Below are 144,179 nucleotides of genomic sequence, written 5' to 3'. Positions count from 1 at the left end.
TGCTAACTCTAACGTGCACATGATAGTGAAATAATCTAATTCAAGCTACAAACCTTTCGATCATCAAAAACAACTCCAAACAAAGACTTAAGTAGTGAACAATCAAGAATCAATGGCAATGAACAACTCCAACCCTCACGAATAGTGTTTCCACTCTGCACTCGTATAGGTTCATGTTTACTCTCACCAGTCAATCCAATGACCACTCTTATGAACTTTGCAAAGTTTCTAAACAATACCAATCAACATGAAACCGTTATTACCTTCCAATCCGTTAACTGTTATTACCTTCCAATCCGTTAACCGTTATTACCTTCCACCCTGGTCATGCTTATATAAATGATCGTAGACGAATTCACCTTAACCATTCTCTCATTCAAAACAAACACACAACACCATTCAATATGTTTTCGGAATCCATTTCGAGTTTACCCTCCTCCACGCCATCTGTATCAACCTCATTATCCTCTACAATGATCTCCTCGCCCTTCATCATCTCTCTCGCTTCTGCTGCATGGGCTACGGAAACGGAACCCAAGAATTTCACTTCTTGGAAATCACAACCATCTATGGTGCCACGGAGATGGAGAATCTCGTATCTTGGAAGAAACACGTAGTTCTGGTTCTGATCGATGAAGAATTATTAGGGTTTGTCACAAACCCTAACCAAGATGACCCTGAGAAGGATAGAAGACTTCAAACTTGGTTATTATCATCTTTATCGGAAGATTTGCGTTCTTTAATGATGGGAAAGGAACACGCATGGGAGGTTTGGAGTGGGGTGCTCAAGTATTGCAGGGAAGAGCTTATGATGAAGATAAGAACATTTCTGTCAGCAGCTCAAGACATCCCGTCTGAATCTTTACCTTCACCATTGCCCGTGGCAAGCACCAATCCGGCACTCCTGAGAACTTTTAATTCTCTCATTGAATTGGGCGAAACCTTGCCGAAAGAACAAGATCTGGAGCTGTTACAAACACCAGATATAACGACTCTCCGGGCATTGTATGATGGTCGTACGTAGAGAGCTTATCTTGTGTTCTTTTGTATGTTCTTGTGTTCTTTTGTATGTTTTTGTGATTCTTTTGTATGTTCTTGTGTTCTTTTGTATGTTCTTGTGGGGAAAAATTTAATCAACAACTTGGCCATGGCCATTGAACAAGCAAATAAATACACAATTTGAGTTCTCCATTTTTTTTCTTAAGGAGAGAGAGTTGGCAATGAGCGGGAGAATTAAACAAAGATTTGTTCAAGAAAAATGAAATTTTAAGTTTGAGCTTATAGTTATATGATTAAATTCGTTCATGATTAAATATTTATGCAGCTTTTTTGAACAATTAAATTTGGATAAATAAAAAAAAAGTATGATTTTAGCCTATATAATACTTGAAAAAAACTCCATCTAGTTCTTGAAATTAAAAAAAGAAAACATTTCATTTCATAGTCTAAATCTAAACATTTAAGTTTGACTGAGGGTATGAATTACTACTATTTTTAATTTCGCGAAACTAAAAATACTTTTTCGAAATTTGAAAAAGAAAAACCAGAATTATCATATACACTACAAAAAAATCGTATTTTACCGACGTCCACATTCGTCGGTAAAAACTCATTTCTGTCGGTAACTGATAATTGTTGACAGAATTTTGACGGCAAATCATCCATCGGTAACAGGCTTGTCTGTAATGTTTACCGACGGATAAGTCGTCGGTGGGTAATTACTGATGGAATTATCCGTCGGTACTGACTTTATATACCGACGAAATTATCCGTCGATAATTCCCGACGGACGGTCGACCCGTCGGAAAGAGTTGTACGAGTTTCAGCGACGAATACATCCGTCGGAAATGCCGTCGGTAAATATTCATCAGACTGCAGAGTCTGTTCTGCATGTTTGCCAAAACCACACATAATTAAGCATACCTACAAATTACAAACATTCAGAAACAGACCTACCAATTATAATATCCAATCCATTCTAAACAAATAGTAGATATCTACTTCAACTCCAATATTAAACATAAACATATATGTCTACATTATTTAAACATAAATATAGTAAAAGTATCAAATGTTTATACTCAATCAAAGTAAAAACTAGTCCTCAATGATACTACTACAAACAGTCATCCATCACAGAAGTGAAAGCATCAAGTGTTTATTATTAATCAAACTGAAAAACTCAATCAAACTAAAAACTATAGTCCTGAGTAACTCTGACATCTGGTCCTAATAGTCTAAGTAGTCATCCGAATCAGAGTCCTCAGGATTTGTTGCGGGTTGGACTGGTGCGGGCTGGACTGGTGTGGGCTGGAATGGTGTGGGCTGGACTGGTGCGGGTTGCACTGCTATAGGCTGGACTGTGCTGGGTTGGACTGCTTCGGGCTGCTGCTGAGACGGTGTTATGTTGGATTGAGGCTGTTGAAGGGCACGATGGTCAGGAGGCAGCAATGTTAAGACCAGATTGTGTAAGTTTTGAAATTGGCCTTTTAATTCCTCATAAGCCTGATCACGGGCTTCTAGTCTTTGTCTAAGGTACGTAACGTCCTCAGCACTGGAAGACGAAGAAGACGGTTGGCGCCTGAGGCTACCGCTTGCACCTGAGTTTGCAGCAAGTTGGCCTGCCCCATATACTCTTCCTTTGTTCTTTCCACCAACAACCTCAACCCAACACCGAGTCCTAATTGTGTCTTCTGCTGTAGGATCAACATTAGGATCTACTGGACCAACACAAGAGCCTTGCTCAGATCTTACCTGTGAAAGTCTATTTTCAAATTCTTCCTATCAAGTAAACAAGAAGGTATTAGTGAAATAGGGTCAACAATATACTTTTATGGAAAAGTAATGAAAGTGTTGCTTACATGGGTCCTCCGAGATCTTTCATCAACATACTCGCTCGATCCTTTACGGATATAGGTTTGTTGAAAAACCTCATCAATGTGCACATATCGGCCAAGCTCTTGTGCCTGTAAAACAAAATATGGTGTTAATTTTTAAGCATAAATTATTAAAATTCGGAGTGTGATGAATTACTTAAGAGAGAAGTTTATTACCATACGAATGGCATGCTCATGAGTAGTAATGGAACCGCCTGTGTGTAGGCTCCCACCCTTTGGAGAAGCTCTGTTCCTTTGGGCTATAATACATTTATTGCTTCCTTGAAACATCATAGGTCCAAATACCACTCCACAGCTTATTCAAATCATCAATTAAATGCTCTAGATAAACATCTATCGATGCCTTTGGATTAGATGGACCTGGTATTATACACGTCAAAAACATATAAGGCTTAGTCATACACATCTCAGGTGGAAGATTATAAGGAGTAACAATCACAGGCCAACAAGAATAGGGTGATGACGATGCCTGGATGTACGGATTAAATCCATCTGAACAGAGACCAAGTCGAACGTTACGGGGATCACTGGCGAAGGAAGGATGCTTTCGATCAAAGTGCTTCCAAGCTTGTCCATCGGATGGATGACGTAGCATGCCTTCTATTTTGTTCTCATAATGCCATGTCATATGTTGTGCTGTTTGCATTGAAGCAAACATTCTTTGTAGTCTTGGAATTATAGGCAAGTAGAACATGGACTTCAATGGAATTGGTTTTTTTTGCCTCTGGCCTCCATGGAGTGTACGATATCGAGGGTGTCCACAAAATTTGCATTGGAGCAAAGATGCATCATTTTTTCCATTATCATTGTCATAGAAAAGCATACAACCGTTCATACAACAATCAATCTTCTTAGACTCCAATCCCAACTTTGAAACTAATATCTTTGCTTCATAGTAATTCTTGGGCAAAGAATTATTTGGTGGTGTTAGATCTAAAATGAGTTTTGCAATGTTGTCCAATGCTTGGTTGGGAATGTTCCAGTTGGATTTGAGGGACAAAAGTCTGATGCATACTGACAATTTAGACTCTGTAACCCCTTCAAATACAGGTTCATTGGCTTCTGCTAATAAATTGTAAAATCTCTGAGTGAAGTCATTTGGAGACTCTTCTAAATGACTCTCGTCTGCTTCTTCAAATGAATCATGTTGGCCAAGAGCATTACTCAACATCTCTTGCATATACATAATTTGATTCATCTCAGAGGTATGATCCATCGTGCTTGAACTAGGTAAATGTGTGTCATGTTCACCCGAATAAATAGAGGGCACTTCTTCACCGTGAAATGTCCAAATTCAGTAATCTGGCATGAACCTTTTTTTGTATAAATGAACTTTAACTTCCTCATCTTTCAAAATATGAGTACATTCGCACTTAACGCAGGGACATCTAATCCCTCCCTCAAGAGCATAATATTTATATTGTCGAGCAGTCTGAATAAACTGTTCAACTCCTATCACAAAAGTTTCCTTCAAGCCTCTCCTACCACTGTAACAAAGGTCATACACCCAACGACGGTGGCTAGGAACTTCACCCATGTTTTGTGAGAAGGCAAACAATGACAGTGCTACTTTTGTGGTATTCAGAGAACATGGGTCTTAAGTAACAAACCTATTACTACTTAAGTCCAACATCAAAGGAAACCTCTGATTACCAATTTCTATTTCGTATCTTACAAACCTTAAATGGTAAGATACGTTATAAAAAAAATGGACAAAGTGCAGTAGAAAAGAATGAGAGAACCCAACTACCCGTATGGAAACCCACTGAACCACTCTACAAATTAAACCAACCACACAACACATAAAGTGACTAAGAACGAAACCACAGAACAAAATTAATATTGATACAATAGTTAATTAAAGATGAGAAAGAAAGCAAGGTTGACGTTCTTGACTATGAACCAATAGTAGAACATCATCCTTAATGAGCAATACAACGTGACTAAGGCACCAAGTTTCTTTGTATTTAATTTTATGTCTTTTTACATGTAAAGATCATCAACTCATCACATTTATAACTCAAAAATCAGCCATGCATGCTCTGCTAAAAATTATAATGCATGAATATAGGAAATGTAAAAATTAAGGGCAAATGGAAAGAAATACCTCACAAAAATACAACCCTTTTAGGGGAATCCTTCGCAACTCTTGTCAATTTAGGTCCACAACCTCCCTGACCCTTACCCTTTCCTTCCCTATCATAATCAATATAAAATGATAAAGTTTTCAAATTTCCATTACAACATGAATCAAAGGCAAAGGCAGAAATTGAAATGAAATACAAACAACATATACAAACTTCAATAGAACAAAAGTTCATAACTACTTAATTAGCTTGTCACTATCTTAATTTCTGCATTAGGGCTTATATAAGAAGCCACTAGAACGAGTATTAGTCTAAGTGTAGGAATAGGTTGCTATTAACCAAAGCCTAAACGTGAAAGGTAGGAAGAAGAAATATAATTCAAATGTTGGAGTTAATTATAATTAGTTTTAGAAACTAAGGTACAAAAATCAAAGGTTGGAGTTAATTAGAATTAACGTAACAATCACTCAAAGTAATAAGAGGCTAAAGCAACCGTGTTAAAGGATTTGGCAAGAGAATTAGGAATGCAATGAGGCTTAAGAAATAATAGATTGAAACTGAATTAGAACCTCACTTAAATAGATTTCATTGCACCAAGATAAGGAATGCAAGTAGCATGCTCAAATGCACTGTATAAAGCTTACACAAATACAATCTTGGCCTCTAAAATTACTATAAAACTGGGAGTTATCACACCCCCAAACTTAGGCCTTTGCACTGCTACATAAATAACAAAGAAAAGGAAACAAAAACTAAGCCCAAGACTCAATAACAAATTTCACAAGCTATAAATGCTGCCATACAGATTATTGGTTCAATGTCCCGAGTTAAATCCCAATTTGCCTCAAGAACCACTCTTGAACAAACCAAGCCCATTTTATAAACTAGAATCGTGCAATTGGAATTGTGCAAATTCCCATTCAGACCCAAACAAAGGAAAGCACAATACCATTTAATCACAGCATTGGCCAAATCGCAACTAAACAAATGAAAGCACAACACCAATTCATGACAACATCAAATAATCACAGGTGTTATATTTAATTGCAAATGCTCATGGACAAATTGACAGAAACATAGCAGATGCATCATAACAGCACAGGATAAACTAAACATACCAACACTTCCTCCATAGTTAACATTATCAGTTCCACTAACCTCCGTCGATGGTGCAATCACCAATTTAGCAGCCTTTATCGCGCCAAGAGCTATCCCAAAAACTGTGGCACTATGAAACAACGATCATCCCTCGCAGCCTCAATGTTCATCACACAAACAAAAACACGAAATTAATAATAGAGGGATGAGATGGCGAAAAGAAGAGAATCAAACCCTACTCACCGGAATTTTCTCCGCCAATGTCGCGGCAACAGAACAATGGCAGCGGCGACATCGTGACGGTCTAGTCTAACGGGACACCCTCAGTAGCGGTTGCGCGGGGACACCGTTCTTCCTCTCAAATCTCTGGTAGCAAACCCTCGTCGCGGTGCAAAACCGTCGTCGCGGTGGCAGACCGCCGTCGCGATGGCAATGGATGACCGTGAAAGGTGTTCGGCGGATGAGGGTTCAGAGTGAGTGCTGCGTTGCGGGGAAAATGAAGTGGATAAAGTGAAATCTGAAATGTTTAAGTCATTTTGTCGAGCCCCTTACCGAAGGATTTACCGACGGCACAATCCGTCGACAAGGGTTTAACACTTTTACCGACGCAATTACCGACGGAATAGCTTTCTCATACCATTTATTAACGGATCACCGACGGAAATATCCGTCGGTAAATTCGACGACGATATTCATCGCTAAATCCGTCAGTAATCAACTATTTGTGGCGAAAATGGATCCGTCGGTAATATTTCGCCGGAAATAAATAAAATTCTTGTAGTGATATTAGAAGACTAAAAATATAATTACATTATTAAAAAAATTACAATATCCACATTTATTAAATCAATAAGTTTCATATAGTAACAAAGTATCAAACACCCCTTAGAAATATGAAATATTATGAAACACATACAGTGTCCCTTGATAAAAGGGCATACTTAGACCGTACAAAATGATTTTTAAATTAATTTTAGATTATACAATAATTTTTAAATTCATATGGGAGATTAATATTAATTATTTTCATTAACACAACGTAGTATATTTTTTTTTACTGCATAGTAGACTGTACAATAATTTTAAAATTAATTTTAGAAATTTAGATTAGGTTAATTGATAAATGATAAAAAATTACCACTAGGAAACGGATTTATTCTAGAAATTCAGATTTCAAATTCACAATCATATATCTTCAGTTATATTTCCCAACTTAACTATAAATTTGTTTCTATTTTTTGGTAACTGAACAAACAAAATTTAATCAAATTCTTGAAAAACTTGAATATTTGCAATTGAGTCTTTTTATTAAACTTTGTTTAGTATATTGACTTCTCAATTTTAAATATCTTTTTGTTTAATTTTTTCATTATTTATTTGTTTTTATATATTTTAATGTAATATTATTTTTGTGATTAAAATAAAAATAATAATGTAATTAATGAATGAATGTTATTATTATCATTAACGTGTCAAGGTATGGTTTAATTAAGAAATATTAAAATAAAAACTTAAGCATATCTAAATTTAGTAAGAAGATGAAAACTAATTAAATGAAAAAAAAGGCTGAATATACGGCAACAAAAATTGCACCAAAAATTTAAGTACAAATTTGTTTCAAATGTTCACACGGATGTTTCTTCAAATTTATCATGTATCAAAAGAAAGAAATTAAACACCATAACAAGACAATTACAATATAAAGCTACGAACATGTACATAACTTTCAGCACTCTCTCACATCAACATTTTTTGTTTTACAATAGCGTACTAAGTAATCCATTACCATCTTTACTTTATCTTCATATATGATAATTCTACGAAAGAGTTGGGTATTTGTTTAACCTCAGAATCTATAACAAGTGTGAACTTGTGGAGATCGTGCAACGAAGCGTAGTTGATGGCGTTGATGAAAACTTTTGATGCAGTAGAATTAAACACGGTCAAATGCATCTTGTGAAGGGAAATAGAATGATCTCGATTAGAGAGAACTTGAGAGACATATATGTTGTATTTGTCAATTTCATTGAAGGATCTAAAAGTTAACGTGGTGAAACCTTTCCAAAGGTTCTTCCATCGTTTTGATATCACACATGTTTGAATAGCTTGTCTTGTCGGCAAAAACTCCGATATGTGTTGAAGAACTTCATCGGACAAATCACTAAGTCTATCTTCTTCTTTTCTTTCGCCACTTACACCCGTTGTCTTCATCTTCGTTCTCAACTCTCATAAAGTTTTTTTTTTTTTTCTCATATCAGATGAGATGACACAAGAATCTCTTTATATTTAAAGCTCTTTTGGAATAGAATAAGTGAAAGATAAGATGGGAAAGATATGGTACGAAAATAAAATAGTATAATATAGCTTGTTTCTATATATATTTCTCTTTTATTCTAAATTTAAATAGATTTAACACTCGTTTGTTATATCTTATGTCTTTTGGTTGATAAAATATATATTATGTCTTCAAAACTGAATATAGAGTTTGTTAACTTTTTTTAACAGCTTTAGTTAAAAAATTAATATTTTTTAAAAGTATTATCAATAATTAGTGTTTCACATTTTTTTAATAAACGTGGTACATAATTTCTTTGTTTGCAATATTTATTCACTAACATATTAATTATAATAGAAGTATTTATTATAGATTTTCATGATATAAAACAAGTTTTTATTTCATGTAATGTAAAAACTAAAGTAACAGTATATATCTAAATTATAAAGAGATTGTTGAATAGTATGCTTATTTATTTATTTTCTTATTTTTGTATCTATTAATATGATAAGTAATTATATTTTTGTAAGAATTATGACTTTATCATTTTACTTCTGGCAATTTCATATAAACATTATCAAAAATAACTATAACTAATAAAATAAATTTTAATCATTTTTAAGAATATTAATTTTTTTAGTCATAAAAATCGTGATCATAATGTATTGTTTTTTTTTTCTAGTAAAAGATACGCTATATTTATAAATGAATATAAATGACTTAATATTTTTAAAATTTTGAAACTAAATTCGTTAATTTAAAAATACAAAAACTAAAATTAATTTTACGCAAAAATATATGAATATCTAAATCACATTTTGTTCTTACTTCAGTTTACGCAAAAAAGTAATCTTATCAAAAGATAAATAAGTCACAAAACTGAAAATACAATCTTTATTTTGTATACCTTTGGTTACAACAATTTATATATTTAAATAAGTTTATTTATTATAAATCGTAATTATATTCGTAATTATTTTACCATTACCATGGGTATTACATGTGATAAAACATTGGTTATAGAATTAAATTAGGATAAAATATATTTTTAATCTATGTAAAATGTAAAATGGTAGAGTTTTTTTTTTCTTTTTATAAAAAAAAAATACTTACCTTTGGTCATGCAAAAATTAAAAAAACTTATTTCTATTCTAATTATTACGGCGTGATGTTTGTCAGCAACACTGATCAATGATCAATTGATTAGTGCATCTCATCTTAAAATTTGATATTTTGAAAATCATTTTAAATTTTGAAAAACAAAATCTTGTTTACATATTTTAATAAAATGTTAAAGGTAAGAGTTTCACTTTCAAATTTTGAGAAACAAAATTAAGGAAAAAATATTTCATAAAGATTACAACAAAAATTCTCTCATCCACTTTGTTATCGTATTTCATATTTGAAATAATGTGTACTCAAGTGATAAAATTTCTCCCACTCAAATAATATAATTTCGTAAAAGAAAAGTTGAACTAATTTACTCCTCTTGTACTGATTATAAAAATTCTAACCGGATTATATAAATTTTAACAATTTCTTTTCTTAGAATAACAACTTGTTTCTAATTGTATTATATACAAAAAAAAAAAAAAATCTTCAATTATAAATTGATTTTAGAAAAAAAATAATTAGTTACTCTAGTGACCAATTTACAAAACTATACATTATTAGTTACTAAAATAGTCACTGTTATAAAACAAAAAATATAACTGATTATTAAATCAGTCACTAATTAATTAAAAACTAATTTAAAAATATTTTAGTGATTATAACGTTTAATATATTTTTACTTTTAATAATAAAATGTATTTGAACAGTTAAATCAATTTAATAAAATTTAGTTAAAATAATTAAATTTATGTATTTATAAAGATGATGATTAAATTAGTTCAAAATTTAAAAAGAAAGTTAAATTTTATTCAAAATTAAGAAAGAAGAAAAAAACATTTCCTTTTTCATCTTTAGACTGCGTAGATGTGTTGTTTTGTTCCATTAGAGCCAGAGTTTGAGGTTGAGTTGCCATGTGTGCATAGGGTAATCGATTAGGACTGGAATTTGTTTGCACCTAATAAATTACCCCATTACTTTTTTGTTGAATTACTTGCGTGGAATTGATGGAGTCATGTAGGCCTCATTTTAGAGAAATTACTTCATGCACCCCATAAATTTCTACTTGCACTCTCACAATAATAGAAAAAGATTAAAACACCCTCTACCGTCGCACCACACTATTGTCACCGCTCCAACTGCAGAGAAAGAAGAAAAAGAGAAAGCTTAAGTAATGTATTTAGTAGAAAAAAAAAAGGTTAGATATAATATGAAGATCAATTGAAACTCATGTTAGAGTAAAATAATGGAAAAAGAATATTCATAAAAAGAAAATTACTTAAGAATGCTACTGAAGAAGTCATTCCCGACGTCAATAATTACTCATTTTCCGGCCTTCTAAAAATTCGGGATCTTCAAATAGATTTCGTAAAAGTTATTCTTTTCATATTATAGAGTTGGTTTTTCTTGTTAATTATTAAATTAATTTATAAATCAATTTTCAAAAATAAAATAAAACTTAAATTTCACTCTCTTAATATTTAATATTTATAATTAAATTTATATTCAACCTCATAAAATAAATTTACAATATTAAATCTCTACTCGATTATATATTACAATTTAATTGAGTAATCTCTAAAAGTTAATTGAAACGTAAAATATGTTCTTGTGAGTAAAATTTAGAAGATTATGTATGTTTTGGTGATGAAAAAGTTTTTGCTCTGTAAAAAGAAGATAAATTGGTGTTCAGTTTTTACTATGTATATGATAGTGTTTTAATTTGAGAAAACATGTGGTAGGAAAACCTTCTTTACCTAAGAATCACATTTCTCAAACAAACATTTAAAAATCCTTCACATTTGAATATAATAATGCATTAGCTTTGTTAAATTAAGCAAAATAGTTCCGAAAAAGTGAAAGTAAAAGTAGTATTTCTTCACCAACCAGCACCCACCCGAAGTTCTGCGTTGGTTACAACACCCAAGAAATCCTGAGAAAGAACCCTAATAACTTGGCTTCTTAGACTTAACAAATGATATGATATGGTTGACCAATTTCACTGTCCCTATCTATATAATAACCCTACCCACTGATGTGCATGCAGCAGCACCATCACAGCAGATAAAGTTTTCTGAGAGAATGGCCTTAGAAAATGGAGAGAAAGTTGAGGTTGCAGAGGCAAAGGCAAAGGCAAAGAAGAAGGATTGGGTTGTTTTGTCCCTCAGAGTGGTTGCGTTTTTCGCCACTGCATCTGCAACACTTCTCATGGCTCTCAACAAACAGACCAAAACCTTTGTAGTTGCCAACGTTGGTAGCACTCCAATAACAGCAACTCTCGCTGCAAAGTTTAGCCAAACTCCGGCTTTTGTGTATGTTTCTTAAACTTTTAATTTTTGAGATTGAATTATACGTAAATTTCTATTTATCCTAAAAAACAAAGAACAAAAAAATATATAATATATAAAGATAAGAATCGTATAGTATCGATTGATATATAAAATGGTACGAGAAATATATTATAGATATATATACATACAAAACTAACCAAAACAAGTCTTGTTATATGTGTTGGGATTATAGCTCTCAAGACGGGTAATCCGGCTTGACCTGGCTTGATCTATCACAGATTGATGATTTAATGAACCAACTCAACCTGGATTACTTCTTAGCGAGCCAAAAAAATTCGAACTCGATCCGACCCACCATGGATTGACGAGTTAAACGGGTTGGCTCACGGGTTCACCTATTTAAAAAAAAAAAATTCGTTTTTATTTTTGTTCAGTCAAAACTATATTATAATTCTAATTAAAATCTAAATAAACTTTAAAACAATCCAAATACAAACCAAAATAAAAAAAATACAAATTATTTATGTGTTGGATAAAAAAACAACCTAACATAACTCAAATGTAAAGCCCAACTTAATCAAAAAAATTAAAAATACTTGTATGATCCTTTTATTTGCAGGTTGCTAAGCCAACCCAGCTCACTACGAGTTCAACCCGGATGAGCTAGGTTCTAGATGAGCCGGGTCAAAAATAAACCCGTATTGAAATTTGTAAAAAGATTTCAACCCAACCCGGCCCGAACCCGTGGTGAGCCGGGTTGGCTCGCAGGTTCCAACCCATTTTGACAGCTCTAGTTAGGATCACGAGGAAGATTTAACATCAATGAGACATGATACCACTCTTAACCTAAAATATTAAGGCAATGGTTTTATTGACATTCTTCCTTATATATTGTTCAATTTTTTCATTTTTACTCAATGTGAGACTTAGATTTGTTGGGATCGAGTGCTTACCACTAGACCAAAAGTTATAGTCATTAGTCAGGGCACAACTCTTTTTACTCAGGAGTGTAACACAAGCCAAAGTTCCACGATTCGATTGGAACCCGGTCCACTTGACCTCTCTCACGGGACAATTGATGTCCCCTACAACAATTTTCCCCTCGACAATTGTCCTACTAAGAATTCCACTCTTGGATTGTGACTTAACCTACCTAGTCTCCATCACGAGATAGTTGTGCAACTCGCAACAAGATTCACACTTGAATTCCCAACAATATTTTGGACCTATTATGTATATTTTTAATATTATATGCATATTTTATGACGATGAATGATTGGTGATGATGCAGGTTCTTCGTCGTAGCAAATGCAAATGCAAGTCTGCATAACTTGGTGATGATAGCAATGGATGTATTAGGAGCGCAATACGATTACAAAGGACTCAGGCTTGTCTGCATTGCAATATTAGACATGGTAGTGACTGTATTTTTATTAAGTTTAATTTTTAAATTTGATTTAACATTTTTTATTATATATATTCGTAAATGTTTGATGTTTGAAAGTAGTGTATGAAAAGTGATATATGTTATAATTTTGGATCAGATGGCCATGGCTCTTGCATCAGCCGGTGATGGTGCAGCAACATTCATGTCAGAATTGGGAAAAAATGGTAATTCACATGCAAGATGGGATAAGATATGTGACAAATTTGAAAGGTATTGCAACAGAAGTGGTGGTGCCCTTGTTGCTTCTTTCATTGGCTTCATTCTCCTCCTCGTTATTTCACTCATGTCCATCATCAAATTGCTCAAGCCAAATCGCATTAACCATGCCTCTCCATAGGATCATACAACACACATGTTTTTCTTCCTTGCAACTGCTGTTTTTGTCGCATACAAACATAAATAAACGTGTTGCCTGTTCTTTTTTGTATCCTATGTTGTGGATCCCCGTTTTAAATATTTTCAAAAGGGTTACAACTTTTTGTACAATTGGTAATCAAAGTTATAGTCTCTTCCACAAATCGTTGAAAGTTCACGTCGACTAGAGCTAATTCACAATATAAGTGGTGCAATTTTTATCTTACAAACCAATTTTGTGAAATTAAATTAAATTTAAAGTTCAATTCTAACATGGTATCAAAGTATATCCTTACGAACTTTTTTGGACATTTTGTTTTACTCCCTATCGAACCGTTAACATACCACTCACTAATCTCTTGTCCCACGGCACGAGATGAATATAATCCTAATTATTTTTTTAATTTTATTTTATAAATATAAAAATTTATTTTTTTGTGACTATTTTATCTCTACCTGAATGGGTTGTAGAGAGACAACCTTTTTTTTTTTCTATCATGATTAAACATACCGATAACTTTAAATATAGTTGTTTAAGAGGTTATTAAGCGTAATGTAACTTAATTGTTATTTTTTCTTTTTGTTGCACTTTATTCATAAGTTTTCTTTTGAGTTATTTTATTTCTAACATTGTTTTTTTTTTCTATATTCCTAGTTTTGTTTTGTATACTTGTATTATTGATTATTGATTCAAAAAGAGTGGTGTGAATATCTTTTAGCTTGCACTATACTAGAATAAATAGAAATGTTAACAAATAACGATTAAAATAAATGTTTATTAACAACTATTACTCCTTGTTTATACATGTGTAAATAAATAATTTTCAAAAACCATTTGGTTGTATTTATATTATATATATATATATATATATATATATATATATATATATATATATATATATATTCTCAGCCTCATCTAAAAAAATTATGGTCAGGTTTCAGTATATAATTGAATATTTTAAAATAAATATTGAAATGATTATAGTCACAATCTGTGCAATTATTATTTTCTTTTTCTTGACAACTACCTTACATGTAATCAAATATTCTAAATTTCAGTATAAATATACTAAAATCAAGACCATTAATTATATTAAACGGTGTCGCACTGATTATCATTTCCTTTTTCATTTTAATTTATTTACAACGTAATAAATAAACTAAAGATTATGAATAAGATTTATATACAGTGTACGACAACATTACATGAGTTATAATTGATAAATGCAGAGATCATGCAATTTAATATAATTAACCAACACAGTTGTTAGACTTAATACTGAATTATGTCAAAAGCACACAAAGTATTTTGAGTGTGTAAGGCCCCTTTTTTTTTTTTTCTGCCCTAAACTAAAGGGGCTGCCCTTGTAAGTGGGTCTAAGGGTTGGCCCAGCATATAAGATCCTACTATGTTGCCCTAATCCCACACTCACTCTCACTCTTTCAGAATCGTAACCGTCACCTTTCTTAGTGTGCCAAAAGTACGTTCTGCTAGGGTTAGGTTCTTGCCGTTGTCGAGCTAGTTCGAAGTTGCCTCCTACTCCAAGTAAGTACTGTGGCTAGCCCATGCTCGTCTCTATTGTTCATTTCGTTCCTTTCACAACTAGGGTTCCAAGTGACCCATACCGTGCTTCTGTCTCGCTATCTTTCCAGTTCTTCCGTTCGTTCCTTGAGCTGTTGTGCTCGTACGTTCGGTAGCGAGAGAGTGTCGGGTCGTTTTGCTAGCTTATTCCAGGTAAGGGAAGCTAGAACCTTTCTTGTGTGATGTGTTTAGCTTGTATTGTCGTGGTTTGTGAATTCTTTGAGATTGTGCATTGCTATGAATGTCTGGATTTGACTGGAACCTCTGTTGGGTGAGTGAATGCGCGTTGCAGGTGCGAACAGTGGCAGACACTGATAGACTCGCCCAGGCGAGCTTGACTCGCCCAGGCGAGATGTGCAGAGGCTCGCCCAGAGCTTTCTGCGCGAGTGGTCGCTCAGGCGACCAGGGTGTGTTTTGAGCGAGCACACAACTCGCCTAGGCGAGAGGGATCTCGCTTAAGCGAGATCCCGCGTTGCTTTCTTGTTCCTGTTGAGCCCTCGCCTAGGCGGAAGGGGACTCGTCTGGGCGAGACTGTCTCGCCTGAGCGAGACCCCTCAGCCTGAGCGAGGTGCTGGGCGAGGCAGTGTTGTGATTGAATATTTGTTTGCTCTTGAATGGTCTGTTTTGGTTGGGTATGAATGCATGATGAGTGATATGTATATAATGGAGTATGAGGTATACGTAGTATGATTCCTGGATTACAAATGATGGGTTTGGCATGAAAGTTGGCATGATCTCTACATGACTTGTATATGATGAGTTGGTTACATATGTGTGTGTGTGGGGTCACAAACTTAGTATGAGCAATAATGAATCTTGGTGGTTGGTAAAGCTTTGGTATGGTTGGCATGAGGAGAAACACCTTACTCATGATCGAGAATAACGAGTTGGTAATGATTCAACATATGAGAAATGGAGTTTTGTTGTGGGTTTTGGGTTGAAACCTTATGTGCAATGTATGTATAAATCCCTGGTTGTATATGTATGCTGGTCCGTGTCAGTGCATAATTCCTTGGGGTCTCTAGGTGAGACTTTCAGGGTTGCGCTTCAGTGGTCGGGACGTAATTCCATGGCCCTTGTTAGTGGGTGTCCATGGTGGTGCCCCATCTGTATAACTAGGTAAGGATTCAAGGTAAGGACTGCATCCTGACACTCTGAGGGGCTAGTTAGTCTCACTTAGAGCAGACTGACCCTTGTGGTGAGAGTAGCAGGAGGCCTGAAATTCATCAAGGGCTAACCTTGTGGTGAGGGAGATTTGATTCATCGTAACACTTGTAACACATAGCTCGGGGGTGAGCAGCTCAGGGTTGAGCAGAGGTATCCACCACAAGTGCAAGCATCCGCTGAATCCGACTAAGTTATACGTATCTGGATGAGTCGAGTCGAGTCGTAGTGTATTGAGTGAAGAGTCATAACATGTTTGGTTGTTACATGGATACGAGATGATGAACATGTATATCGGACTGTATGATGCATAAGTTGTTGGCTCTAGCTTACCCTGTTTGTTGTATGGTTGTCTTGTATGTGGTTCTTCTTTCTTGCGATGATCATCGACTTGGTTGATGGGAGCAGATGGGCGAGATTCTCGTGGTCAGCAAGGGAATGGTGATTCAGCAGCTTAGCCATCTGGGCTGGAGTCATTTTATTCAGGATTTCTTTAGGGCTACGGCCCCTGTATCGTCTTATGATTTCTTACTCTACACTCTTTGTTAGAATTGTATCTTATGTATGTTGGCATCGTGGTGTGCCAGGTTGTAGGGGTTGCGTTAAGGACTCCAAGACTACGCTGCTATACTTTATCGCATGACGTCTCCTTTAATTTCGTTTAATAATTAAATGGGACGTTACAAAATGTAGTTGACTAAATATATAGTAGTCTTTCTAACACTTATAATCATGCTTTAACACTTTAATCATGCTTTCATAAAATCTATATTAATTGAATATGGTTTATGACTTTAATTATACTTTTAAATAAATCATATATTAATTCAAAATAATATGTCACATACGTATTTAGTAGGACCCAAATGAATATGATTAAATTAATTAATTCACATACAAAAGTGAACATACAATATGTTCAATTGTACCCACATGAGCTTCTATGATTTTACTCTTGATTTATTGCTCAATAGTTATATTCAGAGTATATTCTAAAAACATTGGTTATATACAACTAAATGATAATAGATATGAAAATCGATTTTCCTTACCACCCTACTATTTGTTAAAAAGTATACTTCCTAGCAAAACTATACAATTAATCTATAGTCATATAAATATATAACTAATAATGTCTAAATAAAAATAAATAAATTGTGATGGTAGCTCTATTACCAACTAAAAGAATAAGTTTACTCTAAAAATATATATTTAAATAAATTTTATTAATTTTTCTTTTTTGGAATAGGGTGTATCTGAAAAGAGAACAAAAGTTATTCAATTTTGTCTCTCAAAACCTCAATCTAATTGAAAGTATTTTTAGGTAAAATTGGTAGCCAAAGTAGCAAGGTTATACTAATTTATCTTGAATAAATCGTAACTTTTTTTTATTAATTATTCATACAGAATTAGATATGATATAATAAAGCTATAATAAACTTTAATCCTAATAATAAAATAAATATTATTACTGTTAATTCAAATTATTTATTAAATTATAAAAATATATAAATTTTTAAATTATAAGAATTATTCAGATATTTTTATTTAGTATTGAAATATTTGAATAATAGTTTTTAAATTTTTTCATGTTTATAATTCATATACACTTAAAAATTGCATCAAATTTGTTATAAAAGAGATTGCTACTTAAGCCTACTGAAATTTATATACTATCATCATTGCTATGAGATTGACTGGTTTTTTTCTGAGAAATTCTTTTAAAAAATATTAAACTTTTTTTTTACTTATGAATTGCTAAATATGTGTTTTGTACTTATTATTTGTGTATCAGAATTAATAAGTCATTCATATATTTAATATGAATTGTTCTCTATCACACATTTTCAACTCCCGACCTTTTTTCTCATTTATCATTAATGACACTAGTTAAAAACTTGTTTTAATTTTATGAACGACATGGTAAAAAAAAAAACTAAAAGTAAAAAATCAATAATTTAATAATTTATTTAATGATGTATAGAGCTATAAAAGTAGCAGTAGATTGGCTTAGATAATAATAAAAAATAGATGAGGGCAGATTTATAAAAATTACTTTTAAATTAAGTTATTTTTAGCCCACTCAATCATTCAATAATGTTGGGAAAAAAACTATAGATTTTTGGGCTGACTTATATTTAAGAAAATAATTAAAATTTAAAAAATTATTGGATAACTTGTAATGGTGAACATGTAACCTAAATCTTTTGGTCATTCACAAGTGAAACGTGTAGACATTTAGATAGATTAATTTTTAACTCATTTAACATCTTACTTAAGTAAACTTTGACTACATGGAACCAAAATAATTAACTTGAACATATATTTCAATTCACTCTTTAATGCTCTATCATGTGATTTAACTTATAATAAACTTTCTAGTAGTGTGTATCAAAAATAGACACAATCTATAGATAATAATAAAAATTTATCGGTAATTCGAATTTAATATCAATCAAAAAATTGTCTAAAAAACCATAAATTTTATTGATGGAACACGAAATCCGTCACTATACTAATAAATTTTTTTCTTTCAGATAAGAATTTATCAATAATTACAAAAATGTCTTATTCTACGTTACTTAATCCATTAGTGTAAATTTAAGAAATATATGTTATGAAATAGATTTTTGCTTAATATCCATAAAGAACTATGATTCAAAAATCATACTAGATTTTAACGCCAAATATCGTATATAATATGTTATTTTATGAATATATATATATATATATATATAAATTAATTACTTTCATTAATTGTTAAATTTATAGTTTTAGTTTATATATTTATTTTCAAAGGCTAACACAGAGTTCAATTAAATATAGAAACCTAAATAATAAAAGCATGGACTGTACTATGATGAGTAATTCTAACTTTTTGATAATCAATTTTAATAACTCGAATTGTGATTATTCTTTCCTGACTTTAATGTATTTATAACACTCACAATAGATAATAATAATAATCATTATTATTATTATTATTATTATTATTATTATGAATTTGATAATTATACGTTTAAAAGAATAAAATTAATTTACCTAATTTTACTAGAATATGAAATTATATTATATATAACTGTGTTTAAGCCTTTAAATCAGATAAAAGAAAGAACAAAATTATATTATGTTATGTCCTCTCTCCTTGGCCAAAAAGGTAAGTTCTAGGAGTTAATTTAAGCAAAACAAATTACTATTTTCCATTTAAAAGTCTCAATCATATATTTTTTTTCAAGTAAAATAAAAGTAATTATTTTATAAGATGGAGTTTCGAGTCTTAACACAATTTTTTATTAGCTTAAAAATCATTTAAAAAAAAAAGTTATAACATGAAAATATCGTTCAGCCATGAATCCTATACCATATATCACCTATCAAATAGAAGACATTCGGTTAGACCTAACCTTTCATGACACCTATTTCTTTGACACACCTTATAAGGACACTTTAATACCCCAACCTACATTTATAGGACTCACCCACTATCATGACCAATAACTCTCTACAATTATGTTTCATTTAGATTGAAAATGGAAAGTGAAGGAGTAAAGAAAACCAAAAGTAAAAAAAAAAAATAGTGAAAATAAAAGTAATTTGAAGTAGAAGAAATAAAGAAAAATGAAAAGAGGATATTTTTATAATAATATTATTTTATTTATTTGTAGTTTATAAATACTACTAAAAAATCATAATGAATTATATTCTTGAAATAATTATTATATCTTATCATTGAAATAAAAAAATAAAAATATATAATTGATTATATATAAATACAATCAATTATGTAAGAAAAATAGTTGCTTTTCTTTTGTTTCTTTATTTTTCTTATCATATGTAAACAGAAAATATGAGTTTTCTTACCTTTTGTGTTTTTTATTTGATTTGAAGAGAAATAGAAAGATTGTGACCCACTCTTCCACTTTTTTACTTGTCTTTTTTCTTTTATATCATCGAAAACAGTACACTCTTAATCTTTATCAAATATCTTGAATGGAAAGTTTATAAAAGTATTAATTTATATTTTGAGAGTGTTTATATGTTGAGGCTTTTTTTTGGCAAAGATTCTATAAAACCAAGTTTTTAATATTTTTTATTGTTAACATTGTAAACCGATTAAAAATAATTACACCAAAATCAAGTATTTAAATATTATACTACTAGTTTAGTATAACAATATTATTAATGTAGTAGGTTTAAAGCCTAATTCATCATACAAAAGTGATTTTGTAAGATGAGATTTGTTCCCACTTATATACTATAATTTGGTCTTATCTATGGTTGATGTGGATCTTGAACACACCTCCTTATGTCAAGGACATCAATTAAGCATAAAGGGTGGACTCGATAGCGGGTGGCATAATAGGCCCAAATCTCAACTAGGATAAACTGATACCATACTAAGGTTATGAGTTTAATCCTAAAGCAATCCTATAAAATCAGTTCAATGAGAATAAGGTTTTACACCACTTACATACTATAATTTGGAATTATTTATAGCCGTTGCAAAATCTATTACACATTCCTTCACATCGAGGATGTTATGTGCTTATGCCAATGACATCAAGCATGGGAATCGAAGAGGGGGGGGGGATATTGAGTGACAGAATAAGTCCAAATCTCAACTAGGATAAACTCTTATAGTTTTGATACAACATTAAGGTGGTGGTTTCAAGTCTAATTAAACCTTACAAAATTGGCTCAATAAGGTAAGGTTTAGCCCCATTTTTATATTATAATTTGACCTTATCTATAATTGACTTAGGATATCCAACACCTCTCATTACGTCGAGGACATTAAGTTTGAGAATTGAAGGGGGCCTGATGATGGTGGCACGATCCACCCAAATCTTGATTAGGATAAACTCTGATATCATTATAAGATAGTGAGTTTAAGTTTAACTCAACCATACAAAATTGATTTGATGTTTGTCTCTACTTATATAATATACTTTAGTCTTATATCAAGTCGATATAGTATCTTTAATCAGTATTGACATATTTCGTTTTCGGTATAAAAAAAACTACATTAGTAGAAAAAACTTTAATGATTTTAGTTTTCTTTGAATTTTGTTAATGATCGAGATAATTTAGCACATGTTCTTTAGTAATTTACACACATGTTTATTAAAGGGAAAATTAACCTTAATATCCAATTAAACTTAAAGAGAGCCTTCTACCATTTGCTTCTTGTTTCTTAAATTTAATTTTTTTAATGACATGTGACAATTATTAAATATTAAACTCATGTTGAATTACTTTAACCGAAGTTGAAACAAAATTGAAGTTTTTGTGCAAAATTATACTAAATCCGTACTTGTTTATTTATTATAGATGTATGTGTAAGAAGAAAATTCTTTAATCATATCTATATACGTGTGACAAATAGATACACTACAAGGAAATTATTGAATAATGATCAATTTTAGTCACAAAAAATAGTTAGTCACTATAATGATCAATTTATATACAAATTTATAAACTAAAAATTATTGGTAACTAAAATAGTTTCAAAAAATTATAATTCATTTCTAAATTGGTAACTAAAATAATTTTTTTCATGAATTAGATTTAAATTAGTAACTAACATTAACTACTAAGGTTTTAGTATACTAAAATATTAACATATATTTGATTACTAAAATTGATCATTAATTAATTAATTAAAAGTTTTCTGATGATAAGTAATTCAATTTAATAGTGGAGGGAGAATTGTCTTCGTATTATAACATTATATTATTAATCTTGAAGGAAAAAAAATGTTAAAAAAAGTATTACTAAAAAGAAATGATATAAAAAAAAAGACTGATTTTGATGTTTGCCTTTTAATTTTGGGCAATATTGCACAAATGTGTATAGGAGGTTTATTAAACTGATAAGAGATAGATCATGGATATTATCTAATTTCCTTTTTATGTTACAGTGTATAAATATAATATAATTACTTTTATTTTATTTTATTTTATTTTATTTTTTTATGGTAGATATTCATTGTACTTTAATATTTTATTCTAATTCTTTTGCAGAGAAAAAAAAGTAAAACTATTAATCACAATATAATACTATATCACTATATAAAAGAATAAGATAAAATACTTTGATATACAAACTTAATCAAATCAAAACACATATTATGATTAATTTAAATTATCCAAATCCAAACATTTCTAATATGGTATTTAATATTACAATTCTAATTTAGATATTTTATGTGATTAACATACATAGAAAAATAAGTTTGATATATATTGTCTAAATAATTTATCAAAAGAAAGAACTAAAATGTCAAAACAACTCCGAAAATCTATAACTATTGCACGAAGTCCTAAATTAAAAATTAACAAATAATATTTTAAAAGAAAAAAATAAAAAACTACTTACCATATAGATGCTATAACTCCCTAAAATCACATGTGCGTGGACACACATACAAATACAACCAGACAAGTTCTCCCATAAACTTGCATGTACTAAGGTTTGAAGGTTTCAAATAATTAATTATGACATGTTTATCTAACTTTTGTACATGTTATAAATCAAAATTTATAAATATTTGTGAAAAGAAGAGATTTTTTTTCTTTGTAAATGGTGTAATAAATATTGTTGAAAACCTTAAATATATACAATATGAATATTTTTTTCAATATATTTTTTACATTCAAAATAAAAAATGGAGAAAAATAGAAAATAAAATTAAAAATTACACTAATTAATTATACTAAATTCACCTAAAAAGAACATAAATACAATCATAAATAGTTTCATACTGGTAACAATAATTATGCTTGTTCTAGAATAAGTAGAAATAAATAGTTGGTTATTTGTGTTTTTTGTTTGATGTTCATTTGGAGAAAAATAAAATAAAAATGGACCCACAGTTTTGAGGTTGAGATAGTTTGTGTTATGATTGTTTCATGTTTTTTGTTGGAAAGAGAGTACACAGAGTTGGTTGGTTGGTTTCACCACTTTCCGTTAATACTGCGTGCGTTAGAGCGGGTTCATTTGACTCTCTCACTGTCTCTTACTCTTATTTTTTATTATTTATTTTACTTCATACTTACCCTACTTTCAATGGTTTTTTTATATTTTTTATTCATTCATTTAATTGATAGTTTAATAATTATGCACTTCTAATGTAATATAGCTTTTTTACGGTTAACTGCTCAAACTAATTGTTATCATAATTTTTATATTATCATTATTATCAAAATTAGTTTGTTTATCGGCTAATTGTTTATCTACGATAAATAGATAATAGAAGATTGGATCAGTAATATAACTAAGATAATATTTTATTTTAATAAAATAAGGAAATGATTATTTGATTACTTATTTTATAGATATGCAATTCTGATCTATTGATTCATAATACATATTACATACTATTTTAATATCTTTTAATTTTTACGCTATCATTTCAAATTTTTGAGCTTTTATATCCTAGATTTGTAGAAATATAAAAATAAAAAAGGAATTTGATAATATTTTTTAAAGATAGAAAAAAACTGTTATAATAAGAGGAGTAGATGACTTCAAGAAGCAAAGGCACCTTTCAAAGAAGTATCTTCACCTCTCTCTTTCTCTCTGCCATATGTATACTATTATATATTTTTTTAGAGGCTATAATATATATTTTCTTCACAAAAATAATAAAAATTGTTTTGGTTTTAGTAAAATAATAAAGGGAATTGAATAGAATATTTTGAAAAGTATTGGGATTTTACTTTTTGTTGAGGAGATATATCTTTCTCATTATTTCTTTTTATTAATTATTAATTTGATAGTTTTGTTTCCCACTCCACCTGTCAAAATAAATTAAAGGGATTTACTGAGTCAATTGTTGTTTCTGTTTCTCGTTTTAATTTTGGTGTCTTCATTTTGTGGGAACTGTTTGAATTTTTGAGCATTTGATTTTATTCCAAAATTCATAGGATTTTGTACTATTTTACATTTGTAGGTAATTGTTAGGGGGTTTCACAGAAATTTGCATACACATGCAAATTGAATTTGCATTTAGGTTTTCTTCACTGTGTTGATCTCTAAAGGAATTTCTAGTTTAATTCATTTGTACGCAATCAGAACGTGAAAGGAACGAACTATCTTTTTGTTGCATTGGGTGAGTATTTTGATGTTCTGCATTTGTTCTTCCTTTTCCCCCTCTTAATTTTCTTTTTTATTCCTTTTTACTGTTTTTTAACGTTTTTTTTTCTGTCAGTTAGTTTGCTTGTAAAGAAGTAGAAAACTGTTTCTGGGTTATCCCCTTGATCTTTTTGTGAACTGTAATGAAAAAGGGGTATCTGGTTTTTGTTGCAGGCATTATTATTCATTTGGCCTTTTAATTTGCACTCAATGGAGCAGTTGAAATTGGCTACAAATTCTGACGCCAAAGAGGTAAGATTTCCAAACCCTAGCAATGTATCACACGTCTTTGTTTCTGAAGCCTGTTTGGAATATTTTATTATCCTGCCTCTCTCTGTTCGAATCTTCTATTCTGGTTTTACGGATCACAATTGTTGGTGATCTTATTATCATTGTTTTTTTCTTTTCTTATTCTGCTTATGACATTGTTGGTTCACTTGTGAGAACTATTGTTGTTCAGCACTTGTAGTTTAGTTGAGGAGGTAACTTCTGCTGCTCAGAAGGATGGTTTAAATTTTTAATTTCCTTTTATCGTAATTGCTTAACATCTTTCTGTACCCTCTGACCTTTAATATGTATTTGTAAGGTATATGGTTTCTTTCTTTCATGGGGTTGGAGAACATTAGAAATTTTTTATCAAGTGATGATGACTAGTACCGCCTCTGTTTAGGTTTTTGGAATTGCATTGTACATCAGTGTTATTGGTTTTTAAACGGCTACACCTGATTGTACCAAGTTCCTTGGCAATATTTGGATTGTAACATTATTAGTTATCATTTGCTTGAATTCATTGTTTACCTTGATTAGTTTTAGTGGGGCTGCTAGTTTTAACAACTTTATCAATTATATTTTTCAGGATAACCCTTTGGAGAACAAGCCAAAAAATAGCAACGCACTTGAGTCTTCTGACAGTCTGAGAAATAGAAAGGTAAGCAATATGGTCCTACATTATGAGACTGCATAATGCTTTGATGGTCCATGAACAATACTTTGTATTTTCCTTGGCATTCTTTTGAGCTATCTATACATGTCTAGAAAACCGCGAGGCAAGTCTAACTTCAATAATCTGATACCCATCTTATTGAAAGTGTAATGGAATATCAATTAAGTTAACGACCACATTCAGTTTTTCAAACATATTTCTTGTAGTATTGAAGAAAATAGTGCAATGAAAGCCCACCATTAGTGACTATATTATCTAAGAGAGTGAGGGAGAGAGATTTGTTTTTCTTTTTTATTCATAAATTGGATATTTGTTGCAATGTTGCAGATATCAGCTCGATGGGATCCAGTTGGAGCATGTCGGCCTATAATTGAAGAAGCACCTGTTTTTTATCCGACTATTGAAGTACTTGTTACTATTAGAGTCATCTTCATATTTCTGGTATACTAATACTGTATTTTGAGTAATTTGATTTCTTATTATTACTCTTTTCAATTAGGAATTTGAAGACACACTCAGTTACATAGCAAAGATACGACCCCTAGCTGAACACCATGGCATATGTAGGATTGTTCCTCCAGCTTGCTGGGTTCCACCCTGTCCTCTTAAGGAGAAAGATCTATGGGAAAATGCTGAATTTCCCACCCGTATTCAGCAAATTGATTTGCTTCAAAATAGGGAACCTATGAAGAAAAAATGTAGGGGAAGGAAGCGAAAACGTAGAAGGCTCTCCAGAACAGGCACATGTAGGAGGAAGCCTGCCAGTGCAGCTTCTCATGCTAAGAATGCTTCTGATTCTGAAGAGAAATTTGGGTTCCAATCAGGATCAGACTTCACGCTTAAAGACTTCCAGCAGTTTGCTGATTATTTTAAGGAATGCTATTTTGGGTTGAAAGATGCTGATAGAGACAGAACAGTTAGTGACAGTGACCATCAGAAGAGATGGGAGCCCTCTGCGGAAGAAATTGAAGGTGAATACTGGCGAATAGTTGAGCAACCAAGTGATGAGGTTGAGGTATTAATCATTGTCTATTGACTACTATATTGGTCTTTATTCCCACAGAACTGTGCAAACAATATATATGTTACTGTGTGATATTGTTTTGTAGGTGTATTATGGAGCTGACTTGGAAACTGGAGCACTTGGAAGTGGTTTTCCTAAGGCATCATCCATAACAACGAGTGACTCAGCTCAATATGCCCTGTCTGGTTGGAATCTGAACAATTTTCCCCGACTGCCAGGTTCTGTACTAAGCTATGAAGGAAGTGACATATCAGGAGTTCTAGTGCCATGGCTGTATGTTGGCATGTGTTTTTCATCATTTTGCTGGGTAAGTAGTGAGAAGTTTTTTCCAACTCTGACTTTTTGAATAAGGTGAAGTGTTAAGACATGAGATGGAATGTTACCAGTTTTATGTCATGACGTGTTGTGAAGTTTAAGTTATTTTTCATGAAAGTTTGCTTAAATTTTTAACATCTTTTATTTGGTTTAGGTCGCTTCTCATTTATTTAAAGGTGACAAAATAAAAATGTAGAAGTAGTAGAGAATGAAGTGTGTTGCTACATGCTTCTTCACCATTAAATCATTTAATTTAATAGAATACTAAGAATGTTTCCACTCATTATGTTGATATATTTGACATGTTGAACTATAAATCTACTAACCTATCTTGATCTCGAATTTTGCATTTCTTTCCTTTTAATTCCTAACTGTTTCCATGAAAGCTAACACATTGTTGTCATTTCTGCTTCTTGGAACAGCATGTTGAGGACCATCACCTTTATTCACTAAACTATTTGCACTGGGGTGACCCTAAAGTATGGTATGGTGTACCTGGAAGCCATGCACAAGCCTTGGAAAATGCAATGAGGAAGCACTTGCCTGATTTATTTGATGAACAACCAAATCTACTAAATGAACTGGTATAATCTACTGCTTGTACTTTCTTTGTTGCATTCACTCATTGACTATTGTATGTTAAGTTATTGGAACTTTACTGTTTCTATGGAGAAGAAGTATATCTTAATGTTATGCATTTTAGAGATACGCAGTAACTTATTAAAGTACAATGGGAATCAGTCTTGAATACTTCAAATCCCTAATTATAATAACGGCCATCTTACAGCTAATTTGACCATGTGTGAAATATGCTATATAACACACTCACCCTCTAGGTTAAACATATATGTCATGTGGCCTATGTTATTAGGGGTATATGCAGCCCAAGAACCTCAAAAGGACTTCAATGAGTCCAACTAGATTATCATAGATAACGTTCGTCCCCTACCAATTTTAGCTATTGGAGTTGTTGCTTAAGTTGCATAAGCTCTCACGCAGCTATTTCCATAACACAGAATTCAACTGTGTGGATTATGTTGTGTTTATTGCTCTTCCACGAGGATAGGTTTCCTCCAGCAATAACATAATCCTGAAGTGGGTCTTCTGTTAGGGTTATCTAGCCCAATCAGCACCACAGTAACTACTGATCTTTGCGTACCAACTCATCTAAATGACTATCACAAGGGGCATTCAGAAATTGACCACCCACACCATACTTATAGTTCGTTCATGTTAGGTTTGGTGATGATGAGATGCATGCTAATCGGCATACTGTAAGATGCCTTTATAGGTATAAATATTAAGTGAAACTGTGGAAACTATGGTAATTAGGTTTTAATTTTATGGGTATTTGAGAAACTGAGTTACTATATTCGGGAACTAAAATTCAACATAGATTCTAGCAAACAACACTGTTAGCATGTGTCAGAAAAGGTGATGATTGAGAACAGGCATCATCTATCTTAATGACTTTACGGTTTCTCGTGATCAATATCCTTCATGATGTATTCTTTTATGCCACTAACTTTCAGCTCTATTATCGCTGCAGTGATGCTAATTCTTATTGATCTGTGTTCTGTTTATAGCCTTTCACTCCTTACATGATGAGATGAATGTTGTCGGTTGTATTTCTACTAATAATTATCATTTTGTTCATCTCCAGATTTTCTCCAGTGCATTTGTTCAGTTTTTAGCATTCTATGTTCACAACATAGCTTATAAGTTTGGCAAAGTACTATGATTCTAACAGTTTTGATTTTCGTCTTCGAGCAGGTTACCCAGTTTTCTCCTTCTATTCTTAAATCTGAGGGAGTACCCGTGTATCGCACAGTCCAGCATTCTGGGGAATTTGTTATTACCTTTCCGAGGGCTTATCATTCTGGCTTTAATTGTGGCTTCAACTGTGCAGAGGCAGTGAATGTGGCTCCTATTGATTGGTTAATGCATGGACAGAATGCTGTTGAAATTTACAGTTCACAATGCCGTAAGACATCGTTGTCCCATGACAAGCTGTTATTTGGATCAGCCCTGGAAGGTGTACGGGCCATTACAGAGCTAGCTCTTGGAAAGGAATCTCCAAAAAATTTGAAATGGAGAAGTGTCTGTGGGAAAGATGGAGATCTTACCAAGGCAGTTAAGGTAAATGACTCTTTCACCCTCCTCCACTTGATCTTATCCAATTCCGCAAATTCTGAAAGCTCCATGAAGTTTGGTTTATTTTAAAGTTTTTGCAACCATGAAAATATTTTATCCTGTACTTATTTTCTCTATTACCGTAGGCAAGGATAAAGATGGAAGATGAAAGGCTAGATTGTCTTCCAACTCATCTTAAGTTGCTCAAGATGAACAGTGACTTTGATTTGTACACGGAAAGAGAATGCTTCTCTTGCTTCTATGATTTGCACTTATCTGCTGCGGGTTGTGAGTGCTCTCCTGACAGATATTCTTGTCTTAAGCATGCTAATTTGTTCTGCTCATGCGCAATGGAGAAAAGATTTGTTCTGCTACGATATACTAGAAATGAGCTAACTAAACTGCTTGAAGCATTAGAAGGAGAGTCACATGCTATTAAGGTGTGGGCAAATAAAAACTGTGGAATGGTTTCTGTCAATGCCAATGAGGTTTGCATAGATAAATCAGATGTTGAGAAATATGTCTACAAAACCAAGAATTGTGAAGAAATGGATAGCTTAAATGGCTGTGAGGGAACCAAGGATAGGTCAAATTTAAACACACCAAGTAGTCCTAATAGTCATATTACTTCTGATATAGTGCAGTCTGAGTCTCACCCTGTAACTTCTAGCGCAGCATATGACAGTATAGATAGTCATAATGACAATAATAGTGATAAAAAGTTTGTCACCGACAAGGAATATAAAATGGATCAGGATGGTTATCTGGATTTGAATCTTGATGTTTTCTCTGGTGAAAATGAAAATCATGTGCTGGATATTGCTGATAACCATCACAGCGAAGGTGTTTCAGTAGAGGAAAAAGTATGCTATTCAGAGGCCAAAAAGGAAGAAGACAGCATGGAACTTGGTGGTGAGGGTAACTTATCAAACTCGATTTCTGTTCTAAACACATATTTTTCGTCAAGTTCAAAGGGCAATCACAAGTATTGTACATTTGATGGTGGAAAATTTGAGGTGGATCTGCAAACAGATTCTGGAAAGGTTCACAATAATCTATCTAAAACAGGAGCCATAGACACCACAGATACTCACATGGATTTGACAGATGAAAGCTGCTTGGTACGGATGTTTGGTACTTCTGTCGAGCCTATAAGTTTGGGATCTGTTGTTCATGGAAAGCTGTGGTGTAGTAAGCATGCGATATATCCAAAGGGTATGTACGAATGTTCTTTTATGGGTTACATTTTACCTTTGATTATTTGTTTTTTGGTAACTTAACTCGCTGCTTTTTGGTATAATTTTGAAGGATTCAAGAGTAGAGTTCTCTTCTTTAGCATTCTTGATCCAACGATAATCTGCAGCTATATTTCTGAAGTCATTGATGCTGGATTTCTTGGACCCCTTTTCAAGGTATCATTTATGACCTCTGTTTTAGGTTTGAAAACAAAATATATTGGCAAGTTACTGTTTCTTGATAATACAAAAATCCATGTAGTTTACATTTTCAGATGCCAATTTCCATATACATTTTGGCCTTAATATTAATTAAACACAGTTTCGTAGTCTCCAATGTATATTCAACAAGAAAAATTTGATCTAGGAACATCTCTTTTTCATATGTACTTTTTTCCATCTATGGGTTGCTTTATGTATTGGTGGGATAAACCCTGTGGCTGCTAATTTTTCCATAATTAGATGTTAAATTTAGTGGCATCACTGTCTCAAATTATTGAATCTGATAAATAGTGATAATCTTTTGTTTCTTTAGGTTAAGAAACTCAATCACATTACTATATACCACTACTTAGTTAACCATACCCGAGTCTTAAATGATTTAAATTGATTTGTTTTTCTATATTGTTCCATCAAATGTATTTCAGGTTACCATGGAAGATTGTCCAAGTGAGGCTTTCACAGATACCTCATCAGACAATTGCTGGGAATCAGTTCTGAAGAGATTACATCATGAAATTAAGAGGCGGAGGAGTCTAGCTGAACTAGAATTTCCTACCTTAGAGCTCTTGAAAGGCATTAATGGTCATAGAATGTTTGGCTTCCTTTTACCATCAATTATTCAGGTAATATAACACACGAATCCTATATTTTAACCCAACTTGAGATAACACCAATATCTTCTATGTGTAGTTTATTATCTTTGCATAATTCAAATTACTTCACCAAATTGTGTTGAACTAAATTAACATAGCTTACCAATGGTAAACCTTGACTCTTGTAGAATGTTCCTCTGGAATTATGTTCTTGCTTCTAATGTTCTGTTTCATCCTGACACTTTCTCAGGCCATCGAAGTTCAAGATCCTTGTCATATGTGTGTAGAGTACTGGAATCACAAAGTTGTCCCTTCAGGCAGTGTTGTTGATAACTTGACCTACGGTTCCAGAAGCCCTTTTGGTGATATGAATACCAAAATTTTTGGTATCAATTTGATTAAGCATAACTTTTTTGAAGAGATGAAACAAATACTACAAAGGGCAAGCCCTGATGAGTTAAGCACACTACATAAGTTACTCAGCTCTGATGCATGGTACTGTGAGTGGAAAGTGACATTGATGGCACTGATGGATGAGATCAGGAGAGCTTGTCAATGAGACATGAAGATCTCAATTCTTTCTGAGTCTGGATAGTTATATTTGATTTAGTCATAATAGTTAGATCCATTCTTTCAGAGAAAAATTAAACTGAAGAGTTTTGTGGGTGAAGTGGAGATAAATTTTTGCTACTTGCCCTTCATCAGTGACCTATACACAGATGGACAAAGCCATTGACCCATTTTCCAACATTCCTATACAATTTGCCTTTTAAGGTCTACCATTAGCTGTAGCTGCATTTAGGTTTACATTATTTTCCTTTTCTCTTAAAATTTCTGTATATACTTAGAAAAAATGCTGGTGTTACAATAAATGATAAAAGGTTGGGAAAAATTCATGGGGAAATTTGGTTCTCAAATTCAATTGCTTCAGCTAAAAAATTTTAAATGTATGATTCTAGTCTCAAGTAAAACGCTATTAGTAAATCCTTGCATCTTAGAATCCAAAGGGGATGCTTTAAATATGACAATCTTGTGTTTGATAAATTGCAGGTTTGAGATTTCATTCATCTCTAGCTGATAGACAGATTGAATTTCATGTCTCAATTTTTTTCATACTTGGAATCAAACTTCTATTACTGTATTGTGATGATGTAATTATCTACCAAAAAAAATAAATATCTGATTTATTTTTTCGAATGCACTTAAGGGACGTTTTGTACCAATTGTTTTTTTTTTTCATACTGAGGAATTATGATTTTTGAGAATTAAAAAAAAAATGAGAACTATAATTCCCAGAAATGATTAAATTTTATTTGATTGGTCAAAATTATCATTTGAAATGTTTATATAAATTTTCTAGAGATTAAGGAGTAATTTTACTTTTACTAAAAACTTGTAGTCATGACTACATTAAATGATTTAAAGAGGAAAACATGGTAATTGTTCAATAGTTTTAATTTTAATTTAGAAAAGTTACCTCTCAATATGAATGTTTCCTTAAGAAGCTTAACTAAAAACCTGGGAATCATTATTTCCTGGGAATGTCATTGATCAAACATTAGAAACATATTTTCCCAACTCATGTTTGTGGAAAACTAAATGTTCCCCTTCAATTAAACGCAACATAAATAAAAAGGTTTTGCATGAAATTTCTAATGACACGTTTGCTTTTGTAGTGTTACTTTGTAAAAACATAGATTTTGTATCGGCATCATCATACTATTTTTATTTTATTTTCAATTAGTTTAAAATTAACAATGATAAATGTTTATTGAGTGCTTTCACATGACCAAGAAACTAACTCATCATGTTTATTGAGTGTTTAGCATGATTATTTTTTTATTATTATTCATAAAGATAGAGAAATCGTGTTTCCAACAATAATTTCAAAATGAACAAATCATACTTAATTAAGGGTTATTCTACTTTTTTTTCTTTATTTTATTAAACAATTAGAGAAAGACTAAAAAAAGGTAGAATAATCTTTTGTAGACGATTTTTTATTTAAAATCATATTTATTTGTCTATCTTCGTAATATAATGAGAAATTGAACTACAAGGCATTATTATAGTGTTGTTTACTATAATGGTGTAATTATTTACATCATTATTATATAAATTTGCATCTGACGCAAATCGAAGAAATTTAAGAAAAATCTAAACACGCAGTGAGATTGAATGAATATAAATTTTGAAATATTAAATTTGAGTTATATTGAATTGGTAAAATGGAATCCAAATCTAATTTTAATCCAAATTTGATTCAATCCAACCTATTCTCAAGATAAATGTAAGTGTATCATATCACAAAAAGTATAAATCTGAATTAAACTTAAGATTATGTGATTTATTGGTACGTGTTAGGTGTTTGTAATGAGAAATATTGTTATCATACTCTTTTAAAAATATTATTTTTATTTGTTAAAATAGATTAAAATCATAATATATGAAAGAACATTTTATTTTGTAGAAGGAAGTTGAATGGTGGCCAATGTTATTTAACAAAACTATTAGCAAAATTGTGAATAAAGTTTTATTGCAAAATACTCTTTAATTCTAAGTTTTTCAATTAATTAAATGGGGTTTGGCAGAATAATATGCAATTAAGACAAGGATTATATTTGAGATTAATTATGTCCAATTAAACGCCAATTATGCAAACAATGGATTCATTTTATTAAACATGTATTTAATACTAAATAAATATCAGTGATTGTATTTAAGTGTTTGGACAATTAGGTATTCATGAATGGTTTTAAATAAAATTTTATTATGTTTAAATTTTGCTTTCGATGGTCTAAAAACATCTCACATTTTGATTTTTTATTTTATTTTATTTATATAGTACGTGAAATTGTTAGAAAAAGATAACTAGAGTTGTCAAAATGGATTGAAACTCGCGAGCCAACCTAACTCATTACGGATTCGGACCGGGTTTTAGGTTAAATTTTTTTTATAAATTTCAATACGGGTTAATTTTTAACCCGACTTACCTAGAACCTGATTTACCCGGGTTGAACTCGTAGTGAGCCGGATTGGCTCACCAACCCGCAAATAATGGATTACACAAGTGTTTTTTATTAAGTTGAACTTTTCATTTGGGTCATGTTAGGTTGTTTTTTTTAGCGAACACATAGATAATTTATATTTTTGTGATTTTAGTTTGTATTTGGATTGTATTAAGGTTTACTGAAATTTTAATTAGAATTATAATTTAGTTTTGATCGAAAAAAATTAAAAATTATATTGTTTTTAATTAAGTGAACCCGTGTCAACCAGTTTAACCCACCAATCCGTGGTGGACCGGGTCGGGTTTGATTTTTTTTTGTTCACTAATAAATGAGTCGATTTGGATTGGCCCTCTAAATGATTAACTCGTGGTGGGTCAAGCCGGATTAAGCCGAATTACTCGTTTTGACAGCTCTAAAGACAACTTTAAAGAACAATTTAAATATGTTATAGATGAAATTGGAAGAAAAAAATATTGTGAATTAAAAAGAGTGAAACAATAAATGTCCTTTTTTTAGATATATTTTGAAGTATATAAGAAATAGAAAGAGATTTACTTGGTGAATATAAGTTATACAGTAAAAAACTGTAATAATAATATATATAAAGCTTTGTTTATTTTTTGGCCAACATCTTATAAATTAAGTGAGAAAATTCTATGCTGTAAAAATAAAGATGTTTAAAATCAAATTGATTAAAAAAATATCAATAAAAGTATAAATTTTTATATCAATTTGAATTTTTCTTTTTTAATTTATCGCTTAGATTAATTTATAGTTTGATATTTCGGGATGAACTCAAACTAAAATAAAATAAATTCTTTAAGTGTGAATGCATTACTTATTTCTTCACTTATATATATATATATATATATATATATATATATATATATATATATATATATATATATATATATATATATATATATATATATATGAGATACGAAAATGGGATGAACGAGAAGTTAAATTAATGCTATCAATGTTACATTATTAGCTTTAGCTAAAACAATGTTAAAATAAAATAAAAAAAAAATTCTCAAAAATAACAATTATAAAAATTAATTTTAGTACTTATTATTTTGAATTTCGTGTAATATTGTAAAACAGTAAACACTCTTTAGGACTTTATATTTTATTCTACTTTATTTGCTGGTAAAAAAAAGTTCATAAGATGTGTAAATAAATTATTAAATATTATGTTAAAGAGAATACATATTTAATTAATTAAAGTTATGTATTAACGAAACTATTGTCCAAATATACCATTTCAAATCATACAGTATAATTGTATTGCCTTTATTCAAATTTTGCTAATGTCAAACCACTTAAATTTTTATATTTAGTATAAATATGTTTTTAATGAAATATTAAATCAATTCGCATCGTGAACGCCATAGGTGAAATTAAGTTATATATACGCACATAAAATTTGTTAACATTTACCATTAACATTTTATAAATCAATAGTGATATCGGATTCATCGATTATCCAAAATGGTTTACATATTTTCAAAAGCAAACATTAAGAAAAGAAACGCAAAAATATTAAAATCAAAATTCATTGCCTTGATTTGTCAAGTGTATTAAAATTTAAGTTTTAAAAGTTAAATTCAAATTATGATGTATTTGAAGTAGTGTTTGAAATCACCTTTAAAGATTTTTTTTTTCTCCTTAAAAAACAAGTTAGTAAAATGCTATAGGAAAAAATTCTTAAAGTTCAAAAGAACTTATTATTTTAAATTTTGAATTGAAAGTATGTAAAAGATATCAACTAATGAAGTGAACAAACTGAATCATATCGAATTTTTTGACTTGGCTTGTGAGAAAAAAAATAATGTTAGAAGTTGATTTATTTACTTAAGAAAATATAATTAAAAACTTATGTTTGTGCTGTTAAAAAGTTGAATTTTATTATTTATCTCATTTATCATAACTTAACTATTTTTTACTTTTCGTAAAAAAGTTAATTTATCAGAAAGAATAGCTTAGTAATTATTTTAGTATAAGATATTTAACTACTAATGAAAAATCGTATTTATGCGAAATTCAAACACATTTTCGTAATTAAAAAAAAAATCATATATAATTTACTATTACACATGATGAAGAGCAATAGAAGCTTCGTCATCGATAAAATTATTTTTATGCTAAAAGAAACTAATAGCGCTCTTACATCGATAAATTTAAATAAGTTAGCATTAAATTGATTTTAAATTAAAAAAATGAAAAATTAAATTACTTAATAATCCTTAATTTCGAATTTGAATGCTAAAGAGAAAGGGTTGGATAGAAAGAACGACGTCGTTGAGAGGAAAAAGGGATCCACAAACACAAAAGCAGTGCATGCAGAGCTAAAGAAACAAAATCGTAATGTGTAATGAAAATCTGAAAAACCTAACAAACTTTCTTGAGATTAGTAAGAAATGTTGTTTATCATATCCAAGAAACTAACAGTTTGGCGTAAGATGTAATCATAGTTTTGGAAAGCTCATTCAATTTCTTTCAATTTCTTGAAATCGAGAGATTGAAAAACCCTAGCATAGCAGCAGTCCAAGAACGAAAGAGAAGATGGCGAGCAAAACCTGATATTCTTCATCGATATTATTAAAAACCCTAAATCTCATTTTCTTGATAAAATCATATATCTAAAATCTCATTTTAGATATTTGTTATTAATTTTCAATTAGAATCATTATTTCACTTCCTTAACTTGCATCTGATTTTACCATAAGTTTATATTATAAGAAAAAATTAGTTTAAGATTTTACCATAACTTACATGCGATTAAACAGAGATTTGTTCAAGAAAATGAGAATTAGGGTTTGAGCTTGTAGTTATATGATAAAATTGGTTCATGCATGACGAAAACCCTTCTTCTTTCTTCTTTCCATCCAAGAAAGAGTCTCTTCCTCACAATGATGAAAAACCTGATATTCTTCATCCTCATCCTAATAATGGTGGAGCTCACATTTTCGACACCCATGGCAGCACCACCCTCTCCGCCAACGCAACAGATGAACAACATTCTGGATGCGCTAATAGGTGCCAGCGACTTCAGCGCCTGGGTCTCCATCCTCTCCTCCGCCAACGGCACCATCCTTCCGGTCAGTGCCACCCTCTTCATCCCACGCAACGCCGCCGTCGACCGTCCTCCACCGGATCCTCTCCTACTCCCCTACCACGTCGTCCCCCAGCGCCTCCCCTTCTCCGACCTCCTCCTCCTCCCCCGCCGCGCCCGCCTCCCTACTCTCCTCGCCGCCAAAACCATCTCCGTCACCGACAACTCCCCCTCCAACTTCTCCCTCGACCACACACCCCTCACCCACCCCGACCTCTTCTCAACCCCCTCCCTCGCCGTCCACGGTGTTCAGTCCTTCCTCGACTACTCTCTCTTCGGCGACGGCCTCCCTCCTCCTCCCCCTCCCCCCTTTCTCCACGGCGGCCACTCCATCGACTCCGTCTGGAACTCAGGTGCGCCCTGCTCCCGCTCCCGCCTCAACGGCGTGGTTTTGCCCGCCATCTTCTCTTTCGTTCTTGGACTGCTGCTATGCTAGGGTTTTTAAATCTCTCGATCTCAAGAAATTGAGTGAGCTTTCGAAAACTACGCTTACATCTTACGTCAAACTATGCTTACATCTTACGCTAAACGGTTAGTTTCTTCGATATGATGAATAACATTTCTTACTAATTTCAAGAAAGTTTGTTAGGTTTTTCAGATTTTCATTACGCATTACGTCTTTGTTTCTTTAGTTCTGCATGCAAGGTTTTGTTTTTGTGGGTCCCTCTTTCCTGTCAACGACGTCGTTCTTTGCATCCAACCCTTTTTTCCTCTCCTACTTTTATTTTAGCATTAAAATTTGAAACTAACGATTGTTAAGTAATTTACTTTCTCATTTTTTTAATTTAAAATCAATTTAATGCTAACTTATTTGAATTTATCGATATAAGAGCGCTATTAGTTTTTTTAGCATAAAAATAAATTTACCGATGACGAAGCTTCTATTGATCTTTATCATGTGTATAGTAAATGACATATGATTTTTTTTTTAATTACGAAAATGTGTTTGAATTTCGCATAAATACGATTTTTCATTAGTAGTTAAATATCTTATCCTAAAATAATTACTAAGCTATTCTGATAAATTAACTTTTTTACGAAAAGTAAAAGATAGTTAAGTTATGATAAATGAGATAAATAATAAAATTTAACTTTTTAACAGCACAAACATAAGTTTTTAATTATATTTTCTTAATTAAATAAATCAACTTCTAACATCAATTTTTTTTGTTCGCAAGCCCAGTCTAAACTTAAAAATTTCGACATGATTCAGTTTGTTCACTTTGTTAATTGATATCTTTTACAATTTACTTTCAATTCAAATTTTAAAATAATAAGTTTTTTTGAACTTTAAGAGTTTTTCTCTATAGTATTTTACTAACTTGTTTTTTAAGGAAAAGAAAAATCTTTGGGTGATGTCAAACACTACTTCAAATACATCATAATTTGAATTTAACTTTTAAAACTCAAATTTTAATACACTTGACAAATCAAGGGGTTAAGAAAAGCTTGAATTAGGTTAATCCAATATATTGTATTCTTCCACATTATTTAGCCAAGCACCATTTTATTGGACAACATATTTACAATGACAATACCCACGATGGATTTTAATTTTAAAATTAGCTTAGTTAAATTGTTCTTTTAGCCATGCAATTGTAGGTTTAGGTTTCAATTGAATCAAAATTACTTTCTCAGATAAAATATGAGATTTAGAGTTTCAATTTATAAATTCATCTTAATTAGTATCGTAATCATATGATTTAATCTTTCTATCAGATTAAAATGTAATAAACTGGCATTGAGTGGCCAGATGTGTAACTAGAAGTATTAGCATTACACGTATAAATAAAAATAAACTTATGAAAAAAAAATAGCTCTCCTCTTATTACCTGCACTGCATTAAAATAGCTCTCCTCTTATTACCTGCACTGCATTACACGCAAGAAAACAATATTTTTATACAAAAACCAATATATACTGATCAATTCAATTTACTCATGAAATTGAAATGGGTTCATCAACACTCCTATAAATAGACACATAAAAGAACACAACCAGAGTTTAAGTGAGGTCGTCTTCATCAAGTTCATCATCTTCTTCAGCAGCATTCTTAGCCTTTAATGCACTCACGTCACCTGTAGGAAGTTTCCTCGCAAGCCTAATGATCTGCAGATAATGCAGTCCAAAGTGTCATGAAAAGTTGAGTCCACACATAAGCTCCATCAATAAAAGTAATAGCATCAGTAGCTACTGGTTGAAGATTGTGTATGTCTCATAAAATTTGCAAGCAGTTGATAATGGCAAAATAGGATGTCAAATAACAACAGCAGCTGGTGAAAGCATAGAAAGAAACAACAACAGCTGAAACCATGAGAAGCTTCATGAAAAGTAATGTTTTCTTGTTATGAAGATGGCCACTGAAATGACAGATTGTGTGAACCAGTAAGAGAAGCAATGTTGAACTTAGTCATCGTCAAAGTAGTTTACAGATCTAACGACATACTGTTACCACGAATTTTACATTCAAGGGTTGAGAGTTTAAGCAAAGTAATGTACAGTGCAACAAGATCATCAAGTCAGTATAGCAGGTAACCCTTGAAACCAACCGTAAAATAAAAAAACTGGATTAAATCTGGGATTTATTTAATTTATGGACTCAATAAAAGGAAAACCTAACGATGACAACAAGCCATCAAGTTTCTACGGCTAGATTGTATTCATTATGTTTAACTTTTACTTAACTCTTGTTCCATAAGAACTCATGTTATCACTTACCACATGGTCAAGATGTGAAATACCACTAGACTGAGCAATGCGTTTGATTTCTTCAACATCTCCATCTCTGTAGGCAGCAAGTAGCTTGCTAGCACAACGATTCTGGTCACTTCTGAGAAAAGCATCAACCCTAGAGACACCACCAAACATTTATGCCCATTTAGTCATCAATTTAATCAAATTCAATATAGCTGAGGATAATAACAAAAAAGTCTCCATTTTTTAAAAGCAGAAACTTTACCATGTGATTTATGCTAGGAACAAGAGAAACTTTCAGTTGGAAATCAAAAGAAAAAAAGCCAATAGCAGGGACACCAACAAAAACAATGATGACAAATGCAAAGCTATAATGATCCATATCACACACTGTTTGAGTTTGCAGCCACTTAGCAGAATTACAATGAGTCAGAAACTTACTGAGAACAGTCATTATAGCACTTCTCAGCTTGATTAAAGTCATCGGCATAAAGGTAGATAACAATTGCACTGAGATATGCCTGCAATATGACAAGATACATAAGAAAGTTTATCATGAATTAATACATTCGAAATTCTGCCTTCAACTGTCTGACACAACTCTCTTATTTCTAACCTTGGATCTGGCCACGTAAATATGTGGAACAAAACCAAGCACAACAGGAAGAGTTTCAAAGAAATAATTTAGTCAACAATATTCAAACAAAGGATGCTTATCCATTGCCTTCAACTTGCATCAAAGTTTTCCAAGTGCTAATTTGTATGTTCTTAATACAAACAAAATGATGACTAAGGAACCTAAAAGATTATAACAATGCTAAGCACATTTCATGGTAGAATATAACTATGTCCAGACTATGGAACATGAAATTTAGCCTCAGATTTTATTAGTGAAAGGATTAACTTGGAGAGGTGAACCTAAAACGAAACACACTGCATGCAATCTAAAAGCCAACTATTAGTCCAATACCAACTTGGTGTAAAAAAATTTAAATACTATTTTACTTGAACTTGTTTTCAGCCTTCATTTTGTTTCCTTTTAAGGTTCATTTGACCCATTTCTTTTACGAAAAATATACTTTTAAGTTCTCTAAAAATTGTTAGTCAATTTCTCTTTTAGTTTAAAAATTTCTTTTATGTTAAAAGCTATTTGGTAAAAGAATACAAAAATGTAGTTCTGTTTAGAACCTTTAAAATTTTCATTTTTAAAAATGGAAAACTCACTTTAATTAAATAACGAAGTAAACAAAAGCTATATGCATGACGCGATAACAATGTGAACGTAAGAAGGCACTTGGATAACTAATTAAACAATATATGCATGACCAGATCCAAAGTAGGGCCATCAGGAAAAAATCGTGTAAGTTAAATAAAAGCTACCAGGGTCACCTTTATAAAAGCTCCTTTATTTTCCAAGTTTCTTCTTAACAAATAGGCAGTTTATTTTCTCAAGTACTTCCATGAGAAGAGTGTTTGGCTGCCTAACTTCTTTTAAGGAGGAAAAATGCCGGCTAAACACCCCCTTAAACTATATTTCGGTTGTCTTCTTTTTCTATCAAGGATTTCTTATCGTCTTTAACTATATCTTTCTCTTCTCTATAAGTTCTATTTATTTAAAGAAATAAAATAAAAATTAATTTTAATTGAGCTTGGTAAGGATTTCTTTAACTCACTGCGCAAGTGCGCCACTAGTAAGGTTATACTCATTTTAGGATAAAATTTCTTGAAAATCACTAGAATTTTAGGGACAAAGAAATATGAAAACAGAGATGTGACAGAAAGTAAACACATTTAAATCATTACTCACAATGGTTCAGTAAATAAGTTCACCCAGTAGCCTTACTTAATAAAATGTTGCCATAAAGAGACAAATACAGTTTATCAAAAGATGTGACAGCGAACATATTTAAGCCATTACCCAAAATGGTTCAATACAAGTTGACCCAATAACTTTATTTTTAATAATACTATAGGAACCAAAAGCAAAAAGAACTCGAGAAACGAAAAAAAAAAAAAACATTTTGAAAGAAAGTAAAAAGAACCCCTCCCCCAAGCTGAATAGATTCCTCAATAATATCAAACGATAAGCTACCTCCATACACTTTTTGAAATCTGCTTTGTAAAACCAGTTTCTTAATTCTTTTGGTAGCAAATGCAGTGCTTCAAACAACATTGACCAAAATTAATATCAAATTAAAGAAGCTTAAAAGTTAACATCCCACTGCTCCATTTTTTCAATAGATTCAAGTTCCAAATATCACAGGCATTATTAGGCCACTATGAACAGATATTGTAAATCAAGTCTTCCAAATAAATAAAATCATAATAAAGCAAACATTCTTACTTAAAAAACCAAAACTGTCAACATCAAAGTCTTCACTACTTATTGTCATACTTACAAAGTTCCAGCATATCTGTTCAGAAGGCCTCTGGTATTACCAATTATTTTCTTTTTGAAATCTCTGATTATAAAATATGATTTATGATATAGAATATAGAATAAAAATATTCCAAACCTTGCTCTGGCTATTGGTAGCATTACACTTGTCAGCTGCCAAGCCCAATCTCAACATGAAAGATGCTGCATCTGTATATCTGTGCATTAAGAAAGCAAGCCCAACAAATTATGCAAGTCAACATAGAAGAATTGAAATGTTCAGAATTTGCACCAGTTAAAACAATCAGTGTATTAACATTATGCAAAAAGCATCAGTTTAGCTTCCAAAAGTAGGGGTTCTTGCCTAACTGGTTGACATATTTCTTTTTATACAAAAAGAAAAAAAGAGAAGGTTTCTATAAGAATCCCTCCAGGGAGGAAAAAAGGGGAAAATCAATAAATAGAGTTTCCCAATCCTTATCTATAAGGGAAGCCCCTCTTAGAAGATCACAAACTTTACATCAACTGGAAACCAAACAACTAATCTTCTCCTAGAGAAATTACTCATTCAAAGAAATCTCGATAAAAGATGTGCACACACATAGCCAACTGCCCCAAACATTAGCATACATTTCATATTTCCCCAAAAAAATTGGTTCTTCACTTTCTACCAAAACTAGAAAGGGTAATCAACTAGACCTGGTCCAGAATCTAGAGCTCATCCAAAACTCCAGAAAACTCAAAGTGCCAAACAAAGTGTTGAACAAAGAAACAATTATATAAAAGAGAGAAACAAGATGCAAGTGCATAAAGAAAACAATAAGCTTAAGGTAGGAAGAAAAACGTGCTGTGACCTTGATAGAAATATGATAGAAAAATCAATCCAAAACAGAAACAGAAAAGAATAAGATATTATGTAAACTGTATTATTGAATATGTGAAATGGGCAAGCAAGGCTCAACACGATATACTATCTTTTCCGGAGTCTATGACTCCTCCGAAGAGACAACTCTCTTTACCCTATTCCATAACAAACTCTCCATACTCCCCTCTCTTTCCCCGCACCCCCCCCCCCCCCCCCCCCTCCTCTCAAATACCTGAATTCACACTAATTCAAGATCCCTTGCCGCGTCACTACCCTCCTACTAATTACTATTCTCTGGGCTTGCTTTCTTTCTTCTAGAATAAACCTTTCAGACTTTAGGCCTTACACTAACACGGTCTTCTCCACTACCTTTTTCCAGCTGTATCAGCCCACCCTCAAGTGTTCTATCAGACCTCCTTTTAATGCAAGATAACCATTCAAATCTTTAATAAACTATTTTTACATCCCAATACTATCTTGTCGGTATCAGATGTGCTTGGTGTGGTTAAATAAACTTCTAGTCTTCTTGATTTCCTGTTTTTCATGTTATTTTAGCAAATGTCTTAGATTAGATATTGATTACTTGTTTCAGTTGGGTGAGAATTCAAAAAGTAGAGGTGGCCCTCAATTTAGTTGAAACCAGAGTCTATCCTGTGAAAAATCTACACGTCTCACAAGTTTTTTGTTTCTCTGATAAAATGTCTTCATTTTCGACCGATTTAGAATTCAGTCAAAATAAGTCTTCTTTTAATCAGTGAATTTTAGAATGAAGAATTTGAGAAGTCAAACATTTTGTTTTATTTGCACTCTGTAATACATTTTGAGGTAACACCAAAACCAACCAACATAGAATTCCTAAGTAAGTTTTTCCTTTCTATTTAGTTTAACATCATCTCAGAAGTCAACTGTTATCAAGAACAAAGTGCTTTCTTGGCTACAAATTTATCATTCGTTAGTCTAAAATTTTTGTTGCTCCTTCCTGAATATGCAATGAAGCCCTTAAGCCTCCAATTATAAACTCGGCATTGCAATTCACAGCACCCAAACTGTCAAATTGTCTCCAATATGGTCCTTAATCATCACATCATTGCTAGAAAGTGATTGGAAGCCTTACATACTTAGAAACTCCAATTCACCTGATTTCCAGATCCCAACTTTTGGGCCTTAAATTATTTAATTAACTTAACATTCTATTTCAATTTGATAACAACAGCTCAGTCACATTTATAATACATCACATGCAACAAGTTGAACATTAATAGGCAAGAAATTAACAGAATGAAAATATAGACATTTCTGCGGGAGAATGACATATATGGACATGGTAGATAAAGCGGATGCACAGGGCCTTGTACTTAAGGATCTTTTAGAGTAATGCAATAGCAAACTCGTTACATTGTGCTTTTTAAGAGTCAACTATAATATTCAACTTATGCTGTGTCATAAATGCCAACATACAAAAGTAAAACAAATCAATAGAAAAATAGTTGAAGATAAGTTTACTTCATATTCTATGTACAATCAAAATGTAATGCCTCAACTTTTAAGTTCTAATAAAACTTACTTTTGAAGTTTTATATAAACATTAGCAGCAGCACGATATAGGTCAAAGGCCATTTGGTCTCTTCCATCGTCTTCAAGAGTTGTACAAGCATCTGTATATAGCTGAATCGCTTCTTCAGGCATGCTATCTTCCAAAGCACTACAGAGAATGCGGAAGTTATTATGAAACGTATTGATAGTTGTGAAATAATATATACAGACATACAGTATTGTATATGCAGATGTAATATATGCATTAATAAGTGTTTTTTACATACAGCATCTGCATTCTGCTGAACTGCAGTACATAATGAGATAAATATATGTACCAAAGGCTTTATAAATTAAACATTTTTAGCCTTCTATATAAACTACTATACAAATGTACCAAAGGACTCTATAAAATACACACTATCTTAGGAAGTAAACTTTAAGTATAACTTGACATCACAAAACCAGCTTGACATCACAAAACCAGCTTGTGATGTAAGCTTCTCATGTAAGGTTTGCACCCATTTATATAATATAATTTGCTCATATTTTTAGTGGATGTGGAACCTCCAAAATATCCTCTCACCATACAACTAAACATCTCAAGCATAGGACTACATATTTGTCAGTGGTCTAATAATAGGCCCAACATACGTTGCTAGGACAAGCTCTAATATCATATTTAAAAGTGGACTTTATGTCTACCTCAATCACATAAAACTAATTTAAAAAGTGATATTTGCTCTCACTTATATAACTACGTAAGAAAATAAAGAATTATTTTACTGATAACAATCACACCAATTACATTTTCATCTCCTCTATTTATGACAATCAAACTCTTTAAAATAAAGAAATAAAAATGTCGAAATGAAAAGGAAGATTTTAAAGATATTTTCTCTTAATCACTATGAGATGTTGAGGATATTTTTATCTTCATAATCTGCTATTTACAACACACTACAACAATGTTTTAGCTTCCTATATCTTCCCAAGGGATAGATGCAAGTTAATATGTACCACTCTATCAGGGCTTCCACATTATGAATTTCATAAGAAGTTGGTGGCTAGTTTGTTAATAATAATAAAAACAATAACAACAACTAAAATAGAACATAGAATTTTCTTGCAAAGCAAGAGAGTAAAGGAAACAATCTATTTACCGGGCTGCCTTTGCAAGGGCATCTGATGCAGGTTGTGGTCTCGAACACTCCATGTACAATTCAGATGCCTTTCGATAGAAGTCCCCAACTTCCTGCCAATTACTTAAATCCTTTGCCAAAGCTGCAGCAGATTCCATGTGCTTAGCTGCATCCCAAGGTCTGGTTTACTTGTCAAGGAAAGACATATAGACAGATTAACAGAGTGAATCTAATTACACTATATAGTACCGTAATAATTTTTTCTACTTTATGGAACAAAACGAAGAAGGAAACCATAAATCATATGATATAAGGATACGATGAAAGCATCTCTTGTCCTTTTGAAGCTTTCTCAAATGCTATTTTGGCTTTCTCATGGTTCCTGGCAACTCGAAACCCATTAGCTGAAACAGAAAAAGAGTTTATCAGATTCCCATCAACCGATCTTCTTTCCAAAATTTCCTTTAGTACCAAGAATCAAATATTAAGGAAGTTTGAATACTTTACCTGCCTGCTCATAAAGAGCAGTAGCACTTTTCCAATCCGCATTCCACCTCGTGAGACTGAGTGTTGTTCTGCATTGAAAAAAAAAAATATAAGGTAGCATACATGGAAAAAAAAAAGGAAGTACAATGACCTAGAATCAACGGGCTTAATCACAAATAAATCATATTGAGAATAAGAAGTAAGTACAGTGACGTGAGAGCTGATTCGCTCACACAACTTAAAAACAGAATCAAATTAATGAAATCCACGAGCACGAAGGCACTCGATCAATACCAATTTCATTACCAGTATGATTTCAACATCATTAGGACAGATCAACCTAAGAAACAGAAATTGTGTGCTGCTGTTAAAACAACTTGTTTCATCGAAGTGAAAAAAAAAAACGGATTATATAAGATTGTTGCAGCGAAAACCCAGACGATTCAAAAATTAAACCTATCTGCAGCGAAATCGACAACGGCATTTGAAAATGAGATTGCGAAATTGATTTGAAGAGAAAAGAAGGAAAAGAGAAGATGAACAGACAGCTTATCAGCTTTGGCGAGCAACTTGTTGGGATCAGAAGCCGCCATGGTTGGTCGATTGCGTGCTTGCGTGCGTCTTCTGCAGTCCCTCCGATTCAAGTGTGCGAGCGAACTCACCCTGCTAACACGCTTCTTCGGGTCCACCCACACCGTACCACGTGGCACGTAACTAAATAAATAAAAATAAAATATTACGCTGTTCGGTCCTATAACAGTTTAACAAATTTCATGCAGAAAAATAAATTTTAACAAATTTTGTTAAAAAACTTTAACCAATTAAAATATTTAACTATTACTAAATTTGTTCTTTAAATTTGTAAATTAATGAGAATATAAAAGAACCCATATAATGTGATTGTGATTTAGTCCTTGAGTAAGAAGAAGAATTTACGATTCATCCTCAAATCCATCGTACTCAAATATGTAATGACAAAATGATTTCCAAGAATTTAAGAATAGGCTACACATTTTAGGACTAAATCATTTTTTTTAAAAGAATAAAATATTAGTTTGTACTCTTAAATGCTTAGTTGATAATTTGTTATTTATTGTTTTATGTTATTATTTGATTAATAATTAGCCAAATGATCTTTGAGTGTAAATATATATGAATTTAGTTTTGTTTGGATTTAGATATGTAATTAAGCAATTTAAAATATGATAACTAATATATTTTTTACTTTATCATGTTCTTAATTATATTTTCTTGTTGTGATGTTATGAATGGTGTAAGTGGCGGAACATACATATGATAGGGGAGCCACGGCTCCCCAATGAATTTTTTTTATTTTACTGTTTTATATATTTTAAAAATATATTTATATATTATTATTTTATTTTATTTAATTTAATTTGAAAAAATATTTTTTTTAATTTAAAAATCATGTATTTTCTTTCTATTATAATTTTTATATTTTTTGATTTGGTTTTTCTTTTTTTCGTATCTCCATCTCTTTTTATCCTCTTATTTTCATTTCAATTTTCACCATCAATTTTTCATTATTTTTTATCCTATTTTTTTCAAAGCAATTTTTTTTCTTGTATGTAGTATTTCCACACTCTAAGTTAGAAATCATAAAATCATGCTCTAATTGGTTATCAAACTCTTCTTTGTGTAGATAGAGCTCTATTTTAGGCTTTGAAATTGTGTAAAGGAAGTGCAAGATTAGGAATATACTCTAAGATAAAGGAAACTAATCATTTAGAATTATTAGTTTTCTTAAAATATTGAGTCTTGTTTTTAAGATTTAATTTGGATATTCATAATTCTTGTTTTGTAAATAGGTGAGAGGTGACAAATTTATATTAGAAAAATTATGGTAAAGAGTAAAAGAATTAATTCCTTTTTCAAGAGGAAGGCTTGTGATGAAGATGAAAAAAATGCATTTACATAATCTAAAATTGAGAAACTTCATGAGAATCCAAAAATTGAAGAAAAGGAAAAACAACTCTATAAGGTTCCTAAAGTTACATATAATGAATTTAAAAATGCTTTAGAACATGACATGAGGAAGTGTATTCAAATCTGGAAGTACCCACCAAATCAAATTGATGAGGTACGGAGAGCTTATCTAAAATGGGGTCCATACAAATGGATCTAGAAAATTATTCGTTGTCTGGAAAAGATGATCATCCAAGAAAATTTCAGTATGCATGATTTAGCTTATTTCCTTCATGGTTAGAGTATTCGTCATTAAAAGATGTTGCATATTGTTTATCGTGCTATCTTTTTAGTAAAAAAGCATGTGGATGACCTAGCTCAGATGTTTTCATTATTACAAGTAATTGAGTTGATTTTCGTGGAAAGAGATATTACAACTAGCTTCACTAGTGATTCAATTATTGATGATTTGAAGTCATTAGAAGAACATAGAGGAGTACTCTAATTACAGGTAATTTTTTTTTAATATATTATTGTTGATGATAAACTTTATGTTACTCTTTTATATATATTATTGTCATAATGTTTTGGATTCTATTGTCATGAGTGTTTTTTTTTAATAGAGAAATTGATGTAAAGAAATGAAAAAAAAAACAATAATTAAAAAAATAATTTATATATAACAAACATAATTTGGCCGCCCTAAAATTTTTGTTCAAATTTCGTCATTGATGGTGTATCAAATTGTTTTAAGACACATATTTAATTAATTTTTTTTAATAATGTTATTTGTTGTTTATTTTTATTGTGTAAAATATTATTTTGGTAGTTTTTATAGGTTTAATTATTCATTTAGTCCTCAAATTTGTTGCTCTAATTCATTTTTGTATCTTTATTATTATTTTTGTTTAATTTAGTCTTCCAATCTTTTACGCAGGTTCAATTTAGTCCCTTATTATTTTTAATTCAATTTAGTCATATTTTTTATAAAACAATCCAATTTTGTTTTCTCTAATTTGAAACCAAATTAGTAATTAATTTTAATTACAATTTATATGTACATGTTAAAATATTTTTTTATAGTTTATACATCAAATCACTCCACTTAAATGTAAAAAAAATGGATCGTTTAAAAAAAACTAAGTTAAATCAAAAAGAATAAGAGATCAAATTGAACATTTTAAAAAAATTGAAGAACTAAATTGAACATTGAACAAAAAAGTAATAAGATAATCAAAATGAATCAAAGAAACAAATTAGAAGACTAAATAACTAGTTAATTATTTTTATTATCTAACTCGTTATGATAAGTATAGTCTTATCTCATAATTCTATAAAAATAATTTATTTACTATAATATAATATTATTACTGTAACACCCCATTTAAATAATAATTATATGGTTTAATTAATCGTAAGGTACCCAGTTTGGTACTAGAGTGTCAAATTGGTATCCGCTTTTAAAAAAGTGTCAATTGCATCCCAACTTTTGAAAATTGTTTCAATTAGGTCCCTTTCAGACAGAGTTGACTAACGTCGTTAGTCAACGTGCCACGTGTCAATCTGTGGTTTTTTTTTATTTTTTTTTTTAAAAATTTAATTTTTTTTTTAATTTTTCAATTTTTTTTTTAAATTATTTTTAAAAAAAAAATTAAAAATGCCACGTGTCAAGTCCCTGTGTGTGCCACGTGGCATTGTCAGTGCCACGTGGCATTGTAATGCCACGTGTCAGTGTCACTATCACATGTCATTGTGATGATTTCGATTTAGTCCCCATTTATGTTTTTTCGTTTCAATTTAATACCTACTTATGTGTATTTGATTCAATTTTGACCTAATAATTTTTAATAATTAAAATATTTTTTAATAAAATTAAAAGTAATTAAGTATAAAAGTTTAAAAAAATTAAGTATTTGATATTTATATTAAAATTTAGTGGTAAAAGTCATTTTAGTACTTATAAATAGCATAACATTCATACAAATAATAAATTTGGTCTGAAATTGAGAGAAACATTATAAATATTAGGTATAAATACACATTTGGTACCCAAACTTTTTCGAAAAGTTCAATGTGGTACCCGAACTTTAGGAATGTTCAATTTGGTACCCCAATTTTCTAAAGAGGTTCAATTTGGTCCTCTCCGTTAAGTTGGAGTTAACACCGTGTCCGTACAGGACACGTGTCAAGCCATGAATTTTTTATTTTTTTTTAATTTTTTTTCAAAAAATTAATTTTTTTTTTCAAAAAATTTTAAAAACTGCCACGTGTCAGTTTATCATCGTGCCACGTGGCAGCTTACAAGCATGACACGTGGCAGTGTAATAGTTGTTTTCAATTTAGTACCCCAATTTAAATTTTTGGTTCAATTTAGTACCCAAATTTTTTAAAATGATCCAATTTCGTCATTTCCTATTTGAGACCAAATTAGTAAATAAGCTTAATTATTATTTATATAAACATGTTAAAATAATTGTTTTGAATTTATACATCAAATCACTACACCTAAATATTCAAATTATTTTATTTTTTACAAGTGTAAAAAATTTCATGTATAAAAATTACAAAGCTTAAAATGAAAAAAATAAAATAATTTAAGTATTTAGGTGAAATGATTTGATGTATATATATTATAAAAAGTTATTGTAACATGTATATATAGGTTGTAATTAAGCTTATTTACTAATTTGGTCTCAAATGGAAGATGACGAAATTGAATGATTTTAAACAATTGGGGTACTAAATTGAACCAAAAATTTAAATTGGGGTACTAAATTGAAAACAATTATTACACTGCCACGTGTCATGCTTGTAAGCTGCCACGTGGCACGATGATAAACTGACACGTGACAGTTTTTAAAATTTTTTGAAAAAAAAATTAATTTTTTGAAAAAAAAAAATTAATTTTTTGAAAAAAAATTAAAAAAAAAAAAAATTCATGGCTTGACACGTGTCCTGTACGGACACGGTGTTAACTCCAACTTAACGGAGAGGACCAAATTGAACCTCTTTAGAAAATTGGGGTACCAAATTGAACATTCCTAAAGTTCGGGTACCACATTGAACTTTCCGGAAAAGTTTGGGTACCAAATGTGTATTTATACCTAAATATTAGTACTTAATTTTGTAAAAATATTTATACTTAATTATTTTTAATCTTATAAAAAATGGATTACAAAAATATTTTAATTATTAAAAAAAAAATTGGGACAAAATTGAATCAGATACACATACTTAGGTACTAAATTGAAACAAAAAGACATATGTGGGGACCAAATCGAAATCATCACAATGGCATCTGATAGTGACACTGACACGTGGCATTACAATGCCACGTGGCACTGACAATGCCACGTGTCACACACAGGGACTTGACACGTGGCATTTTTAATTTTTTTTTAAAAAATTTAAAAAAAAAATTGAAAAATAAAAAAAAATTAAATTTTTTTAAAAAAAAATCAAAAAAACCACAGATTGACACGTGGCACGTTGACTAACGGCGTTAGTCAACTCTGTCTGAAAGGGACCTAATTGAAACAATTTTCAAAAGTTGGGATGCAATTGACACTTTTTTAAAAGCGGGTACCAATTTGACACTCTAGTACCAAACTGGGTACCTTACGATTAATTAAACCTAATTATATTTTAAATGAAATGTCACACAGAAATATAAGAAGCGAGGTTTCGGAGTATTAACGTCACTCCATATAATTATCCCAAGATACTTAGAGGAAACTAAGGCACATCACGATGCCAATACAAAACAAAATACAAGAAATCGACAGTAATCAATATAGTGCTAAAAGACAAATCAGTACATGGGCCATAGCCCATGTACAGAGGTTCACGATGCATTGCCATTAGAAATCAAGATATTGGAATTGGACTTTTCAATCGATTGAAAACCTTTCAAACACAACCAATATCTATACGAACTCCTTTTACCTGTAGGAATACATCTTGGATCTGTCGATTGTGTTATGGTCAAAGTCCTACTCAAGGTCACTTGGTGGAATTAGGAGAAGTTGTAGGTATTATTGCGGGCCAATCCATTGGAGAACCGGGCACTCAATTAACATTAAGAACTTTTCATACTGGCGGAGTATTCACAGGGGGGACTGCCGAACAGATGCGAGCACCTTATAATGGAAAAATTAAATTCAATGAGGATTTGGTTCATCCTACACGTACACGTCACGGGCACCCTATAAGAAAGCCCAAAACAGCGGAATCCAGCCTAGGAAGGCTAAACAGCGGAACCTCCATCACCCTGATGACCACGGGTGTTTCTCACATCTGCTCACATTAATAAATTGATGATCATCGCAAAAAGGGAAAACCACACCAGACAGACATACAACAAACAGAAAGGTAAGCTAAAGTAGAAAACAGTTTATCATACAGTTACATACTATTTCACAGTCCAAGTAGTATATGTCAACCAAACATGTTATGACTTTTCAAACAATACACTAAGACTCAAACACGACTCATCCGGATACATATAATTAGTCGGATTCAGCGGATGCTTGCACTTATGGTGGACTTCCCTGCTTTACCGAGCTGCTCTACCGAGCTAAATTGTTACAATGTCTCATCCCCCACACACAAGGTTAGTCCTTAATGAGTTTCAGGCCTCCTGCTACTCTCACCACTAGAGTCAGTACGCTCTATGTGAGACTAACTAACTCTTTAGAGTGTCAGGATGCAACCTTACCTTGAATTCTTACTAAATTATATATATGGGGCACTACCATGAACTCCCACTAACAAGGGTCATGGAATTACGTCCTGATCAACTGAGGCACCACCATGGGGTCTCACCTAGAGACTCGTGGAATTACGCCTAACCAATGAGGCACCACCACAAAACTATCATGGAATTACGCCCTAACCACATATAAATCATGTTTCACCATCCAATATGTACTGGTCATGTATAAAAGTCTCATGCCAACATTTGTAACCAGCCTTCATTCATATTTCATTCCAAAACCATACCAAATTCATCATTTTTAACCCATGAATCATCCCATACATGCATCATACCCAATTCATGTTAAACTCATAAATCACAAACCATAATTCATCTTGCTCATACATAATCACTCAATTCATGCTTTAAAATGTATAATCAGTCCAAACATATGACCAACATCCAAAAACAAAGGAACCACAGAACAAACGCACTTCTCGCCCAGCTCCTCGCTCAGGCAGAAAGGTCTCGCTCAGGCGGCAGGTTTCCCTCGCTCAAGCGAGTTCCCTTCGCCTAAGCGAGAACTCAAAAAGAGGAATAAGGAGCACTCGGGTTAGCTCGCTTGGGCGAGATCTCCTCGCCTGAGCAAGATGGCTCTCGCTCAAAACAGGAGCTCGTCGCATGAGCGACAACTCACGTAAACTCAAAGGAGAAACCCCTAATGCTCTCGCTTGGGCGAGACTAGCTCGCCTAGGCAAAAATACCAGGGTTCTCCACTGTTCTCGCGCGCACAGCCAAGGATTCACAACCAAACAGAGTTTTAGCATTTTTCAAGCACTCACCACATCAAATAAGCCAGGCTAACATAAAACCATAGCAAAACAAACATAAAATCGAGGAACATGCAAGACCCTAACTTCTCTTACCTGGAAAAGGGCTAATATCAGACTTTGACCCTTACGCCAACGGACCAGTAGCTCCAGGAGCAAATTTACGAACTAGAACAACGACGCAGAAAGAATACGAGGTTACCACATTGGACCTTCTAGCGGAAGTATGAAAAGGAGACTTAGAAAGGAACTAGTATGAGCTGAGAGTTAACTTACGTGAAGTAGAGTAGGAATTGAGCTATCTTGAGCTGGACTAAGGACTAAACCCTAGCAGAACCTCTGTGGAGAGAAAAAGAGTAGTAAGCACGCACTATTTTGCAAGAATGACAAGGGTGGAAGGGGTTTGGCTGCCTTAGGGGCCTTGTACACCCTATGGGTCAGCCCTTAAGCCCATTAAATTGGGGCAATCCTTAAAATAAAGGGTTAGAATATAAGTGGGTCTTACAATTACCATGAATCTTATTTATCATCATCCAACATAGATTGAAGTTTAAAAAATTTAATATCTATATTAAATTTCAATCATTATTAGTATAATATTTCTTTTTTGTACAATTTTGTTCAAATAATATATTGTAATTTTTATTAGTGTATAAAAACGAGATTTCATTACAATTTAGATAAAGGAATTAAAGACACATTTACAATATTTTTTATAATCTTTAAAGTATTTTTTAGTTTTATCAACTTTGTTTTATTAATTTACAAAATTAATAAGGACAATGATACTATAACTTCCATTTTTTGACTCTCATATTTACTCCTTGTGACGTGGCTTGATGTTGGTCATTGATTAATGTACCACTATCTTTGTCTTTGTCCAAATTAGGCCACGTCAGTAAAGGATATGAGTTAACAAATGGAAGTCAAAGTATAATTTTCTAATTAATAAATATTTAGGTTCTCATCAAATCTTATTGGATACTCTAATTTGAAATGTATACTATTTTTTTTTTAAATATTTGATATTAAAGAAACAAAAATATGTCTTTCTATATTGAATATACGATAATATCATATTTTATTTGTTGTGATTTTTATTTTTTATAAATTAATTAATTGACATTACATTACTTGTTGGATATTGATATGAGATGGGGATGCATTTCAATTTGAGGATGAATATAAGATAATGAAACTCATCTCCGGATTTGTCCTATCTCTTTATCATCTCTAGTTATCATTATTTTATAAAATTATATTTTATTTTTATCATTATAATATTATTTATTATTATAACATAAATTTATTTATATTATTATTATTAAATATTTTATATTATTATATGTTGGAAATTAATTTAAGTATAAGCCTAAGTTTCACAATGAGTAGAAATGAGAAAGTATAATACTCTATTAGGATGAAAATTCATAAATTTATTGTCTTAAAGTTTTAGATCAAGAGTGGTGATAATCTGTTGGACTCATTCTCTAGTGATCCTCTTTCTCCAAAAACCTAACAAGTACATTATTACAGGTGACATCAATTAAAAAGTTTGCTTAATTTCGAACACTAAAGTGTTAGTTTTTAAACGAACAAAAAATAATGTTAGGCAAATGTACTATATACATGTTAAGTTTTGTTCTTGAGATTATTTTGTTAAATAATTATCATCATAAGAACTAATTTAACATTTAATCATATTTTTATAACTAATTTGTCATTAGATAATAAAGTTTGAGACGAAATTATACTTTTACATGTTTAAAATACATATAAAAAACTATTACTTTGTTTTGACGTTTTTATAACATTTTTTTAACTAATCAAAAACTTGTTCTATTGAAAGAATTATAATATACAACTATAACACTTTTAAAATGCACGTAATATGTAACTTGTTAATTTCTTCCTTCTAAAGATTTATGTTGGTGTAACTTAGGAAAAAAAATTATATATATATTAAAACATTATTGAGCCATTTAAAGAGCAAAGCACATGTGGTTGGCTTGTAGGTGCCACTAGCATTTTAAAGTACCTATACAAACCATCATATATGATATAAATTAATTAAAACTTTTTATTAATCAATCTTATAAAGTAACTATTTTGATGTCAAACTCATAAGTAGCACAACCCTAGAAGTAGGTACCAAGTAGAAATACCATGAAAGATGTATCTCAGGATGAAAAACCCAATTTACCCTCAACATTTCTTTGTGGAGAAAAAAACCATCTTCATGTACCATTCTTCATCTCCTATAAATCCCAGTTTCATTGACACTTACATGAACTCAAACATCACAGTATGGCTTTCAATTTCATCAACCTTCAACCAATCATCTTTGGTCTTGTGCTACTCTTCACCAACATTCAGATTTCATTTGCAAGTCGTTTGTTACTGCATAAAAACAAGGTTCCAACAGATCCACCTTCATTTGCACCACTATTCTCAAAGCCTAAAACTAAAACTGTTCCCAATCCTTTGTTACCAACAATACCGTCATTTCAACAACCAGTTGGTGAGCTTCTCAACCCTCCTGCGTTTTCACTTCCAATGTTGCCACCTCTCCCCAAATTGCCTCCTCTACCACCTCTTCCACTTCTGACTTTACCACCAACTCTCTCTTGCTCTCCCTTTTCACCATCAAGATCTTCTTCTTTGGCCTTGCTTCAACCAATTCCGCATGAAAAAATTATTGCAAAGCCATGAAGTCCAAATTCAGTGAAACTCATTGGAGTAGGTTTCCAATTTCTCACTCTCAATAATTTGTATCGTTATCATTATCAGGATTAAAGAAACAGTATATTGTCATGGTAGCAAAAAAAACTAATTATATAATTACTTTGCCACTATTTCTTATATTTTTAAAGTGCAGGGATCAAAATTGCATTTATAGGTTGACCAGGAGCTGAAACAGAGAAAAAAAAAACATTAATATTACTTTTTTAAAAAGGTGCGATTTAATAAGTTATTTAATTTTTATATAGTTATAGTCGTATGATCTATGTTTGTGTTTATATCTTTATTTTGACTCAATTGAATTTTAGGTTAGATTCATGTTAATTTAATTTGGATGGTCGTGTATCAAAATTTGAATTAACTTTTATTTTAAAATCATTTTAATTTAACACAACATTTGGAAAGTACTTGAACCAAAATTTCTTTTGGATTTATTTTACGTCGCATTTAAAATTCAATATCTTAATCATTCGTAATTCAGAGTTACATTTGAAGATTAATCGTATAAACTGAAGTGGTTACGGAAGGGATGCGATGTGACTTTCGTACATAATTTTTACACTAGTGTGTGGTGCAAAACAATTTTACTTTAAAAATCGGGTGGATTCTACGCAACTTAACTTATAACCATTATTTTTTTTTATAATTTGCCATTTTCGTGAATAAGAAAACCGATGAACAATCAATATTAATACAATGATTATAGAAAAATTATCTTTTTGACAAATTTTTATTTGATAAATTTGACAAAGTTTCTATAAATAAAATTAAAATAGATTACTTTTTTATTTTTTAATTAAAATAAAATAATAAAGTAATATTCTTTTTACGTAAATAGATAATTTGTCAGTTTGTAAAAAAAAAAACTATTAATCTATGAATTTCCATGATTATAACAAAAATATTTTTAACGGTTTACTGGCCTCAACAAAAGCGCACAGTTTTCTGTCTCTAATTCAGTCTCCATTACTCTCTTTACTTCTGTTTCAGTTCTGTCTCAAGTTTCTCAGAAACCCCTTCGGTTCTGACACTAAAGAAAGTGATAACAACAAATTATTATTAACAAAATAACTATACTCAAATCATGATACTTTAATAGTTTTATTTAGATAAGATGCTTATTAATGGGTATATATTGTTAACAAAAGTATTGCATAACTTTTTTATTTTCAAAAGTTTTAAAACTTAAAAAAAAAATACTAAAAGACAAATCCCTGTATAATTTTAAAACATATATAATAAATAAAAATTGTGAATTTATTATAGTGACCATTTCAAATCATTATTCTTTGCGAAAGGGCAGGATAAATACTAAGACCTTAAAAGGAGACTAATAATTATAAACTTCTTAAATAAATTAAAAGAATGGTTAAATATTTTTTTTTTAAAGTGAAATTTAGAATTAGTTTCTCTTTATCTAATTTATCTATTTTATTATAATAAATAAAAGTTAAAAGATTAATTTATCTATTTTATTATAATAAATAAAAGTTAAAAGATTAAATTAATAAATTCTTTTGAAGAAGAACTCATCCTAAAATACACTGAAATTTGAAGAGAAAAACATAGTTAACAGTTAAAAACATAAGTTAAAAACATAGTTAACACTTAAAAAAATTATCCGTAAAGCCACACATAATCAAAAACATGTTTTATTCAACAGACATGAACACACAGAAACTGAAACATGCTTTATTCAACCCACACAAGACACATAAACTGAAACACAACACAGACACCATGCACACAACCTTAAGCAAACCCTAAAAACACAGGAAGCAAGTAGATTTCCCTGCATAATCAGGTAGGTGGAGAAGGTGCAGAAAAGTGAGCATGAGTGATTGTTACAGGAGGGAGTGGAAGTGCAGGTGGTAACCCTGGAATGTTTGGTAATGGAAGAGGAGGAAGTGGCAACATGGGTGGAAAAATCTGGTTTTTATCATACTTATCTTCTTTCTTTTCCACTTTGTAGTTGCTTCTTGCATCTGCTTCTACTTTGTGATGATGTTCTATATTTTCAGTGCTAGTTACCACTTCAGGTGAAGTAGTAGCAGTAGTAGTACTCTTCAGATTCCTTGCACTGCTTGGAACAACTTCAGTGTTCATCACTGCAACAAAACAGAACAAAAGCATAAGATTAAAGGCCATTTTGAAAAGTCACTTTGGTGTGTTGTGTTGCTGTAGAAAACATGTTAGAGGTATATATATATCTAAGAACAAAGTAATTAAATAATAAAATTATTACTTTAAAAGACTTAAATGTTTTTTTTTTCTCTAAATAGTTGGTTTTAATTAATATTTTTATTGAGAAATGTTAATAGCTCGACTTTTCTTTTAAATTTATAAAACAAATCTTATATCTTTTAACATTAGTAGAGAGTTAAACACACAATTTTTCTTTCTCTCCTTTGATTACTAAGTTAGCTATCACTTCTTCCATTTTAAATAATATAAGTTTTTGTTGAATAATTTTTTTTAAAATTGAAAAATACTATTTTTTTTTATCTTTAATATTACATGACACTAGATAATTGATTAAAATTAACCTTAATGTTGATTATTTTTAAAATTTTATTTTCATTACTTATTAATAAAAACATACAATAGTTTTCCTCTTAAAGAATTTTATTTAATATTAAAAGGTTCAATGTTATCCATAGAGAAATAATAATAGTAGTGAATATAGATAATTGCATGCATGTTATAAGAGAGTAGCAATTGACACGATAACACCATTCAGAAGGTTGGTGAAGAACCTAGATGGTTGAGAAGAGTGCCACAGTGTGGAGACAAATTCACTCACCGTAATCTAATTCATTAAGAATATCAGTGTTTAATGTTTTTTTTTTCATAAACTAAAATAAATAAATAAATGCTAACCGCAATTTATTAAGATAATGCAAAATTTATTTTTTAAAAATCTTTTAAACACTTATTTAATAAATACTATAAAAACACTAGTATCGGCATGCCGACGCTTAATTATTTGAGACGTTGGATGAAGATAAAATTATATGATGAAGATTAGTGAACAATATTTCATAATTTGCTTCAATTATATTATTTACTCGAGTTTAAAATTAGAAAATTTATATTATTTATGAGAATAAATAAATTCTTATAAAGACAAAACGTCATTTCTCTACGTATCTGATAATTTATGTTAATATGTTTAATAGTCATAAAAAATTTATATATATATATATATATATATATATATATATATATATAATATTTAGAGACTATTTTTAAAAAGCAAAAGCGCAAGCTTTAAAGTAACTTAATATTTTAAAAATAATAATTACAATAAACACTTTTTTTAGTATGATTTGTATAAATCCGCATCGCATGTAAATTTATATTTGAAAAAAAAAATATGATCAATAATTTTGTGATTCTATTTCAATTATTTCACTGACTTTATATTCTGATATATATATATATATATATATATATATATATATATATATATATATATATATATAATATTTAGAGACTATTTTTAAAAAGCAAAAGCGCAAGCTTTAAAGTAACTTAATATTTTAAAAATAATAATTACAATAAACACTTTTTTTAGTATGATTTGTATAAATCCGCATCGCATGTAAATTTATATTTGAAAAAAAAATATGATCAATAATTTTGTGATTCTATTTCAATTATTTCACTGACTTTATATTCTGTTATATATATATATATATATATATATATATATATATATATATATATATATATATATATATATATATATATTTTGTATAGAATTGTATAAATAGATAAAATAGACAGCACGATCACGAGTGCAACAGCTTTAAAAATAAACTAAGGAGTTAAAAACAGGGTGGAACAGAACCAAGAAATGGAATTAACATAAGCTTTTACTTGTAATTACGAAAAGGTGAAGAGGAACCAGCTCGAACAAGAAGAAATACTTACATAAAATAACAAGTTTTTTTAGCTCAACGTGATAGTGAAAGCAAACTCTAACAGAGGATTTGACGGCTACAATCTTAAGTTTTGTAAAAATGAGTGAAAAATATGAGGACAACGAAAAATAATTTTATCTACGGGACTAGCCCTTAGTCTCACTCACAAGACAATCTGGTCAAAAAAAATGAAATATTTTTAATGGCCTTACATTTGTAAATGTTTAATTATAATATTCTACTTAGAAGTATTAACTAATAGCATTAAATGAGCAATAATTAGAAGAAAAAAAAATGATGATGGTCTGTAGCATTTGACAGAAATGATTAAATGACCGACCTAACGCCATTCATGTAAGGCACGTACCAAACCCCGCTTCCATGGAACATGATGTTCTTTTTTATTTAAGTAGAATTTATATAAGTCGAACTATTAAGATTGTGCAGGTGCTTGTGAACATTTTGAACGCCATTTTTAAGGTTTGAATCGGTGGATGTGTAAAGTTTCATTTTTAATTATGAATTACATATGACATCATACAATCAATCATGCGTATATTTATATTATTTTTTTAATACATGAAGATGATACAAACTACACATTTTATTATCAAATTTGACAAAAGTAAATGATTGCATTTAAAAAAAATTCTTTAATAGAAACCAATATTAAACATATAACCAAATATATAAAAAAAAAGATAAACTAATAATAAATGCCGAGTAAAGTTAGAAGAAAACAACTCGAATTATCATTTAAGTCGTTTCATGAAAGTAATGGAGAAGTGTTGTTCATCCAACACAAGATTAAGAATGAAAGAGGAAAAATTTTAAATGGAGGGGGAAACTAAAAATATAAGAGTCAATATTTTTGAACCATCAAGAGACAACTGGTCAAATGAGGAAATATCAATTTCTGTTACCTTAAAAGAGTAAAAGTGTAGAATAAAGAAATACCAATACAAACATTCATACTGTGACATTAGTGTCACCCCGAAATAAATGTTTAATATTTTTGATAATTATGTCATGGTAGTAGATTTATCGATAAGATTTCAGTCTTAATATTATAGTAAGAGATGTCAAAAAATTCGTATATGTTTGGTATTTACGAATAAAATTTGCAACAGTTAAAAAATTGATATTGTAAATGGATACCTGCAGATAACGGATACGAGTATTGTTTATATCTGCATGTTAACGGGCTGTTAATGGGGTAGATACATGTATCATAGTATCTGTACATGTGAATACTCGTACCCGCTGAATTTTAATTTAAATTAAAAAAAATGATTAAAACATTAACCCATTGAAATTGAATGTGTTGTTTTTTATTAATTGGTTTTAAAAAATCTTAATTTCTTTGTAAATTGTCATCCGACACTATTTAAATGGGTTATTTGTACTTTATTTGACATTAGTAAATGTTATGCATTGTATTTTTATTTGAATTTATGGTTAATATATATTGATAAATATTAAATTTTTCTTTTATAAATATTCGCGGGTACTCGTGGATATCCGTGGATACTAAAAAAATGCGGGTACTCACATAACGGATATTCGCACATATATGGGTATGAGTACGGGTACGAATGAATATTTATCCCACGGATAGAATATAGGAAAGCTACTACCCATACTCTACCTGTCCCATTAACATCCACATTGTAAGTCATATGACTAAAATTGAAGAGAATATAATAACGTCAAGATAATATTTTAGTAAAACATTTAGTTTTTTTTTTTTAGGATATGTCTCTTACCAAAGTAAATGAAAGGAGAGTTCTTTTTTTTTTTTTATTCAAGTGGTCTCCCAAATCAACTTTTTATGTGTGTGTGTCAAAATGGAAGAAAACCAAAAGGTACAGTGTGTAATATTGGGTTGTTTCTTTTTGTACCCCTTTTTTTAATTTTGTACCCCCGTAAACTTGTTAACTTCAAATTACTTCTCATTAATCTTATATATAAAAAGTAAAAGTTATCTTTGTATTTTTATTCTTTAGTACATTTTGGAATGTATATATCGAAACATATTTCTAAAAAATCCATTGAGAAGAGGATGGTGATTACAAGGTGTTAATTTGTTGAAAAAAATGTTATGGTAGAATGGAGGGTTTTTATTCTTTTCTAAATTATGTCATTTTCTAAATTTAGGTAATTCCTTCCAATTTTTTTATCTATTTTTTTGGTCAAAAAACTATGATGGCGTTAGGCAATACCTGCCAAATCCAAAATCTTTTCATACATGCTTAAAAGAAAATTGTGAAAAATTATTTTTTTGACAAACTTTTATTTTGATCAACTTAACAAATTTCTATAAATAAAATTCAATAAATTAGTTTTTTATTTTTTAATTAAAATAAAATAATACATTTTTTTTTACTTAAATAGATAGTTTGTAAAAATTTATTAAAAGAAACTTAGTCAAACTTTGATTTTTAGTGCGCCTCTGCTTATGACTTTCGATCTATGCACTCCTATTGAGTTTAGTCTCTAGATGTGACTTGTTAGTATATAAACAGGGAAGTATTATCTGTTTTTTCCTTTTTCTCTTTTTAGTTTATCTTTTTCCTTCTTCATATTAGTTTTTTTCTTGCAGCTTTCACTTTTTGATTCTCTTTCCAACAAGAGAATTGTTTATCTTTCACTTCAGTCCAAACTTTTGGTTTATTTATAACCAAGTGTCAAGTTTCGAAACTGTGTACGAGATAATTTTTTTTTTTTTAAATTGCCTTAAATTTAAAAATATTTATTCAAAAGACCAAAGTGTCAAATTACAAATATTTCAAATACCCAACCAAAAGCCATTCAAAATATTCTATTAATATAATAATAATACACAGCACTATGAATATTATTAAATAATTACCTTAAATTACTAGTACTAGTAGTGTGACCACATCCACTGCTTCTTCATCTTCTAAGCATGACCACATTCGAAGTTGTTTTCATCGCTACCCCGGCCCTGGGTAACCTCGTTCCACTTGTCGAATTCGCTAACCTTCTAACCAATCACGACCCTCGATTCTCTGCAACCGTTCTTACCATTTTCATGCCACAACGACCCCTCGTCAACACCTACGTCCAATCACGCGCCTCCTCACTCGCTAATATTCGAATCCTCCATCTCCCCACCGTCGACCCGCCCCCACCCGATCAGTACCAATCCTCCATCGCCTTCCTCTGCCTCCACATACAAAACCACAAACACCACGTCAAGAATGCACTCCTTAGCCTTCTTTCCTCCGAGTCCAACTCGCCCGTTCGACTCGCCGCCGTCTTCTTCGACATGTTCTGCAGCTCTCTCATCGACGTCGCCACCGAGCTCTCCGTCCCGTGCTACCTCTACTTCGCGTCGCCCGCGAGTTTCCTCGGCTTCACGCTCCACCTCCCCCGGCCCGACTCGCTCGACTCGGAGTCCGAGTTTGCCATTCCGAGTTTCGAAAACCCCTTGCCGAAATCCGTTTTTCCCAACTTCGCGTTGGATGCGAACGACGCCTCCTCCTGGTTTTCTTACCTCGCTCGAAGGTACCGGGAGACGAAGGGTATCGTGGTGAACACGCTTGGAGAGCTTGAGCCCCACGCGCTTCAGTCACTTCACGACGACTCGCTTTTGCCACGCGTTTACCCGATTGGGCCTGTTCTTGACCTTGCTGGATCGGCCCGATGGGATCCCAACCCGGTCCAGTATAAGCGAATCATGGAGTGGCTCGACCGCCAGCCCGCTGCTTCTGTGGTTTTACTCTGCTTTGGCAGCATGGGAAGCATGAGGGCAGAACAGGTTGAGCAGATCGCGATTGGGCTGGAACGGGCCGGGGTTAGATTCCTGTGGGCCTTGCGGGAGCCTCCGAAGGCCCAATTAGAAGACCCGAGAGATTACTTGAACGAGGTGGATGTTTTACCAGATGGATTTTTACAGCGAACGGCTGAGATAGGTTTGGTGTGTGGGTGGGTCCCACAAGCGAAGGTGCTGGGTCACGAGGCTGTTGGGGGCTTCGTGTCGCATTGTGGTTGGAACTCGATTCTGGAGAGTTTGTGGCACGGTGTGCTGGTTGCCACGTGGCCGGTGTACGCGGAGCAGCATCTGAACGCGTTTCAGATGATTAGGGAGCTGGGATTAGCGGTGGAGATTAGCGTGGATTATAGGGTGGGTGGGGATCTTGTGCGGGCGGAAGCAGTGGAGAAAGGTGTGAGGTCGCTGATGGAGGGTAGTGATGAGCTGAGAAGAAAGGTGAAAGAGATGAGTGAGAAGTGTAAAAGCTCGCTTGTGGAGAACGGATCATCTTACAATAACCTAGTGTCCCTGATTCAGGAGTTGACAAGTTGATCAATGCAAGGTAATCAAATTTTTAATTCACAATCCAATGTTGACCTTTTAAATATTTCCAGAAGTTTATAAGACTATTTTTAATTAATTCACATTCTTTTAAGAAAATTAGTTAATACTAATCAGCAAATTATATTTTTATTCTAAAGTTATTCTTATTATTTTTAAAAGTAAAGTAATGAGTGAGACTTTAATATATGCAAAGACTTATATTTTTTTACTATTTTAATAAAATGAGGTCAAGTAATTAAGGATATTTAATTAGGAAAAAAATATTTTCTGAAAAGCATCCAATAATTGTACTGAGGAAACTTTATGCAGAGTTAGTGGTACAATTTTACCATGCTTGAAGTGTTCTGGTAACTTTATTTATGGTAGTCTTAATTCAAGTTGTTCACACATATTATAAATTGATCTATAATAAATGTAGCATCTCCAATAATTTTAATTTTTAAATCATTTACATACATTTTCTTCATAAAAGTGTAAAAATGAAAGAAAATACTACTTGAGATAAATCAATTTAAATGTAATATTGAATAATATTTTATATCCATTTAAATATGATGGGGTTACAAATGTATTTAATTTGTGCAGAGGAAGTAGTGTGGTCCATGATACTTTTTAATCACAGCAATCAATGGTTTGTGATGGGTCAATATCCAAATCATATCCAAATAACTTTAGTGGTATGAGATGAGAAATGCATTTCTCCTTCAATGTAATGTTACACTTGGATTATGGTGGAATGATAATTTGTTTACACATTCAATATATTTTTTGGATTTTTTTTCTTACTCGAATAGAAAGCCCAAAAGGATCTCTCTGTTAAAAAAAATACAATTTAACTTTTTAATATAATAATAATAATGTGATACATGTATTACATTTTTCTCAACTTGAATTTTATTTTATTCTTAACATAGAAACTAGATACGGATAAGTTTTATTATTTCTTACTCATTTTTACAAAAAGAAAAAAATCATTCTCATTTTCATACTTATACTCAATTTATATAGGATTTTTATCTCATTTTCAGTTTTAATTATATATTTAATATCAAAATGACGTAATTCACTCTTTTATTAATATCAAGATTATAATTGATAAATTTAAATATGGAATTAAATTTTCTAACAATCAAAACATCTATTTATTTTTTAAATTAATAAAACAAAGTTAATAAATTAAAAAAAATGTCAAAAGAGTTACAAACAAAAACAAATATTCAATTTAAAAACATTTTAAATGTTTTTGACTTTCTTTCTCTAAATTCTAAAAAAAAAAACTAAAGAAAATTCTGAAAACAATATTATTTATTATCTTTAAATGAATGTTAGTTCTAAAAATAGTAATTTTAGAAAACGTATAACAATTATATATAAAAAAAAAAAAAACTCACTTAGTAACTTAATATACACATATTGGTTTAGTCTAGCAATTTGAAAATCTAATCTTTTACTTTCTTTTACAATTATTCCTTTTATTTCTTTCAAATAAATATCAATTAAAAGTCGTACTAACTTTAATAAATGAATATAATATTTGTCAAATATTTTTTGACCCATCCATAATTTATTTTTCTTTAATCTAAAATTATAAAAGTTATACAAGTCTCAATACAAATGATTTCTACATAACAATTTTCATATTATGAGAATCACTTAATTATAACAGAAAAAAGAAATGTTGTGGCTTTGGAATGTATTTTGCTCATACTTGACCATGGTCATTGACTTTTGTAGTTTTTAGTGGGAGTTGCTCAAAATCATGATGAATTAATAGGAAAGGAAAAAATGATGCAAATGATTAAGGAATCGGGTTCTTTTAAGACACCAAGACCATACCAAGGAACCCTTTAACGACTATGTCTTATGGTTTGTCCCCTAAAACATCATTCTGCTCCTACACCATGCCCTACCACTTTCACAAAGTCTTACATAATTTACCATCTTCACTTTTTAATGTCACTTCAATTATATAACTAACTATTCATGTTAAATGTATTTAAATATTTAATAACTGTAACAAAAATTCATCTATGAATTTGTATAAAAGAAATGAATAGATATGAATTTTGGTTTCTTTTAACTTCATATTTGTGGAATTGAGTTAGGTTTAATGTCCACTTCTAACATAGTATCAAAATCATTGTTTAAAAAAATCTATCTTAACGATATTTCTTAGACATTTTGTTTCATCCGCTATTGGACCTGTAACCGACCACTCATTAATTTATAGTCTCATACACGAGATGTATATAACTCGGTGTGAGAGGATGTGTTGGAAGTCTCACATTGACTAGAGATAAGATAATTTCATAATATATAAATGAGGTGTAAACCTCACCTTATAAACCGGTTTTGTGAAATTGAATTAGGTTTAAAAGTAACTTCTAACATAAAGTGGTTTGACACAGTAAAAGAAGGACACAATCATAAGTAATCTACAAAGAAAAAGATTGGAACATGATATTTAACAATGGCATGATGAGTTGAGTTCAGTGGTAACGCACTATGGCATTGGCATGTGCAAAAAGACACCACCACTCATGTGCCACCCTCCATAATGCTCTCTCTCATCAACCAAAGAAAAAGATAAGGTAAAAGGAGAAGATTCTTAAATGAAATCTAATAATTCATAAAAGTGACTAAATATATTTCCAAAGTTAATTTATTCAATTCTTCCAAGATTTTGGGTTTGAATGTTAAGAATGGAAGATTAATTATGTTACCAGTAAATATTTTGCAACAGTTTTAAAATAATACTGAAGTTAAATAAGATTTCAATTAAGAATCTAAGTATAGGTAGAAAGTTTGACACATTAACAAAAAAATAAGAAATGCAGTTAAAAAGATGTGATGAAAAATGTTGTGGTTGGTGAAGAAGACGAAGCAGAAGATAAGGGACAAAGGCACCTCAAGTGGAAAAGGTTGTTTCATCAAACATTCCATCATTTTCTTAGCAGTTTACCAGACCCACCACCATGTTTGCCCTAGCTTCCTACCTCACCTTCTAATACCCCCAAATTTTTTCTTTCCCTAAAAGACAAAAAGGATTCTAATTTTGTTTCATCATGGATGTTGAAAGAACAAACAAAACATTTTACTTATAACTTTCTTCCAAAGGTTAATGTAACCCAGTAACACTTAAGGTTTATCATGGACCACAATTTATGTTCACTATTACATTTGATATTAGAACAGGTTGAGATTATGTTCACTGATCACTAACATTTATTGATAAATAAAATAATAATCCTAATATATATATATCATTAATATATCATGTTATAACTTTGTTTAGAATTAAAATATATTTTAGACTTAACTACACTTTCTACTTTTTATAAATCGTAGAATTTTATATTTTTTCATTTCACTCTTTACTTTGTAAAACATTACCAAATTTCTTTCAATTATAGGTATATTAAATTCTCATGCACTCACTTCCCTCTTCAACGTTAACTTCTTTCGCTCTTCCCAACACAAACCCTAAAATTTGCATTGAATCTTATACTCTGAAATTCTATAATGGAATTAAGTAACTTACCTGAATTTATAGTTTACTTTAGAAAATTCCAATCATGTTTTTAATTTTTTGGTTAAGTATGTTTTTAGTTTCTAAACTTTGACTTAAAATTATAATTTATTTTTGTTCGAAATTTTGATACATTTTGATTTCTAAACTTTAAAAATGAATAAATATAGTCCCGATACAATATCTGCTAGGAAATACGTTCGAAACCTCAAAAGAAAAAGTTAACGTAATTGGGTTAAAAATACTATATTTATTTATTTTTAAAGTTTTGGAACCAAAATGTATCAAAATTTCAGATATGTACGAATTTTAATTTTGAGTCAAAATTCAGATACTAAAAACATATTTAACTCTTATTTTTTCCTTTTTTACTTTTTTTTTATTATGTAAGTATGAAAACCCTCGTAAAGTTTTTGCCCTTTCCGTGTTTTTATAATATCTTATGTGAGTATGAATTATAGGAAATAAATTATTCTAAAATCACCTTTTTTTAAAACTCGCTTTCGTTTAGTAAGAAGAATATCTATTTTAATAACTTACTAACAACATTCATTACTATAATATAATTGTAAGTTTATCAACAATTGCATAGACTACCTTTTTTTTAAATTATTTATAATCTCTAACTTTAATAATGATTATGTGGTTCAATGTTTCAGAACCATAATACAATGATTTTATCTTAAAGGTGGAATTGGATATTAAAATAGTCCAAAATAAATTCCAATGATGGATTTTTTCGATGGGAATAAAGGAAGAAAGGTTGAGGCAATATATTCCATCAAGATAAATTAATATGTAGTGAATGTATTGTTTTGGAGATTTAAACGAGTAAATTGTTATTCAAGAAAAGATTATCTTAAATTATTGTTATCGATTATGTAAACTCATTTATCTTAACTACTCACTAAAAAGTAATTTATACTTGTTCCATTATAAAAACAAAAAACAAAAAAATGGGTTTATATATATATATATATATATATATATATATTATATTCTTATAAATATTATTCTTTATTTTGTTTTACTCTTATGGTATTTGTCTCATTTTTCTATTTTATGGTTGTGTATGAAAAATAAACTTTTATAATCTCATCATATGGTTGTTCCTAATATGTCTGATCCCTTCATTGTCACATCGTGGCAGTTTTTTCGAGAAATACATGGCAAATAAATGTAGTAAATAATTTTGTGATATTTTAGGGACTGAAAAATTCTACCATCACCTCTCTCTTTGCTCCATATGCACTTGGTATCGTCAAAGATTAAATCACTACTACCAAATCCCTTATTTATAGATTTTTTTGAATTGGACTTGGTCTGCAACTTTGTACTTGATTTTGTAATTGATAATCTTAAATATATATCTTTTATTTTTTGGAGATTTCATATCTTTGATATATTCTTCAAATAGTATGATTTGTGATTAAAGTAACCAACTTGGTGAATAATTGATTTTGTTGATATATTCTTTTAATAGCTAGTAATCTCCACTGATTTTGTTAATAATCTTCTTAAATATATGAGATTTTCACTTATGTATAAAATATAAACTAAATATTTATCTTTTCTGAATTTATTAAATAAAATCTGAAATATATAAAAATATAATAATAAAATAACAAAAAAGACAAAAATAAACATGATAATATCAATATTATCACAAGCTAATCGTGGAGTAACCAATATAATAATGCTTTGAGGGCAAGACACTTTGAAATGTGCATGCATCCTCACTCTTAATTAAGATTCTTGAAGCTTTTTCAAATTTTCATATTCATTATATTTTCTTTCACTTAGGTTAACTCTTCCATTTTATAAACAAAAAGCACTTAAACTTTGTAAATCAACTTGAAAATATTATAGAGAAATTATGCCCATTATACTACTCTCCTTTGTTATAAGTTAACTAGGATAATAACAGGAATATTCAAGTTAAGAATATCAAACTACTATCTTATATTTTACTATTCGTAGTTGATAACTTTAGAATGTACATTATTTTAAACTATTAAAACAAAAATTTATAAAGTTGCATTTATTGAGACAATACTTTAACTGACTGAAATCATTTAATTTTTTTAATTAATTAAAAACAATTGACTAAAAAAACTAACTTTATTCCTTAGAATACTTAAATAATTTTAATCCACTAAAATAAATACCTGTCAATTTAAAATATTATTACTTAGAAATCTAACAGGTTCAAAAACATTTAACTTGTTAAAACTATTTTTGGGATCAACTAAAAAAAAACTTAATATTTGAAGCCCTTAACACTTCTAACAAAATTCATATAAAAACTAATCAAGATAACTTATTTACAACATATTAAACACAAAAATTACAACTCAAATACTAAATAAATACCTCATCAACACGTTTATTATTTAATTACTCAATAAAATGTTTAATTAGTCGAATGATACCCATTTTCATTCAGATGTGTCAGTTTGGTACTTGCTTTTAAAAATGTGTTAATCTAATCCCAACTTTTGGACTCAGACAAAAATTACTAAAACCATTAGCTTAATTAATGACTTTTACCACTAAATCTTAATATAAATATCTATACTTAATTTTGTAAGTCAGTTTAAATATCAATATAGTTATCGTTATTAATATTTTTTTGCTAAAAAAAACCTAACTGAGACATCTTTTAAAAATTTGAGACTTAATTGACACATTTTAAAAAACAGGTACTAAACTGACACATTTAATTTCACTAATTAAAATTTAATAAAAATGGTAACAAATTACAAAGCATTAAATGGATCGTGTGCATAAATTATTAAGGAGAAGAAAGCAATTGATTATTATCACGTTTTTTAACCTTACAATTTAATTCTCCATCCAAACGTGATTCCTCACATCACATCACATCACACACGCTAACATTTTATTGTAATTCAATTTCAAACCCACGCTCTCCATCAACCCAATTTATTTAGTAGAATCGCGTTTGCAATGCATGTTGAAAGAGAAAATTTCAGAAATTTTAGCTAAACAATTTTAATAAAAATTAATTTATTATACATCAATTAATTGGAGAAGTTTTTATGTCTTTAAAGTTGATAAAATAGGTAATCCAACTCGGTCCAACGGCTACTACTAATTTATTAGATAAACTAATTTTTCTTTTCTATATCAAATCGACATACAAATAAACTATTTTAGCCCGATTTTAAGTAAAATTAAAAACTAAAAATTAGTTTTGAAATAAAAAAAAATGTTTTTTTTAAATTGAACTCATAAATATAATTAAGTTTAACTTTTTGACATACTAACTTGATATACACTTGTTACTTAAATTGTAATTCTAATTTTTAAAAATAAGTCGAATTAGTTTAAATTTATTTAGACTATACTTTATAAATGAATTTGGGGTAAAATCGATTAACTTAATTTTGGTTATTTTTTAATATGAATTAATTTATTTTATAGATTATTTTACTAGATTTTCATAAAGAATATTTAAACTTTTATTTTTAGTTTGTGTACAATCTTCTTTAAGTTTATGGAAAACTTTTTAAGAGATGAAATTACTTAGTAAATTAAGAATGATTTTCTTACAAAACTAGTTATAAATGGCTTTTCTTTCAAAACTAATTATGAATAACTTTCTAAAAGGTATTATTCTTTGTTTGATTTAACTTTTTTTTCTCTTAAATAATAAATTATATCTTATATTATATATATATATATATATATATATATATATATATATATATATATATATATATATATATTTATTGTAAAAAAATAATGGATAAGAGATGACGATGCAAATCGATTCAACCTGTAAATTAAAGTGAAGGTATGTTCTGCAATTTAACTTCATATTGCATAACTTAGCTTATGTAGGCAAAGTATTTTATTATTATGTGCATTTGTTTGTATATTGAATGTAATTAAATGTATTTATTTTATTAATATCAGATATTTACAGGTATAAATATTATTTTATTTTACTCTGATTTTTTAAAATATGATCATATTTAATTGTAACGTTTTTTATTACAAGAAAATTTAGAATAAAAAAGTTGTTAATATTTTTTTTATTATTAGGATGTATATGTTATGCATATGGACAAGATATACTCTTGGAAGGGTAGATGTGAATCTCGACAGAACGAGAAGAATGACACAATTTGATAATGTTTTACTGTATTTTTTGTGCACATAGTTTATTATATGTATTTCTTTTTCTATAATGATAATAAATAAATAAAAATAAAAATAATAAAAAACTATTGAGAAAGACTAAAACATCATTTATTTTCCTAAACTCACGTGGACAACTGATACATGCAAATAATAATAATAATAATAATAATAATAATAATAATAATAAATATTTAAACGGATATGTAATTAAATATGTATAGTACTTAATGATCTAAACTATACACAGAAACTAAATTAATTAAATCAATAGTATTGCATAATCTTTTAGAGTATATTTCAATAATGATACAATTTTATTTTTTATAATTTTAGAAAAAACTTTTATGAAAAAAATAACTCATACTAATATATTTTAAAATATCTTAGATTGATATATAGTTAAACATTATGAAGGTGTAATAAACATTAAATTTTTCTTTTAATTTTTTTCAAGAAATTATTTTCCATATATAATCAAGAAAAAAAAAACATCTTAATTACATCCTTATCCCAATAATTTAGAATATAGCGCATTGAATCTTAAGAGAATAAATATTCAACTACTCATGCTATTGATAAATTTGTTTGGAGTTTATCTTTTTCTGGTACACTTAGAGGTCAATGTAGCTCTTATGCTAACGTCCATAACCGTGAAATAGTTTTTTTTTTTTAACAAGAAAAATTTGATAAATATTCCTTTGTAAAATAAAATAATAAAATAAAAAACTTATTAGTATGTATAAAGCTCGATGGTAGGTACTTATCAGGAAAAAAAATGAAAATAAAAGAGTATAAAATTTGCAAAAAATAAAAATTGAGAATAAAATGTAAAAGATAATTTTAAACAATAAATCTCATGAAATGAGGACAGATACTAAAAATGGAATAATTGTTTATACTTAAAAACATAAAATGTATTTAGAATTTGTAGAAAGAGAAAGAAGAAGACAGCAAAATAAAATAAAAAAAAGGTAAAAGAAGAAAAAAAGTACAAGGTTGTTGTCATTACACAAGTCACAGGAAAACTCCAATGTTCACATCTTGACAGCCAAAGACCTGAACGGAAATGTCCAAAGTCGAATAAAACCAAATAAAACGTTCATTTTCTCATTCTATTCTCACACAACATACATATTTCTTTTTCCTTTTTTTTTCTTTGAATAAACAAAACGTTCACATTCACACACCCCAAGAAGAAGGCTTTTGCTTGCAGATTCTCTTACTCCAGCTATTAATACTGAAACACTCTCTCACTCTCCAAAGGGGTTCTTCACTCACCGAAAAGGTGCTTGCTTTATCACTGTCTCTCACTTGGGGTGTCTCATTTTCTTTTCTGAACTGAAAACGCTAAAGTGAAAGTCTTGAGCTTGAAAATGAAGCACACTGGTTGGTGAGGAATTGTTGCTGTTCATTTTTGGTGGGGTGGTTTTGGATCCAACTGGGTCTTCAGCTTTTGTGGTTTTTTAGTTTCCCAAGAAATCCTTATGGGGAACATTTATCTGGCACATTTGATGGTGGTGGTGGTGGTTTTTCTGGGGGTGGTGTTTTTACCTTGTTTGTGTCAAGGTGATTCAGATGATGATACCACTGCTGTGTATGTTGTTACCCTTAGACATGCTCCTGTTTCTCATTACTATGGTGAGTTGAGAAGAGAAGTTAATAGCTTCAAAGATGCTGCTCCTGCTCCAGGGAGAACTCAATTTAACAAACCAAAAAGGTATCCTCTCACACTAACACAGGCTTGGTTTGAAGGTTTTCTGTGGGGCTGGGGGTGCTGATGGGTGTCTTGTGTTTCATTGTTGTTTTATGGAAAGAAATTGTTTATTTCTTTTTGTGTTTTTTGTGAAGTGTTCGATGTTGTGGTCATGTGTTGTATTCTTTGAAATCATAGATTTTTTTTTTTTTTTAACTTTCCGTTTTTTTTATTTGGTCCCAAATCATTGAGGCTTCTTGTGGAAGCTGTGTTTTGAGTAAGATGAAAAGTGTTTGGTTAAATGATTGCTTATCATCTAGAGATGATAGGTTTTTGTTGAAACGTCTCACTAGATTTGTTAATGATGTTCTCAATTCTCAGTGCATTGTTTCAGATTTTTTTTCTTCCAATTAAGAGTATTTTCAGATTGTTTGTTCATTTTTATTGTCCTTTTGTTTCGAAGGTATGACAATATTACCAAGACAGATAAGAGAGATGGCTCTTACATTTCCCAAGTTCATGATTCTCTGTTGAAGAAAGTGTTAAACGGAGAGAAATATCTGAAGCTCTATAGCTACCATTACCTGATAAATGGATTCGCTGTGCTGGTTACCCAGAAACAGGTATGCTATTAGTTTTAATCATCTTGATTATGCTCTTAGTTTAGAAAAAACACGACCAGTTACATTTTTGTGTTGTTTCTTTCTATTGATGATTTGGCTTCATGTGTCGGTGCTCTCCATGTTTAAAAATTTCAAATTTTGTTTATTAATTTACTGCAAGTGAACACATTCCGAGTTGTTGATTGATAATTACTGAATCATGAAGGCAGAGAAACTGTCAAGGAGCAGTGAAGTGTCCAATGTGGCTTTGGATTTTTCTGTAAGGACTGCAACTACACATACGCCACAGTTTTTGGGTCTGCCACAGGGAGCATGGTTTCAAGAGGGTGGATTTGAAACTGCTGGGGAAGGAGTTGTTATTGGTTTTGTTGACACTGGCATAGATCCAACACATCCTAGTTTTGGTGATAGCAAATCTAATCATCCATATCCTGTTCCTGCTCATTTTTCTGGCATCTGTGAAGTTACTCGCGACTTTCCTTCTGGTTCTTGCAATAGGAAGCTTGTTGGGGCCCGCCACTTTGCTGCTTCAGCCATAACCAGAGGAATATTTAATTCCACTCAGGACTATGCTTCTCCCTTTGATGGTGATGGCCATGGCACGTGAGTTCTTGGCTTTTCTCTCTATGGATGTTATGTTTGGTTGTAGTATCTTACATGGTCCATACTCTTGATTTCATCAAACTTCTAATTGGATACATGATTGGGATATATGGCTTGTTTATTGGCATTTGCTTTACCATGGCCAATCCATGATGACAAAGTCTAAGCTGTCAGCCTTTGTCTCAACTACTGGTCTACTATTACCACATGTTATCAATCAGTTTTTTTGTTGTACCTTAATTTATGTTTTTGATGAATTATGTCCAGCTTATATCCTTCCATCAGAACCTTACAGTAATGTGTTTGTTCCTGTTTCTTGGAGTCTTGAGCATGTTCTGGAAATTGGAATTGTTATAGTCCTGAATGATTTTTAAGATATGATTTGAAAATGAACTGATGTTTTCATATTTATCTGTCACCAAAATTCTTTTAATCACAACATAATTAGTTTTCTTTACTTCTCTTTCAACTAAATGCCTATTCTGATGTAACTAAAATACACAGGCATACAGCAGCTGTTGCAGCAGGAAACCATGGGATTCCAGTGATTGTTGCTGGACATCACTTTGGAAATGCTAGTGGGATGGCTCCTCGTTCACAGTAAATAATCCGGAACCATGGCTTTGTTATTTTATTTTATTTGTGTTATCATTATTTTTACCCTTTGTAGTAATCTTTGGATCTATAAATATGCATGATGGTATGAGTGGTGCATTATTCTGATTCACTTTGTGTTTTATTTCTTTAACACCGACCTTAATGATATGTAAATTACATGCTTTGGAGTGTCATGATTATTTTTCATGCTATAATGCTTAACTGGGCATGTTAATAGTTCATTTATGCTGTCCCACAGATGCTTTACCATTTTTTGTATTAGATAAAATGTTTTTTGTCCTATTGACTTGGTTTGTGTCCTTTCGGTGAAAAAATGTTAAAACTTGAAAGTAGGTAATAAAGTGAAATCTATAATTAGTTCTCATACAATCCTCTGGTGATTTTTTTTTCACTTCCATTCCTGAAATTGTTACTAAACAATGTTGGATATATCGAAAAAGGCCATATACTAATCCATTGGACCTATCTCAACCACAAAGTTAGTTGAAGAAAGAAGGATTGCTAAATCTTATAAAGCTCTTTGGGCTTGAATTGTGAATCATGTGTAGGCCTACCTATCTTGTACTGAAATCTAACTTTTTTATTAGAAGAGTGGGGGAAAAGGGATTTACCACTTGGTCATAGAGGCTTTGATACAATGTCAGAAACAACCATTCCAAAAGCTTAAATAAGGTAAAGATATATGAATGGTTTTATATTATATTTCTAACATTTAAAATAAAAATGTTTGAAGCTTCTCTTGCAAGAGAGGAAAAATACAGTAGTGGCTTCAATTTAATGGTTAAAAAAAGGGAAACTAATTTATGAAATGGACCAAAGGACTAGATTCGAGAAGAAATGGTAAACAAAATAAAAATGAAAAATCCAGTTAAAGCTAAACAATAGAAATTTCAGTAAGGAACGCACCTCAGTTCTTTTATTCTCTCATAGAAGTGATTAACTATGGGCTGAAGCTTATTATCTCATGAACATGGCTCACATCACCCATTGATTGCCCTACATTGTGCCATATTATATAATGTGTCTTTCCCGTAGCATTAATCATTCAACTCTACATTACTTTGTTTTCTGACAACAAGAATCAGGTAGGTCTTTTAAAATAGGTATAATCTTTGGAAGTTTATAAAAAGTTGTAGAAATTGTGTATGGTTAGCTTTGTTTTTTCTGTCTGTTTGTTTCATTTAACCTTCATTGGTTTCTTTTTCTTTAAAAAGACAATTTATGCTTGTATTGCATTTCAATCTTTTACAGCATTGCTGTTTACAAGGCATTATACAAGAGCTTTGGAGGATTTGCTGCAGATGTTGTTGCAGCAATTGACCAGGTACATTTTTTATTTTTCAGACATGTTATACATTGTTGTGCAAATAATTATTTGTGCCGGTCATTTTTTCCCTTCCATGTCTTTGTTTCTCCCTAGAATAGTACAATTCCCTAATTAAGTATATAACTGTTATCTAATACAAGAGCAATGTTTTTAGCACTTTTTCACACTGTTTTAGGATTTTTATTTAACCTCTTAGGATCCCTGTCATTTCCACACTTTTTGTTGCCTTTACAATCTATTTATCTAAAATTGCTTTATATTTATTTGCTTTTCTTGTAAGACTAAATGGTATGATTTTGCAGGCAGCACAGGATGGGGTTGACATAATAAGCTTGTCAATTACTCCTAATAGACGTCCTCCTGGTGTGGCAACTTTCTTTAATCCAATAGACATGGCTCTGCTATCGGCTGTGAAGGCCGGTATTTTTGTCGTGCAAGCAGCAGGAAATACTGGACCATCACCAACAAGCATGTTCTCCTTCAGTCCATGGATCTTTACTGTTGGTGCTGCCTCACATGATAGGGTTTATAGCAACTCCATATTTCTTGGAAATAATGTGACCATACCTGGAGTTGGTCTTGCACGTAAGTTTCTGTTTCTCTATTCCTGGTTAAACATGACCCCCAAACAAGAGAAAAAAAATCTTAAGGTTTATTATTGTCACTCACTATATTGTGGACAATCAGTTCTTGTGCTGTCAAGGATTTCTGCTTAAGAATGTTAGATTAAATATCCTCCTTTGGTAATTAGTTATAAGATTATTCAATTGTTAACATAGGAGTTTATCATTTCTTTAGCATGACGCTCTTTTCTTTTTTTTCCATTTTTATTATTATTATTATTTTCCTCAGCTGGCACAGATGGAAGCAAACTTTATAAACTGATTCATGCACATCATGCATTGAGCAATGACACAACGGTTGCTGATGATATGTATGTTGGTGAGTGCCAAGATGCAAATAAGTTCAACAAGGATTTGATCAAGGGGAACCTCTTAATGTGCAGCTATTCAATTCGATTTGTGCTGGGACTCTCCACTATCAAAAGAGCCTCAGAAACAGCCAAAAATCTTAGTGCAGCTGGTGTTGTCTTCTATATGGATCCCTATGTGATTGGTTTTCAGCTTAACCCTGTTGCAATGAAAATGCCAGGCATAATACTTGCTTCCACAAATGATTCCAAGGTGCTGTGTTATCCATTTACCTTCTCCTCAGTCTTATTTGCTCGTAACTATCTGGGGAACATAGAGGGAAATGACATGGAATTTAAACTTGTGTTCTTGGACACTACATATGTCTAATATACAACATAAAAATTAGTATAAAATGAACATAAAACAAATGTTAAAAGTGATTAAGAGTCATTATGTACTTGTGTTTCTATATATTACATGTGCATGAGGAATAATTCACTGACAGTTTCCTGGTTTTTTGACATGGACAGATTTTAATGCAATACTACAATTCTTCATTGGAAATAGATGCAGTTTCAAAGAAAATTGTTAAATTTGGGGCTCTTGCCAGTATCTGTGGTGGACTAAAAGCGAACTATGGCAGTGCTGCACCCAAGGTTATGTATTACTCTGCAAGAGGACCAGATCCAGAAGACAGTCTTCCTCATGAGGCAGACATTTTGAAACCCAACCTGTTAGCTCCTGGAAGTTTTATATGGGCTGCTTGGAGTTCTGTTGGCACTGATTCCGTTGAATTCCTAGGTTTGTAATGCATACAAGATTACACTAGTTTAAGGAGCTCTTTTCCTATGTCAAACACAACATCGTTTTAAGGAATAATCTGATATGTTTTTGTTTCCAATCCATGTTCATAATGTCAAATGCATTCTCATATCTGCATTGCCAACAGGAGAGAATTTTGCATTGATGTCTGGCACAAGCATGGCTGCTCCTCATGTTGCCGGTCTTGCTGCACTAATCAAGCAAAAGTTCCCCAGTTTTAGTCCTGCAGCCATTGGATCTGCACTTTCCACTACAGCTTCTCTGTATGACAAGAATGGTGGGCCAATAATGGCTCAACGATCGTACGCTTCTCCTGAACTAAACGAGTCTCCAGCAACTCCTTTTGACATGGGAAGTGGTTTTGTGAATGCAAGTGGAGCACTGAATCCGGGTTTGATTTTTGATTCCGGTAAGTCTCTTCAACATTTCGAGTTTCAAAGTATAAGAAAATGGCATGAAAATTCAGCTATCATTGTGGTTCTTGCTTAGTTAATCTTTTGAACATTTTGCATAAGCTACTCTCTTAATGTGAAATTGTTAAATTTTATGTTTCTTTGTAGGTTATGATGATTATATGTCATTTCTATGTGGTATCAATGGTTCAGCTCCTGTGGTGCTAAACTACACTGGTCAAAATTGTGGACTCTACAATTCCACTGTTTATGGTCCTGATCTGAACCTGCCCTCAATCACTATATCAAAGCTGAACCAATCTAGAACAGTGCAGAGGATAGTCCTAAACACTGCTCAAAATGAATCATACAGTGTTGGTTGGACTGCTCCTTATGGAGTTTCATTGAAAGTGTCTCCAACTCACTTCTGGATTGGCAGTGGTGAGAAGCAGATATTGTCTGTGCTCTTGAATGCAACAGTTAACAGCTCGCTTTCCAGCTTTGGGAGAATTGGGCTGTTTGGGAATCAAGGTCATGTGCTGAACATTCCAATTTCAATCATGGTTAAAATCTCATCTAACACCACTTCAAGTTAACTGGGTGTATCACTGATTCATTTTGAGGAAAAATTTAGATAGTGGTTTTTTGGGATGCTTTTGATGTTATTCTTGATTCAGAATTAGACTCTGATACCAGAATAACATTGAAACTGTCTAGGATTCATCTTAGTTTTCGTTCTTCATTCTGATTTTGATGTGTTTCTTTTCTTTTTTGCTTCTCTTGGGTCCAAAGATGTATTGTCTATTTTTTCATTCATTATCATGTAAAGAAGTTAGGTTCTTGTATAGATACTTATAAATGTGATGATCAGTTCCTGATTCTTCTGCATCACCACCATTGTTGATTCTCTTGTGGTAGTTTTACTTTTTAGCAAATGTGTGCTGAACTATTTCTCAAATCCTCTTTCTAAATTGTTTATTTCTTAATCAATGGTGGAAATGGTTGTCTCTTGTAGTTTGGAATGTGATTCATCAAATGGATGATGATATTTGATGGAAATTAAATGAATTTCACTTAAAAAGTTTGTCTCAAAAAAAGGTTGGAAAGTTTGCTAAAATAATTTTCATGCATTTTTTTTACTATTATGAATTATTTATCTGCTAACTGAGTTATGAGTCTTATATTTTTGAATTTGATATCCAATCTATTATTAAATAATAATAATAATAATAATTACTTAATTATTTGAATATTAATGACTATAATGTATTTGCTTAAAAGTCCTCCTAATTCTAATAAAAAAGGTGTTTTGAAATTACACATTTTATTAGAAAAATAAAATAAAAACTTATGATTTAAGTTATTCATTTCTATTAAGTTGTTCTGTTGGAATAATCTTAACAAAAAATAAAAATAAAAATACAACCTAATCTAACAAAGGTTTTCTTATCGAGTTAATCACGCGAATTTATCTAGATTTAATTTAACTTCAGCGCTATACATTCTTAATTAACAAAAACTAGATTAATGTGACCATGAGCATATTAAATTAAATTAAATTTAGTTTACTTTAGCTAGTTAAATATGTCCTTTCATAGAGCATATGAATATCAGCATTGAAGTAAAATCATTCAATTACAAAATCGAATTAAGCTTAATATTCTACACCATTACTAACTTGCATAATCATAACCATTACCAACATGTTCAATGATAACTTCAAAAGTCAAATAAAATTTTCTTTGTAATTGTTAAATAATGTACAATATTTTTATATTAGTAGTTTACCATGTAGGAAATAATAAGAAAAATAAAGTAGAGTATGTATACTTAAAATTATTAATATATAATTCTATTTAAATTGATAATTACTTTTGTTTGTTATTTATTATTATTACGTTTTCATCTAAATTGATAATCCGAAATAGAACAGAAACCCTAACGAGAAAAATTGTTTGCAGAAAAACCATGGCGGGTGAAGAGGGAGCTGGGAAGAAGAGGGTGGTGACGGAATCGCTGGGATGGCTAACGGAATCGACGATAATGCCGAAGAAGCACCGAGCCATAGCGGGCGTTGGCGCCTCCTCAATCGTTGAACTGAAGGCAGAACTTTACAAGTCTCAGGAAGATTCCAGAAAGTCACGGGAATTGTCAGGTCCTGATGTGGAGTATCAACGCGCCAAGAACAAAATCGCTCCCAAAGATCCCTTATCCGTCAAAAACCGTGGCGTCGATGCACGCGCTCACAAGTATCGTGTCATTACATTACTCTCTTTTCGTTTTTTGTTCTTGTTTATTCAGTGATTTGATGATTATTTGAAAATTGTGGTGATTTTGGTGTCAGGGACAAGCTGGAGTTGAAAGCAGTGCGTGATGGATCGGTGAGCTATGCGGCGCTGGAGAGGAAGGCTGAGCTGTATGAGAAGTTGGTGAAGGGAGAGTTGTCTGACGAGGAGGATCAAGAGAAGTATTGTGTGGACTTTTTTCGTAAGGGCGTTGAGCATGATGAGTTGCCACCGCCACCGCCGCCGCCACCGGGCCCCGATGTGTTGCTAGAAAATGATGACGGTGCTGTTAGGGATGATGATGGTGATGCTTCCTTGCAGTTTAACTTGAAGCCTGTTGGGCCTGGGCGAACGGTTGGAGCTTTTGACACTGCTGATTATAAGCGCAATATTAGGTATGGGGTTTATGTTTTTCTGCTGCATTATGTGATTGGATGTCTTTGTTCTTAGATTAGGGGTTTGTTTGGACGAATTTCTTTATAAGCACTTCTACCTGAGAACAAAAGAAAGAAATGAGCTTTTCTGTCAGCTACAATTAGTTAAATGTACACGTTAAAAATAATAATTTCGAAAGGCTATATGAGAGAACTTCTATAACAAGGTAGTTTTAACTTATGAACATTTCATTTTTTTTCTTATTTTTCTCTCTTAGAAAGCATGGCGTGTCAGTGAAATTTTCACGTTTTCATGTTTTGGATCCCTATTGTATGGTTATAATGCTAAACCAAACACCCTATTTGCTGGTAGACTATGGGTTTGTTTTTGGAGTTTCCTTTTCTGGAATTCTCACTTCCATCAAGATTAGAATAGGAAAACAATGGCAGTATTATGAGCAGGGTTTTAAATAATGTGCTATTGTGGCATATAAGAGCAGCAGCAGCTGCCCCTCAGGGGCTTCTGTAGGGGAGTGGTTTGGTGATGTGGCTTAGCAGATCAAATAACGATTTTGATAGCAACTATAGTGGCACTACCTGTTGATTCGGATGAACATACGCAATTAGGACCTTCTGGGGTGCTATTATTCAGATTTCACTGTCAAAAGATGAATTCTAAGCCGTAAATGATGAAGATGAGTTGGATTTAGAAGATAATAATTGATCATTTGTATTTACTTGCATGTTTTGTTCAACATGCATGACTTTTTTTTGTCCATGATATTGTGGCGCATCCATGATATAGCCTCCAAAAATCCAGTTTAACCCTGGAACACCATTGTTTATTCATTTTCGGGGTAAGATATTTTACTAAAAAGTTATCATTGATTTGACTCTTGTTCCATCACACTCATTAAGACTTATTTTTCTCCATGTAGTGTTATAAAGTGTTAAGGTAGTGTAAGTATCAATTCTTCCTAGTTTGAGCCTGTTGAATAAATAGAGTACAAAGATGACTTCCGTTTGGTCTTTTGGAGATGAATAAGGTTATATACATTTTATTTTGTTTGAAATTTGAGGGCGAGATTGGCTTCTGCTATGTTTTAATATTTTCATGATTTTTCTTGGTTAATTATCTCAATCAAATGGCGAGAATCTTTGGTTAATCTAATCGTTTAATTGATCTTGGTTTGTAGGGAAGTTCATGAAGAAGTTAATCGAGCAAGAGAGAAGGCTTCTGAAATTAAACTTAAAAGGCAGGAGCAGGTGGCTGCTCATCGTGAGAAACTTAAACAAGCCTATCTTCGAAAGAAGCTGGAACAACTCAAAGCCTCATCTGTTATATCTGGATCTGAAAATCAACAAACATGATGAATGCCCCAATATAACTTACGATGGCTAATGTTGGTGAAACAATGACTTCATTATGAAAAAGGCACGAGGAGTTGAAAGCTGACCAAAATGCTCATCATTGGTAAATTGGAGTGTATGCTATGGAAAACGGCCTCATAAGATGAAGGAGAAAGAAAATGAAATGAAAAGAAACATAATTTTTTCTCTTGTAAATGATGTAATTGGACCATAGCAGATTGCATGGAATACACCCTCGTACCTTGTGTAACCTTGAGAACTAACAACCACAGTAAATTACATATTCTTCACATTACTTTTGTTCTAATTCATCTATTCAGAACTGAGCTAAAATATCAGTATGATAACTGATACGAGAACTGCACTAATTACATATGTAGATCATATATCCAACAACCATTTACAATCGTAAAACAAAATGCAAATAGCTAGTTACTGTAGTGAAGGGGATGAAAACATTATTTTACTTATTTGATCCCGTACAAATGCAGCCATCGTATCATTGATTTTTTTTTTTCCAATAGAGTTATTTGTATTTTTTATACCTACCTTGTTTTTATAAATATTTGTTTTTTTTCTTTATTATTTTATTTTAATTCTTCTAAAATGTTCGTTTTCTTATCTTATAATACTTATAATCCATGAATAGAAAGCCTTTGAGTGATGTAATCGCTGTAAAAGGCCAGCTTTCAAAAGAAATTTCAATGCTACCAAAACATTATTGTCATTTTGAGATGCTCAAGATTCCATTGTATCTTTGAAGGACCATACATCTGGCATCAAAACACAAAAATGATGCCAACAATATTTACTATAAACCTACACAAGTTAGGAAGTAGTTATCGTTCACTGTGAAAAAATAAGCAAAACTACCCAACTTCAAAAGAATGGAGGGGTGGCAGATGAATTACCACTCTGACCTTTATTTAAACGGCATATGAATCAAAGATTGTCTCCTGAAGCTCATTCAACTTTTTCTCATCAGATATCATCATCTGTTTTTCTTGCTCCAAATAGAATATTTTATCATTCATATTTGCTTTTCTGTAAGCTTCAATCATGACAGAGTATGTAGTGTCATCTGGTTGACACTCTTTATCTTTCATACGCTTGAAAAATCTTTCCATTTCAATCAAAGAATCCTCCTTGGCACAGGCAGATATGACTGCATTGTAAAATGAAGTATTCATATGTATCTGAAGCTTCTCAGCCAAAACAACACTGCTCATTACTTTATAGAAGATTCCTGCCTTAGAATAGCCATTGATAAGGCAGCACAAAGTCTTGGTATCTGCTTTCAAACCCTCACCAACCATTTGATCAAATGCACGTTCCATGTTTGCAGCATCACCTACATCTGCAAACGCCTCAATCACAAAGTTGTAAGTTGAGGTTGTCCATGGACATTTTTCCTTGCGCATACACTGCATAACCGATGACATTTTCTCATACATTCTTTTTTTACTATAAGCTCCCATTAAAATATTGAAAGTGCTTCTTTGTGGTTGTATCCCAAAACTACAAAACTTCTCATACCATTTCTCCATCATATCAATCTCACCCTCATCACGAAAGACGCCGATGACGGCGTTCATTGTCCAAACATCAGGCTTGCAGGCAGTGCTCTCCATCATACTTGACACCATCTTCTCCATCTGATCAAACTTTCCAGCCTTACCATAACAACTCAGGAGGAGGTTCTGGGTGAGAGTGTTTGGCATGACAGACCTTTCAACCATTTTATCATACACCAATTCAACCATTTCAAACTTCAAAGCATCCACAAGAGCTTCCATCAAGGTACTGTAAGTTATGATATCAGGCTGGCAACTGGGGATGTTCATCATCTCATCAAGAATCGACAATGCCTCATCAACAAGATTATTTCGACAATAGGCTGCAATTAAGGCCGTGTAAAGTTCAGTACTTTCACAGCCATCTTCATGTATAGACTTAAAAAGGTCATTGGCACGATGGGGTTGGCCAGATTTTCCAAGCAACACAATGAGTCTCATGTAAGTATCTTCTCTGGGTTGGTAATAGGGTTGGCCTCTAAGCATGCCAAATAACTGTGCATTAAAAGTACTTAATGAGATTTGAGTACAAAACTCATGAGAAAAGAAGATAATCATATGTATTGAGTGTGTCAAACAATAGCAAATCACTATGTAAGACCAATTTTACAGATTCTCAAATCAACTACCTTAAAATTACATAACATCTGCAATAGCCTAGAGCGCGAACACTTCATTGAAACCTTTCATTTTTATGTGACTATGTCCTCTATTCACATCACATTATGTATATTTGTTTAAACTGTTTTAAGAAAAGAGTACTTTTTTTTAATAAAATAATCACTCATTAGTAATGTTTACATGTTTAGATATACTTATTTAAAGAAGCAGCAGAAGATAGAAGAAAGTTGAAACAACATGGAGTGTTGTTTTATGACATTTTTGGGACAAAAAAAGTACTCTTAAAAATTTGGTAATGGCAGTTTATCCTTCTTTCGGGTTACCTCCTCCTCCTCCTCTTCCCTTACTAATTTGTTTTTTAATTAAAAAATTGTTTTTGATTCATGTAAACAAACACATATCAGTTTCTTCTAGTACAATAGTCACTTAAATACAAATCATTGTATAATCACTTTCTTTGTTTATTTATCACATCAGCATTTCTCTCTCTATGTGTATAGGAGCAAAGGGTAGCCATGGATCACTTTTGAACTTTCAAAACAAGTATTGAAGGTAGTAGTGGCATACTAATGTAGCACCCCAATGAAATCAACATAAACCAAAACACCTTCAATTAATTGGACATAAGAATATAAAATTCCATGTATTGAATCAACAATCATAGTTTTTCAGCATAAAAAGAAAAGGATGGAGCTTTTGAAGAAAAAAGGGGTGATGACTGACCTCAAGGCTAATAGCCCAATCCTTCTTATGAATGTGATAGTTTAAGACTTCAGGGAGAGTGTGAACCCACACTTTATCACTCTTCCTTTTCTCCTTCTTTTTCTTCTTCTTCTTCTTGATGGGTGTCTCCCCCATACCTTCAAAGAACAGTGTTTGGGAAAATTCCTTATCTTTCGGGTTTCTGGTTTTGGTTGCTGGAGCTGGTTTTCGGGTAGAAGCGGCAGAGACACTGGTTTTTGACGGAGCAGAAACTGAGAAGCGGGTGACCCGAAAAATCGGATCTTGGGTTGTGGGAAATTTGGTATGGGGAATGGGAGAAGGAAGAAAGGAAGAAGAAAGACACAGAGACATTGAAACCATGGAAAGGAAACAGAGACAGATAACTTTGTTTCTTTGAACTTTGAACTTTGTGAGATCTTTCGTAATTCATATAATTTTTTAATTTTTATATTTTTAACAATAATGTAATGTTTTTTATCTATTTGTAATTTAATGTAATCTTATATTTTCTAAAAAGGTTAAATGTGCTATCTTAACATTGTTATATTATAATGACTAATGAAAGTCACATTTCAAGGTCATGTAGACTAGATATTAATATAGCTGAGGTTTATCAAAGTGGAAAAAAAAAAAACTCCCCAAAGACTATTTTTCCAAAACATACTTTCATCCCAAAATCAAGAACATGGATCATTAATTAAGAGGAAAAAAAATCGACATTTGCTTTGGTTTGAGAGGTAAAGAAGAAAACACCACATAAAAAAATCCAGAAGTTAGAATGAAAGCTCTCATTTTTACAACTAATCAGTTTAGTAACAAATTTAGGATAAACAAAATATATCTTTGGTCACATATGGTTAAGGACTAATTTAATCATAAAAAAAATTAAGGATGTTTTCAATTATTTCTTGTTTTACATGACTTTTATAAAATATAGGAATTAAATATTTTATAATTTAATTTATGACATGATTTCTTATAATTGTTTGCAGAAAATAAATATTTAACTGTTTTTTTTTTTACTATTTAGGGTTAAATATGTTTTTGACCCCTTAATTTTAAGTGAATTTTGAAATTAGTTCGAAATACGTGAATTTAGTCATTTTAATCAAATTTATTTAAATTTATTTGACATCTCAAACACATTTCACAATAGTATTTGACTTAATATTAAAGCAAAAATGTGTCGAACAGTATAAACAACTCAAATACAATCCTGTAATGCGTAAGAAGCATCAAATAAACCTAACAAAATTTGATTAAAAAGACTAAATTCACGTATTTTGAAAGATGAAGGACTAAATTGATCCAAAGTTTCGAAATAGACTAATTTCAAAATTCAATTGAGGGACAAAAAACATATTTAACCCTTATTATTTACTATGTAATTATAATAATTTCATAATTTTTAAGAAGTTAATATAAATTTATATTGAAATTTTAATTTTTTTAATGTTATAAGATGATTTTATTATTATAAATATGTGAATATTAAATAATATTTAATAATTCAAAAATATTAGTCGTTTGATACCTTTTTAGTTAACAATATTTTTTTCAATCAAAATTTATAAGATATTTTTTTAAATGACTGTTTTTAATTATCCATATTTATTAATATTTTTTTCAATTAATGTTGGTCATAATTGTTTTAACTAATATAAATCAAGATTAATTCTCAATTTCATGAGTGTTAACGAGAATTGACTCAACTCACACGAATTGATATTACGAATTTGATTAAAAATAAGTGAGTTAAACTTATTTATTTTATTTTATGGTGAACTAAAATTTTTATAATCAGATTTAACTTACCATAAGTTACTAAATTAAGTGAGTTAGCTCATTCACTTGTATACGAACCGGAAAGAAAATGTTTGTTTTGATATTATGGAACCTTAAATAGGAGAGGCGACAGAATATGTATATTGATCAAGATTTTCTTACCAACTTGATACAGAAAATATATTGAGTGACATTAATTAAAGCATTAAGATTGGTCAAAATTTTCCTCATTCAAAATTTTCATAAATCTTCCTTGAAACTATTTTCCTTTGCTTCTTTCAGTTCAAATTCTATCATGACCATATCTCTTCGCTACCTTTTCAAGCTCTTCCCAGATATCACTTTATTTTATCAGTCTTTATAAAACTGAGTTGAATAGTCAAGCTCTCTCCAACACCACTTTACATTATTGTATTTTATTACAAAGTTTGATAAAATATAATTTGAACATAAGAGATTGAAATTATAATCTCTCATTGTAAGAAGTCAATAAGCTCTAGTAGAAAGGACTAGTTCTCCACAACTTGACGTACCAAAGTTTGAATTTTCACTAAAAGAATTTGTCAACATTTAATGGTACCTAAAGTAAGATCACCTTCACAAGAAAATATTAAAAATGAGAAAGAAATCAAATTCAAAGTATTGAAGACAGTTAAATAATTCAATGGTAGAAAACAACAAGGATACATAAGGACACCAAAATTCTATCTGAAGTAGCCTGCAAGTTCCATAATTCTCTGGTAACGAAGTAAACTAAATCTAGTTGCTTATATGATTTTCATAATATCATCATGAATCAATCAAAGATAACATCAAAGGGTACTTACCTGTAGTAAAACTTGTATAATTATTGATTGATACAAGTACCCTCCTAAATTCCCGCGAACTTACCCTATTAATCTTTGCATATACATGAACTAATAACACCATCTACCTAACATTAGATAGCACAGTGAACATTTTGTGCTGAACATCTGAAGTGAAGGTAAACCTTCCCTACACATTTTGATGACAGCAACTACCACAGATGTATATACTCAGAACTAACACTTTCACACTTCAAAAAACAAAAGTCCAGGCCTACAGAAAAGAATATCTAATATACAACAACGTTACATGGATCCATATTCCAATGATTCCCAGCTGAATGGCTGGAACACATAATAGACTTTGGGTGAGCTTTTGAAGAGCAAAGCCACACAGACACACACTGCTGCAATGGCAACCATTGACAGCATTGCTGGCCTATAAACCAGTGCACTTCTCATACCACCGTATGCCAGCTTGTGCTGGCATACCCCACAATGTCGGGGCATTGCTGTTGTTTCAATCTTCTCAGTTTGCAAACTTGAAACTTTTGATGACCTATGGCCATCTGATTGTTTCTGCTTTATGTTACTATCTACAAGAGTGGCAGGGATATTAAGCACATGTTCACTTTTGCATGTGTTGCTTATTTTCCTCTGGACAAGTTGAATGTAGGAGTAGTAGCCCCTCAGTGATGCATGGTCATAAGGGGTCAAACCTGTAGTGTCCTTAGCACTTTTCCATGCCTCAATTCCCACCTGAACATGGAAAACAAAGGAGTTTGTAATACCTGGAGTTTGTATACAAATGAAGATGTATGATGCATACAGAAGAAAAAGGAATTACCAGTGCTGGATCATCAGTTAATGCATCCAATACATTATCCAAACCATGGATACTTGCTGCAACATGAAGGGGAGTCAACCCAGCAGGCCCAACAGAATCAGGTCTGAATATGAATCTGTTAGGGGACTTGTTGACTTGCTTCTCCTTACTGTCTCCAACATCTGAAGCATTACTTGGCACAAATTTTAGCAAAAGTTCCACCATAGGCCTGCAATTTCTTTTTACAGCTTTGTGCAGAAGATCCATCTCTAACAATGCTAACTCAACTGAGGTATGCTCTCCTATATCAACAGTGCCCTCAAAGATAATGTTCAAGAGCTTTTTCATCACAGCACACCAGTCATGGTCCATAGAGAAGCCAACAAGCCACATGAACCGATTAAAATGGAAGCAATCTTGTAGAGGTGCCACAGGGCCCAGCCTAACTTTCACACGGTTTCTGTGAAGGAGCCAACCCATTTCTTGTACGAAATACAATGCTTGAGTCTTTTCTTCCATTAGTTTAGTTTTCATTTGGATGTCATCAGCAGTCTCAGCTGCCTCAATGACATTCTCCAGGTTACATATCTCTGAACAAATTTCTTGCTCTGCAACTATGAATGGAAACGAACAGCTGCTAAGACCATTATCTTCCACCTGAGTAAACATTATCATATCAGGTATGAAAAATATAGTTTTAAAGACTAGAGAAAGCGAAATCCTATTGGTGCAGAATATCTTTTATCTGAATCTAACACTTGAGAATTCTCTGCTTCAACAGCAGAAGCTATCTGTCCGCATTTTTTTCATGGAGAGTGCTTCAACACTTGACTTACATAACTAGTTTTGCCAAGGGAAAAGCCACATAATTGCATATTAAATCAATGTCTGAAGACAGGAAAAAGGGGAACGGGTGATGTCAAAACTAGGACTCACTCTCATTTATTGAATGGTTTTCAATGGTTCGAAAGAACCTAAAACTATAAAGGACCTGCAAAGTATATTAAAGCTAAAGTCACCAAATGGCAGGCATCATCTAATTCTAAGCTGCAAAAGTTCACATTGAAAAAAGCAAAAATTACTTCATAAACTTTGCTGAAGGCCAGTGAAAAAAGAATATTTTTTCTAAAACATGAAAAATTGTAAGAGTACACCACCTCAATAAACCCTCTTCCAGTCACATTCGGTATACGACAAGAGAAGCTCAGATGCTGAAGCTCATTATGTCCAATGGCAGCATCAGCATCAACCAAATCATAACAACTATCTTGTACCAGATACTTCCCTTCAAGTGCACAGAGCAACCTGAAATCAAGAGGAATGGATTAGCTTCAGCTCCAATTGCAGCAAACAAAATCCAGACCACAGATCTCCCTTCCTTCACAAATCTATCTATATTGGATGTACGTAACTATCAAAAGCAATCATTTACAAGATGTTATTTAGAAGAATAAACATGTCAAATAAATTGTGGAATAAAATCATACATTATTCAAATACGAAACAATGTGTCAGTATTATTATGTTATAAAAATTAATTAGGGGAAATGATTAGAAAAAATCATTTCAATTACAGACATGATTTTAACTGTCAACAATAATTAACTGTGCCAAAAAGATGAAAATGTTTATTTGATATTTAGATAAGATATAATTAATCTAATCTAATCCATAAATCTTTTATACTGTAAATTTGGAGAGAGAGAGAGAGAAATATTTTTAATTATAAGTATGTCTGTATCTTCCTTTTCTTGGAATAATATCTTCTTCATTAAATTTTGCAAAAAATATAATTCAAAATCCTTTATATTTTAGTTATTTTTAATTTAATAGGACCATAAACGCACAAGTGGTATACTATAATACTAGTAAGGAAAAACTATACCCTAGATATTTAAGCAGTGTATCTCTCTCATCCATTTTTGAAACAAGTTCAGGGCCTGGAAAAGTATTATTGCATAGCGTTAACCATATGAAGTTGTACTTTCTTTGAAAATCCTATCATATCATATTGCCCTATGTCTAAGAGATATGAAGTATCTCCAACAAGCAACAAAATCATTATATATTTTGTTTTTCCCTATTTTCTTCCAGTGAGTTAGTGTGCCCTGCAGTATAATAACTGAAATAAGTCTGCTGTTATCAATGGCAGATGGTGGAATATGGTGGAGGCAAAAATTCCACTATATAAACACACCATAGCAGCCTACGCCACCACCATAATAGACCTCCCTCAACAAATTGTCTATGGCAGTTGGGGAAAATTCCACCACGTCATTCTGGCATGGCCACACCATTTAACAACATTATTTAAGTCTCAACTGAACAAATTTGATTCATCAGGCACACAGAGATTTACCTGGTGTTAGACAACAAAAGGTTGAATCCTTTCACAATAAATTGAACACAAGAACTTGAAGAAACAGCAAGTGGTTTGACACAAAAAATCTGACAATTCTGTGGACTTTTGAATCGCAATGGTACATCTAAGACCACCTGACCTGCAGGACAGATTTACAACATAAAAATTGTAGTCACATATGTAAGATGAGATACGATTCTGGTGATAATTGATATACAATCATATGAGAATAATGAAGACAACACACAGTGAGAGAGAACAAACCATTATACAGAAAAGCTACCGAGTGCTGCACTCTTGTATATATCCATCCTGATCTCCAAAAAGAATCATTCGGCACAGCAAGTTTTCTCAAGCTGGATCCTAGATTATAGCATAGCTGCATTGTGAAATAATAACAAATAAACATTTAGATATTTTATGATTGTTCCCACGGTTCCAGTGGCAACTAATATATGATTTTATATCAAATTATACCTCTTCCCAAGCAGAATTTTCTAGACGGAGATATACAGTTAATATGATACAGCCAGGCCTTATATAGCTCTCTATCTCGGTGGGACTGTGGGATAACCAGTTAAGGATCTGACACTCAAAGAAAAGCATAAATTAAGCATACAAAAAGACAGTGCGGTGAAATTGTTTATAGCAATTTCAAGGCAAAGATAAAGTACCTGTGATCGGAGAGCATGGGGAAAATCATTTGGAGCCTTGCCAAATAGTTTGAAAACAATTCGATCTGTGCGACTCTGAAAACAGAAAATATAAATAAAATAAAATACCAACAAACACAATCTTGACAGCCACTAGAAAGCAAAGTTTATACTTAAAAAGGTCAAGTTAAACTGGGGTGGAGGAGGAACACTATCTATATAGTACACCATGACTTATATGAACATTGAGTGAATACATTACTTTATCACTTAGTAAGAAATAAATCAATCATAATATATATTATACAAAAGTTGACAAATGTAAAACCATAACTTCAAAAAATTTACATAAGATAACCAATTCCACAGATTTGCAGTGGTTGAGAAATCTACATGAATGTTTGGTTAGCTGATAAACAAATTGACACTAAAAGACTAAAATGAATCATAAGATCGTTTCCCAAATAAACTAAAATACCCATCCAAGCACGCGTTATAGTCTACATGATAAATTGGCTTACCTTACCTCTTCTTTGATACAAAAGAAATAGGAACATTATCACAATATAGAGTTACAAGGAAATGAATTACAATCACTATAATAGTATACCTGAGCTTCTCCACTAGAACTAGATGGTGACTGTGTAGAGGTTGAATCTGAGTTTCTACTTGTCTGTGGTGGACTTGACTTGAGAGAGTCACAATGGACCCATAAAGGATTATCAAGGGACCCATTCCCTGAAGGCAAAGGAGGACGAGAATTTCTTGTGTTCTCGACATAATCCTGTACATCATCATATGCACTATTCAGGTCAATATTACTTAACCCAATTCTTCCAGCCATAGTCTCAGCTGAGACTGAATGGGGTGGAAGACAATCCCGTGACAGAAGTACATTTGACGACTGTGGTAATGAAGGAGATTTTGAACTTCCTACTCCATCTCTGCCTGAAGATATAAATCCTTTAGGCATAGGCTCTGGAGGGTCCTGACTGATTACACCATTATCCATCTTGGTAGAAGTATCAACAGGTCTGGACGTTTCAGGACCATTAGAATTTGTGTTAGGAACATTCTGTGCAGTTCCAGATGTTCCAGCTTTTAACAAATCTTGAGATCCCTCCAATAAAGACACTATATTTCTTCCATTAATTGTTCCAGCCAGACTTGCCAGGTTTCTCAGCAGATGAGATAGAACATCCTGGCTTGTCATATTATCTGAGCCATTTGCTGCAATTATATCGAGTCAAATAAGTATATGCCAATAATGAAATCCAACGTAGCATAGATAATTAGAATAGGCTCAACACGAAACTTCATCTTTTCAAAGAAATATTTCAGCACAACACACACTCTCTAGAAGGCTAAACCTTCCAACTTTCTAATGATCCAGTATTCATGTGCCCAAAACATGGAAGGCAAACCATTGATAAATGAAATGATAATGCCAGTACAGTGAATCATTATTCTAATGATCAATCCAGGCAGACTAATTTTCATTACCAAATTATTTTCCCATCGTTTTGGCAATGGAAAATCTACAGCAGAGAAAAGGAGTCAAGCTAAACTGTACAAGAAAACCACTTATATTTCGAGTAGAGTTCTTTGGGTGAAGAAAGCCTTCATCCGAAAAAAACAGACTCGAAAAATCATCATGGCAACTAAGCAAGTTCTTCATTTAAATAACCCCTGTTAGCATCATTAAATTGTCACAACAATTAAGTCACGCATTATATTCATAACACAAGATAACACATCCCGAATCATCCCTATTATCATTATCAATTCAGCACTAAATTACCCTTAAGACTTTACTAATTCACCTTCAATTCATGAATGTTAGGCATCTAACTCACTAGTCAAAATAATGCTATTGCAACTACCATCATTGATCATTGTTAAATAACTGTTATGGCACCGTCATAACACTATAACATGCCACTTATGCATCACTTTGCCATTTGTCATCCATTATTTTCTTTTCTTTGGACCTCTATGTTCTTCTGAATTTCTTTTAATTTATAGATATTAATTAGATATTAATATTGTTAAAGACATTATTTCATTATGTTAGAAATATGATTTGATAGGGAAACATGCTCCCAAATATTTCCCATTATTAGATATTAATTTTATCCTTTAGTAGTGTATCTCTTCTTCATTATAAATAAGAATACTCATGTAAGTACACAACACGGGGACTGAATATATTCGTTCTTGGTTTCTCTCTGCTCAACATGGTACCAAACGGTACTATCCCCAGTGACCTATTTTGTCACTAATCCTTTCAACATATATATTGCAACCATAGGCTGTCATCCGCTATTGATAACCTTGATTACTACTAAGTCCAGAGATTCAAGCTCAGAGAGCCAATGCTGGAAAAAAAATGAAAGCATATCATATCAAACAATAGAAGGAACTTCATAAACACCAAGCATGATGTTAAATTTCTCTGATTTTTTTTAGAAATACTGCTTTAATATTCCAGTTAACAGAATTAGGAAAACAATCAATGAGACAACCGATCTAAAGAATCCCATTGGTGCTTAAAATTAAAGCTGGACCACTTTTAAACTTCATGTTTGTTACGCATTTCAGTTTTAGAATTAGAGCTAATTCTGAATGATGATCTCTAGGGAATAAAAACTATCTACAGCCCTTCTCAACTCTGAACCTAAACAGCAACTTTATTTCCAAGAAACAAGAATAAGTGAAAAGCATTCGACATCACACATATGTATTGTATAACACCTCCAGCCACCTAAGTTAATACTTCAACAACCATCACCTGAACAGATCGCCACTGCTACTTGGATACCTGCACTGCTGCTATCCTATCTACTTCACCATATTATTAATTAATTTAAAATTGATTTTACAGCATAATTCATATATCAAATAAGAAAACTAGAGCTGAACTAAGACTAAGCTTTGGCACTATAGCAAGGTTACTACTGTGTGACTTGGTGGGTATGGGTTCAGTCACCAAAATGACCTTGCCACTCATGAGAGCAAGGCCGCATACATTTGACCTTGCCCAAACCCCAAAATAGGGCCTAACGTACTAGGCAACTCAACTCATTGTTCAGTAAAAATTATAATTCCAAACATCAATAGTAATTTGGTTGTGCAAATGAACCCTAAAGCATTTACCATTGATTTGCAATGAGATTTAACTAAACATAAAAAGTTATGTCAATAGGGTGGACTTTGCCCTTTTATGACGATTACATGGACTAACCACAGTAGTCAGTAGATACATAAAATGATGCACAAGAGATTATCTTTATGCAAGCAAAGGACTGCCCTTTAATTTTACTGTTAAGAACAAGTCATTCTACTCATCATCTAAGAGAAAATATCACCCAAACAAATGAAAAGGAGAAGTTTCCACAAATATATATCTTGAAAAATAATCCTAGGATAGGAATCAAGTGTGAACATCTGAACTCTCAATAACATAATTTATGTAAATGCTCATTGTAATGTATCCGCTTTGCTATGCCAAAGAGCATTAAAATTTCATTTGTGAATTGTGATCTTAAACCTCTTAAAATCGCATAGGACACCTTGCAATATTTCGAGATAATTATCCACCCAAAAGTGCAAGAAGGTTAGTTGTTTTGACTTTCAATTCCCATCAAACTTGGAAGTTCGAAATTGTAAGCTATATATAAAGGTGCCATTTCTTGAAGATAATAATTAGTTATTTCATTTTACCTCTTCAAAATAATTATTCATGGTACAATAGTTTCGGCATTAAAGCATAAATCACAAGTTCAAAGATATCAATTATCGCCTCCCGGCAAGGTATCATCTGCATAAGCTTCCACCTTTTTTGAAAAAAATTATGATGATCAGACTTTGTCCCATGCAGAGGATACACAGACCAAGCAAAACAATAAGCGGCCAAAATACATAAATTATGGTCGGGAAGAATGACAAGTAGATAAATTTCTAAACACACAGAAACTCACAGTGCATATTGGACAGTATCCTTAGCAGACTCATTAACAGATAGCTACTGCCCTTTTCTTCATTCACAGAGCCGTCATTAACTACACTAGCATCAGGATGCGTTTTCCTCCTCCTCTTATTGTGGCCTGCCAGACGCCTTCGACAACTTCTCTTCCCTTCATCAAATTCTTGAAGAACATGAAACCTGCCATGATTCTAACAAATTGTATCAACTGGGGTGCTAAAGAAAAGGTTCAGGAAACTACAAAATGCAAATACAGCAGGTTTCAAACAATCAACTGCAAGTGACAGGAGAGCTAATAGGGTTAAAAAATTTACCCCACACAGACCCGGATAATTAATTATCTTTCTCTTTAAAATGTGTCCCAAAAAGTTGATGTGATGATCAAAACAATAACATGAAAGGAGCTCCCTCATAAACTATCATTTCATAACCTAACTGACCTGCTACACTGTTGACAGAATCTCTGCATAACATTTCCAACTAGTGCCTTGCTTGCCTTAGAATGCATATCACAAACTTTGTGGCGGCGGTGATAATCCTTCGCATTACTAAGATCAGCCCTACAATCTTCCACCTGACAAACAGCCCTGTTCAAAGTACTCCCAGTTATCTTTGTCTTCTTTCCACTTTTTTCCTCCCCTTCTATGATAGGGTATACTTGGACCCCAAGGTTCAAATTAAGAGAACCAGCTCCATCATTCATCTCCACCCCACCTTCATCAGCAACACCTCTCCTCCTCTTCTCCAATTCTCTCCTTCCTTCCGCAAGGTTAACATCATCATATGCAGAAGACAAACTGTTAGAAGCATCACCAGTTGCAAGAATTTCAGGATCAGCAGGAAACAGCTGACGACTCCTACAATCTGACGGCACTGAATTCAGTTGCGTAGCAGTGAAAAGATCCCCATCCCACTTCCAATCATTCAAATCCCACTCCAAACTTCTCTTCCCAACACTCTTCATCTCTGGCACCACAGGTCCATACAAATACTGATTTTTCCCTTCTAATTGAGCCTCCATGAATCCAAACACCCCAGGACAAAAAAAAAATCAACAAATCCCAAACACCCAGATTCCAAGTCCACCAGAACACAACCACCCAATTGAATAAATTACAGCATAACCACCAAGACTTCAAACCCTACCTCAAAAAACACAAATTTCAACCACCCAGAAGACCAAAATAAGGAACAAGAAACCCCAAAAGCAAGCCCAGCTCACATGGATCCGAACAACAGCTACATACCCAAAACCAGCAAAGATGCCAGAATCAGCCCTTGAACTATGGGGAAGTAACCCATAATTGAAAAATCGAAACTTGCAGCATGATTTCACGTGGGCCAATAGCTCAATGTCAAAGGATTTGAAGGGTGGGAGAAATTGGCATAAAAAGTGAAGAGAAATTGAAAGGGAGAGAAAAGACGCAAAATAGGAAGTGGAGAGAGATGGAGAGAAAGAAGAATATAGGAGGTGGCCACAGAAAGCATGCGTCAAACAGAGGGAAATTAGGAAAAGGTTAGGAAGGAATGTGATGAAAATGCTGTTTCTGTGCTCAGACAGTGCTTCTTTCTCTCTCTTAATTTGTGTGTGATGCCATGGTAAAGGAATCTTAGAGGTTATAAATTCACTTTTTCTCTGGTAAAACTGAAATCAAGAAATGGTCAAAAAAGTACCAAACAAAATCTACATTCAGACACTGCCTGGGGATGCTATCTACTCACTACTTACTATGTTCCTTCATACGTTCCCACCACACCACTAATTGATAATTAATTCCTAATTATAAAGTTATTTAATTAATTAATGTAGTTAAAAGTGATGAAAATATTTAATAATTATTGGTGGAAGTTCCCAATATATCTATTTGCAAAATATGTATATATATACTCCTTTGTCCATGTTTATAATACTATTTGAACTCATTTACACTAATTCTATTTGTTAAATTAGGTTGAAAAAATAATAATAATCATGCGATATAACAATGTTATTTCCATTTTGTTACAATTTGAATCTTCCATTACTGTCAACTTGCTCTGTATTGGAATGTGAATGGCATTGGATTGTTTTAAGAGTCTTCATTTTTCTTATTATCAAATAAAATAATATTGAAAAGGTTCAAACTTTTATCGACAGAAAGGGACATTAATTATATGTTTTCCTTTAACTAAAATAGTTTAAAAGCTACACATAATCTACCTAACATAGTTACTTGATAGTAAATTATCCATAAAAAAATATTAATTAATTACGTAAACTTAAATAAAGATGAAGGTTTTACAAAACCATGATGGAAAACAATTATTGAAGATTAAAAACAAAAATATAGAAATTTAGTAGAGATCAAAAGAAGAATACATGTATCAATCTTAATGAAAATATACAAAAAAACAAAAATAAAATTTTAATGATCGCCATATAGAAAAAAAAAAGTATGTCCGATATCACATACAAAATTTGAAAATTTGTAAGGGTTCATACGTTATTTAAGCCTATGTTTTTTAATAAAATAAACCAATTAATTAATAATATTTCAGTAAAAGTAATTAATGCATATTCAATTGCAAGAATATCTTATAAAAAATAACAAATTCTCTTTGAAAACGATCTTATAAAGTAGAAATATATAAATTTCCAAAATTCTTATGTTTTATGTTAAAATTTGTGAAGCTATTACTTTAAAAGAATCTAAATGGTGCAATGACCTAGCTAAATAAATTCGTGAATTCAATGATTGAACGATAAAAGAATAGTCAAACACAATTAATTAATTATATGAGTTCCTTCAATTTCTTTTTACTTTTTTAGCTCATATGACTTTTTTATTTAATTGTATGGGAATTGTTAAAGAAGAGTAAATAATAATAATAATAATAGTTATAATAACAATAATAATAATAATACTGTGTAATTCATATCAATAATTTGAAATTTGTATATATTCATTCATGCATTAATTTAAATTCTTTCAGGTTAATTATAATATTAGTTTCTATATTTTGTAAAATTCTTAATATGGATCGTTAAATTTCTTTTTCTACTATGAAATTTGTAACACCCCATATAATTAATAATGCTAATTAAAGGAATATCACGCGAAATAGTATTAGAATACTTCTCACGATTATCCAAGAGAAATCTGAATAAAAAGACACACCACGATGCCATAACAAAGTATAAAATATAAAACAACAACATTTAACATTTTAGCCTAAAGACCAGTAGTACACGGGCCATAGCCCTAAAGGAAAGTCCAAATAAACTTAATTTCAGTCCATGTGACTAAGCAGCGGAACCTCCATCACCCTGATGATTGCGGGGAGTTCTCACCTCTATTCACATCAACAAATTGATGATCATTGCAAAAGAAAAGACCACACCACAGAACATACAACAAACAAACAGTAGGGTAAGCTAGAACCAAAAGTAGTTTTATCATCCAACCAGATATAATTACATAGTCAAATATACACACGTCATCCAAGCATGTTATGACTTTCAAATCAATACACTAAGACTCGACTCGACTCATCCAAATATGTATAATTAGGTCGGATTCAGCGGATGCTTGCACTTGTGGTGGATATCTCTGCTCACCCCCGAGCTAAGTGTTACAAGTGTTACAATATTTCCAATCCCCCACACATAAGGTTAACCCTTAATGAGTTTCAGGCTTCCTACTACTCTCACAACAAGAGTCAGTCCGCTCTAAGTGAGACTAACTGACTCTTTAGAGTGTCAAGATGCAACCTTACCTTGAATCCTTACCCAATTATATAGATGGGGCACCACCATGAATCCCCACTAACAGGGGTCATGGAATTACGTCCCGACCACTGAAGCACGACCTCGAAATCTCACATAGAGATTTCAAGAGATTACCTACTAACACATACCAAATATATTCAAACAACCAAATAACATCATCAATCATGCATTCAAACCTCATGTCAACATTTATAACCACTTCCCATTCGTATTCCATGTTGAACCCATACCATCTCATTCTTCCAATTTCATGAATATAGAATTTCATCTCATACCAATATCATTGCCATTTTAATATCATCCATCTCATTCACTTTACATACTAAGGTCACACCAATATATCAATTCAATTCGTAATTACATATATTCCATGCCATTTCTAATACTTCATACTTAAAATATATCAATCAATCAACCAAACAATTTATAGCACCCAAGTGAAGAAAATAACGAGGCCTACAACGCATCTCGCTCAAGCCAAAAGCTCTCGCTCAGGCGAGAGGAGTCCCCTCGCTTAAGCGACAGGCTCTCGCTTAGGCGAGATCGTGACAGGCTCTTGCTTAGGCGAGATCGCGACAAAGGCCCTGGGAGGTTTTTCGCGCACTCGCTTAGGCGAGCCCTCCCTCGTCTGAGCGAGCCCACTCCTCGCCCAAAGGTGAGGTCCCTCGCATAGGCTGCAACTGCAGCGACACACCTCGAGCTCCCACGCGTTCTCGCTTAGGCGAGCATCTCTCGCCTGAGCAAGATAGCACCTCGCTCAAAACTAAGACCCTCCGCTTGAGCGAGAGCTCGAGCGCGAGCTAGGGTTTGTTTTTTGCAAGTCTCGCCTAGGCAAGACAGGGTCGCTTGGATGAGAACAATAGGTCTCGCCACTGTTTTCCCGGTAGCAACCACATATTCACACACAGACGACTACACAAGCATCTCACAGTTCAACCACCATATAGCAGTTATGAATCATGATCCAAAGACAAGGAACAACCAAAAATTGAGGTAAAACAATTAAGTCATAACTTCCCTTACCTGGAAAGAGCTACTAAGGGAGATTTTGGACACGAACAAAGGTGCACCACAATTCCTAAGGCAGTTCAGTAAGCTGAAGATGAAGACAGTGGAGCAAGGACAAATTACTACGATTATCCCTAGTCGAGAAAACACAAGTTCAACTGACAAACGAAGTGTATGGATAGAAACAACTTATGGGAGTGTAACGTGCTGGAACTTGTTTGATCAAGAGCTGGGACCAAAACCCTAGCAGAGCTTCCCATTGCGAAAGGGAGAGTTTGACGGCTGTGTTTTTGGCAAAGTGAGAGGAATGGAAGGATTATAACAAACTTAGGGTCTGTTTTTCCTTTGGACCAACCCTTAGGCCCAATAGTTTGGGACAACCTTTAAAATAAAAGGCAGAAAAATAAAATGGACCTTACAAAATTATTTAATATTTAATTATTTATAATTTTGGACCATAAAATTCTTTTTTTTTATAATTTTGATTCTTTAATTTTTAAATATTTATAACTTTATTTTTAAAAATATACTGAATTGTTATTATATTACATTTAGTAACAAGTCCATGCTCTCGCTCTCATTTTGAATTATCTGAACAAATAAGTATGATGTATCTTTTCCTTTCCATTTTATCTCTCCTTTTTTAGATACATAGTTGTACCAGTATATACTAAAAAATAGTTTTTTATTTATTTTATTTTTACATTTTATATATTTTTAAATTTAATTATACATCTTATCATTTAGCTGCCATTATTTTAGGAATCTTACCATTCTAGTTTGTTTGATACATGTTTCTGGCAAGTTTCAATTTTTATGCATTTTTCTAGTCAATTTAAAAAAAATGTGAAAATTAACTTAGACGATAAAATAATAATAACAATAATCAAATGATCAAATATATAATTAACTCTAAATTTTAGTTATTGTTCAAAAATATCCTTATAGTAGTATACGCAAAACTTGTAATATATATTATACATAGTTTTTGTGCCAGAAATGATTAACTCCTAGGAGCAATGTTTTCCTTTGACACTTTTTGAGAATAATAAAAGAAAAAAATATTGATTTTTTAGTGACAGTTCATTTTGTTCTCTGACAAATGAATGCATGGTCTTTCTCTGCTATTCCTGAATGTGTCTGCTACTATTCACAGTGAATCAATATTCAGTGCAAACTCAACATCTCACGTGAAAATTGTCATTACAACAAACAGTTTCCATGCAAAAGCATTTGTTCCTCTAATATTCTATCATCCAAAAACTATACATATAAATTGATGTAAGAATAGTTTCCATGAATCTAGGTCTTGCTGTCCACTCCTTGAAAGTGCAGGCAAATTTTTATTCCTCAAAGCCTCATCTCAAATATTGGAATTAACATTTTCTTAATCGTTATCTTCAAGTTCGAAAAGACAATGATTTCAATTTTGATAAGCTTTTATTAAAACTTTAATTCAAAATAAAAATTTGTTTGTTGAGTAAGATTTGTATTAATTTTTAAATATATTGTAAATGTGTTTTATTTGAAGTGATAAGGTGGTTTAGTGGTTAAACGGAAGAAAAAAAAGATAATCAAATAGTTGTGGTACGATAAGTTCAACTAGTTGCATATATTTATATATTATAAATCGATCTTATATCTAATTAATATGTAATTTCTAATATTTTAAGATAATTCAAGTTTTGTAAAGACAAAGATACCGGTTTAGCTGTGTTATAAAATAATTTTTTGGGTTTAGAAGGAAAGGTGAGAGAAGTTGTGTATTTAACTCTATTCATTAACAAAAACTAGCAACTAACATATATTTTGAAAGTGAAACTAAACATTTACTAAAAAAACTCATATTTCCTGTTAATTTTGTTTTGAAATTTTTTTCGTAAAAAATATTTACAAATTTTGTTGTGAAAAAAAATTTGCAAGAAATTGCTACTAATTTTCTTGCAAAATATTTTGTATAAAACACTTTTCGCAACAAATTTTGTAGAAAATACTTGCAAATTTTATAATTTTGTAAAAAATAATTATTCATGAAGGAATTATCTGTCAATTAAAATTTTTTAAAAAAAATGGCAGAAAAAAGTTTTTTCTTACAATTTCTTTAACAAATTTACAAGAAAAATATAATGTAATATAAGAATTTCTAATAATGATTAATAATAATCATTAATAAAGATACGATAACAATGACACGATAAGTTCAACCAAGTACGTCTATTTATATATTATAAATTTGTTTTATCCTGATACGTAGTTTCTAATATTTTAATATAAATCCATTTTTAGATTATATTTTTGTAAAGGAAAAAACACGGGTTTAGATTTGCTTTATGAAATTCTTTTCGCAAATATCATGTTGTTATGTTTTCTATCAAAAAGTTGTGTTTTAAAAGCAAGAGTAAAATTTGTATATTGATAAAATTGTTTAGCTCTTAATAACTATTTAAAGTTTCACCCATTTAAAGTTTCACATGTCATTTTTTTATGACTGAATCAAACAATAATAAAAGTGTAATTTTTCAACAAGTTTACTTAGCCTTACATCACACTTTATCACTTGATTATAACGTCTCAGAGACTAATATTACTATAGGTTCTAGTCTAGTTTTTGCTTACAAATATATATATATATATATATATATATATATATATATATATATATATATATATATATATATATATATATATCTAGCAAGTTAGCTTCTATTGTTTAAATCTTGAAGGAGTATATATAGGTTGTTCTAAAAAAACTATTAGTTGTAGTGTGATGGAGATCGTGGAGTATTCTTCTTTACTTATTTTGCTTCAAATTCCAAAAAGAGAGAAACTTTTCCTTTGGCAATAAATGTATATTTAATGCTTTTCATCATCTTTGTATCTTATATATAAGTTGTTTGAGTCACTACTAAACATTCTTAAATTATATGAAAATTTTCTTGCAAATTTGTTAAAAGAATTTGCAAGAAAAAAATTTTTTTGTTATTTTTTCTAAGAATTTTAATTGGCAAGTAATTTTTTTGTGGACAATTATTTCTACAAAATCATAAAATTTACAAGTATTTCCTACAAAATTTGTTACGAAAAGTGTTTTATACAAAATATTTTACAAAAAAATTGGTAGCAATTTCCTGCAATTTTTTTTTCATAATAAAATTTATAAGTATTTTCTACAAAAAAAAATTCAAAACAAAATTGACAGGAAATATAAGTTTTTAATATTGATAATTTGGATGTTTAATTAATGCAATTAAGGTTACCAACATAAATTTATCTTCTCCTAATAATCAATTCATCATAAATTACCTATATATGATTTCACACATGATTTAATGCATACAATGTATATTATTATTATTATGGTTTAATTACTCTTTTGGTCTCTATCTTTGTTTAAAAGTATCAAATTAGTACTTTGATTTTTTTAAGTTTTAAGTTGGTCTCAATTTTAAAAAGAAAATGATGCAATGTAGTCATTTTCGTTAAATTTTTTGAAACAAATCAATGATTTTTATCAAAATTAAAATTGTTAAGAATAATGATTTGTTTTATTGATCTAATTAAATAATAATTCTAAATTTGATAAAAAATCATTGATTCGCTTCAAGAAATTTAACAAAAATATCAAATTATATCAATGTTAAAAAAATAAGATAAAATTAAAATTTAAAAAAATTAAACAATCAATTGGTTACTTTAAAAAAGAAATTAAAAGAGCAATTAAACTTATTATTTATTATTGATCATTATGGTGAAGGTGTTGGAGGTGGATGAGAGGGGAATCTGGGAGTTTTGATTGTGAGTGTTTGGACAGACACCATTCTTTTAACGTCTAATGCTTCTAATCAATTTCCTTCAATTTTTTCACTGTTCATCACTTTTTGACTTCTCTGCTCACTCATTCCGCAAAAGCATCCAAGTAAAATTAATCCAACTTTTTTCACAGACCAAAAAGGTGATGCCATATTAGGTTTCAATGCCCTTCAACCCAATTCACATCAACAACCTCGATTCTATTCTTCAAGAGTAAGATTTTGTTTTCGCGACAAACCATGTTTTTGTCTCACTAAAAATAATTCAAATATTTTGTGTCATTTCTTTTCTAAAATTTATATTTGTTCTTAAATTATTTAAATGACCGTGGCTAAAAATACATTTGAGAAATCAAAAGATAAACATTTTCAAATTAAAAAAATCCATAATTAACAATAATTATTTTGAAAGAGGGACAAAATTGAATTTAGGAAATTTTAAACGAAACAAATATATACATAGTTAAAGAGTAAAAGTTCAATCAACTATGAGATATCTAGTTACCAATTTTTAACTATTAAGATTTTTTAAGTTATAGATTAATTTAAAATTGATTGATGTAAACTTTGAAGAAAATATAATCTCTAATTTCTATAAGGTAGGAATACTTCTAATCATAGGGTAGGTTAAGTAAAGCCTCAAAAACTTTCATTTTATAGACAATGTTAGATACTACACCATGTAACCCTATAATCTCACTTATATAAATATGTGTTAGTTTTTGCATTCAAATTCTTAAATCTATGGGCAAGAAAAATATAGTCTTTTTCAAACGATTAAATATAACCCACACACAACATGTTGTTATATACATCACAAATAATTAGTAACAAATTTCATTAAAATACCATTCTACTTCCATGCCAAAATATACACTCTATGCTCTACTTTCAATTTCACAAGTTAAAACAAACTAATACACAATCCGCTATCTTCATTTTTCATGCAAGATAAACCATACCCTTTTGAGAAAGAATTAAATTTTGAAAATAATGATTTATAAAACTATCTCGCACTTGTTCTAAAACAAATATTTTATGTTGTGTCTAATATATTTTTTCAGATAAACATGTTTTCGATTTCTTAACTTTTATTAAAAATTGAAATTATTCTATTTTTCAAAATTTTGACTCAATTTAGTTCATGTGTGAAGTTATCTTAATAAAATTTTGTAAAGTTAATTTAACGAAACAGTGCAAACAACTCAAATACTATCATGAAACACATTTGAAACGTCAAATAAACTTAACAAAATTTGATTAAAATAACTTAATTTACGTATTTCTAGAAATAAAAAAATTAAATTAATTTAAAGTTTCAAATAATGATTAATTTCAGTTTTTATTGAAAATTAAAAGATAAAAAATATATTTAACCATATTTCTTTTTCAATGTGTACTTTTTTTTAATAATTTTATTCATATATATTATTCTCCTATAATTTATTGCAATTTTCTTCTGTCCATTTCAAAGTTAATTTTAGTCGTATTAAATCTTTTCGCTAAAAAAATATTTCTAAAAGACAAAACATCCTATTATTGAAGTTTACCTCGAGTCAAGTTTTGATTCCAACTGGGATGATTCGAGACAATAAGGTTCTTCAACTTTTTGGGTGTGCAGAAAATCAGGAACCACTCCACATTTTCATTTCGTGATTTTGGTTCATGCATGTGCAAGAGCAGTGGAATTTAAAAGATAAAGGTTTACAAAAGCATATGCCATTACACACCATATATGTACCTTAATACTTTTTTCACTTTGAGTTTTTTTAATTCTTCTAAAGCTACAATCTTTTTTAATTTTGTAAGTTATATTCTGGGTTAAATATGTTTTTGTCCCCTGAGTTTCAGTGAAATTTGAAATTAGTTTATATTCAAAACTTTTGACCAATTTAGTCATTCATCTTTAAAAATGTGTGAATTTAGTCATTTTAACCAAATTTTTTTAAGTTTATTTGACGTTTCAAGCGTATTTTATGATAGTATTTGACTCATTTTGAACTGTTTACACCGTTTGACACATTTTCGCTTTAATGTTAACTCAAATATTATCATAAAATGCGTTTAAAATGTCAAATAAACTTAACAAAATTTGGTAAGAATGACTAAATTCATGCATTTCTAGAGATGAAAGACTAAATTGGTATAAGTTTCGAAGAGGGACTAATTCCAAAATTCACTGAGTGACAAAAATGAGATACAAAATATATATATATATATATATATATATATAATTCAGTGTGATTTATATTGAAATGAGATACAAAATATATATATATATATATATATATATATATATAATTCAGTGTGATTTATATTGAAATGAGATACAAAATATATATATATATATATATATATATATATATATATATATATATATATTTACATTAATTACATATTTTCAATCGGTATGTTATAATGTTACAAATTATTATTATTAGTTTGAAAATGAGAGTAACTTTGAGAATGGAATATGAAATTGTCAAATTGGGAGGATTAAAATAAGCACCACTAGTGGAATGATTAAAATAGAAAAGAAAGAAAGAAAGATTGGTAGTGCATAGATTTGGTAGTTATTAAGATATAGATTTTGTCAATTTTGTTTGTTTCATATGCATTAATCAAACTCTTTGTGCAAAAGTGAAGGATTTGGATAGGGTATAGTGATTTTATAATAATGTATTTGATGAACTTTAGTGTTCAATGATGACTCATTCCTTTTGTTAAAGAATATTCGTTATCTAAATATTTTATTAAGAAAATAAATGAAAAGTAAGAAAAGTTTAACTCAAAAATAAGTAAAAATTTATATTTTTTATTTAAAATTATTATTAGAAATAATATTTGTGGAAGTCATTGTTATAGATTTGATGTTGATCAGTCATTTTTGGGAAATTTGATGTTGGATTAGATAAAGACATAACTAAATATTTATCTCAATAATAAAATCTAAGTGATCAATTAAGTTATAATCAAATGGGTTTAATTATAAAGAATTGAATTAGACTCTAATTATTGATTACAGTTTTTTTTTTTTATAATGACCATTTAACCCAATAAATAAATGAATGGGAAAATAATGAGAGTTTTTTTAACATTAGATTGGGTCCGATTCTCTAATATTTTTTCGTTATTCTAAGGACTTATAAAATATTATTTAATTATAATTAATATTAAGTGATTATAAAATAAAAAAGGAAATCTTGTTCTGACTTATGTTGATATTAATTTTTAGAATTCGGAAAGCATCGACTTTTTCTGAAGGAGGCAGAAGCATCACTTTGCATTGAATCATTGAAGACTAAAAAACGAGAAGTGCATGAGAATGGCAAGATTGTGAAAGAAAAATAAAAGAAAGGAAGAAAAAAAATGTAATCTTGTGTCCTTAATTATATTGTTAACTTAGTTATAGATATTTATGTCATTTTTATTTATATAAACATTTTTATTTTTTATTTTCCTCTATCAATTATTTTAAAAAAAAAAACTCATCTTTTATCCTCTTTTCTTTCTTTCGAGATACTTTTCCTATCATTTCAAACAAAAGGAAGAGAGCATGTAGACAAGAATAACACATTTCTTTACTTATTCACTTTTTACATATTCATTGCATTTAAATGGATGGAGGGTTAAAATGTTTTTAGTTGTTAAAGTTAGATGCAAAATTAAAATTTGTTATTGTTCCAAACTTTAATAAATTTTGGTCTTAAACTTTAAAAATAAGTAAATATAGTCATTTTAATTTATTGGTGTCAATTATTTTTAACGTGTTAAACCGTCTTCTAAATTGACATTTGAACTAAAATTTGTCAAATAGTATAAATAACTCAAACGACAACCCAAAACGGCGTTTGACATATAAAAAATGTTAACGCAATTTGATTAGGTCATCCATCCATTTTTAAAAATTAAAGATCATATTATATCAAAGTTTTGAAAATAAATTTTAATTTATTGTTAGAATTTAGAAGTTAAAAATATTTTTAATCCTTTTAATTAATAGTTATTGAGATATGTTGATATAAAGGTAATAAATATTATTGTGGTGTTGGTGTCTTCCCTTTGATTGGAAGGCAACATGGTACTAATAATAGCACTAAATGGATGTTATTGTCCAAAGACAACCTAAGTGTGAATGTGTGAACAAGTGATTGCATGGAAGGTAGGGTTTGTACAAAAACATAACATTGTAACCAAACCAAAGGCATTAAGAATGGAAGCAAAATAGTGAGATATGGTACTCTTTTTGTGGTCCCTAAAGCCAATGGTTGGAAACTCATGTGCTTGCTATGGAGGACATTGCCTCTTTCTTAATCTCAACCTCATCTTTCTTTCTCCTCTCTTTTTTCATACAAAACCTAAACTTAAACCTAAACATTAAACATCAAAATCATTGAATCAATCATATATATATCACCAACAAATACATAAACATTATTTCATGGTGTGATAAGGATATATATACAAAAAGTATTAGGCTACAATTTTTATTCTACTTCATTGCATTTCCTCTTCTTTTTGAAAATATTGTCCTACACACGTGTAAAAAGGCACATCAAACTTAAAAGTTGATTTTAAATGGGTGTATGACTAATTTATGTACCTCTAACATGCTTGTTATTTTTTCCACTATGTAGGTGTGTCCTTGTGAAATTATGTGTTCCCTACTACTTCCACATTCTCAATGACTTAGTCAAGTCTTACATTCAAATTCACTAGCTTTTCTACAAATTTTGGTTACTTGGTCTTTAGTAATTATCTTTGTTAAAAGAAAACTCAAACTTAATATGCAATTTTACTCTCTTTCTTTTCTTTCTATAACTATTTTACTCTCTTTCTTTTCTTTCTAAAATTATTAGTAGTTCCTTTAAGGTTAATTACATATTTACTTAAAGTTTCATTTTAATAAACACACAAGACTTGCATTCAATTACTAAACATCAAACAAATATTCAATTACTTTAACTATTAACTAAATTCAAACAAAATTAACGATTTTCAAGTTTTTGTGATAACATTGTAATTTCTTTTATGTTTGTACTAAAAGTAAAATATCTCAATTTATTTGTAATACTAAACTTAATATTTATCCTATTTAAAAATATGACATATATATATATATATATATATATATATAATTATAAAATTTACCTTAAAAAATAATTGTGTAAGATTAAATTAAATGTAGTTGTGTTTTCTATTTTAATAAGATTTATGGAAGTTATTGTTTAACTATTATATTACTACAAAAATATTTTTAATTCTACGTTTAAAATATCTAATCCTATGTGTTCAACGTATATTATTTAAATATATGACTACAGTAATAAATAAATAAATATATATATATATATATATATATATATATATATATATATATATATATATATATAAAAGTGCAAATGTTATAAACCTTCCTAGAAAGTTAGTCTTGGTTCTGTAGTCAATCTTATCCATTAAAGATATGATTAATTAACTATAAAAGTAATCTTTTGAGAAATTTGATCCATTATAAACTATTATTTATATCTTCATGGTATCGTATAGATAATATGTATTATAAGTAATGACAAAATGTATAGATAAATATGGTTTTTGTCAGTGGAGGAGACGATTAGAATCGTTAAAATGGGTTAAAATCTACGAGTTAGTTCGGTCCATCATAAGTTTGGGTTGAATTGAGTTAAAATTTTTTACATATTTTAATATGGATTGATTTTTTATCTGATTCATTTAGAATTTGGTTTATTCTGGTTGAATTCGTGCTGAGCCGGGTTGGTGAGCCAACCCGTAAATAAATGGTCATATAAATGTTTTTTGTTAAGTTTGGTTTTGCATTTAGGTCAGGTTAGGTTATTTTTTTAGCCAACACGTAAATAATTTATATTTTTGTGATTTTGATTTGTATTTAGATTGTATTAAAATTTATTTAGATTTTAATTATAATTATTATTTAGTTTTGACGGAAAAAAAAAATAAAAAAATAATATTTTTTTAAATTAAGTGAGTCCATTAGCCAATCCGTTTAACCCAACAACCCGTGGTGGTCTAGACTGAGTTCAAATTTTGTTGGCTCACTAATAAGTGAGCCAGACTGGGTTAACTCACCAAGTAATCAACTCGTGATGAATTGAGCCGGACCGAATCAAATTACCAGTTTTGATATTGTAATCTTATGTTATTGAGCTTTTTTTTCATTAATATTAATTTAAGATAATAATATTTTGATATAAAAAATTCTTTCATATTCATTTGACATTGATTTATTTATTTATTTATTTTAAATACAAAAGTTCACTTTGTTAACACTATTTTACTTTATAAAAAGTTGTCAAAATAGTAGTTTTGATGTTAAAGGATTTGTTTCCAACGATTTAACATATTTAAAAATATAACTTTAAGACTAACTCATAGTTGAAAGGTGAAGTTATTCCCAAAATGTCAAGATTCTAATTTCCAATATTATTGATAAAATTTGCCATTGATCACCACTTTATGTGTTTTTTAATCTTTCAATTGGTAAATAGGATTTTCCCAATGTCCTTCATTAACTGTGCCCACTCAATTCTGGCACTTATTAAATTAAGCATGGCCTTCTCTTTAGGGTTGTGTTTAGCCATTTTAGGTAACACTAAACATTTTTTATCATCAACCTTTTAGAAAATTTAAAATTAATGTAAATTAACAAAAAAAAATATTTATCATATATTATTTACTAGTGTTTAAATGAAAAGATTTATAAGAAGGTTTAAGTTAACTATTTAAAACTTATAATTACTATTATTATTTTCATGATATTACCTTCTTTCATATTTCTTTTTTAAGTTGAAATATTTAAATATTAAGTCAAACTAAAATAATAATCTTTGTAAAAGTGATAGTACTTGACTTGACATTACTTTGTACTAATACTTTGTTATGGGTCTATATAATAATGGTTCAGTGGATAAGGGTCACCCCACTCACCAAACAAATCCATAACTTTTAAGTACAAGGTCCTACACATGTAGGGCATCTCAACTTCTTCTTCAAACCATATAATTGTGTTCAAATCTTTCCATATAATTCATACCCCAGATTCACTCAAAATTTATAATGGATACTAAATATTTGTGAGAAATAAATACAAGTATTTTAATTTTCTTCTCAATAAACATATTTTAAATATGCTGCCAATGAGAATAGTATTTTTGAAATGTCTATTTCGTTGTTAATTCAAATATAATAATAAAAGAAGAATTATGCAATATTTGAAGGGTAAACTTATTTTTTTCAAAAGCACATACTTTATAATCAAAAATATCATACTTTCAAAGTGAGATAAAATAACTAATGAAACATTTTTTGGAAGTTACAAGTGATGTAGGATAGAGGAAGAAAGACCCATAGAGTTAATTATGTTATTCCAGTTCAAAACTACATTCCAAGAAATTGTGGGAGTGCATGAAGTAAAATCCTCTAAAATAATAGATGAGGCCCACTCATAAATATCAACGGATCAAAGGCCATAGATCCAAAAGATGGGTTTTTCGTTCGCCACTTATACATTTTCCCTTTCCTTTCATTAGGCTAGCATATTGTATTTTATTTTATTACATAATACAAAACATTCAAAATGCATAATTTAGAATATAGTTCTAAATAATAAAATTATGTAATTCACAATATAATTTTGAATTATGTTATCAAACTTGGATTATGCAGTCCAAAATATAAATTAAATAATATTTTAGATTGTAAAATCTAAAATAAAATTATTTTATCTGGAATGTAATTTTAGATTCTGCAACCTATCTAAAATATATATATAATTTAAAATACAGTTTTGGATGACAGGATTGCATGATCTTGAATTGGATTACGTAGTATATCTAAAATATGATTACTATGAAAATTGTAAAATATATTCTGAATCACATTTCTAATTAGATTATATAATCTATCTAAATCGCAGAGATTAATGAACAATAAATTAGATTCCAACTGTAATTTGATTAGAAATGGTACTAATTTGTTCTTACACTAACTGCCAAACACTTGCTTCCATTTTAGAGGCTGTTATACGTGCTCCTTTTATGTTTTTAGCTCTAGTGCTTAATCGTGAATGGCTTTCAAATGAAAAGAATTTTAAAAAATTAGGTTTTAATGGATTTTTGTTATCTATGATCTACAATATATAAGAATCAAAATCAGTCTCTCATTGAAATTTTAATTCAATTTACTCTACAAATTAAAAAATGTATAGATTTAATTATTCTAATTAAGTTTTAGTTGTTTACACCGTTTGACACATATATGTTATGATGTTAACCTATAAACAAGTTTAAAACATCAAATAAACTTAACAAAAATTGATTAAAATAACTAAATCCATACATTTCATTTCTAAAAATAAAACTAAATTAATCTAAACTTTTAAGAGACTAATTACAATTTTCGGTCAAAGATAAAAAATTAAAAACATATTTATCAACAACTTTTCTTTTATGTTTTAACAAGTTTCCTTTCAAATACTTACAAAAAAAGAGTAAACTTCTTTATAAGTTAAATATACATAAATTAATTCCTTAAACTTGTCTTATATAATATTTTCTAAAATTTTACCTTTTGACATACACATAAGCTAAACTTAACTTCAACAAAAAACTCATTTTACCAAAAGAAAATGCAATAATCATGAAGAAGCAGCTTATCTTTTTCTGATCTTCCAGAAAGCAAGTGCAGTGTTCCTCCATGAGAATGAAACAAATGAAAGAACAAAAGGAAAGAATAGTAATGAAACTGTACACACCACCATTAGTGCAAGGGACTTGTTCAATCCCATATCCATACACAATAATAATCTACAATCTAACATCTACAACTAACTATAACAACAAATAAGTACATAAACCATCCCAAAGAAACTGGTTCCTGCTCCATGTTTTCATGTATAAAGTGGCAGCCATCAGAACTTTTACAAAAGCTCAAAACTGCAACATTTACCAGTTAACTTGTGTTCTTCATTTCACAAATTCTTTGAGATGCCTGCCTCTGCTACACACATTGGTTCCTTCTGCCATTGGACTTGTAATCTGTATTGTCACTCTTATCTGTATCAGAGTGAGTCTCCACCTCCATGTTTCCGGCCTGACTCTTCCGCCGTCTTCGATCCTGAATTGCCATTCATAATGTTTGAGAAACAACACACTCCAAACCCAAATGTAAACTTTAAAAATGAGTTCAAAGAGTCAAAGGGATTCCAAAATAAATGTCACTTTTTCCTTTTGTTTTCATTTTCTGATAAGAAGTGGACTTTATACCTAACTCAACCTTATTAAATCAGTTTTTAAAGTGAAGTTTGTATCTACACATATATTGTGAATCGACCTTATTCCTAGTCAATGTAAAACTTCCAATATTTCCTTTGTGCTGCCTGCATGCACACTTTCCCTTTTATTTTGTTTAACCTTTTTACATGTTGATGCAAGGAACCTAATACAATTTCATGTAACAGAACCAAATTGGAAACATAATGTGATGTTGAAGGTGAGATTCAGAACTCAAACCTCTCGTGGTATAGGATATTCCTCTGATTCAAGCATGCGGACAACTTGGCTCATTCTTGGTCTTTTTTCTGCATCTGGATCAACACACCTCAGAGCTGTCAAGAGGGCTCGTTTAAGGGCGCTTGTCGATGGCCTGGTCTCAATGTTGGGATCCAACACCTCTTCTGAGCGTCGAAAACCTACCATCATCTTGAGCCAGTCCACCAAATTTACCTACAACATCGACCTGATAGTGTTAAGGAAAGTCCAATGACTACACAGAGTCAAAACTGTTGCAATAGAAAGAAATATTATGAAATAAATGAAGTCCTTGTCTGTTTCATTCGATATTTTTTGTGTTTCCCTCTTCCCACGATTCATGTTAAGACTGTGTTTTATTTTAATGCACATATCACTTGTAATTTTAAAGAATCAAAATCAATGCTACTCAACTTAAAAGCCATTGAAGATCTCATATCGATTAGAGATAGAAAAAATTGATTTTGTATAAACTTTCTAAGAAAAACTAACAAGTCTGTATAACAGTAAAGAGACTGAATGTACATACCTCGGTTGCTGGTCGACTATAATCCACAGGGTCTCTTCCTGTAATTGCTTCAAGGAGCAATACCCCAAAGCTGTAAACATCACTCTTCTCATTTAGCAAGCCAGAATTGGCATATTCTGGAGCTACATATCTGGGAAAATGCAACGCAAACAAGGAGGAATAAGTTAGTCTGTAATATCTAGTGTAAAGAAAAAAGATTGTCAAATTAGTCAAATTTAGAGTGCAAATCAGATGTGTTTAAATTAAGGTGACTCGCCATAATTGGCATATTCTGGAGCAACATATCTGGAAAATTAAATGTAAGCATATACTAGACTGCAACAATTTTGTGTTTAAATGATGATCTGCTGTGTTTTGACAGAACCGACATAAATTCTTTACGAAAAATGGACTACCTTACAGTGTATATGGAATGTATATGTTGTAATCATGATTAGACTACATGCATGAGATCACTGAGCAAAATTGAACCAAAGATTGTGTTTGCTTTGTGAAATGGTGTTACATTCTTGGGAATAAAATACCAGGGAATGATATTTCTGAAAATATGGTATGGCCATCTTTGATATCTTACATCATTTCAAATGCTACATGCCCATTTTTACATTCCTGGAATGTAAATCCATACCTTCAGCCAAAATCCCATGAAAGTTAATATGATTTCTCAATTTAATAATATAACAAAAAGAATAGATCATACTTAGTTGTGTTGTGTACATCACCATGCCTAACTAAACATTTATAAAGAAACTAACTTTTACACAGAAAACAAACAAGTCCCAATTTGTAAACAAGAAGCTTACCCAAAAGTACCCATAACTCTGGTTGTAATATGACTTTTTCCAGCACCGAGTAACTTGGCCAGCCCAAAGTCAGATATTTTGGCATTAAAGTCCTCATCAATTAGAATGTTGCTCGACTTAATATCTCTATGCACAACTTTTGGCTCAATTGCCTCATGCAAATAAGCCAGCCTACAAGAAAATCAGAGATCAAAAGGAAACTCATACCCCTAAAATAAAATGAAGCTGAAGACAATTAGTAGATTAATTTGTTTTCAGGAACAGATGAGCATACGCTTTGGCTGTTCCAAGGAGAATTTTTATCCGAGCATCCCAAGTAAGAAAACCATGCTGCCGCATGGCCCCATGAAGCCACTGCTCTAAATTGCCATTGTTAACATACTCATAAATCAACAACCTGAAATTATTAGCAGGTTCAGTAAAATCTACAGATAATATAAAGCAGTACTTAATACTAATAAGAAAATGCAAACTGTAATATAGACAGAAATCTTCAAATATGTCAATTACTAAGAAATTTCATCCAAGAAAAAACTTCTGGCCTTAATTTTTCAAACAACTAATACATTTGTAAATCAGAATAATGGAGATATACCATACAGTAAGCATTTAAGCTGACCAAATGATCAAATCAAACACACATAATGCGCAAACATTAAAGAATCTGTTACCTATGAGTGCCTTCAATGCAGTAGCCCAGAAGTCGAACTAAGTTCTTATGCCGTACATGACCAATAGCCTCAACTTCCACCCTGAATTCCTTTTCAGCTTGTCCTCTGCGCGATGGATATCAACAGTTATGAGATAAACAAGCTGCATCAGCAGCCGATCCAACAAAACATGAAACATGGCATTGTATAAACTAATCTAAAATCAAAATGAACATAAGGGCTGCAATGCAACAAACCAAGCTAATAACAAAACTTACAAATTGTTGAGGAGCTTCTTGATGGCCACAGGACTACCATTGATTAATTGACCACGATAAACAATTCCATATCCACCTTCCCCAATAACATTTTCTTTTGAAAATCTGTTCGTAGCAAGTTCTAGGTCCCTTAGTGTAAACCAGTGGCCCCAGCCAAGCTGTGAGAATTCCGGCAAACCAGACAAAGGGGATGGTGCGGTTATAGGATGCAAAGAAGACCTATAAGAAGCAATTCCCTTAGCACCATTTTCTTCACCTGATTGAGAGCCATTGCCATCTTTCTCTACATGATTAAAGGAGCCTGATTGACTACTATTGTCCCCATTCTGTGTTTGGTTCATAACCTTTTCAGTCTCCCCTTCACCAAATTTGTCATTCAGACTCATAAAAGTACCATTCTGTGGATGATTATTTGCTGAAACTTGATCAACTCTGATTTCTTTGATCTCTTCTGAAATAGCTAACACATGGCTAAGTGGAAGCTTGCCATTTACTCTTCTGAATTTCTTTCTTAAAGTGAGACATATTGATAGCACCACAAGAATGATTACAATGAATAACCCAACTAGTATTCCCATTAGTACCCACACTTTCAAACCAAAGACAAAAGTTTTCTTGGACAACCCCGAATTCAGATCAGATGCCATTTTGCTGCTGCCAAACAAATCTGCATCAGTCAGGGTTAAAATATGAGGGTACTAGGATGCACACAGAAAATCAAGTAGCAAAAAATAAAACATTTGATTAAATAACAATGGATACGAATTATGACACCAAATTGTGCAACTTTATTCCGCAAATCATACACCGGATTTGAGAAAGTTAATTGCACATCCACCTCAAAAAATGTCAGCAGCAAACTGAACTATCTTTGCCACCATATACACAAGTAACTGGAAAAAAGAAACCTGGTTACATACTAACAGGAGTTCATTTACCAGAAAAAAATAAATGGGGACAAATTTTGAAAAAACAAACGCTGCATTTTTGTGTAGTATTCACATCGGTAGTAAATGAAGCACATATAAAGCGGAGAAAAGCCTTTGATTTTAAACTTATTGCAAAATACGAAATCGTAAGAAGCCAAAAGAGCATAAAAACAAAGAAAAATTTTTATACAACACTGAAAACAAAGTGAGCGAGAAGGACCGGACTTTGTTCTCTTAGTACTCGGGAAGACAAAAGCCCACTAAAATTTCAAAATTCAGCAAACGCACAAATAATTGAGTCAAGTTGCAAGCGGGCCAATGAGAAAACAACAAAAAAGGAACCATCTTTCGCAAACATGTCCTCGTTTGTTACCGTTAACATTGCAACAATTTTCTTACATACTATGCAAAACAGAGGCAAAAGCAACTCTTTGGAGCTGAAAAGGATCAATGAGTACCCGTTCACAACTCAAATCCTTCACAGATTTGTCCCCAACTACTTTTCAGACCCTGAAGCAAGTTAAACACTAGATCTTTCATGCTCCCAAAACCCTTTTGGGTGTGAAGCCATTGCAGCACCAGAACTTCAAATCCATTGTGAAAATCCTACCAAAGTTAGATTTTGCTTTCTGGATTTCCTGAAATGATCAAAAGGGTGTCTGTTTCTGAAATTGAACTTCTGAGACCCCCTCCCCTCAGGATGGACCAAATGAAGGAGGAGGTCACAGCAAAGGCACTGATCAGAGGGTGTGGTGAAGTTGGAGGGAATTGAAGAACACAAGAGGCACATGAAATTCTGAGGAGAAGCAAATGGTGGGGCTAATAAGAAGGCATGGAAGTATCAGTGGTAGGTGATGGGAAGTGACATGACTCACATTACATACAGTAAAAGAGAAGGCATCAAAATAGAAATTTTTCTTTGCTGTTTCTTCAAATTTCTTCCCTCTCCTCTTTTCAGTCCCTTTCTTCCTGTTCATGTCTTTGTCATTTCTCTTCATCATATTTTATTTCTTTTGATTATTCTTCTCATAATCCATTTTGGCACGCTTTCACACGTACAATTATTACTCTATCTACTGGTATTCTACAAATTGATTAATAAAATAATATTATGTTCATTTTTTTATATATCTGTTTCAGTTCATGTTTAAATAATCACACATACTCAATATAAAACAATTAATTAAGTTATTTTGTTAAAATGTTAAAATAACTTTATCAATGTACTAAATTTACTCTGGTTAATACTAACTTTTAAATTTTGTATGGTTAATACTAACTTTTAAATTTTGTATTAATAATTTAATAAAAACTATGTATATTTATACTATTTAATAGGATTAGTAAGGAAAAGAAATTTAATATTTCATACAAATATAATATATTTTACAAACAATAACTATTTTTTAAAATTAAACCTTATATAGCATACAAATAATGCAAGAAAAAAAAATGTTCCACTACCAAATGTTGCTATTGTTGATACTCTTCGTATTGTAACATTTACCAAAAATTGAAGCAAATTAATTTAAAACGAAATTTCCATGCATAATGTCTTAGTTTTGAATGATGGAATTGTTGAAAAAAAATTATATAATCATTATATGTGATTTTCTAACTGAAAAAAGGGTGAGTGTGTTTTTTTAAAGTGACAATAATAAAAATTTGTGAGAAGCAAGTGGTTGTGTTTTAAAATAATAAAATTTTATTATTTTAATAATAAAAGCTTTATATATAAATAAAAAAATTATAAAAGAATTTTATTATTTAAAAAACATTCTATTTAAAAAAAACATTTTTTAAGAATTTTCTATCCTCTTTCTAAGTCATTTAATCTTGTGTTTATTTATTTGAAAATCACGTATTACTACTCTGGTGTGGTGTTATTCTTACGATTATTCAATCAATTTCTCTAATAACCTTCAACTATTTTTTTTGTGTATTTTGATCAATTTTGAATGTGTCTTCGCATATGTTTTTGTAATCTTCTCTTTGGCTGTTACAATTTACGTGTAAGATATTGTTTTGTTTTATTAAAAAAATAAAATGTTATTTTTATATATTTTAAAAGGTAAAAGTTTCATATTATTTAGCTTATGTATTTTTAAAAGATTTATATATTAATATACTTCTTATAATTTTAAAAAGTGATAACAAAACTCCTGAATATAAAATATAAAAATATGATGACAAAATAATTAATAAACTTTAGGTGTTTAAATAGTTTAAATGTCAAATTTTTTACATTTAAAACACGTAGGATTTATATATTTTCGTGCAAATTTATATACTTAATCATAAATTACCCCTAAAATCTATAGATTAATATTTTACATATACCTTGAATTTCTTTTTACTTTTGCCAAATTTCTTTTACCATAAGATTCTTACCATCATCATTACTAATAGTATGCTAATGTTTGTTCTTTAGTACTTAATATAATAATAATAATAATAATAATAATAATAATAATAATAATATATAATAATGTTTAAACACTAAATGATCCTATTAATTCCTATTTCCTCTTATTTCATTGTCTCTATGTTAAATCATATGCATAATTTTTTTTCTCTCTTTTTAATCTGAGGATTCTTTTAACATTTCGATTTCTGAGAGTACTTTTAACTTCGCTGACAGTAATTATTTATAGGTGAAATTATTATTTTAACATGGTTCTCACATATGAAATTAATTGGAAAAGGTTGCATATATATAATTTCTTCAATTTATAAACAATTTTCTTTTATAAAAAAACAAACTATTAATTGATATAAAACCGTATTAATATAATATTTTTACTTATAAGTCACTTTCAATAAAATTGTTCTAATAGATATATATTTTGATAGTGTAAGTAAGAGACTCAACACCATATAAATTTTTTGAGGGTCCTTGGCAGAGAAGCTTAATCCTATGAATGTTGATGAAGACATGTATAGGCCTTATCCAACCATTTAATTTCACCTTCATTTTTCACTTCTCTTATCCAAAACAAAAAACTCTATCCACATGCCAAAAATTGTAGGAATATCTATTGTTAATATACTATTTTATATTTATTAGTTAAGATTTATAAATAATATAAAAATTGATAGATATTATATAATGTCTTTATAATTTAGGGGTAAACTAGGATAATAAATACATTTATATGTACTGACAAATCAAATATGTAGGTATGAGCAATATTTTTCTTTTTAATAGATTAGAAGATAGAGATGAGTATGCATATATTACTTTTTCTTTATTCCCTTTTAAATTAGTAAATCATTTTTAGTTTATTAAGTGACATAAAATACTTATTTTTTATTTTATTTTCTTTGGTTCTTGATTTCATTTGAACAATTTTTTAATTTTTGAGATTAAATTATTAGACAACATATGAAAGGGTGAAAACATATTAAAATAACTATAATAAAAATGAAAAACAAATTTCATATCCAATGGAAACAAAAAATATATAATTTTTTACTTTAAATTCTAAGTATGATTAAACTTGTCAACCAATCTAAATTCTAACACTTTAAAAAATGCTAAATATGTTTTTTATCCTCAAATTATTATAAAAATCTTTGTTTCATCATAAATTAAATTATAAAGTATCTTTGAGTTTATGCTTGTATGCGACTTTGTTGAGTACTTTTTTATTTGTTGGTTTTATGTTCGTTTATGTATCTAATGCAAGAATTGTTTTCTGTGTATGAATTAGCACAATTTTATTTAAGTCGTATTATTTTTGTATATGAATTAAGACACCTCAAATGTTTCTTTTATATGTATATATATATATATTATTCTTTCTTGGTAAAAAATAATATTTATTCTATGCATTCCATGAAAGTCTTATTAAATATTATTCCTAACAAATGTCATCTAGATGATATATTATGGTCTATTGTGAAACTTAATTTGTCTCTCATACACATATAAATAAATAAATATATATATATATATATATATATATATATATATATTCTTTATTATAGAAGATGTATTATACAAGTTTCCTAAAGTAAAAAAAAAAAACGAAATATTTCATAATTTAGTTCAGAGACAAAACACATTTTTCTATAATAATTTAAAGGGAAAAACAAATTTAACTCTTAAAAGAATTAATAAAAGAGTATGCTATTTAACTTCTTAGAAATCTTTTCTAATCCTAGTACACATTCTATTCAACCCTATTACATTTGGTACATGAATAATAACAGGGAAGTAGGGAAGTGACAATGTCTAATAATTCTAAAACAAACTCTGAAATTATTTTAAGCTGAGTTCAAACCTAAATTTGATAAAACATTTGAAAGTGATTTAATAACAATTCGATAATAGATATTATTAGAATTGAGTTTTAAGCCTAACTCAATTTCACAAAAACGGTCTATAAGGTGAGATTTGCACTCCCACTTATATATCGAGAATTGTCTTTATCTCTAGTCGATGTAGGACTTCCGACACACCCTTCTCACGTCGAAATATATACATCTAGTGCGTGAGTTCAGAAATGAGTGGTCCGATATCAGTCAAAGATAGCGGGTAGAACATAATGTCCAAAAAGTTTCATTAGAATATACTTTATTTTATCTCTAATACTATATTAGAAGTGAATTTTAAGCATAACTCAATCCCACAAAACTGATTTATAAAATAAGATTTGCATCTTATTTATATATATCGAAAATTGTTATTATTTTTAGTCGACATGTATATAATAAATCCAACCTCAAATGTTAAATAGCATCTACCGTCTTTTGAGAATTTGGATTAGATTTAACAAAATTGATGTGTGTGCTTCTTGGACATCTATAAGAGAAGCAGTGTGAGAAGCAATGATTGGGATGAAAGAGCCATGGTTGCATATAAGTTGGTATGACAGTGTGTTGTGGCTATGTGGTCCTGTGTTCCTTCTTTAAGGAAAGTTATTATGGTCCAAGATAAGCACGTCACAAAAAGGTGCTTAAATGAAATACGTCATAAAAAGTGCTTAAATGAAATGGTTTTAAATTTCTCTGCCACATATCCCTATCCAAACATGACTCAGCAAGACGTGTAACTCTGCACTCTCAATTGTTACCTTGCTTCACGTTTCAGCTATAATTCTTTCACATTTTCTTATTGCATTGCCATAATTATGCTTAAGAACAGCTTCTCCAATACTTCAGGGTGTAACTATTTTAATTTCAAGGATCTAAAATTAAAAAAATAAAAACACCCATTTTTACATAATGAATTTACATTCAATTTTTTTTTCATTCATGGTGTGGAAACAAGATAAAATTTTGTTTCTTATGAAAAAAAAAGAGAAAGATTTATTTTCAAAACGAAAAATAAATTCAGTAACTATAATATAATTTTAAGCCTAGCTACCATCACTTTAGTCATTTTCTGTATTAAAATTGCTTTGCAATTACATAATTAATAATAGATTAGAATAATATATATATATATATATATATATATATATATATATATTATATATATATATATATATTAAATATGTTTTTATCCCTTAATTTTTAGTGAAATTTGAAATTAGTTTATTTCGAAATTATGGACTAATTCAGTCCTTCATCTTTCAAAATACGTGGATTTAGTCATTTTAATCAAATTTTGTTAGGTCTATTTGATGTTTCGTACGCATTTCAAGATTGTATTTGAGCTGTTTGACACATTTTTGTTTTAATATTAAATCAAATACGATTGTGAAACGCGCTTGAAATGTCAAATAAATTTAACAAAATTTGATTCAAAATATTAAATTCACATATTTCAAAAAACAAAGAATTAAATTGATTCAAAGTTTCAAAATGGACTAATTCCAAAATTAACTAAATGTTAAGGACAAAAAATATATTTAACCATATATATATATATATATATATATATATATATATATATATATATATATATATATATATATATATATATATATATATATATCGGGCAACGTGTTTTAATTAGATCGTGCCTTTTAGCTATGTGTTAAGTTTCAATCTTTATTTACATATATGAAACATGCACAACATTTTATGGATGAAAAAGAGATTTCACTAAAAGTAACTTTTACAAAAAATAGTTATCCAAAAAACGAGGTATAAATAAACATGATTAAAAAAAATAGTTTTTCTTTTCCGATTTCTGTCTAGATTCTTTCTTCTATATTCTATACCACATATTGGGTAACTAATCAAACATGAAAACATTGGTGTTGGTGATACCATATCTCAATTCTCAAATATAAAGTAAACAATTGTCCAACCATGTCTTCTGCCGACAACTTTCAAATAAGTTTTTACATGAAAGTAAATAAGTCAACTTGTGATCCACATTTGCTTCCTATAGTTGGATTTCATAAAAAAGTTAGGTTATAAAACGTTTGGATAAAAAAATAGGGACTTTTGAATGTTAGGAATTTAAAAATGAATTTAAATTTATATTCAATAAAACAAAATAAGTTAAATATTAGTTTTTAAATTTTTACGTGAAATTAAAATTCGTATATTATTTTAAATTTTGATATAATTTAGTCTCAAACTTAAAAAATAAATAATTATAATTACTTTCACTTAACAACTTTAAATTTTGTTGTCGTGTTAAATAGAATGTTAGATTAACATTTGGATTATTTATACTATTTGATATGCTTTACTTTAAATTATTTAAAATGATTATATTATTAATTTTTAAAATTTGAAGATAAAAGTATAAAAAAAATATAAGTTAGAAACAAATTTTAATTGCGTATTCAAGTATAGGAACTATAACGTATTTAAAAAAAAATAGTTATTATATAAAAAAATATAAATATATTATTTTAATATTTTATATTAAAAATAATATTCATGATTTATTAGTGTTAAACACGAGTTACACATCATAGAAGCATAATTTATACATCTCTTAATCATTTTTAACTAAAGAAAAAAAAATAATAAAAAAGAAGTAACATTGAATTTGTACCTCTTAGTTGTCCTTCATGATCTTTACCCTCTCTTAAAGGGTCCTCCAATGTCCTAAGTCTTCATTCACAACACCCTATTGGGACCCATGATAGCTTTGTTTATTATAGTTGTTATTTGATTAAGATTTTTTTTCTTTTTCATGTTTGGATTATGTGGTGCAGCAGCATAGATTTTATATGAATAAAAAAAGTGGGTACTAAAAGATTTGTTCTTTAGCCATGGACAAGGAGAATCTTGTGGTGTGGAGGGTGAGGCCCTATAGGGAATACATGAGTAATGCTGTGCCCTAATCTCACTTCCATTTTAATGAGCCTCATTCATTACAGAATTTGATTTTTTTTATATTATTTCTGCTATCTCTTCAAAAAAAAAAATATATATATATATATATAAAATAATTTTTTTAATACATTAGTATCAGTGTACTTTAAAAATTGAGTACAGAAATGTTAAAGAAGTTTTATTGAACGTTAAGAATATGGTTTGATGGCAGTGTTAAGGAATTGGTTCGGGTTGGTGAAACAGCTTTGTCTTTTGAGGTTGTGCTTGCTTAGGGGAGTTAATGGCGTAGCATTCAGGTCATTTTGTTCTTCATTTCTATACTAATCATAATTGTGTCTAAATCTACTTTTCTATTTTATTTACTTCATCTTATCTTTTCAAATGGAAATAAATATTTCATCTTTATCACAAGATCTGAAAATATAAATTTGGATTATTTCCTGTGTTTTAAATGTTCTTGTTATGTTTTTTTTTTCTTCAAAATATACTAATAGAAAAATAACTTATGTATGTCAAAAAAAAGTTTATCCACACTTAAAATTTGGACTTGTGAAAATATATTTTTGACTATTTTTCTAATATGTTCTGATGTTGACCCAAATTTCATAAGGATGAGTTTAGAACGAATTGGAGGTTTCTTAGAAGTTCCATTAAATACTATTTATCTATGTCCGTATGTTGCTTCCTTGGATGAAGTTTCAACCTCAATAAAACTAAAGGAGGTATTTGATTTTTTTCATTTCAAAAAATATACATAGAAAAATGTTTACTTGTATGATTGTTAGAATATGTAAATATTTAATATTTATTACGTTTATGGTTAGAATATTGTAAATGAATAAAATATATATATATATATATATATATATATATATATATATATATATATATATATATATATATATATATATATATATAACGTATATCTTATATCTTTGAAGACATTAAAAGTTTTAACAATGATATGAGAGACATCTTTGTTACGAAATTTGTAAAATGGAAGAAGATTTCTCACAAGTTATTATTAAATTTTTTTATGATGAAAGTTATTGGTTATTATCTATGCGCGATAAAAATGTAAACTTATCTAACTTATCTAGTTAGAGTTATGGTAAGTTAGGAAGATGATGGATGATACATTGCAAAAGAAACTTAGATCTGAATATTTCAATATACTTTGCAAAAGCTTTAATAGCCCAATAGCCTCCAATGTGGACCATAAAACAGGGCCCTTATTTCAAACCTCCTACTATTTACACATCCCTTCTTTACTACACTTCCTTTTTGTTTCTTTTACTTAGAATAACATATTTATCATTCTTCTAAAAATTACTTTTAACTTTTTCTAATCATTTACATATTTCACTCCCATAACCTCTTCTGTTAATAAAATTTTTCCTCCAAGTAAATTAAAATAAATTTCACTATTTGACGTCATTCTTCCATTTTTTTATTATTACAAAAATATTTAGATGAAATATCTCCTAAGAAAATACTCTTAAAACTGTGTTTTTAACATTCTGAAATATATATATATATATATATATATATATATATATATATATATATATATATTAAAAGTGTAAAACAATATCAGTTAAGAAAATGAAACAAGAGTAATTCAACTTTGTGGTTAACATTCTCACAAGTCTTTGTGAATAAATATATTATTTCAACTATTCTCATTTTATTTAGTTATTCATAAACAATATAATAAAGAAATTTCATACATAAATTACACATGCTCATAAGTGTACCAAAAGCTTTGATTCTACAAATTCATTGGAAGCTCAATTTCCCTTCTCTCTTATACTTTAAATTAGTAGAAAGCTTGTTCATTCTTCCCACAAAATCTTCAAGTAAAACCAAGGGTTACAAAGTATACATAAAGGCACCATGAATATCATTTTTCATTGCAATGTAATTGATCAATAAAAGTAATCCAAACAAAGCTTAATTTTGAAAAATTTAACATAAAAAGCTATCAAACAAGAAGTAGCAATTTGTTCCCTTATCTATATTGTCAAAAACCATGATTCAGAATGGTAAATCAGAGATGATGAATTCTACACAGGCAAGTAATTACAAATAACAAGCATATGATTTAATTATGAAACCTATTGCCTAAAAAGAATGAGGAACAGAGATGCATTCCCCTTCCTAGTTCTTTCTCCAAAAGGGTACTCTCGTATATATAATCTTCTATTTCAGTTTTCACTTTCCTATTGCATATTGGTTGGTTAACTGCGTACGTCCAATATGAGATAACCTTGATGATGAAACAAGTGGTGTTTCTTCATCAATTTTCATATCAGATGCACTTCCATTACCTCCACTGCTTCCCTCATTCTCATCAATGTTATCTGGCATATAAATATCAGATGACTTCTTCTCGAATTTCCACTCCTGCATGTCACAAAGAATTTACTCAAGAACTTAATCAACATTATACAAATCTTAGTTTAGCATTGCTTTAGTAGGATTATGCATCTAACTTACACCAGCAAAATGTTGACACCTTTGTAATAAACAAGTGTTAGTTTAGCATTGCCTTAGTAGGATTATACATTTAAAATATACTAGTTAAATGTTGAAAGAAGATAGAAGGATTTGAGACCTTTGTGATCCGATCTGGAATAGTTTCAGCAGGCAATTGAGAGGCCCTTACATCTCTAACCTTTATGTAGTTGTACATCACAACTCCACATAGTGCTGCAGGAGAAATATGAAAGGGTAAGGATGAGGGGGTAATTGAAGAATATTATGATCCAAACAAAACTTACCAATTGCATAACCAATTATGTTCAACCCAGTTATTGTAGATTCTGGGAATATAACAGTGGAAAGAGCTATCAATATCCAGTCTTTAAGCACACCAGCAACCCGGATGGTTACAGCACCAGTTCTACCAATGACTAAGAAAATTGAGAAGTTCAAGGCTAGTGCACATATAGCATTGGAAAAGAAGATCCAGAAATTAAACTGAATCTGGGAAACTTCCATTACTGGCTTCTCCAATAGGTACCAGGGCACAAAGAGAAACACAAAACTGCATATAACAGAGTAAAAGAAGTTAGCAACACACATGGCATGCAGAGTTTGATGATAAGCATGCATTGAGACCCCAAATGACATCGCTTATTTGTTTGAGCCAAAAAGTTTGGCAATAAACAAGATTTATGTCATGAACTGCATAATTAGAAAAGCTAAGAACACTCAATAATAGGCTACTGATTACCTATACATGTGCATATGTGAAGTCTATATTGCAAAAAAATTGTGCAATTTAAATATTTGGATATTAAATCCAGATGATCATGAATCAATTATGTTACTATTCATTAGTAACAGATTAATTGCCATATTTTCTGTTTGGTTTCAGTAGTACAACAGTTGTATGGAATTCAGTGATGTGGCTTACAGAATATGATGATAAATACCTGCAGGGAGCTATGTAATATAAGCTTGTAATAGGATTTAAAGTCAACCCCTTTTTCTGCAGAAGGACTTGTGTTAAGACCAGTCTTAAAGCTTCTGCAAAGATGCCTGTGACCTGGTAAACTGTACCAACTGTATTAAAATGAATTTCCCCATAGGAGGAAATGACAACTCCAACACTGACCAGCAACATGTTCAAGAACACATCACACCTTGCTTTGTCAATTCCGCACAAAACAGCCATAAGGAAAGTTGCCACCGGCACTGAAATGTCAAGATTTTGAATTAAGGAAATTGAGCTAAGATGGAAAGGGAAACACTTGAAATTTAAAAGAACATACTCAGAGCTTTGAGCATCTGGATAAAAGCCACGGAGATGTGCAAGTAGGCAGTGTTACCAAACCTGTAGTACCAAAAGAAATTACATATTGCTTGTGTAAATAGTTATTTCTTCAAAACTATTAATATAGGAAGCATGTTAAAAATCAAAAAGAGAATGGTACTTGATACCAAAGTAATCCTTCACTTTTAGCACTATACAAAAGGTGCATCATAATATCAAAGAAACATCATCGTTTGAAATTTGAATTATATGTATTACCAAAAATGAACAATATTCTCTGTTATCTAACTGGCCTTTCATTCAGTATAGAATGCAAAATAATTTTAGGCAACCAACGATAAACCTCATTATACTATATTCTCTGAGGAGGGTTGGTACTCAAAGAACATTGAACTTCAAACTAAAAGTATCAATCTAAACAGATTTGTATAGTGAATGCTGGAATAAGAACTCCAATATATAGAACATTACTATGGGATATTGAGAAAACAGTTTACAAAGATGACAATATTAAACGTAGAATTATCCCTGGATGGCGTTTCCATGGGCAAACTTCCAGCATTCAAGCTTGACTGCTTACGCCTATTCAAACCATCAACATTCATTCTAGCATAAACAAATTTAATGAACCACGCTCGACTTAACAAATTTCAGATGTAATTAATTTAATAATGAGAGGCTTCAGATGTTACTGGATCTTACATCAACATGCCTAACCAAGTTAACGCCTCAAAACTGAATGTTAAAGAGAGAGATCAATAATCAAACAAGGTCAAATTAAGCGCAATTAAGAAATAAGTGAACAAGTTATGTACAGAAAAAAGTACAGTTAGCTCATGTTGCAGTGCTTACCAAAGACTAGATGCAAAGAAAGCACTTATTGGTACCACACAAGTTGCGTAGCTGCCACAGAAGGAACTTTGTTTTAGAAAGAAGATATACTAAGGACAAATATAGCTCTAGAAGGATTTAAATCAATGGCACACTCACATTTCAAATGTCATTTTGACAGGAGACACAATCTGCAATAATAAAACAAAGGAGTATAGATCAGGATAGCAACCCAATAATAAGATGACGAAACATAATCAAGCTTAGGGATGATAGATGGAAAAAAATGTTCAAGCATAGAGGGTAGGCTTTATATTGTATGTAGAGTACAAAATCCTAGTGAAAGAAAAAAATGTGTGTATGTGCAGAGATATGTAAAAGAGAAATCAGAAAGGCCATATGAACTACCCCTCAAATTCATAACATTCTCTTCTGTACCATACCATTCATTTGCTTCCTATTGCTTGTCATAAGTTGCACATAACATCGTGGAATCACATTTAAAGAAACAATACATTACATGTACCAACTTGTACTTAATGTAGGATGTCTCACTGTTAGCTGCAATATATTCCAAAAGAAGCTAAAATTTTAACTTTTGACAGCAACAACAATGTTGACCAGTATATGAGCAAACTCAGCTTCAAGAACTGTCGTTCAAATCATGTAATCAATCAGGATCACTTATTTAGGATCTTCCTCCTTACTAAACGAATATATTCAACTGATGAGTTAGATCTCAAAAGCAGAATCTCAATTTCAAATGGGTTCCAACTTACAATCTCTGGTTGCTAATGTAAGTCAGCAATCACTCCATTCTTCACCGAAATCTATCAACTCTAAGCTAAAAGCAGGTAATAGCCATAGTATTTAACTAGGAACTAATTAGTTCATGCAATTAAATTAACCCGGTGTGAAGAGGACCACATAAAGAGTCCACTATACACAATGCTAACCCAACAACACACCCATCTCAATCATCTTCAAGTGATTAGTAGTACTGACAAAGGTTATGTTATGGTATGACATGCCACCTAGACAAAGATGACGAGGACGTGGTGCAAGTTTACAAATCAGCAACATCAATCACAAAACAAACTAATCATTAATAACCGAAACAAACGAAGATTTTAGTAGAAAAAGAAGGGTTACCTTAAAGACCCGAACAAGGAAAAATGCGACTGCCCCAGAGAATGCCATGTGAATCATTGTGAGCGTTATGGGAAGGGGAAAGTTAAAGTATTTCGGCGACAAAACCCACTAACAAAACCAAAAAAAAAAAAAATAGCATTAGTTAACAACCATCTTTCTTTTCTTAAACCATGGCCAAGTGGTAGCAAGTACCTTGTTGTACAAAATGACGCCGGATGAGAGCAAGATGTAGATGAACAAGTAGACATATGTAAGAAAAAGCGGTTTGTTAATCATTTTATTTGCTGGGTTTGGACAAAGGGGAAAAAGGGGTTCGACACTAAGCACTGTGCGATGGCATGTTCCAAACGGCACTTAGAGCGAAACCCAGATACCAATAATCAGTAATAACGGTAAAAAATTGAGCTTTAATGGAGAATGAGAAGGATTTGGATCGGATCTGTTTCTGGGGTACCCTCAAAGGGAAAAGAGAATGGTGAGAGGGTACCCAGTTGAGAGAATATAGATATATTATATAATATAGGAGGAGGAGAAGAAATATTGCAAATTGCAAATAGGGATGTTGGAAATGTGAGAGGAAATGGATTGGGGTGTGAACGGAATAGGTAATTGGGAAGTGGCTGAAGAAAGTTACCACTTTGGAAACAAGTGAGTCATTAATGGGAGCTTCTTCGTGCCATGTGCATCTCTCTTCCCTCTTTAGTATTATGCTGCTTTTCTCTGAACCATTTTACTTTCCATTTTCTCAAAAGAAAAACTATGGTGATGTGAACTGAAAACCCCACCCATTCTTTGGGCTATGGAGGCAAGGGAGGTAGAAAGAAAAATAATATAAATTTACTCATTTTTTTATTTCTTCTCTCTTCTATTTTCTGATTTTATTTCACCGTCATTTTTTTAATATGAAAAAATACCATTTCTTATTTCCGTTATGTGTAATAGATATCAATTATGTAATGGTATAAAGGGGTATACATAGAAACTTAACATATCCCATTCCCCAATATTCGTAGAAACTTATCATGGCAATATTAATTTAAAGAAACAGTAATTTAAATAACATATAATATTTATAATTTTACTAGCATAAACACACGCTGTATGTAATTTTTTAAATATATATAATATTATATTAATAGATAATAATATTATAATATAATTAAATTAATATATAAATTAAAATTATATTTATTAAAAATGAAATGAAATATATAATAGATGAAAGAATAATCGTTGATAAATAAATAATAAGAGAAGAAGTAAAGATAATCGATTTAATAAAAAAGATTTAAAAGTAATAATCAATTTTTAAAAATTTAATAAATTATTATATTTAAAGAATAAAATTAGTATTTTGAAATGTGAAAAAACATCTCCTTTATATATATCAGTAGATTATAATATTGTAATGTTATTAAGTTAATATATAAAATAAAATTATATTTATTGAAAATAAAATAAAATATATTAGAACAGATGACAGAATAATCATTAAAAAATAAAGAAAAAAGAGAATAATGAGAGATAATCTATTTTAGAAAAAATCTGTAAAAATAATGGTCAATTTTTAAAAATTTAATAAATTATTATATTTAAAGGATAAAATCGATATTTTGAAATGTTAACACAAAATAAAGAATCCTTTTATATATTGTTATAGATTATAAATAATTAATTCAATATTGTAAAAACTCGGTAAACTAAAAAGATAACATATATAATCAAGACGTTCTTATCGAAAAACCAAGAGTAAACAACAATTATTATCTTTACCATTTTCTATTTCAGCATCTAGTTTATTTTACTTGTTTAAGTTATTTATGTATGTCACAAATTTTTTTTATAATATTTAAACTTTATCAATTTTATTATAATATTTATAATTTAGTTAGCTAAAATAGGTCAGTATTAAATAAATTCAATAAAATTTAATTAAAATAATTGAATTTATATATTTATAAATGAAAAATTAAATTAATTTAAAATTTTAAAAATAAATTAATTCTAACTTTTAGTTAAATGTATGAGAAAAAATATTTAACCTGACTTCCTCCATAGAAATTTCTATTTATAAACTAAGCTTCAAAATTATCTCTATAAAAGGTGAGAAGAACCTATGAGTGAATAGTCTTTCAATAAGTAAATAATCAATGTGAAATTGTAATTTTAACTATTAATTTAAAAATTAAATTATTAACAAGTGGTATATTAAAATTAATAAACAAGTTAATTTATTTGTACCGATTTAAAATTTGAAGAATAGATTTCTAAAGAATTACTGCAGCCAGCAAACAAATTGAGTTAAGAAATTACTGTTGCAAAGGGTTTATTGCAGAACAATCTTCGCAGAGGAGAGAAGAGAAAACCCTAATCAGAACGGTATATGGAAATGCGGATAAAACATTAGTCAAACAAAAACAGCGTTCTTGAGGAAATTATTCCCGTTTCCGTCGGTCTGTCGTCGTTACAGTGGTGGTTCGGTGGTGGCCGTGCTCGGTTGTCGGCGTCGGTGGGCATTAGTCATTTTATCGTGTGCTAAAACATTGGCGGAGCGTTATGATCTTGGCTGTTTGAGATTAAGGTATGCAATATTTTGTGTCTGAAATATGTTAAGTGGGTTAATATTTGTGTCTGATGTAGTGTAGTTTTAGGGTTTATGGATTCGCGGAGGGTTTAGGGTTAGATTATCCCACAATTAGAGTTTCAGGATTTTATTTTCTTCTGATAGGAACCAGGAAATATTTGGCTTTTGTACCTTGTTCGTGTCCTTCATTAACTTGGGTTTTGAGTGGGTTGATTTGGTTGAGCTGGATAGCAAGAGAGAGAGGGAGGGTTGAGCTGGATAGCAGGAAAGAAAGGGTTGAGTATGGATTGCGGAACCAGATTTTTGTTTTCTTCTTTGTTATTGTTAATACCAAATTGATTGGTTGGTTGACATATGACAGCGGAAGCATTAACTGATTTGGAAAATGTTTTCAAGTAATTTCCTGGTTTGGTGTATTTGTATTCTTATAAGTCATCTGAAATGTGGGAGTGAGGCAAGAATGATAGCGGAAGATATATGTAGAAACTGATCCTACAGGCTAGGACAAGCCCAATACTCGACTAAAATGCCAAGAAGTTCACTTTTAAGGAATGGTGGAATAAGTCAAGAAGCACAGTTTCCAAATTGGATCTACCCAACACATTAAGAGAGAGAGCTGTTTTAGACCATTTAACCTAAAAAGTAAATTTGTCCAAGTGAGAGCTGTTTTAGACCATTTAACCTAAAAAGTAAATTTGTCCAAGTGTAGTTTAGACCTTAGAAGGAAGTTTAGAATTACAGATTGCCTTCATTTCTTTGAACCGTATATTCTTTTAACCAGGAAGTTTTACACATGATTGCAGCCAATTTGAGCCAAATTAGTTATTTGGTTAATCAGATCTGTAATCAATAATGTCTTTGCAACATATTGCAGATTAAATAATGTATATGCAAGAACTAAGCAAGACTATAACCTTTTTCTTATTATACTAAATTTTCATGTCAATGAATAAAATCTGTATAAAAATAAAAAACCTTTCAGAGGTCTATTTTGTGCATATATCAAGTAGCAAGTAGAAAATGTATTAATCATGACAGACTATGTTGTAGCATTATTTACATTCGGGTGAAAAAGATCTATTGAGAGAAAAGCAAAGTTTCAAGATACAAAATTTAAGATAACCTCCCTTTGCTCCAATGCAAAATATACTTTAAAACTTCATCAAATCAATAAGCATCTCAATTGGTACAAAAGGATTTTACCATTGCAGTCAATATGAGTCACTCGAGGTCGTTTTGAATTTTATATAGTGCTCCTACAGTAAATAAGACTTTTTTACAGCACAAATTTGTTGGCATCTTTCATGTGAAATATCTTGCCGGTTAGGGGTTAAACTAGGATTTGTCCTTCAACTTTGGAACAGTTTTTGATTGTTAACATATAAAGCTTTGACAAATAGGAAGCAAAAGTTTTGTCGCATTGGCACAATTTTTCAGTCCGTTGATGAAAACTAATATGGATATGTATTACATTTCGTGACTTTACATGTGCTGTAGAAATATTGAGTGTGCTTGTGTTGTGTGAGCTCAGCTGTAGCCTAATCAGTTGTTAACCAGTCATCACGAAAATTAAGTTGAGTTAGAAATTAGGAGAGATGGACCCTCTAGTAAGGAGTAGAGCTAGTGAGTTATAAAACTGACTACTGAGAATAAATATACTGATTAAATACGCAATATAAGCTTTTCACATGTTGTAACTTTCATTTTTTCTGAAAATTTTCCCCTACTTATATAACTGATTGATTGCAAAAGGAACAAAAGTATCGGTTTGTTTTCTTTTACCTTTTTGGTTGCATAAATGTTTGACAAATTGGCTTAGGTCTGAACCTGCATCCAGTGGTATTATTTTAGTTTATGATCTATTCTGTAGTAATTGTTAATGAAAAGTGTGTTTCTTGTATACGTGGGTATGTCAATCGTTTTGCTATAATTTGACTAGTCCAAACAATTAGAGACCACTTACTTGCAATGCAATTAAAGATATACCAATAGTTGTTATACAGATATTCTATGTGAGATGTTTATATAATATCTTTCAGCAAAAGGGTAAGTTGAACTGAAATTGAGTATTGTCTAAAGTCACATATCATCAAGTCTCCAAGAGACAAATGCGTGGAATAAGAGAAAAATGAAGAAGCTTACAATCAAATGAAAAAATGGGTAGAACAAACATTCGAGTGTCCTTGAGACTAACCATGTCAAATGGAAAGCATCTTCTACTTCGTTAAATTTTTATTCTGAAAGTCACCATAAGACCGACCATATTAGTCGTTGGTTTATGGGTTAAGAGAGGCAAAACACAAGTTTTGAATTTTAATTTAAAAATTAAAAAAAAAATCTTTCCTGTTATTTGCCTTTTTACTTGTCGAGTATCTAAAAGAAATTACCTGTTGATATTTTTATATACACACAGGTATGCAAATATTTTTCATTTTATTTTTTAATTTTAAATAAAATCATTTTAAAATGATTCTTAAAATATAAACTCATAAAATATTGATTTTAAAACATAATCTAAATATTTGTGTAAATAAATTTGGTCCTTCTGAAATAAATTTTTTTAATAAGTTGTATTCCAAAGTATTAGTTTTAAAAAGATTAACCTTTTTAAAATCAATTTTAATTTCATAAGTCTTATAGAAAATATAAAATGTATAGAATAAAATTCTAAACAATTCTTTAATGTTTGATATCATGATACTCGAATTCATCGCATTAATATCTGTTCTTGCAAAAAGGGGAATCCGAAGTGCACACTGGTCGCAACTCGGCCTCTTTGCCAGATACTCAATAATATCTCTCTTTCTCTCTTTTTTTCTCTCCGAAAATGTCTACCCCCTCTTCGCAGTATGATGCTTGTTTTATATCGGTCACCCCTTGTCCTTAGTTCGGTTACCCTATGATGGTGGAATGTTGTTGAGGATGCCGAATCTGGTGGGAACGTGGTTGTGTGCCCGTTACATAGAGAGAAGGTGATGCGGTTTGAAGGAAAAATATCCCCCATAAGTCGGTCCAACACATAGGTCAGTTGTAGATCGGCCCAATACACTAGTTCACTTGAAATCGGCCTAGTACGTAGGTCGGTCCTAGATCAGCCAAACGCATAGTTTGGTCGCATATTGGCCTAGCAAATTATACTCTCAGTTCGGCTCGAGATCGGCCCAGCTCATAGGTCGGTTGTATGCTGGCCCAATATCGAGGTCGATCGTAGATCGGTCCAACTCACAGGTCGGTTATTTGCTGGCCCAACATCGAGGTCGATCGTAGTTTGGCCTAGCTCACAGGTCGGTTGTCTACTGGCCCAACATCGAGGTAGGTTTCAGATCGGCCTGAGGCAGGATGACTTCATGATCTATCTGCCCCAGATCGACACAATGAGTAGCATCAGCTAGGTCGGCAGAAGTCTGGTCGCCAGGGTGTACAATATCCATTAAATAAATTTATTTAATATCTGTTACAAATTTTTTCGTCATCCCTAAAAGTAACTATTATGAACAAAACATGGCCAAAAATTCCTTAAAATAAATTATTAAAATTAAGATTCATGTGAAATAAACTTGACCGCCATAGAGACCTAATGACTTCTCTCACTCCTTTATTATTTTAAGGTTGCTTCAACCTTCAAGGTTCAAGGGTCAAAGTTGAAGACAGTTCCTAATTCCGAGGAAGAATATTTTGTTGGCTCAGAAACAGAGGAAAGGGTGTAAGAATTGGAAAAGAAACTAGAAGAAGTAGATATTAGCTGTGTGCAATCAAATATCAACGAGTATATAACCGAGCAGTAATCCATCAAATTATATAATAAACTTTTACTTTTAGTGACTGGTTATGATATGATTCACATTGGGGTTTGATTCTCTATTCATGTTTCATAACATATATTGAATGAAAGTTGTTGATTAAGGTTCTTGTAGATGCGTGTAGTTTTTGAGTTTTGGGTTTGGGGTTTTGCAGTTTTGTGTCATAAGAATGGACTGTGGAGGGCTGGAGAAGGGGATTGAAGAGTTGAAATTGAAGGAAGAAAAGGGTAATCTACATGTTCAGGAACAGGCACAGGGTCAATTGCAGATTACTACCTTTTCTGAGCTTGTCAATGATGTCAGCCTCCATTTTCAGATAATTCGCTTTCCCAATCAGGTTTCCCTCGTCAATCTCTCTTCTTGTTTCAATAGATTCAAATGAAAAGCAAAATAAGGTGTAATGTTTTTTTTTTTTTAACTGGGTCATTCACCCAAATGTATACTTTTGGAACAAAATCGCCCTAACACCTATTTTCACTTGCATACGATTTTGAAGTATGGGATTTTAATAGGGTAATTTGTGCTGCAAAATATAGTGAAGGTGCTTATCTTTCAATCCTGTGATATTTTTCGTCTCTTCCAAAGGTTCATCTGATTTGAATGGTTAATTAATTAACGTAGATATATGTGTGGATTGGTTACAACTCTGCAAAATTGGGACACATGTATGCAGCAGCTCCCACTCGTCCTGTAAGTTGTCTCATTCCTTTAAGCTCAGTATAAGAGTAATTTTTGAAAGATTATACAAGGATTGTGATCTATGGTGATACACAGAACAATTCAGTATCTGTCACTTCCATACTCGGAGGGTTTTCTGATAACACAGGGACTGGCATTGCTCATCGATTAGGTAACTATTGTGTGTTTGATTTTGCTTTTCAACACTCAATCTCACTTTCCAGAAATTAGACATGATTGGGATTCACGTTCAATGAAGTTGGAATGGTTTTGCAAACACACTCTGTCATGTTTGACAGTTAAAATATTATTCTAGTTTATGAATTAACTTTATCTGTTTCTCAGTGTTAAAGACTGGTCTCAACATAATTTTGGCTTGCAGTATTCCAAAAAATAGCCCCATGCTTGAGGTCTGGTCTCTATCCCACTCACTGTCACTTATGTATGTTTGTGCTTTCTCAATGACTTTCTTATTGCTATATGTTCAGCCAACTTCTCAAAACAAGAAAGTGATGCCCTCTCAAAAACATCTGAGAATTTATATTGTTGTTCCAACTTTCTACTTGGATATAAATAATCATTTTACAATTCTTGCATATTCAGTTACACAATTAACTTACTAATACATAAAAATTTGAACACACTTATAGGTTCCTAGATTCATTTAGTTACAAGAAGGGAACTGGTAAAGCTGTAGTGAGTCAGTCACCTACTTATCTGGATCAACTCCTTATTTTGGGGGGTTACTAACTTGTAAATAACAAATAAGAGGGAAAGTTTGTTAGAGGAAAGACAAGATAACCTCTTATCTTGGATAGTTCAGTGGGACAGAGGGGTGAGGACAAATCCACTTGGTGAATATTGGGGGCAGTTGCCCCAACAAACATTTAATTTTTTCTTAATATAATGTATATATGTAATTACAAATTGTCCCCATAATTTAAAATTTGGTGTGAAAACTACTGAAATTTCTGGATTTGTCACTGAGGGTGTGTGTTTGTACTATCAGTTAGGGTTATTGCTTGGGGCCATCGGAATTTACCTTTGCTAGGAGTAACAATGTAAAACACTATTTTGCCTAGCATGTGCTGTTACCTGGTATTAGGCTTTGGCATTACCTATATGACACGATTGGAATAAAATACCTGTAGTTTATGATTGGTTTTAAATTTTTCCAGTTCTTGTGATTTTTAAATTGTACCGTTGCTTGAATGGTGTGAAGTTGATCTTACACTCCCTGAAATCCTATAGTAGTGACGGCTTACCCATTTTTTCATCGCCATTCACTCTTTTCATTACTTCAATTTAAAATTCTCCTTTATTGATTTATTGCAACTTTCATGGATTGCAGATAGAAGCTGAGAAAATATTGATTCAGAAACTCATTAGTCTGGGCTACACCAAGTCTAGATCGGGAGGAACATCTTTGTAGCACGGGTTAGAGAGGCTTCTATACGTATCAAACCTGTATTATCCTAGTTTTTTTCTACCTGATTTAGCAGCCATGGTTTGTGGGTTATTGAAGATTAGAAGCATTTTTACTAGACACCACAAGTGTTAAACAAATAGGCGTTTTTTCTCGAATCTCCTCTCCATGTTAGGTGCAAGTGTATGTGAAGACTTGGGATTTTCAAACATTATAGGATTCTTAAACGAAAATTCTAGCAGATATTCCGAATTATTGTTATATCAGAACCCTTGCAGGTAATGAAAATGATGCTACATATTTGAGTGAATGCGTTTTTTTTTCTTGAACCTGTATCAATAGGGAACAATTGCTACTCACCATGATGTCAATTTTAAATTAATGACCATTTTTATGACATCAATGTCCTTTCATCATCCCATTGGGTAATGAAAGTGATAGGAACCCAATTTAGATAAGCTCACTAATATATTATTGTTGATTGAAAATGTAAGAAATATTAGAACCCTCGTAGTCCGAGAGCAAATATTAGATAAATTTTGTTGATATCTGTCAATTATTAAATTTTAAGTATTTGATACGATTATCATGTTGAAATGTCAATTCAGCACATTTATATGATATTTTTATGTATTTATAATTTAATTGCATTGATAAAATATTACATTTAATTGACAACCAATTATTATATAACTTTTTTCATATTGACACTTGCAGAATCTACTTTCTGAATGTTGTAAGAATCATTTTAGTTTCACGGTTACAATCAACATAGTTGTACAAATAAAACATGTCATTTTACTCAACTAACGGAGCATAACTCAATTAAAGGAGCTTAGCAATGAAATGTTAGTCTAAAGTCAAAGATATATTCTGAAAAATTATGCACCAAGGACAACACATAAGTACTACACCATAACAATTTATTTTTTTTATGACATTATCTATGCACATGAAGAATTTACGAAGATTCTTACAAACACTTGTATTCTTTTATTCTTTAGAAGCATATAGTGTTTAAGAAACATCATTTGCTAGAGAACATGTAATAGAAAGTGCTTAATTTGTATACTCTTCATATTTGTGTGAAACAAAACTCTAGACAAGGAGAGTTTGTATTTTATTTATACTCACAAGTAACGTTGAAAAATACTTGTAAACATTTTATTATTTAGTGGAATCTTTTTGCATTTTGCATGGAAGAATTTTACGTAATCCATGTTAGGTGTGAATTGATATAAAATCTAAAGTGTTCGTTGTCTTTCTTTATTACTCAATTTTTTTTCTTAGGCGTTCGCAAAATGTTCTAGGAAACTATTTATGAGATTTTTGTAAAATCATCAGACGAAACTCATTAAAAATCTAATTGGACAATCTGCAAAAATCTTTAAAGCAACATTTTTAGCATTATTTAGACTCATTCTTTCTATAGCTAACCTTATCTTTTAGATTGTATTAGAACATACCTATAGGAGTAGGTTCTCTGTTGGATAAAATCATTCAACTTAACAATTATGTTTGATGAAACATATGTGTTTATTATTCGACATCATTTGATGAAAACATCTCACACATGCACACACAAATGTAAAATAATTTAGTTGAGGAACCTAGATCTTTTAACTCTTGTAAATGAGTTTAACTATTTTCGTTGGAAGTCCCACATGATTAGAGATAAAACAATTTTATAATATATAAGTGGAGTATAAACCTCATTTTATAAGCCGGTTTTGTGAAGTTGAGTTAGACTTAAAACGCACTTCTAACAATTCTCTAGTTACCTAAAAAATTTGTAAGATGTGAGAGTCTTATATGTATAAATGAGTTTCACCCTTCATGAGCCTTACCCCCTTTCACAATAAGAAATTAAGGAAAGAACTATGATATTTTGACAAATAAATTTTAATAATTTTTTCTTACAATGTGAAGTGACATCTTTTAATTGGTTTTGGAATATAGAAAAATGAAAAAATAAAAAATCACTTAAAAATTATTTCTTAAGATTGTAAGATAAATTCATTAAAAAATTATTTTCTTTAACGAAGTAATGTCATAATCGTTATAATAAAATTTTACAAGCGGAACATGTCATGCCATTACATAATTATATTTGACTGTGACTTGTCACTTTTGGAAATTTTGTAAAGAAAAAGAAGAAGAGAGTGAGATCTATTAAAAAAATAAGTCACGTGCGTGAAGTATGCAAAAGAATAGGGCCTCAAAAACCTAAACCATGTGCCGTGAAGCTTTATTTGAAAAGGAATCAAAAGCCCAATAGGTATCAACAAAAATAGTCACTCTCAACCATGTCAGAACAAAAAAAGTACTTTATTATTTATTATCTCGTTTAAGAGAAGGATTTTTTTTTTCATAAAAGGTTGTTTTCTTTTTTATTAATCACTACGAAATTTTGATATTTTAATTAGCTTGATATTCTGGACTCTAAATTCTAAATTACAAATCCTAATATATATATATATATATATAGATGGATATTTTATAAAGTACAAGTAATTTTTTTTTCTTATAAATGTGGTATGTTTTTACAAATTTTTTAGTCTCTGTGTATGAACTTATAATCTTCTTCTTATTATATATACCAATCGACGGGTACGTAAGATTACTTCAAAGATTTTTTAAGTTATCTTTTATATGAGATTATGTTAAAGAAGATTTTCAGATATCGGATCAAAGAGATATTTTCAGATAACCAACAAAAATACCAGACTAGAAAACAACTTAATTTTTTTTAAAATTGTTTAAGTAAACGAATGATATCCTTTCAACTGAGGCACCATATTTTGTTTTCCATTCATTAATACACTTATAAATATTGGACTAGAAAGATCCAATCTAAATAAAAGAAAGTCATGAATATAATGAAAGTATCGATGATTGAAAAGGAAAAATATGAGAATTGGATTATCTGTTATTAAGTTTGTTTGTGTTATTTTTCTATTGTGTTTCTATAATATATTAATTACTATTAATTTTAATATTTTAAATTATATTAAAAAATATTTAAGATGTTAACACAATGTATTTTTAATATTTAATAAAAAAAATCAATAAAAAATTTAGATTCAAAAAGTATATTAAATTTTGTGAAGCAATAATTGTAATGAATATAGAAGATGAATGAGGAAAAGACATTCGGACTCTAATAAATTGTAAACCACACATTGTTGCGTGGCTACCAAACAAAGAAGCCCTTCGTATTCGCCAATAACTCAGAACTTTGATTACTCATTCTTTCCACACAAACAAAAATGTTTCTATCAATCTTATGTGTCCACATTCACGTCAATCAAATAATTGCTTTATCGTTTTATATGGACAACATTTTTCAACAAGTTTCTTCTTATATATAATATTGAAAAATAAAATAAAATAAAGTTGTTATAAATTAAAGTTATCTTATATATAATTAGAATAATAAATGACAAATTAAATTGTGCGTAAATTAAAATTTACAGAAGAATTATTTTACTTTGTTTTCTATTTTTTAAATTGTGTGGGAAGAAGGTTATTCAAACAAGATTTATGTTTGATTAGTGTAACATCATAATTTTAACCGTCTAAAACTAATAAAATAGGGTGTTTTAACATAGTTTCAAAATAGATAATTTAATATACAAAATATATTAATACAATCTTACAAAAGATATGACTATAAAAATATATCACTTATAAACTAAACTAATAAGCTCTATATTTAAACTGACCATTGCTAAAGTTCCTACTGAAACTTTTTCTTCAACCTAAAAGATGGATCTTCATCCTTCGGAGGTGCCTAAGAAACTGTAACCACATCTGCTTCCACCAAATAGGTGATCATCGCAGGAGAAAGACAAAGAAAACAAGACAAAAATACAGAAAAATGGTAAGTTAATGTAAAATAGGATTAAACATATGAACAGATAAACATGTAACTCGAGACTCAATTATCCGGATAGAAACACACACACACACACAAATCGGTAAGTTAATGTAAAACAGGATTAAACATATGAACAGATAAACATGTGACTTTAGACTCAATTATCCGGACACACACACTTTATAACACACACTTTATAACAATTTTATTTATACTAAAACCTTTTAATTTTAAAATAATTGAGTCTCACTATTTTTAAACTACCATCACTCCTAAAATGTCATTTTCTAGGGTTTCAAAATTAGACTAGTTTTTTCACGTACATTTTTACTAGAAATAAAAAAAATATGGAATGAGTTTTTTATTTATAAATTAAAATTATCTTATACAAAAATTAATTTGAATAATTCTATAAATTTATATTTTAAAAGTTAATTTATCAATTAGATACTTTCAATTTTTTTTTTGTGAGAAAATTTGTATGTAAGCAAAGACGTATTTTTATTATTAGAAACTAAAGTAGAAGTAAATATTTTATATTTTAAAACAATAGAAAAACTTATTTTAGATAGTTTTTAATTTTAAATATTAGATTTCCTTGATGGATTCTCAGAAGTAAACGTTTATTTTAAATTTGTATCTCAGGAGTTTTTTCCAATACCAGTTGGAGCACAAATATAGTCGCAAACTTTATTATATTTAAAGGAAGAAGATTATCAACCTTAATTTTCTCTTTAAATTTATATATTCTTATTATATTGAAAGAACTTATATACGTGTCACCTTTTTTTTTCTCTCTCACTACTCA

The 144,179-nt window shown here is 30.7% G+C and overlaps 13 protein-coding genes across 18 annotated transcripts; 8 read left to right on the top strand and 5 right to left on the bottom strand.

Annotated features, from left to right (window-relative positions):
* The first annotated feature begins 11,519 nt into the window (after nucleotides 1-11,519).
* On the top strand, nucleotides 11,520-13,635 carry LOC114164352 (CASP-like protein 1B1). Its single transcript, XM_028048989.1, has 3 exons — nucleotides 11,520-11,779; nucleotides 13,050-13,173; nucleotides 13,303-13,635. The coding sequence occupies exons 1-3, from the start codon at nucleotides 11,550-11,552 to the stop codon at nucleotides 13,540-13,542; spliced, it is 594 nt and encodes a 197-aa protein (XP_027904790.1). The 5' UTR covers nucleotides 11,520-11,549; the 3' UTR covers nucleotides 13,543-13,635.
* Nucleotides 13,636-24,100: 10,465 nt separating this feature from the next.
* On the top strand, nucleotides 24,101-31,928 carry LOC114164256 (lysine-specific demethylase JMJ18-like). Its single transcript, XM_028048855.1, has 12 exons — nucleotides 24,101-24,418; nucleotides 24,616-24,693; nucleotides 25,298-25,369; nucleotides 25,712-25,789; nucleotides 25,884-26,399; nucleotides 26,494-26,715; nucleotides 27,146-27,307; nucleotides 28,497-28,862; nucleotides 29,003-30,071; nucleotides 30,165-30,268; nucleotides 30,739-30,936; nucleotides 31,157-31,928. The coding sequence occupies exons 2-12, from the start codon at nucleotides 24,652-24,654 to the stop codon at nucleotides 31,463-31,465; spliced, it is 3,138 nt and encodes a 1,045-aa protein (XP_027904656.1). The 5' UTR covers nucleotides 24,101-24,418; nucleotides 24,616-24,651; the 3' UTR covers nucleotides 31,466-31,928.
* A 4,772-nt stretch (nucleotides 31,929-36,700) lies between these two features.
* Nucleotides 36,701-37,471, top strand: LOC114162760 (FAS1 domain-containing protein SELMODRAFT_448915-like). The gene has a single exon (XM_028046731.1). It carries the CDS (start codon nucleotides 36,776-36,778, stop codon nucleotides 37,469-37,471), a length of 696 nt encoding a protein of 231 aa, XP_027902532.1. The 5' UTR covers nucleotides 36,701-36,775.
* Nucleotides 37,472-38,776: 1,305 nt separating this feature from the next.
* Nucleotides 38,777-46,836, bottom strand: LOC114164462 (gamma-soluble NSF attachment protein). Of its 2 annotated transcripts, none has more exons than XM_028049148.1 (9): nucleotides 46,679-46,836; nucleotides 46,154-46,221; nucleotides 45,966-46,050; nucleotides 45,668-45,826; nucleotides 44,536-44,673; nucleotides 42,246-42,324; nucleotides 40,171-40,250; nucleotides 39,754-39,883; nucleotides 38,777-39,144 (listed from the first exon to the last, which is right to left on the bottom strand). In XM_028049148.1, the coding sequence occupies exons 1-9, from the start codon at nucleotides 46,723-46,725 to the stop codon at nucleotides 39,040-39,042; spliced, it is 891 nt and encodes a 296-aa protein (XP_027904949.1). In that variant the 5' UTR covers nucleotides 46,726-46,836; the 3' UTR covers nucleotides 38,777-39,039. The 2 variants fall into 2 exon arrangements, with proteins under 2 accessions (XP_027904949.1, XP_027904950.1); XM_028049149.1 differs by lacking the exon at nucleotides 46,679-46,836 and adding an exon at nucleotides 46,573-46,631.
* A 9,055-nt stretch (nucleotides 46,837-55,891) lies between these two features.
* On the top strand, nucleotides 55,892-56,296 carry LOC114162758 (protein PELPK1-like). Its single transcript, XM_028046728.1, has one exon. The coding sequence runs from the start codon at nucleotides 55,892-55,894 to the stop codon at nucleotides 56,294-56,296; it is 405 nt and encodes a 134-aa protein (XP_027902529.1).
* Nucleotides 56,297-63,017: 6,721 nt separating this feature from the next.
* On the top strand, nucleotides 63,018-65,356 carry LOC114195867 (UDP-glycosyltransferase 43-like). Its single transcript, XM_028086286.1, has 2 exons — nucleotides 63,018-64,592; nucleotides 65,180-65,356. The coding sequence occupies exon 1, from the start codon at nucleotides 63,182-63,184 to the stop codon at nucleotides 64,580-64,582; it is 1,401 nt and encodes a 466-aa protein (XP_027942087.1). The 5' UTR covers nucleotides 63,018-63,181; the 3' UTR covers nucleotides 64,583-64,592; nucleotides 65,180-65,356.
* Nucleotides 65,357-73,428: 8,072 nt separating this feature from the next.
* LOC114164031 (subtilisin-like protease SBT2.2) lies at nucleotides 73,429-80,176 on the top strand. The gene is made up of 10 exons (XM_028048491.1): nucleotides 73,429-74,010; nucleotides 74,450-74,609; nucleotides 74,815-75,212; nucleotides 75,717-75,812; nucleotides 77,082-77,154; nucleotides 77,460-77,742; nucleotides 78,010-78,341; nucleotides 78,602-78,872; nucleotides 79,021-79,302; nucleotides 79,454-80,176. The coding sequence occupies exons 1-10, from the start codon at nucleotides 73,778-73,780 to the stop codon at nucleotides 79,879-79,881; spliced, it is 2,556 nt and encodes an 851-aa protein (XP_027904292.1). The 5' UTR covers nucleotides 73,429-73,777; the 3' UTR covers nucleotides 79,882-80,176.
* A 1,017-nt stretch (nucleotides 80,177-81,193) lies between these two features.
* LOC114196282 (uncharacterized protein At4g18257-like) lies at nucleotides 81,194-83,622 on the top strand. The gene is made up of 3 exons (XM_028086878.1): nucleotides 81,194-81,534; nucleotides 81,630-81,965; nucleotides 83,141-83,622. The coding sequence occupies exons 1-3, from the start codon at nucleotides 81,254-81,256 to the stop codon at nucleotides 83,313-83,315; spliced, it is 792 nt and encodes a 263-aa protein (XP_027942679.1). The 5' UTR covers nucleotides 81,194-81,253; the 3' UTR covers nucleotides 83,316-83,622.
* A 398-nt stretch (nucleotides 83,623-84,020) lies between these two features.
* On the bottom strand, nucleotides 84,021-86,639 carry LOC114162319 (pentatricopeptide repeat-containing protein At3g06430, chloroplastic-like). The gene is made up of 2 exons (XM_028046167.1): nucleotides 86,234-86,639; nucleotides 84,021-85,384 (listed from the first exon to the last, which is right to left on the bottom strand). Exons 1-2 carry the CDS (start codon nucleotides 86,591-86,593, stop codon nucleotides 84,242-84,244), a joined length of 1,503 nt encoding a protein of 500 aa, XP_027901968.1. The 5' UTR covers nucleotides 86,594-86,639; the 3' UTR covers nucleotides 84,021-84,241.
* Nucleotides 86,640-88,825: 2,186 nt separating this feature from the next.
* On the bottom strand, nucleotides 88,826-98,253 carry LOC114164440 (squamosa promoter-binding-like protein 1). The gene is made up of 10 exons (XM_028049114.1): nucleotides 97,091-98,253; nucleotides 96,646-96,830; nucleotides 93,276-93,895; nucleotides 92,687-92,761; nucleotides 92,490-92,597; nucleotides 92,277-92,391; nucleotides 92,010-92,151; nucleotides 90,808-90,955; nucleotides 89,672-90,307; nucleotides 88,826-89,583 (listed from the first exon to the last, which is right to left on the bottom strand). The coding sequence occupies exons 1-10, from the start codon at nucleotides 97,669-97,671 to the stop codon at nucleotides 89,131-89,133; spliced, it is 3,063 nt and encodes a 1,020-aa protein (XP_027904915.1). The 5' UTR covers nucleotides 97,672-98,253; the 3' UTR covers nucleotides 88,826-89,130.
* Nucleotides 98,254-113,799: 15,546 nt separating this feature from the next.
* Nucleotides 113,800-118,947, bottom strand: LOC114163892 (probable receptor-like protein kinase At5g18500). 4 transcript variants are annotated; one of them, XM_028048264.1, is made up of 8 exons: nucleotides 118,001-118,199; nucleotides 117,063-117,729; nucleotides 116,806-116,910; nucleotides 116,409-116,531; nucleotides 116,135-116,305; nucleotides 115,332-115,461; nucleotides 114,785-114,997; nucleotides 113,800-114,389 (listed from the first exon to the last, which is right to left on the bottom strand). In XM_028048264.1, the coding sequence occupies exons 1-8, from the start codon at nucleotides 118,155-118,157 to the stop codon at nucleotides 114,273-114,275; spliced, it is 1,683 nt and encodes a 560-aa protein (XP_027904065.1). In that variant the 5' UTR covers nucleotides 118,158-118,199; the 3' UTR covers nucleotides 113,800-114,272. The 4 variants fall into 4 exon arrangements, with proteins under 4 accessions (XP_027904065.1, XP_027904069.1, XP_027904067.1 ...); XM_028048268.1 differs by lacking the exon at nucleotides 118,001-118,199 and adding an exon at nucleotides 118,450-118,947 and having other exon boundaries at nucleotides 113,914-114,389; nucleotides 117,063-117,716; XM_028048266.1 differs by lacking the exon at nucleotides 118,001-118,199 and adding an exon at nucleotides 118,450-118,945 and having other exon boundaries at nucleotides 113,914-114,389.
* An 8,174-nt stretch (nucleotides 118,948-127,121) lies between these two features.
* LOC114164442 (probable sugar phosphate/phosphate translocator At3g17430) lies at nucleotides 127,122-131,787 on the bottom strand. The gene is made up of 9 exons (XM_028049116.1): nucleotides 131,196-131,787; nucleotides 131,004-131,111; nucleotides 130,011-130,042; nucleotides 129,873-129,923; nucleotides 129,019-129,080; nucleotides 128,680-128,941; nucleotides 128,023-128,288; nucleotides 127,857-127,951; nucleotides 127,122-127,645 (listed from the first exon to the last, which is right to left on the bottom strand). The coding sequence occupies exons 1-9, from the start codon at nucleotides 131,277-131,279 to the stop codon at nucleotides 127,454-127,456; spliced, it is 1,152 nt and encodes a 383-aa protein (XP_027904917.1). The 5' UTR covers nucleotides 131,280-131,787; the 3' UTR covers nucleotides 127,122-127,453.
* Nucleotides 131,788-133,275: 1,488 nt separating this feature from the next.
* Nucleotides 133,276-139,801, top strand: LOC114196019 (proteasome assembly chaperone 4). Of its 2 annotated transcripts, XM_028086506.1 has the most exons (7): nucleotides 133,276-133,584; nucleotides 137,196-137,368; nucleotides 137,542-137,724; nucleotides 138,009-138,077; nucleotides 138,162-138,237; nucleotides 138,411-138,475; nucleotides 139,417-139,801. In XM_028086506.1, exons 3-7 carry the CDS (start codon nucleotides 137,557-137,559, stop codon nucleotides 139,495-139,497), a joined length of 459 nt encoding a protein of 152 aa, XP_027942307.1. In that variant the 5' UTR covers nucleotides 133,276-133,584; nucleotides 137,196-137,368; nucleotides 137,542-137,556; the 3' UTR covers nucleotides 139,498-139,801. The 2 variants fall into 2 exon arrangements, with proteins under 2 accessions (XP_027942307.1, XP_027942306.1); XM_028086505.1 differs by lacking the exon at nucleotides 137,196-137,368 and having other exon boundaries at nucleotides 133,278-133,584.
* Nucleotides 139,802-144,179: the final 4,378 nt, after the last annotated feature.

Source organism: Vigna unguiculata, chromosome 9, assembly GCF_004118075.2.
Source record: "Vigna unguiculata cultivar IT97K-499-35 chromosome 9, ASM411807v1, whole genome shotgun sequence".
In the NCBI taxonomy this organism is placed as follows: Eukaryota; Viridiplantae; Streptophyta; class Magnoliopsida; order Fabales; family Fabaceae; genus Vigna; species Vigna unguiculata.
The sequence above is the reverse complement of the archived record's forward strand: the minus strand, read 5'-3'. Positions and strand labels throughout refer to the sequence as shown.

Coding starts and splice junctions, on each gene's coding strand:
- LOC114164462 (XM_028049148.1), bottom strand. CDS start 46,725: ATGGCGGCTTCTGATCCCAACAAGTTGCTCGCCAAAGCTGATAAGCT. Junction 46,051..46,153: donor TGCTCTTTATGAGCAGGCAG/GTAAAGTATTCA, acceptor TTTCTGTTTCAG/CTAATGGGTTTCGAGTTGCC. Junction 45,827..45,965: donor GGACAAGAGATGCTTTCATC/GTATCCTTATAT, acceptor CAAGTAAACCAG/ACCTTGGGATGCAGCTAAGC.
- LOC114162758 (XM_028046728.1), top strand. CDS start 55,892: ATGGCTTTCAATTTCATCAACCTTCAACCAATCATCTTTGGTCTTGTG.
- LOC114164440 (XM_028049114.1), bottom strand. CDS start 97,671: ATGGAGGCTCAATTAGAAGGGAAAAATCAGTATTTGTATGGACCTGTG. Junction 90,308..90,807: donor CTGGAAGAGGGTTTATTGAG/GTGGTGTACTCT, acceptor ATGTTTACTCAG/GTGGAAGATAATGGTCTTAG. Junction 89,584..89,671: donor TAACTGATGATCCAGCACTG/GTAATTCCTTTT, acceptor TTCCATGTTCAG/GTGGGAATTGAGGCATGGAA.
- LOC114195867 (XM_028086286.1), top strand. CDS start 63,182: ATGACCACATTCGAAGTTGTTTTCATCGCTACCCCGGCCCTGGGTAAC.
- LOC114164352 (XM_028048989.1), top strand. CDS start 11,550: ATGGCCTTAGAAAATGGAGAGAAAGTTGAGGTTGCAGAGGCAAAGGCA. Junction 11,780..13,049: donor AGCCAAACTCCGGCTTTTGT/GTATGTTTCTTA, acceptor GTGATGATGCAG/GTTCTTCGTCGTAGCAAATG. Junction 13,174..13,302: donor GCATTGCAATATTAGACATG/GTAGTGACTGTA, acceptor ATTTTGGATCAG/ATGGCCATGGCTCTTGCATC.
- LOC114196019 (XM_028086506.1), top strand. CDS start 137,557: ATGGACTGTGGAGGGCTGGAGAAGGGGATTGAAGAGTTGAAATTGAAG. Junction 138,238..138,410: donor TGGCATTGCTCATCGATTAG/GTAACTATTGTG, acceptor TCTGTTTCTCAG/TGTTAAAGACTGGTCTCAAC. Junction 138,476..139,416: donor AAAATAGCCCCATGCTTGAG/GTCTGGTCTCTA, acceptor CATGGATTGCAG/ATAGAAGCTGAGAAAATATT.
- LOC114164031 (XM_028048491.1), top strand. CDS start 73,778: ATGGGGAACATTTATCTGGCACATTTGATGGTGGTGGTGGTGGTTTTT. Junction 75,813..77,081: donor GGGATGGCTCCTCGTTCACA/GTAAATAATCCG, acceptor AATCTTTTACAG/CATTGCTGTTTACAAGGCAT. Junction 79,303..79,453: donor GGGTTTGATTTTTGATTCCG/GTAAGTCTCTTC, acceptor GTTTCTTTGTAG/GTTATGATGATTATATGTCA.
- LOC114162319 (XM_028046167.1), bottom strand. CDS start 86,593: ATGGTTTCAATGTCTCTGTGTCTTTCTTCTTCCTTTCTTCCTTCTCCC. Junction 85,385..86,233: donor ATTGGGCTATTAGCCTTGAG/GTCAGTCATCAC, acceptor TTTAATGCACAG/TTATTTGGCATGCTTAGAGG.
- LOC114164256 (XM_028048855.1), top strand. CDS start 24,652: ATGGAGCAGTTGAAATTGGCTACAAATTCTGACGCCAAAGAG. Junction 25,370..25,711: donor ACAGTCTGAGAAATAGAAAG/GTAAGCAATATG, acceptor GCAATGTTGCAG/ATATCAGCTCGATGGGATCC. Junction 30,269..30,738: donor TTCTTGGACCCCTTTTCAAG/GTATCATTTATG, acceptor AATGTATTTCAG/GTTACCATGGAAGATTGTCC.
- LOC114162760 (XM_028046731.1), top strand. CDS start 36,776: ATGACGAAAACCCTTCTTCTTTCTTCTTTCCATCCAAGAAAGAGTCTC.
- LOC114164442 (XM_028049116.1), bottom strand. CDS start 131,279: ATGATTAACAAACCGCTTTTTCTTACATATGTCTACTTGTTCATCTAC. Junction 129,924..130,010: donor GTCAAAATGACATTTGAAAT/GTGAGTGTGCCA, acceptor CTTCTGTGGCAG/CTACGCAACTTGTGTGGTAC. Junction 127,646..127,856: donor TTCCAGATCGGATCACAAAG/GTCTCAAATCCT, acceptor TGTGACATGCAG/GAGTGGAAATTCGAGAAGAA.
- LOC114196282 (XM_028086878.1), top strand. CDS start 81,254: ATGGCGGGTGAAGAGGGAGCTGGGAAGAAGAGGGTGGTGACGGAATCG. Junction 81,535..81,629: donor GTCGATGCACGCGCTCACAA/GTATCGTGTCAT, acceptor TTTTGGTGTCAG/GGACAAGCTGGAGTTGAAAG. Junction 81,966..83,140: donor GATTATAAGCGCAATATTAG/GTATGGGGTTTA, acceptor CTTGGTTTGTAG/GGAAGTTCATGAAGAAGTTA.
- LOC114163892 (XM_028048264.1), bottom strand. CDS start 118,157: ATGCTCTTTTGGCTTCTTACGATTTCGTATTTTGCAATAAGTTTAAAA. Junction 117,730..118,000: donor TCCCCATTTATTTTTTTCTG/GTAAATGAACTC, acceptor TGACTGATGCAG/ATTTGTTTGGCAGCAGCAAA. Junction 116,911..117,062: donor AAGAAGCTCCTCAACAATTT/GTAAGTTTTGTT, acceptor TCCATCGCGCAG/AGGACAAGCTGAAAAGGAAT.